The sequence below is a fragment of the Pseudorca crassidens genome, chromosome 5 (genome assembly GCF_039906515.1).
Source record: "Pseudorca crassidens isolate mPseCra1 chromosome 5, mPseCra1.hap1, whole genome shotgun sequence".
In the NCBI taxonomy this organism is placed as follows: domain Eukaryota; kingdom Metazoa; phylum Chordata; class Mammalia; order Artiodactyla; family Delphinidae; genus Pseudorca; species Pseudorca crassidens.
The window spans coordinates 81,130,340-81,272,239 of record NC_090300.1 but is presented as its reverse complement, the minus strand read 5'-3'; the positions used below and the strand labels follow the sequence as shown (position 1 = coordinate 81,272,239).

At 48.9% G+C, this 141,900-nt stretch overlaps 1 protein-coding gene across 1 annotated transcript; it reads left to right on the top strand.

Annotated features, from left to right (window-relative positions):
• Positions 1-44,950: 44,950 nt before the first annotated feature.
• PDIA5 (protein disulfide isomerase family A member 5) lies at positions 44,951-137,294 on the top strand. The gene is made up of 17 exons (XM_067738691.1): positions 44,951-45,112; positions 66,431-66,557; positions 69,434-69,521; positions 78,847-78,930; positions 79,192-79,237; positions 83,130-83,222; positions 86,189-86,249; positions 91,123-91,190; positions 97,743-97,834; positions 97,928-97,999; positions 104,315-104,451; positions 120,966-121,036; positions 121,569-121,729; positions 125,843-125,973; positions 130,273-130,343; positions 136,446-136,580; positions 137,066-137,294. The coding sequence occupies exons 1-17, from the start codon at positions 45,065-45,067 to the stop codon at positions 137,144-137,146; spliced, it is 1,566 nt and encodes a 521-aa protein (XP_067594792.1). The 5' UTR covers positions 44,951-45,064; the 3' UTR covers positions 137,147-137,294.
• The last annotated feature ends 4,606 nt before the right edge of the window (positions 137,295-141,900 follow it).

Here is a 141,900-nt window from a genome sequence, read left to right as displayed (position 1 = left end):
AAGGAAAACATTAAACGACTTTCTAGACTATGCCAGAAATTGAAGAATTAGAGTGAATCATTTTATGCAACAAAATTCTGGATAAAGGAAATCCTAGATAAAACAGAGGAATGGAGATGGTAAGAAACCTAGAGAAGCACCCTCCTACACACACACACACACACCCCTCTGAACCAAGGTGAGAAGTAGTTTGGCCGGAATGATGGGAAAGAAAAAAAAGAAAGAATCCAAGAAAGGAGTTTATGAGATGCTGTAAAAAGGGAAACAGTGCACAATCTCAGAAATAATGCTTTTCTAGGGCAACAGGAATGCTGAGATTCATAATGTGCAGAATGGAGAGGAACTTGCAAAGGGAAGACACTCTGAACAAGAGGAGAGAGTTGCAGACAAGAGAGAAAAAGGAAGGAAACGGGTATGTTGGGCATATAAGTCTGGTAGACCATCCATTTAATAAGGGCGTAGAAATCAAGTTGGAAGAGGTAGTGCAGGGCATCGAGTCCAAACCTATCATTTTACAGATGAGGACAATGAGATCCAGAGGGGAAGCATTTGTCCCAGAGTTGCAGGCTGGGGTGGGAGCAGGTCTCCCGATCCCCAGTCTGGTACCCTTCCGCTGCTGTGAGTGTTGCCTGGCCCCCCCTCCCCCCCGCCCTCCCCCATTCCCATTCCCTACAGAACCGTGGGGACTGTTTTGTTATTGCAAAAATAAAATGTGTATGAAATATAGACACCTTTTAATTAATACAAAAATCTGAAAATATTCTATATATATAGCAGGGAAAAGGTATGAGCGGGAGAGTTTCCCATTTGTTTGGTTGGGACAGTAGACAAAGTGCCTTCTGAGTGGTTGTCGGCAGCAGCTCTCTCTTGAAAGGCTATAAAAACCTTTTCCATCCTTCGCCATATTCTCTCACTCTCCCTCTCTTTTTCCACTATGTTTTGTCTTTTCCTTCTTCTCTTTCCACCATCACTTCATGCCCCTTCCTGGCTCTCCCCCTCCACATTATGAATGAGTGTGGGAGAGAATTCAGTGCAGGAAGAGAAGAGGGGGAGAGACCCCAGTCTGGGGACACAGCCCAGGAACGCTTCCTTTTCAGGCGAAGCAGGAGCCAAGAAGGCGAGACACCCAAAGAGACACAGACAGAGGAGCAGACATGCTTGGGATGCTAGGCTAATTAAACCTAATTGCATCCTACAGTATTCTATTGACTAACAGTGATTACTCAAGAGCTCTCAATACAAGAGAGCTTCAGAAGTCCAAACCTCAGGAAGGGACAGTTACTTTACTAGCCTGGCTTATCACCTGCTTCAGGCGTCCCCAGAGTTTGGCAAACCCTGAATCGTTTACTAGGAACAAAACCTGGAGCGTTGACCCCATCACCACAGTGTCACCACCACCTTCTGTCACTTTCACTAAACCTCTGCAATAACCTGTACAATAATTACTTCTATTAGGAGCAATTCTTCACCTACCAGAACAGTGTTAATTAAGCAGAATGTAAATACAGTAATTAATACAGAATTATCCAAAAAAAACATGCTAAAGAACAGCAAACATAGAGGGTGGGAAGAAGTTCTTGGAATTTACTCTTGATCTAGAAATTCCAAACTTACCTTCAGCTAAGGTACCAAGAGATTAAGAAGGCCAAATTCTCATGCTCAAAGGTGACAAACCTGGGAGCCCACCTGAGGGCATTTTCTGGGAGATCTAGCTGCCTCTGAAAAACAAGAGTGCAGCCTCTCCCAGGAGTTTATGTAGGTGTGTGTGTGTGTGGGTGGGTGGGTGGGTGTGTGTGTATACCCACCTGTGCATAGCCCAGGCACAAACACAAATCCGGCCTTGCAGCAAAAGGCAAACAGGCCACAGCCACTCATATATCAACAGGAGAGAGAGAATTGGAGAAAAGAAGGCAGCAATCACTTATAATGTCCAAATCGTTTTCTATTTGGTCCCAGAATCACCTGCTCATTGTGCCTGGGGATGGAAAAGAAAAAGGAAAACTCCCACCCCAGAAGTCATTGTCAATTTGTGAAACAAAAGCCCCTTAGTTTAGAGGAACTGAAGTGTCACTAAATGACAGCTTTGCCATTGTCCTGAGCTGATGTGAGAGAAGAGGCCTTCCTTCCTTCCTTCCTCCCCAAACACTTAAGTGCCACTCAGTGCGCTCGCTCGTTGGAGAGGTCATAAGAGGAGAGAGCCAGAGCCTCACAGTCAGCCAGCGAGGCAGCCCGAGTCACAGCAAATGCAGGACCAGAGCACTGCGGGCACGTGGAAAGCCAACAACCAGCTCCACCCAGCAGGGCAAGGAGGTCTTCACAGCCAAGGGCCCTTCTAGCTGAGAATGGAGATGGGGCAGGAACTTGCCAGACAGAGAAGCGGGAGGAAGCAGAGTATTCCAGGCAGAGGGAATAGCATGTATGAAAGCATAAGGCGATATAATTAGATTTCTGTTTTGGAAGAATTACTTGGCCCTGGTTAACAGATTCGGAGAGAGCTGAAGCCGTAAATGTGAGCAGGTGCGCTGCTGGAGGAAAGAGCACCGCACCCGCAGTTAGGGCTCCTCAGTTCTGAGGCCAGCTCGTCTGCTGGCCACTAACGAGATGGGTGTCCTTGCACAAGCCTCTTAACCTCTCCAACCTCAGTTCCTCGTGGCTAAAACGAGAGGGGTCGATTGGCTGCTTTCTAAGGTCCTCCTGGTACAACATTCTATGATTCTGACTCTCCCTGCAGACACTTCTTTAAATTACGTCCTTTACTATGTTGATGCACTGAGTCTTTTCCACGCGTTTAGCACTTCACAGTTTACAAAAGTCTTTTCCATACAATATCTTTTGGCCTTCACGCCATGTGAAGGAGGTAGTCACACTGCCGCCTGGGATGGTCTTGTCCAGCCCTGGGGGCTGTAAACACCATCTCTCTGCTGATGACATCTAAGTTTCCATTAGCAGCTCTGACCTTTCTCCTGAAACCCAGATGCAGAGAACCGACTGCCTGCTGCCCTCCATGTAAACATCTAATAGGCATCTCGAACTTAACTTCTGATTTTCTTTCCCCAAAGCAGCTCCTCCCTCAGACTCTTCCAACCTAGTAAATTAAAACTCCAGTCTTCGGGCTTCCCTGGTGGCGCAGTGGTTGAGAGTCTGCCTGCCGATGCAGGGGACGAGGGTTCGTGCCCCGGTCCAGGAAGATCCCACATGCCGCGGAGCAGCTAGGCCCGTGAGCCATGGCCGCTGAGCCTGCGCGTCCGGAGCCTGTGCTCCGCAACGGGAGAGGCCACAACAGTGAGAGGCCCACGTACCGCAAAAAAAAAAAAACAAAAAAAAACTCCAGTCTTTGAATTCCTCAAGGCCAAAATCTTGAGTTCATCCCACACTCCACCTGTAAACCGTCAATAAGCCCCATTGAAATATGTTCAGAATCTGGCTACGTCTCACCACCTCCTCCTCTAGCACCCCAATTCAAACCACTCTCTTCTCTCACCTGGATGTCTGCTCTGCCTGCTTCCACCTTTGTGCCTACAGTCTGTTCTCCACGCAGTAGCCATCCGCAGTCAGATCCTCGCCCTCGTCTGCCAAAAAAAACCCTTCCATGGCTCACCAGCTCCCTAGAGGAAAAGCCACATCCTCCCCAAGCCCACGAGGCCCTTTCTGACGTCATCTCCTACTGCTCTCCCCTCCTTCACCTCTCGCCAGCCTCCCCAGCCTCTCCACTGTTTCTGGAACACCTGAAGCTCCCACCTCCAGGCCTTCGCACTTGCTGTTCTCTCCACCTGGAAAGCTCTTCTGTCAATGTCCACATGGTCGTTCCCTCTCTTCCTTGAGTCTGCTCAAATATCAGTTCATTAGCAATGCATTACTATCCTTTCAAAAAAGACAAACCCCTGTCACCCTTTATCATCACCTGACATTGTACATATTTATTATCCATCTGCCCTAACCAGGATATAAATTCCACGACAGCGGAGGCATTGCCCACTTTGTTCATTGCTGTAATCCTAGCCCACAGAATGGTACTACGTGAAAACAAGTGCACAATAATGATTTAAGAGTGAATCATTATTATTATCCCCATTTTACAGATAAGGAAACTGAGGTGCAATGTTACAGTTTTTAGAGCCGAGATTTGAACTTACATTTCTCCATATCAGTGTTCTCTCCAACTGATTATCAGTTAACATCTGCATTTGCACTTAAAAACTTGCAATAGAAGATGCATATCAGAATAAAACATATACTAATTGTTTTCCACCCAGTTCACTACATGTGTCCATTGACCCACACAGCAGCTCTCCAAGTCAAAGCACAGTGGAGCGTGAGCTCTGAAAACCCAGACCTCTAAATGGTCACCAACCCGACATGAGCACATTCATTCTGGCGTCATTTTTGTTTCTTGTGTTATAGTGCTAATTTTTCTTCTCATCTCCTGAGAAAATAAATTCCCTTCCAGGCCTTCACATATTTACTCTCACACATTCTCTCAGGCAGCATGAAGATCAGTGTGTACATGCACACACACACACACACACACGCACACATACACCATTTTCATGTCTCCTAAGTCAGGGGTGTGGTGAGAGAAGGCAGGCTGACTTTGTAGTTTGTCCTTGGGATGACACCCAGGGATGATCACATCTGGCTCCCCAGGCGGTCAAGAGCACCTCTTCGCCTTCCTCTTTCCTGCTTTTCTGACAAACATGTCAGACTGGGGCTGAGGATGAGTCAGGAGGAAGTGAGGTATAGGAGATCAGAAGGAAGGACAGAGGCAGGGCTGGTCCCCCGGATGACACCAGGCTTCCTGGTAGATGCTCCAGATAAAGGGCCAAGTCAAGTTCTCAACCCCAGGCAAGGGGGCAGGGGTCACTCTCCGGACATTTGGACGCAAGGAAGAACACAAGGTGTGGCCACCCTTCCTGAAGACATTTGAAACAAGAGATCTGTGTCTGTGATTATCTCTGAGGACCATGGTGAAGTCACAAAAGTCCCAGATGGATCAGAAAGGATGGGTGTTGGCCAAGAAAACCTAACACCAATGCACTTGTTTTCACGTAGTACCATTTTGTGGGCTAGGATTACAGCAATGAACAAAGTGGGCAATGCCTCCGCTGTCGTGATCTGAATCTTGTTAAGAAGAGAATCCCAGGTTGTAACCAAGAAGAGGCCCAAGCCTGGCACTTAGAGGACCCCAGCAGGGCCAGACCTCTAGACAGGATGTAGGGAGGCATCTGAAGGAGAACTTGCTGCCTGAGTTGGGGTAGAACACCTCTAACATGGTTGAGAGGTCCAAAAAGACTCCTTTACTCTGGCCAAAATGTCTCTCCTCTGGTGTTCCACGGCCTGTGAAATCCATGGTGGGGAAAAACTAGGTTGGCAGAATGCCTTAAGCTGACCTATAAATTAACAACCCCTTAGCAGGAATGGGCGGTAAACAGTAATTCCCTCCAAATTACCTACCGAGCACACCACTGTGCCGGCACCATACGACGCATCCAGAATCCTGGCCCGTGGAGAGCAGTCATTCAATACTTTATTATTGATTGAAGGTATGGAGGGATAGTGGGAGATGATGCTGAACTGTAAGCAGAGCCAGATTAGGGAGGACTTGAATGCCATGGAAGGGGTTTGGATTTAATCCTACAGGCCAGGGACTTCCCTGGTGGTCCAGTGGGTAAGACTCTGCACTCCCAATGCAGGGGGCCCGGGTTCGATCCCTGGTCGGGGATCTAGATCCCGCATGCTGCAACAAAGTTCCTGCATGCCGCAGCTAAGACCTAATGCAGCCAAAAAAAAACCCAAACCTACAGGCCAGGCAAAGAGAATCATCTGAGGTTTGGAGCAGGAGCCTGACATGGTGAGATGGGAGACAGTGGGTGGGCTTGAGTGAGGGAGGCCAATAAGAGACCATTACAACAGTCCCTGCAACTCCCTGAGACCTTGATTAGGGCAGACATGACAAAAATAATGAAAACCCTTAGGTAGGAATCTAAGGGATTGGAATACAGAATAGGAGGCTGAGATGGAGAGAAGTAAAATAATAATAATAAGAGCAGGGATATGGATGCCCAGAAAAGTTTGGACTGTGAGCCAAGTGAATAATAAGGGAAGACATGATGAAGAGAACTTTGCCCCTGTCAATACGGCTTAGCGCTGGCTCTGCCCCAAGTCTGAGAAATGAAGGGGGTTGGGATGTATCCTTAACACATCCTGGTGATGCTGCAGGCAGCTCAGATCTCAGATGTTAGGTGAGAAGCACCACCGATTCTCAGGAAGAGGCAGTATGCTCCTTCATTTCAATTAAATACTAATTTTCCCACTTCTGTTATCTGCTCTGCTCTGCACTGAGGCTGGAGAGGACACAGAGGATGAGTGATGCTTAAGGGATGGTCATCATATTAGGAATGCGAGGTGCACATAAGAAGTAAATATCAAGTGAATGCCAGATTGGCCGCTTCAGGCAATAAACACCAGAAAAGTTCTGGGGAAAGAGAGAGCCCACTGGAGCTGGGTCCAGGAAGGTTTCTTGCAGGAGGTGGGAATTGCCCTGGACCACACTGAAAATGTAGGTGTGGAAAGGCACAGGGGAAGGAAGAGACACACAGTGGAGTTCTTTGTGAAAGTAAAAAAGGAGATAAGGGAGAAACAGCTATAATCTACCTAGGCTTTTAAAATCTTTTGACAAATTTCTTTAAGGAACGCTTTTTTTTTTTTTTTTTTGGCGGTACGTGGGCCTCTCACTGTTGTGGCCTCTCCCATTGCAGAGCACAGGCTCCGGACACGCAGGCTCAGCGGCCATAGCTCACAGGCCCAGCCGCTCCACGGCATGTGGGATCTTCCCGGACCAGGGCACGAACCCGTGTCCCCTGCATCGGCAGGCGGACTCTCAACCACTGCGCCACCAGGGAAGCCCAAGGAACGCTTTTTTAAAAGGTTAAGTCACCATGGGGCTAAAGGAGGGAATGATGTCTCTTTTATCAAGATTAACAAATGGTTTAGATACAGAATAAGAAAGGTAGGAGCAAATTTTGGCTTCTCTAGATGGTGCACATTTAAAACTTCCTCCTAAAGAATCTGTGCAAGGAGTGGGTAAACAAACTGTGGTGTAGACATACAGTGGAATATTATTCAACCTTAAAAAGGAAGGAAATTCCAACACATGCTACAATATGGATGAACCTGGAAGACATTATGCGAAGTGAAATAAATCAGACACAAAAGGACAAATACTGTATGATTCCACTTACATGAGGTGCCTGGAATAGTCAAATTCATAGAGATAGAGAGGAGAATGGTAGTTGTCAGGGACTAGGGTGATGAGGAAATGGGGAGTTAGTGTTTAATACGTATAGAGTTTCAGTTTGGAATGATGGAAGGTTCTGGAGTTGGGTGGTGGTGACGGCTGCACACAATGTGAATGTAATCAATGCCACTGTACACTTAAAAGATCGTGAAGATGGAAAATGTTATGTGTATGTATTTCACCATAAAGAAAAAAGAAAAAAAACAATATATGTAGAAAGATCCATTTTATATATGAAAAAGTAATATTAAAAATAGTTAACATGCGAAATGTTCTATTATGTATACTTTACCACCACCACAACAAAAGGATCTACTTCAAGAACTGATCAGATTTAACATCTTTCGAAATGTTCTGGACGGGAAAGTCCCCTGACAAGCCTCCATGTTGCAGATGACCAAACGTATTCCAGTTATGGTAGAAATAAACTGACAGGCTTTGACAGTAGGAGGCATCAGAGCTGTGGTCCTCAATCCTGGGTGGATAATAGACTTGCCTGGGGGAGCTTTGAAAGCTATCTGTATCTGGACCCCAGCCCCCAGAGCATCATATTTAGCTGCCCTGGGGTGGGGTCTGGGGAACTGGTGTTTTTCCCAAGCTCCCAGGTGATTCTAATCGACAGCCAGGGTTAACTGCAGAGAACAGTAAGGTTGAAAATCTCAGCCTCCCTGGGCTTGAGTCAAGGGTCTGCCATCTGCCAGCTGTGTGATGATCAAGTGACTTAATCTCCCTGTTTCTTAATATTCTTGTCTTCAAAACTGGGTAACAGTAGCCCCAACCTCAGAGGGTTGCAGAGAGGATTAAGAAAGACACTGCACACTTAGCACAGTGCCTGGGGCCTTTTAAGAGCTCACTAAATGTTAATTATCATTGTTATCAACTGAGTTTGTTTAAATTGGCAGAAAAGGAGCAGATGGGTTTAAGGTGGCATGTGCAGATATGCTTAAAAATAAACAAATCCAAACTCTGTGCCTAATGTCTCTGTCAAAAACCAGGAAAAGGCCTGTGTCTTTGGAGGCATTTTTGACTTCCAGTGCGTGAGTTTGAAGTACTGCTTTGCTCCAGAGGCCAGGAAAACACATACCGGGCATCAGCAAGGGGTGGGGAGAGACGGAAAATAACTGAGCCCACGCCCTTGCATTTCTCTCAACACCGTACATCCTCCCTTCCTCGATTTGTGGAGAGTTCTAGTCCCTGAACCTCTGAAGGACTGTACTGACTGACAGTGAAGAAGGAACAGAGACAGAACAATCAAGGGCTGCAGAGGGAAGACAGGCCATAGAGGCTGGGATTCTCCAGCCTGGAAAAGGACACAATGGAAAGCAGTAAACTCATGAATAACCAGGAGAATGTGAACAAGGACTCATTCAACCCAAACACTTGCTGGAGGGGGAGATGAGTGAGGAACACTTAGAACAAATAAAAGAAATGGGTGATAAACTCACGAAACACATTATGCCAAGATGTAGAACCTGAAGGAAATATAAATGGATCCACAGAAGGTCTGGACAAATTAATGTCAGAAATGTAAATGGATGCCCAGGGGAGCTGATATATACCCACCTTGAAGGTCGGCCTCAGACAAGGCAGTGGGCATGTCCTTTCCAACAACGGACTGGAGAGATCACGGTCTGACTAGCATGTGCTTTCATTCCAATTTCCTTAGTGCCGCTAGGGAGGGAGTTGGCAGAGGGTCAGGAATGAATATGAGTGTGCTGTGTTCAGGGACAGTAAAAAAAAAAAAAAAACTGGCTTGGCTGGAGTAAATGGGCCATGTTAGGAAGTGAGAGGGCTTTGTCTGGATATGCAAGACTGGGTTAGATTGTCAAGGGTACCCAGAACCAGTGCTGAGGGGCCAAAACTAGTCCAAAAATCACAGAATGGGGACTTCCCTGGTGGCACAGTGGTTAAGAATCTGCCTGCCAATGCAGGGGATGTGGCTTCGAGCCCTGGTCCGGGAAGATCCCACATGCCGTGGAGCAACTAAGCCCGTGCGCCACAACTACTGAGCCTGCGCTCTAGAGCCCGTGAGCCACAACTACTGAGCCCGTGTGCGTGCAGCCCATGCTCCGCAACAAGAGAAGCCACCGCAATGAGAAGCCCACGCACCGCGGTGAAGAGTAGCCCCTGCTCGCCGCAACTAGAGAAAGCCCGTGTGCAGCAACAAAGACCCAACGCAGCCAAAAAATAAATAAATAAATAAATTTATAAAAAAACCAAAATCACAGAATGTTGTAGCTTTTCTAGTCCAAGCCCTTCTTTTAAAATATGATAAACTTCCGCTCAGGGAAGTAAGTTAACTCTTCCAATATCCTATAATGAATGCATTAACAGCAGAGCAGAGATGAGAATCCTGAGGTTTTCCAACCATGTGGGGGACTAGGTCTGGGAAGGACTTTGCAGAAAGACCATTCCTAAATCAATAACCTTGAGCAAGTGTCTTAACTCGTTGGAGCTGCTGTGGAACAACTCCTCTCCAGGCTACATTAGCCCGGGTGTAGAAGTAGAGACTTGGCAGAAGTCATAAGCTGTATTTCTCGAGCTCCACGCCCATTAGTTCTGTGGAAATTTAGCTTTCCCCAAATTCCTCCCAGTTAATCCTTACAAGCCCCAGCATGGATCTCAGTCGAGTCCTAGACCCAGGTTCTATCAGCTGCCCTTGCTTCATCCCTCCTCCTTGTTTCAGTTGTTTGGGGTAATGTCCCCCGCCTCTCCTGATGTCCCATTTGAGTGCCCTTCTGGTGTCTAACAATGTCTCCAAGTCAAGCGTTCTGGTATTTGTGTAGAAGGCATGGGCTCCCATGGTGCAGAAACTATGGGCCTTGGTTTTCCTCTCACTGTTCTTTTCTATTATTTCTTGAACATGGAATTGAAGCAACGTTTGGTGTTTGCTTTGTACCACAGCCATCATGCCTTAGGACCGAGGTGAGGGACAGAGGACGGTCTGAGTGGCACACTTGCTGTTGCCCTGAAAGCTGGCCCTCACCCCTAAAACTAGTTCATTGCCCTTGGGTTTTTCACAGCTGTATCCCTGGTGCCTAGCACAGTGTTGGATACACTGCAGGTGCTTGATAAAGGTTTGTTGAATGAATAGTGAACAGATTTCTCTCTTCCAGTGGATTCTTTCTTCAGACTTAGAAGATTATTTTTTTCCCAGAAGGCTCAAACCAGTCCTTGCATCCTTGTCCGTCTCATTCTCCCGGAAGCTTCCAGATGGTTTTGTCTGAATGATAGGGTAAACATGGCTTAGGCTCCAGCTAGGATCCTTTAAATCTAGGATGCATGCAATGAGACAATGTAGATAAGCGTGTCCAGCATGGAGCCTGTGATATCATAGATTACTCAACACCATTTTGTCTTTTCTTTCTTTTGCCTGACTTGGATCACTGGCTCAGAAGGAGGGAAAACATCAAAGCCTTCACACAAAGAAACTGATTCCAAATGAAAGCAATTTGGAGTCAGGAAGATTATGGTGTAACCACATCTGGCATAATGTGGGTTGTTCTACTCACTGAACATTAAAAGGGCTATGAGGATTTTATTTATTACAGTTTTACTTTAAACCTCATCTATTTCCAAAGAGGATTCAAGGCAGATAAAAAAAAGTTAGAAAACAAACACATATAAGAAAAAGAAAGAATAGAAAAATCAATATATCAACCAGCTGCTGGGGTACCTGTGATAAAAGAATGGACAGTGAAAAGTGAAGATGGGTGGAGGCTGCAACTGTCCGTATGAGCACAGTGACAGGTCCCAGGGGCAGGAACCAGTGGCTGCGGAGGGCGGAGATGGTTGTCAGTGGATCAACGTGCACAGGTTTGTGTGTTTGGGGTGGAAACCAAAGAGGTACATCTGTGGGAGTTTCTGGGTGAGGAGGAAGTGATTGGTGTTTCTTTAATCATTCAAAGAAGTAGAAACCTGATTAAAATAGATATATTGGTAGATTTGAACCTGGAAATGAAAAATAGTAGTGTTTTGAAGGAGGCAGCTTGTACAGAGGCGACAGAATGATATTTGAGATGTTAACAACTGTTCTTTTCTTCTCCTCTTTTTCCTCCATCTCATTCTGGCCCAAGGCAAAGGAAGAGAAAGGCTCCTGTATCTTCTAGACCTTGGGAATGGCATGAGAGGGCACGTCTAGGTCCTATGAGTGGGACAAGTTAACTGAGAAAGAGCACCAGACCAAGCCTCAGCACTGGAAGTGGTGTCTCTGTAGGCTGAGGGGACATGCATCAAAGGAATGTGGTCTGCACTGTTCCCAAAGCAAATCTGATGGGGATGTGACCACAACTCAGGGGGCCCCAGCACTTGCACCGTGCAGTCTCCATTCAGAGGAGAACTAAACATTACCCCAGCCAACCCAACTCTGAGGCCTGTAGAAGACACAGACACTGACTTCCACCTCACCACCCCACTGTCGGGGGAGCATTTGCAGGATCCCATCTTCCTCCAGGAACTCAACACCATCCCCAAATGGAAAGGAAAAATCATGTTGAATTAACTAAGTATTCAATAAAAAGTGGCTAAGAAATACTGAGTCTCATTGAATTTACTTGAAAGTGACTAGAATACAATTCTTGCATCGAGCAGAATAGGGGCCTGAGGTCAGAAATGAACTTGAGTTATAAGAAAATGTAGTTACATGTTTGCACACCCTAGTCTGTGGATGTGAAATTTGTACCTGCTATTCTGGTTTTTATTGGCACTGTTGCTATAGTAATACATCAATTAACCAGAGAGCATCCTTCCAGATGTAAGCTCTACATGGAGATGAAAGCTATTTCTAATGACAAATAGTCCCTGGACATGGAATGACAATGACAACTGTAAAAGTAGAAAAGGTCTACAGAGCTCACACAGAGACTGGTTTTGTATGCCAGAAGCCCTTATATTTTCTTCTCTCTTCCATCACTTGTGAGTTGTATGAACTTGGGCAAGTCATTTAACCTCTTTGAGACCAAGAACTGTGGCGAGAGAGTGGTGAATGTGCTTGGAAACCGTGATGAGCTGCACATATACAACACGTGATTCCCTTATTAGATGACTACTTCTGGTCATGCTGGGTTGTATTTGCCTCTCAGTCCCTAAGACAGTGTTCGGCATGTGCTAAGTGTTCGTTCTATGTGTGTTGAACTGAACTGAACGGGTTGACAACAGCTGGAAAGGTCAAAATGCTCCCTAGAAAAGTGACTGGAAGAAGAGGGAAAAGGAGAGAAAGGAGAATAAAAAGGTCAGGATCCAGAGCAGAGCAAACAGAGCAGGGAAAAGGGGGAAAGCCAGGCAGAAGCACTTCAGAGCCAGACCCACTGGCTGTGTGACCTTGGGCACGTTAACCCATCGTTCTGGACCTCATCTGCCAAATGGGGATAATAATAGCACCTACTGCATAGGGTCCATGTGAGGATTAAATGAGTTAGCGTAAGTGATGTAGCTGGTGCATGGGAAGAGCTTCGTGTTAATTATTTCTATTATTCGATGTGTCATAGGGAATAAGAAAAATGGGTACTCTCACTAATAATTAAAGAAATGCAAATGAAGACAAGATACCATTATCACCTGTTGGCAAAGAATTTTTTAAAAAATTATTTGCAGTTCTTGAACTCTTCACATTCTATGAAGATATAAAAGAAATTGGGGGATGGCGACTGGGGAGGAAAGATTAAGAGGATTTCTTGGGAGAGAACTGTGCTGAGAATCACACACACGCACACACGCACACTCACACATATCATCAAGGGTAGGATGCCAGTGCCCATCCCGCAACTCAAGCCTGGTGAAGGGACATACCACAGGACTGATCTCAGGGGGCCTCGGCCTGCAGCAGCTTAAAGTAGGATTTTAGTTCCCGGCCAGAGATTGAAGTCAGGTCGTGGCAGTGAGAGCGCTGAATCCTAGCCACCAGACCAGTGGCCAGTGACAAGGCCCTGGCCCATCAGCTGTGTAGAAATGAATTTCCACACAGAGGTGGAAAGTAATGAAACAAGTAAAGTGTTTATTTGGAGGAAAAAGTGTACGTGTGGATAGACACATGGGTGAGCTCAGAGAGAGAGTCTTGCCCTCGTGGTAGTGTGAACCGCTATTATATGGGGCATTCCTTCTGGGTCTCATTTGGCCAATCATCTTGCTTCGCCTGGTTCTGAGTTCATATTCGGTTTATCTCAGGGTCCTCTCGTGTGTGCACGCGCATCTCTTAGCCAAGATGGATTCTGGCGAAGAGGCCTGTGGGTAGGTTCTCATCACCCCCTTTCTGACCTCCTAGGAGCCTTTCTGCACATGTGTAGTCAGGAAGGTCTCCTTGACTTGGAGAATGAGGACCATGTGGTCTCTTCTCTCTTATCTGGGCAGAGCTCAGCTCCTTCTCCTCTTCATCTTGGAGTATCTGTCCACAGGGGACAAACTCCAGCTGTTCAGCCAGAGGTCCATCTGTCTCCTGCCTCGGGACCACTCAGAAAACTAAACATGGGACCCCCTACAGTTGGAGGAGGGGAGCACGGGAGACTGGTACCTGCTCCCATGAACCTAGAGGGCAAGAGAGGGAGGTTGGCTGCCTGGGAGGCTGAGAGCAGGAGAGTTGCAAAGAGACCCAGCAGGGAAGCCTCAAAGCGTCCATGGAAGTGCCCACAAGAGAGTCAGTTTTACATACGTGCTGTGCTATGAGAGCACAAAGCCATCTTATGACAGTACCCGTTAAAGAAAAACTTTCTTTTCCTCCTTCCCACTCCTTCTTCCTCTGCTGCAACCACGAAGGGATGAGAAGCAGCAGCTAGTGAGAAGAGAAACTAGGCTGACCACTCTCATGGCCAAAGGCAGGCAGCTTGCCTGCAACTGATCCCAGCTGGGAGAATGGGGGGAAGTCTTATCTTTGAATGAAGACGAAAGTGCTAAGAGAATTAACACTCCATTACTGACTTTAAGAGTGTGTTTGCATCTTAGAGTGATCAGAGGCTGTTTCATTATTTAAAAGTGAGTAGAGTTTGTACATTCAGACACGGGGAATAGATTTCCTCTACTAAGCAGGTGTAATGAGACATACGGAGCAGGCAAATAATTGTTTTCTCATTACATCCAGTGAGTCCTCTTTACTGATTGTGCATTGTTTTCCGGCAGTGCTCAGGTGGTGCTGTGGATGGCTGCACTGGCCTGCCCACTATCCAGCTCCCTCTGGTAGCAGCACCCTGATTTCCCTGTAGGGAATGACTCTGCTCCCTTGCTGCAGTTTTGGTAGACATGTTAATCAAGGTGCCCACTCCCTCCGGCTAAGAGAAAGGCATGTATCCAAGCTAAGCCAATTAGACTTTCTCTCTAGACCCTTGGACCTTGAGGACAGAACTGGCATGCTGGGGTTAATTCATCCCAGCAGCTGTGATTAGTTTCTCTACCCAGATCTCTGGAACTTCCCTTGACTCTTTGAGCTTCCCCATGTCTGTCAAATAAATTCCTTTCCACATAAATTATCCATTGCCAGTTTCTGCTGCTTGCAATGGAAAAATCCTAAGTGTCAAACTGAAGGGAAACCACATGTGCCAGAACAGAGCTGGCGACGTGACAAGTGTCATCCTGTGAAGGATTCCCACGTTCCTCTAATGAAAATGTCACAAAATGTCTCAGCTTTTGTGGAATGTGGAGAGTTTAAAGGGTGGCAGGTAGGTAGGTAGGTCGATAGCCAGGCATACAGGTAGACATGGATAAACTTTTTATTTTATGTATCATGTAGTCATCCTGTCTCTGGCCCAGTGCTAACTGCAACAGCAAACGGATTTGAATGAGCAAGTGTGGTTGATGGAGTCATGTATTTATTGAGAGGCTGCTTTAGTGTTTCAAAATGAGATACAGAATTAGAAGGTTATACCACGTTAGTGAAAAGTAACCACTGTCCTGAAGCTATAGACCAATTTTGTGGCTTTTTGAAGGAACTCTTTTCTGAATACTGTCTCTCTTGAGCAGTTTTATAGTGTTTCTGAAACCAGTTTATTGTGTGAGGCTTAATGATCTCCCACCCAGTACATGTCAGTGAATCAAATGTCCTGGGGTTTAAGAGAATAAAATAGATTAAAATCAAGAAACATGTATTGAGCCCTGTAGCAGACACTGTTGGTGCCCTGCCCAATAGCATCCCCCCACCCCCACTTCAGTTTAGATATCAGGCAGTCATGTATTTTAGGGATAGGTCACCCCAACCCCAATCCAACAATCAGCCTTAGTCATTCAAAATGATTCTATTTATTTTGTTAGTGATTGTCCTTGTAAAGGACATGTGACTGAATTTCTGTCCAGTGAGATATTAGTATCCATTTGCTGAGGAGAATATTCCAAGAGAAGTTTCTTAGTCTTAAACAGAGGCACAGGAAAGAGATTTCCCCTTTTCTGCCTCTAAATGGTGATATGTGAGGATGTGATGCCTGGAGAGAGTGCGGCTATCTTGTGACCATGAGGAAAGCTAGCTAGCATACTTAGGTGGCAAAAAGGAAAGATAGAAGTTGGATCATTGATAATTTAAGCTAATTAACTGATCAACCCTAAAACTGCCTTACCTCTAGCCTTCTTGTTAAATCTCTTTATTGTTTCAATCATTTTGAGTTGTTTTCTGTTATTTGAAAGCCTATTACCTTGGGGAGTTTGCAATCTCTTTTAAAAATGTCACAGACTGGATCTTTCAAATATATGGCAACAGTTGCTCTCAAAGATATTTTTCGTAACTGGTACTGTTAAAAAACTAAATTCAACTAAGTAAACTTTTTCTATTTGGCTTTATTCAATGATTCATGAAGCAGGCAGCATCCCATCTAGCAAATAGAAATCTCTGAAGAGCTACAGAAAAGGAAAAGTTTTTAACATCAGAGAGGGGGTGGGACAAGGAAGTCATAAATGAAAAAAGGATTTTTTCGGGCAAGGTCACCTTCCTTGGGGGTACAAAAGGATCTGTTAAGCAGAGTACCTCACTCACTGGTGCTGACCGGGAAATTTCAGACTGATGGGTTAAGATTACACTCCCGGGGAAAGTAGGGACTGCAGTTAGGTTAGGTATTAAGCTTTGGTGTGGTGACATGAGCTTAGCACACGTGATTCCATTTTGGTACCTGTTGTTTCTTTCTTTCTTTCTTTTTCTTTCTTTCTTTTTTTTTTTTTTTTTAACAATTCCCTCTTTGCGATCAAACTCTCAGCTTAACTGAGAGATGTGAACAAAATTTAAGCTATTGGCATCACTCCCAGCTACTACTCACAGCTTTTGTTGATCCTTTGTGTGTTATCTATAGGTCATGACATCTTTGCTCAATCTCTGTGACATTCACAGCTCATGGCTCCGGTTTTACAATCCTTAAGTCGGTCATTCTCTTGGCTTCTTTTCTAATGTTCTAGTCTTAGGGAGATCATTTCCTGGGTGGTCAGTGGTTGCAAACATGCATTTAAAGCCTTTGAGAGAATACAAAGTGCCAGAGAGAGTCCTATGATTATTTATTATAAGCAGGATAATAACCAATGTTTAGAGTGTTCTTTGGAGACAAGATCCCCATCACCCAAACCAATCAAAATCGAATAAGTCAAAGAAAGCCCCCATTGAAGGAGTCACCTTTTAAAGCCAAGTGGCTTGGTCAGTGATCTTATGTAAATGAGCCTTAACTTCCCCAGAAGAGTTAACCCAGGTACAGCAGGCGGTGGTGGCCACAGCACAGATACCTCCTTGCTCAGCTCAAAGATAATCAAGGGCTATTCTATTATCAGGAGCAGCTTGGCCACAGAGTCTAAGGATTTGGGGTGGTGGGGAGGCAGCTATTGCTTTAACGGTGGATGCTGCAATATCTTTAAGAATTAAGGAGATGTTTCCCATCGTAGCCTCATGTGTAGTCATTCCTAAACAGGGAAGTAGGGACCTGTCAAAAGAAGTGAATTCTGAATTATAGAAGCCTCCTAGTAGGTCCTTTCTAATTTGATGATGTAAATTCAGGGGAGTTGACCAATGATGTGTCTCTGTGTAAACAGGGGCATAATTAGATAACCTAAGAGGCGTGGCCTGGTTATGCACCAGCCATCGAGGCATTCATAGACCCAAGGAGAATGATAACCACCACAGACAAGGATAAATCCTGTCAGGGTACAAACCACTTTCACTTAGATGGCACTGTTAATAGATTCATTTGCAGAGACTGTTGCATTTACCTATTCAAACCAAAGGTCAGTTAGGTTTTTCCTAACCTGAAATAAAAAGTTGTTCTAAATTCCATAGGTTACCCCCTTATTGTTATTATTATTATTATTGCTAAGGGGGGTAGTCTATGGAATTTAGAACAACTGTTTGTTTCAGGTTAGGAAAAACCTAACTGACCCATATCCCCTTAGATATGGATGATGGCATTATACTTCCAGGCCAATACCAGAGTAAAGGAAAGAAAGGGAAGAAAAAGTGATTTCATGTTTAGTTTAGATATGAAGTCTTGATCTGGCACCTTGGAAGGAAGCAGTCTACCTCGACTATTTCTCTTCCTAGTTGATTTGATATGGATGTCTCTTAACATTTGTGCAGGACCAGATGACAGGGGGAGCCTTCTTCAGCTGTGAGGTGTACATCCAAGGTTCAAGTCCCTGAAGTCTAGCTGCCATCTGAGCAGTGAGGATAATCTGGCTTAGTCCCTTCCAAGAAAATTCAAGGGCAGTCTTTGTTTTTACTGATTACAAATCAGAAGGGTGGGAGAAAATTGGAATCATTAGTTTGGAGAGTCATAGCCTGATATTTGAGGAAACTGGATTTCAGAATCCAGTCCAACTTATAGATATATAACAAAACCTCAAAGACAATTAACAGGACTAGAATCTAATATAGACAAAGATGCAAACACAATTTTTCTCTCTACAATTATCCCCATTTCTTTTTTCCAAGGACAATAATAGTAAAACAATTTGTATGCATTAAATTTGGCTTGATTATTTACATAAATACAGCAAGAATATTGATTGACCGTATAGGTTATTTTTAAGATGGCTTTGCTGGAACCTTGTAAGCAAGGTACCAGGTTGGTTTTCCAAGAGGCTTTATTGGCTCCAAAAAGTCAACTTTAATTCCTTAAAGCTGAATTGACCATATCTGAGTCTATGCATGTCTCTGTCAAATATCACAATCCAGTCAAAGCCTTGGTAATATAGCCAATGTTTCAAATTGTGTTCTGTTACAAGGAGAATAGATTTTTATTTGAACTTATGCAAATGACTGTGTTGCCATGAAAAAAATATGTAAGAGTTTGCAAATTTTGGCAAGATCAGGTAGGGGAAAGTAGTAAATGTTTCATCATTGTTCACAGAGGTATATCTTATCGAATTGTTGCTAAGCTTTAAGAGAAAAAGGTTTTGTTAAATCTGGAAAAATAAAATGTAAAAGAATCAGCAATGTTTCAAACAAAAAGTCATTAAAAATTATGTAATCCTCCTCAATTTATTCAGTCCATGTTATTAATTCTTGTTCTGCTTGAATTCATTTTTCCCGTTAGTTCTGGAAATTTTTACCCAGCTCTGTTTTATGATCTTAAATTTATCAGAAACTTGTACTTGTCAAAAGTCCTTTCCTTAAATTTCCATGAAGATGAAGTATTTTTGTAGGAATGCTTTTGTAAAGGCATCAGAGTAAGACAATAAATGTCTGTAATTGACAAAAGATTTTTTTTAAAATACCCATTGTTAAAGATCTGATGAGAGTTAATTATAATGGAATTGATGAGGAAATTTGTTGTTTCTGTGACACACAACACTTTAAAATGATAACTGGAATTATGTTGATAACATCATACCAGGTCATATCAGACTTTTGGAATTTTACACAATGTCTGGAACACTCATAGCATATAACTATACAAATACAACATAAAGAAGGCTTAGTATTACATCTTATTTGGCAATGCTTCCCATGTAATTTTACATATCAAATAAGCTGAATTCAAATTATCAAGTAAGTTTAACATCTCCTTTCCTATAAGGAGAGAACAAATCTTTTGAGATGTTCTGGGGCCCTCTGGAAAATCCCAAAGTTAGTTCAAGGTCAGTAAGATTTCACCTGGAATTTGATTTGGGGAAGTTTGTCAAAAATATCAAAAGTTTTAAAATACTTACCCAGGACTTCCCTGGTGGCGCAGTGGTTAAGAATCTGCCTGCTAATGCAAGGGACCTGGGTGTGAGCCCTGGTCTGGGAAGATCCCACACGCCACAGAGCAACTAAGCCTGTGCGCCACAACTACTGAGCCTGCCCTCTAGAGCCCGCGAGCCACAACTACTGAGACCATAAGCCACAACTACTGAAGCCCATGCACCTAGAGCCCATGCTCCACAACAACAGAAGCCACCGCAATGAGAAGCCCGCGCCCTGCAATGAAGAGTAGCCTGCGCGCTGCGACGAAGACCCAACGCAGCCAAAAATAAATTTATATTAAAAAAAGGATAAATAGGAGAGGGTTGGGGACTGGTAAAAATGAACTTTGAATTGCTTCTAGAGCTGCATTTCTATTTTTGTAAAGATTTGTAAGGTAAGGACAGTAGCTTTTAATTCCTCAAGGAATTAGGTTGTAACTTAAATGACATCATAGGGGATTCCATTCATAAATCCTTTTACAAGGGCTTTAAAATTTTTTTGTTTCCCTACAGGTACATAGTTTCATTTTACCTTAGTGGAGGAGGCCTTAAAAAAATAATCTTATCAGACTCAATATCAGCTTCCAATACCTGGCTAATTTCTGACTGCAGAGCTACTTAAAAATCCTTTTAAGTATAATCTTGTCAGTTTTCAACCAGGATAAACAGTAAATATATCTGGCAGTATTGAATAACCCCTTGGATTAAAGAGGGGTCCCCAAAGAGGGTGCAAAAGAAATTTTATTTTTCTCTTTATCGGGTACTACAGACAGTGTTTCAGGAGAGCTGACTCTGCTAAGAATTCTTATCCTTAGCCAGCTTCTGCCAGTTCTTGCAGGATCCCATCTACACATTCTGAGTGGGGTTTAAGTGGAGTGTGCAACTCTGATGCTTACCAAAATTTGGAAAGGTTTTTTATTAATTTTAATGTTAGTTTCCCCTTGGCTGTTTAAAGGGAATATCATAGTAAATTATCAGCAAAATCCCTCAGAGTCTTGTGAACTCTGGGAGAGGCCGATACAAGAGCCCTCCTTTAAAGGAAGATATGAGGACGTCTGTAAGACCATTAACTTGGCTGACTTTTGTTTATGGTCTTGCAGTCTCTTCAGAGAGGAAAGACAATCCGGACAGAGATTGCTAGAACGAATACTCAAGTAAAGGATGATAGAGGGGAGCAGTAGGAGTTGCAACAATCTTATAGTCTTTTACTTTAGGTACCTCTTGTATCTTTAATTTTTTATTAGCCTTTTGCAACAAATCTTTCAATGAAGCTATTTTGGAATTTTGAAGCCTTTTGGAGCCTTCTGTATACAAATTAAAACATGTATCCAATTCTGTTAGTTTGATTTGCAGGCTCTTGCTTTAAAATGTACTTCTTAAATGATCTTACCTACTTGGAACCTTCCTCAAATAGTCACTGTAGTTCTAGGTTGTAATTCCCCTGAGGGCTGGCAGCAATTTGGTAGGACGCTTAGCCACAAATGAAGGTCAACCCACATTTCTGTCAGCCATATCTAGCTGCAAATGGGGTGCAGCCCACATTTCTTTTTTTAAAAAAACATTTATTTATTTGGTCGTGCTGGGTCTTAGTTGCAGCAGGCGGGCTCCTTAGCTGTGGTATGTAAACTCTTAGTGGCGGCATGCATGTGGGATCTAGTTCCTTGACCAGGGATCGAACCCAGGCCCCCTGCATTGGGAGTGCGGAGTCTTATCCACTGCACTACTAGGAAAGTCCCCACAGCCCACATTTCTGCCAGCCATATTTTGGGGACCCCAACCTGACGATTACCAAGCCAAGTTCTCAGGACACAAAATTCTAGGTTGTCTTTAGTAAGATTTTAGTCATTTTCTGTAGTTATTTATAGCTTCCAGGACTGCAGTTCTTAGACATAAAATAAGCAGGTGTGCTGAAAGGTGGCTCACTTAGCTCTTTGGATTTAAAGATTCCATTTCTTAAAAATTATTTATTTATTTATTTATTTAAGCTAAGCCTTTGCATCTCTTGAGCCAAACTAATACCTAAGAGGGGTATGCTGAGGGGTTGGGGATTATGTTGTGTTTTACAGTGTACTTCTTGCATGGACATTTTCTTGAGATTGGCAGGTGACTTAGCGTCAATCTAACCTGTTCCATGACCACTTATCCTAACACAGGAGTCTTTGGGCAAGGTGGCAAGTGCTCTAACAGCTCTTAAATGCTTGACCTGTGCCCATGAATTTTTGCAGCTTCTTTGACTTCTGAGATTCCCATTAGCAATTAGCCTTTATCTACATAAAACCACAAACAAACATGTGCACCTTAATATATTGGCAGTAACCGAGAGATGTTACTACATCCTAGTCAAGAAAAGGACCTGTGGGTACCACTACCAATTCCCCCCCTTGGAACCTTGGACTGGGGAAAGGACTGAACCAGCAGATTTCAACAAATGGGAACTGCAGACTAGGAGCGCCGCATAAATGGGGAACTGTGCACTGTCATTAACAGTTCTTATGTGGATCTTGGGGCAGAATTAAGCTCTGGGGTTTCTACTCAAAAACCTGGGAACTGTGATCCGAAGTAAATGGTAGGGTCTGAGCTCCAGGTAGAACTGTCTACCAGCTCAAGCTGACCTGCTCTACAAAGGAAAACCAGTTAGTTAGATCAGGAGCTCAGTGCAAAGATAGTGGAGCTCAGAGCCGAGAGGAACTTACCCCTGGCTCTCAGAAATGTCAAGAAAGACAGGGACCTCAAAAAGAGGTTTGAGGGTATCACATCTGTGTTTCTCAGTATCTCTGAACACCATCAGATGTTCACTTTGCTGCCACCAAGTTTTTGCTGAAAAACAAAATTCAACGGAGTAAATTTTAAAAATCTAATTGTCTTTATTCAGTGATTCATGAATCAGGCAGCAGCCCATCTAGCAACAAAAAGGAGCTCCAAAGAGCTCCAGAAAAGGAAAAGCTTTTAAAGGCAGAGAGGGGGTGGGACAAGGAAGTCACAAAGAAAAAAAAAGAATTATTTCAGGCAATGTCACCCTTCTTTGGGGGACAAAAGGATCTATTAGGTGCATTGCCTCACTGGTGCTGACAGGGAAATTCCAGGCTGAGCAGTTAAGATTACATTCCTGGAAAAGGTTGAAACTGCGATTAGATTAGGTATTGTCCTGATCTGGTGACATGGGCTTAGCACAGGTGTCTCCATTTTGGACCTGTTTCTTTTTTTTTTTTAAACAGTACTAATAACCTTCTGAACCTTTTATGAAAGATTACTTGAGAACCACAGAGCTTTCTAGGTAAGCAAAGCTATCTTACTGCTAGATAATTATAAAGTGCTCTCTGAGGTTATCGTCTGATGATATTTTTCCCAGCTTCCTGCCCTCTCCGTCACCCCCTTCATGTTACTTCCCTGATCTAACCTATGGACCAGGGGAATATTCTGAATGTGAAGTATTATTACAAAGCAAATGTTATGAGCAAGCTGCTCTAACAAGTAGACACTATAGAGGATTTCTTCAGCCTTGTGACAAGATTAAAGATATGGCTTTCATATTGCTTGTGCCTAAGAGTCTGTTGAAAGTCAAACATTAAAAAGAACTAGAGGAGGGCTTCCCTGGTGGTGCAGTGGTTAAGAATCCGCCTGCCAATGCAGGGGACATGGGTTCGATCCCTGGTCAGGGAAGATCCCACATGCTGTGGAGCAACTAAGCCCATGCACCACAACTACTGAGCCTGCGCTCTAGACCCCGTGAGCCACAACTACTGAGGCTGCGTGCCACAACTACTGAAGCCCGTGTTGCCTAGAGCCTGTGCTCCGCAACAAGAGAAGCTGCCGCAATGAGAAGCCCACACACCACAAGGAAGAGTAGCCCCCGCTCACAACTAGAGAAAGCCCGTGTGCAGCAATGAAGACCCAACGCAAGCAAAAATAAATTAAAAAAAAATAATAAATAAAGGTACTTTAGCAAAAATAGTATATTAAAAAAAAGTACTTGAGCAGTATTAAAAAAAAAAAGAACTTGAGGAAATTGTGACCAATGGCATATTTGGAGAAAAGTGACATCCGATGAAGAGGAGGATGATAATAGTGATGTTTTGAATAAATTTGTGTCAAAACACTTCTGCACAATTTCTTGGCAACGGTGAAAGATAATCTTCCTTCACATCCAAACACAAACCTCCTACACGTGAAGGCACAGTGGGTCCCAATCCAGTTCACGATGGTAGAGATGCAGAAATATCTGATATGGTTTCCACAGCTGCTGAAGGGTTAAAAGACATGGATGGCCACAGTGAAGAGGAAAAAGCTGTTCTGGAGGCCAGAGCGATCACTGGGGAGAAGGCAGCTCTGACCTTTGATTCGCTAATTAATTTTGCAGAAAGCAACTTGCAGTACATTGCCCCCAAGAGCAGGCAGGATACAACCTTCACCTAGCTTTATGAGAGAGAAACAAATAGCCAAAAAGCAAGCTGACTTTGGGGCTTTTCCAAGAGAGCAATTTACAGGGAGCTTCCTGGGGTCAGTGAGCATTCACCTCTATGGGCCATCCCGTCTGCCACAGTTACCCCAGTGCAGGGTGATGACCACAGTTTGGGTGGCTGACCAGAGACTTCACGGCATGGAGAGACGCCCAGGCTTGGAAGGCACCTAGCTCCCACCACCCTGCCTCCAGTCTCCTCCACCTTTACCTAGTTGTGTGACCTTGGGCAAATTCTGTATCTTTTTTCAACCTTAGTTTTTTCACTTAAAAAGTGCAGATAGGGCTTCCCCTGGTGGTGCAGTGGTTAAGAATCCGCCTGCCAATGCAGGGGACACGGGTTCGAGCCCTAGTCCGGGAAGATCCCACATGCCACGGAGCAACGAAGCCCGTGCGCCTCAACTACTGAGCCTGCACTCTAGAGCCTGCGATCCACAACTACTGAGCCCACGTGCCACAACCACTGAAGCCTGCGTGCCTAGAGCCCATGCTCCGCAACAAGAGAAGCCACCACAATGAGAAGCCTGTGCACCGCAACAAAAGGTAGCTCCCGCTCGCCCCAACTAAAGAAAGCCCACGTACAGCAACGGAGACCCAACGCAGCCAAAAATAAATAAAAGTAAAAATAAATAAATTTATTTTTTTAAAAAAGTGCAGATAACAGGCTCACTCACCTTAAAGGTTATTGTAAAGATTAATGGAGATAATGTGAATGTTGTCAGTGCCTACTGTTTCGTGAATCCATACTCCTTTATCTGGGGATCCCTCCAACTCCACCTATAAAGTTTCCAGGGTGGTCATCCTATTGTTCTGAGATACACACCAACCAAACTGGGCCAAATGGAGTCCTGTCCCCGGAAGTTTAGGAACTGAAACAACCGAAAAGAAGGGCTAGTCTCTTTCTGAAGCTGAGGACCTATAAACTTGAAGATGAAAGTAGTGCTGTTCTGCAGAGCAGAAAAAGATGGTCAACAATGAGAGAGAATATGAAAGGAGGAGCCCAAAGATAAGCGGAGAGAAGAAGGAACTTTCCTTGGGTCCCCCCCAGCCCCCAGGACTCCAGCCTAGTCCCAGTGAATGCCTAGTGCTCAGACTCCAGATAGAGACCCCATAAATCCTCTATCTCCATTTTTGCCTAGCTTAGCATGAGTCCTTTTCTGATACTTATGACCAACAGAGTTCTTCTTAATACAGCGTATTATACAGCAAGGGTTCTCTCTCATTCAACAAACGTGTCTTGAGTGCCTGCTCTGGGCCAGGCATGTCCTAGACAGTCCAGTGGGGAATACAGGCATTCACAAATAATCACCCCCCAAATATATAACTGCTGGTTCCATTCCCTTGTGTTATTAGAAAAAGTCTAAATTATGTTCCACACAGACACTTAAGAAGATCGAGAAGCATTCTAATGGGGTTAAGGGTCAAGTCCTGGCACTCGGACAGTTAAACTTCAGTCATGTGGAAAACGTATGAATCCCAGCAGCATATTCCTTCCTACCAGATGAGTCAAGCCTCACTGTGTATCCCTGGGCCTCACATTTCCCATCATCCCCTTTATTGCTCTCTTTAAATCCTGGGATTTCAATTTCTCTTCCCCTCAGAGTGATTCTGCTTTTAACAGCTCCAGACCTTTCTCCCTGTTATTCTGTAGCCTCAGGCTGGTGCATCCGCATCTTATAAGAGAGACGCCTCTCCGGAGCAGAGGGCTGCGCAGCCCCAGTGAGCTGTGTTGTCACTGATTTATGGCTCCCCGTCCTCTGCCTGTTGAGGAAAATCACTTTATCAAGATGAAAAGTCTGTGTGTGTGTGTGTGTGTGTGTGTGGAACAGGGCTTCCTGTTTGGCTTCATGCAATCTCCTGCATATTCCAGAGGCACTTACACTTACAAGTCATCAGGACTGTATGTGAGTGATGTGGAGAGAAACTACCAAATATTGAAGAGAGGTGTGTGATTTGCCTTACATTTATTCAGTTACGCTTTTCAGGATTTAAATGTGGGGCAGGGGAGGGGAGAGATTCTGAATGTGGAAATAAGAAACAGAGGTAGCCTGCCTGCAGAGGTTTTAGGGGAGATACTTTTCTGCCTCTTAGTTTGCCATTTAATGCTGCTGAATGCACTTAGGGTTCATTAACATCGTCTTCATTGTCATCAATACCACGCTCACCACGTTTCAGAACCGGAAGGTTGAATCTTCTAGTTGAATCTGTTGTTTCACAGATGAAGGAACTGAGGTTCAGAAAGGAGGAATGATTTGCTCAAGATCAAATTGTGAAACTGGGGCAGGGGCTAAAAACCAGATCTTTTGTTTTGTTTCGTTTTTTCTTTTTTGCAGTATGCGGGCCTCTCACTGTTGTGGCCTCTCCCATTGCGGAGCACAGGCTCCGGACGCGCAGGCTCAGCGGCCACGGCTCACGGGCGCAGCTGCCTCGCGGCATTTGGGATTTTCGCGGACCGGGGCACGAACCCGTGTCCCCTGCATCGGCAGGCGGACTCTCAACCGCTGCGCCACCAGGGAAGCCCAAAAACCAGACCTTCTGACTTCTTATCCACTGTTATCAGGCTTTTGTGTTGGGTGGCTTTTGTGTTGGTTGAAGTGCTGGGGGAAGCCTGAAGCACTAGATTTTGGTCTCAGCATGGTAGGTGAAGACCTGAACATTAGGATGCCCCAAGTCTCAGATAGACATGAACAAATACACAAGGCGGAATTTTCTTACAATTTGTTTCCATCTAGGTAGCAATGTAAAAACTTCGAAAGTTGTCATCCTAACACAATCTATGTTAGCATTTTGTTCTTTTCCTTTATAATTTTTTCCTTTACATTCAGTTTCCTCTGCATGCAGTTGTGATCAAAGTGTATCCACACGCTTGTACCCCATGTTTTCATTTAACATTATGGCACAAGCAGTTTCCATATTATTGCTTTGTCTTCATAGCAATAATTTTAATGATTACTTAATATTCTAGCAAATAGCTGTACCACAGTTTACTTACCCATACCTGTATCACTGGACATTTAGGTTTCTCCAGTTTTCCATTAATATGAATAATGCTGCAATGAACATCTTATGCATATAGCCTTTCCCCCATATTTATGTTACTTCTCTAGGATGGATTCCGAAAGTGGAATAAGTAGGCCAATGATTTTGAACAGTTTTATGGCTCTTGATACATATCACCAAATTGCCTGCTGAAAGATTCTTACCAGTTTACATAAACGATTTTGAATGAGTCAGTGACCAAATAAATACTCAGCAAGGAATGAATAAGAACCACTTCCCGGGGAGGGTGGGAGGGAGGGAGACGCAAGAGGGAAGAGATATGGGAACATATGTATATGTATAACTGATTCACTTTGTTATAAAGCAGAAACTAACACACCATTGTAAAACAATTATACCCCAATAAAGACGTTAAAAAAAAAAAAAAGAACCACTTCCTGTATGCATCATGCATGCATGCTGGGTAAATGCATTCTAGGCTGTTTGCTGTGGGATAATCCTACCTCTCTCATAGGGTTGAAACAAGAGGAAGAAAGTAAAGGCCCTCAGGTTTGTCATGCCATTTTTATCTCCAGGCTTCTGGGCTGTAGTTTTTGTGACTGCACAGTAGAATCACTTGAAATAATTATCATACTGGATGTCTTGGGCGAGATCACAGAGATTTTGGTTTAATTGACCTGGGGTGTGGTCCAGCTCTGAGATTGTAAAGTTCTCTACGTGATTCTAATAAGAGAGTGAGCTTCCCCGCATAGACCCAGAGACAGGCAGGGAGGCTGAGAAGGTCAACAGAGGCAATGACCCTGAGAGATGTCCCCAGACCTACTTCCTTCTCTGCTTCCTGTGCCCTAGGGAGACCTCAATCCACGCCACTGCTCCTCCCATCCTGAGGGCGGATGTGCCTGGCTGCATTCAGCTCCCACAAGCCCTGACTTTGGAGGCCCAGGAATTCCTGTGAGGAGGGACCTCAGAGGAACACAATGTTAGGGACAATTGTGGAGTCTCCAATCTGCCAGCCTGAAGGGCCTTAAATGGATGGGAATCTTGAATGTCTAACTTTAAGGGATTGATAAACATGTCATAGTACGTTCAGACTGGAGTATCACACAGCCATTAAAGAGTAGATTTGTGCTAAATGCAAAGATCTGCAAAATACTAAAGGGAAAAAGCCAGGTACAGAAGAGATGTACAGTATGTTCTGATTTGGAGATAAAAAGAACCTATTGCATGCATATTCCCTTGCGTGAGCACAGAAGGTGTCTAAGATAGATAAGAAATGAACAGGAGTGGTGGTCTTAGGAGGCTGGGATTGGGGCACTGGGAGAGAGAGGATGAAGGGGAATTGCACTGTTCACCTTAGGCCCTTCTCTACTGCTTGGATTGTCTGCTTCAAGCATGTATCACTTTTAATTTTATTTTTTAAAAATATTACAAGGTTTTTGAATAGCAAGGTGGCAAGAAAGAGAGACAATAGTAAAGAATAATAATCTCATACATTCCTCATAGCAAAGTACACTTTAAAAAGTGCTACCACTAACCCTTTTGAGATGAGTTGGGTCAGTATTATTCCCATTTTATAGACAAGGAAAATAAGCTCAAAGAAGTAAAGAAATAGCAAAAGCATCAGGGCCTGTCAAGAAGTGGACTGATGTCCAGGGCTCTGGACTTCCAGCTTCTGACCCCCCAGCATCCTTTTTACATTTCCATACTTCAGAAATAAATCCCAGAGGAGCAGGATTCTGATGTCCCAGAAACCACTAATTTCCATTGGCCACGGTTTTTCCTGCTTCCACCCTATACATAGTGAAGCCCAGAGTAGGGATCTAAGTGTGCCTGAGGACCCATCTCCCAGAGGAGATGGGAGGTCAAGAAGAGCTGAGGAGCTCACCTTCCAGGAGACCAATGGCAGAGATGAGCCTAAGAGGCAAGCAGGGCTCTACCCTGGAGGTTTTACTGTTACAGCTCCTCTACTTCCAAGGGTGTGGGTTGAACAGAGGAGAGAGGCAGTCTGAAGGTGAACTGGCTGGAAGTGCATGTGGGGAAAGGAGGAAATACAATCATTGAGAACTGAAAATGCAACACGAACCATGAAGCTTACTGGTAGCACTTCAGGGAGCCACGACCCGGCTTCCAGCCCAGCCCCATCCAAGCACCACCTGAGTCTGGGCCTGGATTCCCCTAGGCCAGGGGTAGAGCCCTTCAGAGCAGGGGAGAGAGACAGAGATACAGAGAGAGAGAGAAAATAGGTCACAAATTCCTTCAAAGTCCCATAAAACACCACACCTAAGAGAGAATCTTCTAAGGATTATCTGTGTAGCTGGCTTCCACACTGTACCTTCTTCACCTCTCCCCACTATATCTGGAGTGCTTGGGGAGGTGGGAGAGATGCATCTTCCTAACCTCTGTGTCCTCTGCGACACCTTGCCAGCTGGTTGTATAAAACTCCTCTATAGGGAAATCCCTGGTGGCGCAGTGGTTAAGAATCCACCTGCCAATGCAGGGGACACTGGTTCGAGCCCTGGTTCAGGAAGATCCCACATGCCGTGGAGCAACTAAGCCCGTGCGCCACAACTACTGAGCCTGTGCTCTAGAGCCTGTGAGCCACAACTACTGAGCCCACATGCCACAACTACGGAAGCCCACATACCCTAGAGCCCGTGCTCTGCAACAAGAGAAGCCACCACAATGAGAAGCCCGTGCACCAAAATGAAGAGTAGCCCCTGCTCACCGCAACTAGAGAAAGCCCGCGTGCAGCAACAAAGACCCAACGCAGCCAAATAAATAAATAAATAAAATATAAATAAATATAAAAAATAATAAAACTCCTCTAAAAATGTATATCAGAGTAAAATGGAATGGACACCAACAAAGATGGTGATGGCCAATATTTACTGCATTTTATTAATCAATTTATTAATTTTATACATTGTATAAATTAGATGTATTATATATAATAATGTTATATTGTATCAATTTTATAAATTTCTATAAATTATAGAAATTCTAGAAATTATAAAAGAAGCTAACCATTATTGACTCCATTTTACAGATGAAGACTGAGCCCAACAGAGGTAAGGGAACTTGCCTAAAGCCACACCAAGAGCAAGGGGAGCCAGGCCCAGCTGGACAGGGTGACTCAGAGTCCTCCAGCTCTGCCACTGCCCATACCACTTTCCAAGAGCAGCTCAATTCTCAGAGAACATGTTCAATCATAGTTAAGCAGTAGGAGATTTCCGACTGCAGGATGGGGTAGTTAGAGTGATGGTTTCAGAGGTGGCTTTGATAGGGAAGGATGCAGGATCATTAAGTGAAGAATGAACCTAAGGGGTATGTTCATCTGATGAAAAATCAATCAAGCCACACTTCTGAGTTGTGCACTTTTTTGTATATAGGTTATGCTTCGATAAAAATTAAATTGAAACGAATGAGCCAGTAAACAGTCCCTGGTGCTCCTGGTGCTGTCTTATACAGAAGGATGACTGGTTAATTCTTCTCCCCCGTGGGGTGGGGAGATGGCAGGTGCTGGCTTTTCTGGAACCTCTCCCTGCTTCTCAGCATCCTCCACACTGCCACCGAGCTGTCATCCTGAAATAAAGGCCCAATCAGGTCCTCCTCTGCCTACTCCTCTGCCTAAAGTTCCTCATTAGCTTCTTGTGTCCTCCAGAATAAACCCCAGATTCCTTGGCAAAACTGGCCATGTTTTGTGCCTAATCAACTTTCCAATCTAATCTTTCAGAGGAGACGAGGCATAAGACCCTGGGTTCTACCATCTCCTGGCTATGTGACTTGGGCAAGTCACTGAGCCTTATCTGTAAAACAAGAGTGATGGTAGTGTACAGAGATCATAGTGAAGACAGCAGAGATTATGCACGTGGAATGCATAAAACAGTGTCGGGCTCCCAATTACTACTCGGTAAATGTTTGCTATCACTTCTCATTTTTCACTTGACTACCCAGACACAGTAGGTTATTTCCCCACTATTCTCTGATTCCTTATTGCTCTCTCACCACCCCTAAATTTTCTTTACTTATCCCAGTTCTCCTCTCTGAAGAATAGCTCAGCTGTCACTCCTCCAGTGGAGCTCCTTCTGGCCCCCTCCACCCTACTTCCAATGGGGGACTTCTCAATCCTCTCTCGCACTCTCATGATGCTTTTTTTTTTTTTGGCGGTACGCGGGGCTCTCACTGTTGTGGCCTCTCCTGCTGCGGAGCACAGGCTCCAGACGCGCAGGCTCAGTGGCCACGGCTCATGGGCCCAGCCACTCCGCGGCATGTGGGATCTTCCCGGACCGGGGCACGAACCCGTGTCCCCTGCGTCGGCAGGCGGACTCTCAGCCACTGCGCCACCAGGGAAGCCCTCTCATGATGCTTTGTCTGTGCTTCCACTAGAGCACTAATTCTGTGGTAGCTGCCATTAGTGCTTTCATAGGGGACCTTCTCCCTTGCTCTAGTGTAAACACCCTCTTGCTCATCTCCAGGAACCTCCCAGAGACTGGCACTCTGCATGTTGGAGTGGACAATGTCTGAGATGTTTGTCCAGCAGGTGAGCCAACATCCCAGCCCTTTCTCTGAGGCATGCCCACTGTCCCCAGCAGTTATTTTGGGCAGTGTGACTCCTTGTCCCCACTGTCCCCTCCAGCAGCTGTTGATAGGACCAGGGATGAGCAACTGACCCAAGCTGGGCTGATCAGAATGTTTGGTCCTAGGAGTTAGAAATGGAGGGGACATTTACTGTTGGTCTGCCCCAGTACTGCCCCAAATCTGTTATGAGTTGAATTGTGTGTTCCCACCCCATCCCTGCTAAAAAGTAATGTCCAATCAATGTCCAATGTCCAATGACCCAATCCCCAGTACCTGTGAATGTGACCTTATTTGAAAATAGAGTCTATGCAGATGATTAAGATGAGGTCATCGGTGTGGGCCCTAATCTAAAACACTGGTGTCCTGGGACTTTGCCGGTGGTCTAGTGGTTAAGACTGCACGCTTCCAGTGCAGGGGGTGCGGGTTCAATCCCTGGTCGGGGAACTAAGATCCCACATGCCGCGTGGCCAATAAAATAACTAAATAAATAAAGGGAAATTTTTTAAAAAAACACTGGTGTCCTTATAAGAAGAGGAAATCAAGACACAGAGACAGATACATACAAAGGAAAGATGTGAAGACACAGGAGAACCTGCATCTACAAGCCAAGGAAGGCCTAAGGCTACCAAAAGTGAGGAGGGAAGCGTGGAACAGATTCTCCCTTGCAGCTCACAGAAGAAGCCACTCTGCCTACATCTTGACTTCAGACTTCTACACTCCAGAGCCGAGACAATGAACTTCTGTTCTAAGTCACCCAGTCTGCAGGACTTCGTTAAGGCAGTCCTAGAAAACTAACATACACTCCTTTGGTTGAACTTCTTCTCCTGTCTCAAGCATATGGTTCAAGAAGAGTGAATCTCCTCTCGTCTTCCCTTGCTGTGGTTGTCGTCATCATCGTCATTACTGCTGACACAGAGCCTACTTTGTGGTAAGCACTATTCTAAGCACTCTAAATTTAATCTTAATAACAATCTCTGAGATGGGTCCTATTGTTATCCTTATTTTACAGACAAAGAAACTGAGGCACAGAGAGGTTAAGTGCCAAGAGTCACACAGCTAATATGTAACAGAGCCAGGATTTAAGCCCAGGCAGTCTTATTCCAGAGTCTATGCTTTCTGCTCTACCCTTATCTAGTGCCCCTCCCACCTAACCCACGGATGGAGACATGCCCCAAGCTGGATCAGTTAGAGCCCACTCTAAGAATTTCTCTTGAATTAGAATTTGTGGAGAAGAACCAACCTTCTCAGGTGGCAAGATTAATCAGGTGTCGTTAGTGTCCTTTAACATGTGGAAGGAGCGGGTCTACCTTAAGCAAAGAACACTCACAGGCAGACATGGGAAATGGAGAGATAAATGACATTCAGTCCCTGTAATCTTCTGTCCAGAAGGCCTTGCCCCAGCCTGCCCTTTCCAAGGCTTGTTTATCAGAGCCCATAAATTACACTTTTGCCCAAGCTAGTTGTGTCCATTATTTGCAAGCAGACGATTCCTGACTGGCACACCGGCAAACTGGAAACAGGGACTGAAAGACTCCATTTCCACTGGGGACTGGTCTCTTTAGTGCCTTGGCTCCTGGGAGGCAGGCATCTTCTGCAAGGGACTGAGTACCCGGGAGAGCTGGTGTCTGCAGGGGAGGTAGAGGAGCAGATGCTGAGAAAGGCAGAGTGCGGATGGAGAGAGAGCACATGGAGTCCTAAGAGTTTTTCAGGTCTGAGGCTTGGCTGCATTCCTGCCTGTGGGTTCTGTGAGATCTCCCCGTAGCCATGTCATCAGCTCCCATTTTCAGTTTAAACCGACACATGTTGGTTTCAGTAGGTTGTATGCAAAGAATCATAAATAATTCACATGCAGCTGGTACTTAATACTGTTGAATATAATAGAAGGTTTCTAAGTGAAATGATAGGATAAGGACTGTTCCTTAGGAATACTGCTCTGGAGGCTGTATGTAGGAACAATTCCTTTTGGGGAACATGGATGGGAAGCAGAGATAATAATAGAGAGGTGCCCGCAGAGGCCAGTCTGAGAGCTGAGTAGAGCCTGAGCGACTGGAGAGAGATGTGGGGAATACCAAGGGAAGGGATGTGGTGGACTCAGCCTCTGAGGGGATGGGGCAGTAAAGGAGAAGGACCTGTCAAAGGGGATGGGAGTTTAAGCCTGGTTTCCAGAAGGAAGGATGGTACCACTAATAGAAGGAGGGCAGTCAGGAGAGAAGATGAGTGGCTCTCAAACATTGACATTGAGCTGAGGTGCCAGTGACAGAAATAATAATTAGGTTCAGGAGAGGAGCCAGCTGTAGAAGCAGAGGCTGGGGGTGGGTCACTCTCAGCTGAGGGCCGGAGCTGCCAGCGATGCCAAGGCAGCTGGAGGAGAGCACGGAGGAAGAAAAGGCAGCAGGCTCCTTACTCAGGAAGTGAGAGCATGAAAACCAGAGAAGGAGCAGTCAGGAGGTAGGGCAGAAACACAGCATGGGCAAAGTTGAGGAAACTGAGGAAGGAGATGGTTTCCAGAAAAGAGGAAGAGATCACAGGAAACCTATAAGGGAGCAGGGAGTGGATGATGAGGGGAGAAGGTGGACGGCAAGGCTTGCAGGAGAGGTGGGCTGGAAGTAATTGAGTGCCACTGTGGTCTGCAGCTGCGTTTGCCTTCTCAGGGAGTGGTGAGGCTGATTTTGCAGCTAGGAAGATGTTTGGACAGCCTGCTTGAGTGAGGAAGGTGAACGCTCCAGGAAATAAACTGGGTAGGCTGGTGAGATCATGAGAAACCCAAATCTGAACTACCCTGCCTGATAAAGGGGGAGGGTGAGAGGCTGGGGCTGTGGATTGGGGTTGAGGGCGAAGATGTGAAGAAGTGGTTCCAGTCATGGCTCTTGGTTGTAAACAACAGAAACTGGCTAATTTATGTAGAAATAGAAATTACTGAAAGGCTTTTCGGTGGCTCACAGAATCTGGAAGTATAATAGCTATTTATGCTCCATAACAAATTATGCCCCCCAAAAGCAATGCACATGTATTATCTCCTAGTTTCTATGGATCAGGCATTTGGGAGAAGCTCAGGTGGGGCTTCCGTTAGCTGAAGTTTGACTGGGGCTGGGGAGCTGCTTTCAAGACGGCTCACTTGCTTGGATGTTGGCAGGAAAACTCAGTACTTCACTGGCTATTGGTAGGAAGCTTTTTTCCCTTATATATGGGCTTTTCCATGAGACTGCCTGAATGTCCTTATGGCATTGGAGCTGGCCTCCCCCAGAGTGAGGGATCCAAGCAAGAGTGTGAGGAGGAAGCTGCGATGCCTTTCATGACCCAGTCTTGCAAGTCACACATAGTCACTTCTACCATATTCTATTCATGAGAAGAGAGTCACTAAATCTAGCCCATCCTCAGGGGAAGGGGAATTAAGTCCCAGCTCTTGAAGAGCAGAGTATCCAAAAATTTGTGGACGTTGGAGGACATTATAGGACAGTTGGAGGATTAGACTTGAAAAACAAGCTGGAAGCTGGATATCCGGGACCCCAGCCAAGGTCACACCAAGGAACACCTGGTTAGGGATGGATACTGTGGGACCTGCTACCCAAGCACGGGTCCTCCTCTTATAAATATTCCCTGCTTTTTTGTAGCACTTGCTCCAAAGACAAAGTCACTGGCTTAAGCAGCTGATTGGCTGACTTGGATCACAGAGCCCACACCCTGCCTGCAGTACGGCCTTTGGGGCTTCCGTAATATGATGCAGGACCTGACTCTCACCAAGACCTACGTAGTTGCAGATCCCCCAAACACACACACCCCATAAGAGCAATGCCCATCACAGAAAGAATCCTGTCTGATTCTCTAATGGGGGTCCAATAAGTCAATTCAGAGTTAGCATAAACCCCATAGGTTAAGGGCTCAGTCCCATAAGACTGCCCCCATTTCAGATGCCAGGCAAAAATGGAGTCTCCAGGAGACCCACAATTCTGCCTGGCTGACTAAAAATTTGGGGGTTCCCACAATCACCCTCAGGTTTGCTAATTCACTAGAATGCAGGAAAACACTGTACTTACATTTACCAGCTTATTATAAAGGATACCACTCTGGCACAGCCTAATGGGCAAGGTATTTATGGGGAGAGCACAGAGCTTCCACATCCTCTCCAGGTACACCAACCTCCCAGCACAACAATGTGTTTGCCAATTCGGAAATCTTATTGTTCAAGAGTTTTTATATCTCAGTCTCCAGCTTGCTACCCCTCCCTGGAGCTAATCAGGTGTTTGGTCTTTCTATGGACAGGTCCTATTCAGAAGCTTTCTAAGGGTTCCACCTTGAGTCACTCATTAGCATAAACTCAGGTGTAGTCCAAAGAGGCTCTTTGGGAATAAAAAAATGCACTCCCATCACCACTCAGGAAATTCCAAGAGTTTCAGGAACTCTGTGCCAGAAACCCAAGACAGGTGATGCAACAGATTGGTGGGGGGGTGGGACAGGGTGGTGGTGGTGGGGGGTGGTGGGCAGGGACTCTGAGGAGAAGCCTTAACCAGAGGAGTTCCCTGGGATGGAGTGCTGCAGGCTTTTAGTATTTATTCCATTTAGGTCATTTGCCATCTGTGGTGTTGCCTAGTAGTTGTGTGGTGATGTAACTGTCCTCTGTAATCAATAAATCCTTCAATAAAACTCTGCTATATCCTTGTGTTTGTGCTTGCCTTGGAGAATCAAAGGCAAGGGGGCTGCATCATGTTCGTGTCAGCACAGGGTGGAGAGAAACCAAAGTGCCAGTGAGATTCAAATGCTTCAGTGGAAACCAGACACTGGAGCTCTTATCTTTGACACTTCCCAGAATCCCATCCTGGATTGTTCCAGGGACTCTTCAGAGGTATCTGGCGGAGGAAGGTGTTGGGTTTCCCATCACATGTGGGACGAGGTTTTGAGTCATTTACGTGTGACTATCAACAGAAGGGTGAGCCCACAAGGTAGAGGATGAGAGGACATCCTGGCTTTTGGCACTTGGCTTTAAATACAAACTTGAAGTCGTTAGTAATGTGAATACTATTGTTAAGGGAGAAAATGGTATCGTCTAAGGTCAACTCTGGATTTAGTTTTAGCAAGCCAAATTTTTTTTTTAATGAGCTCGAGCCTGGGGCCCTGTAGTTGAAGCCATTTAGAGAGCTAAATCCTGAGAAAAAAAAGAGAAGGTGAAAAACATACAGAGACATCAGGGATATGGCCCTCTAGGAGACCTGACCAGAACAAAGAAGTGAAAAGCACAACTTCAGGCTGCCATGGTCTCACTCTGGGGGTCCAGGCCAGGGGGACATGGCTAGGTAGAGTGCTGGAGGCTTAGGGGGAACACAGTCACATGGGGAAGATGACTGTTCTAAGTGAAGGCCAAGGGGTTGGCTTGGGGGGCCTCAGGTTTAAGCATCCTGCTAGCTGGAGCCAGGACAGACAGGTGGAAAGGGGTGTGTGAGACAGGTGGAAGAGCTAAGGATCAATGCCGGAGAGGACAAGCAGGAAGCGCTCTTACTGAGTTGAGGACTGGGCTTTTTAACGTGATATTTTCTTAATGAAATGTCAGAGGGAGGCCCTGCAATGAGTCTATGATGAATGTTCAATCAATGCCCAATAATGAGTTATTAATTATTACTCAATAACCAAGCACACTCTTTCCAGGCCTGCCGTAGAAACAAGGGGCTGACAGAGACACCCTTAAGCTGTCTATTCTATACCCCTGTTTTTATTTTCATTTATTTATTTATTTTTAATAAATTTATTTTATTTATTTATTTTTGGCTGTGTTGGGTCTTCGTTGCTGCACACGGGCTTTCACTAGTTGCTGCGAGCAGGAGCTACTCTTGGTTGCAGTGCGCAGGCTTCTCATTGCAGTGGCTTCTCTTGTTGCGGGGCACAGGCTCTAGGTGTGCAGGCTTCAGTAGCTGTGGCATGTGTATTCAGTAGTTGTGGTGCACGGGCTTAGTTGCTCTGCGGCATGTGGGATCTTCCCAGACCAGGGCTCGAACCCATGTCCCCTGCATTGGCAGGTGGATTCTTAACCACTGCGCTACCAGGGAAGCCCTATACCCCTGTTTTTAGAAGGATGTACTCTAACCCAGGTCTCTGAGGATTCTTTTTTTGGTCTTAAAATAACTTGGCCTGTTCTGCTGTTTGTCCATATTAATGTTGAGAAGGTTTCCCTTCTGCCTTGTCAAGCCCTCTTGTTAAAGTTTATTTTAAACATTTAAGGAGCCCCTACTATGTGCTGGGCACTGGCCTGACCACTGGGGGACACAAAGAAAAACAAGGTAAACCAGATGCAGTCTTTGTTCTTAAGAGTTCATATCTAGGAACCTAAAAAAATGGTACAAATGAACTTATTTACAGAACAGGAATAGAGTCACATGTAGAAAACAAACTCATGGTTACCAGAGGGGGAAGGGTGGGGATAAACTGGGAGATTTGGACTGACATATACACACTACTATATATAAAATAGATAACTAATAAGGACCTACTGTATAGCAGAGGGAACCCTACTCAGTACTGTATATGGGAAAAGAATCTAAAGAAAGAGTGGATATATGTATATGTATAACTGATTCACTTTTTTGTACAGCAGAAACTAACACAACATTGTAAATCAACTATACTCCAGTAAAAATTAATTAAAAAATAAAAAGAGTTCACATCTAGTGTGTGTGTGTTGAGATGCAGGGGTTAGGGTGGTTGAGGAACTAGACACTAGAGGAAATTATATTATGAACAGGGATATCAAAGAAGAGAGACATATTTATCCAGTACAAATGCAAGCTAGATATTTTGCATATATAATCTCATTTAATCCTCAGTATAGCCCAATGGGGAAAGTACTATTATTATCCCCATTTTACAGAATGGGGATCTGAAGTCATGTGACTTCTCTAAGGCCACACAGCTAGTAAGTGGCAGAGACAGGACTCAAACCCATGCCTTTCTAAGGTCACAGCTCATATTCTTTTGTGTATGTGTGTGTGTGTGTGTGTGTGTTTGTGTGTGGGGGGGGTAAAATATATACAACATAAAATTTACCATTTTAACCATCTTTTTTTAAAAACTGAAGTCTTTTTTTTACTTTATTTTGAAATTTTCACATTTTCTTTTTTATAATTTAAAATTTTTAAAAATTGTGGTAAAATATACATAACAAAATTTACCCTCTGAACTATTTTTAAATGTACATTCTAGAGTGTTAAGTACATTTTCAACCAATTGATTGATCGTTGTGCAACCAATCTCTACAACTCTTTTCATCTTTTAAAACTGAAACTCTGTATCCATTAAATAACAACTCCCCATCCCCACCCTGCAGCCCGACTCCTGGCAACTATCACTCTGCTTTCTGTTTCCATGAATTTGACTACTCTCGGTATCTCATATAAGAGGTCTCATACAGTATTTGTCATCTTGGAGACTGGTTTATTCACTTATAATGTTCTCAAGATTCATCTATATTGTAGCACGTGTCAGAATTTCCTTATTGTTTAAGGTTGAATGTATGTATATACTGCATTTTATTTATCCATTTACCTGTTGATGGACACTTGGGTGGCTTCCACCTTTGGCTACTGTGCTGCTCTGAACATGAGCGTACAAATATCTCTTTGAGACCCTGCTTTCAATTCTTTCGGGTATATTCCCAGAAGTGGTATTGCTGGTTCATATGGTAGTTTTATTTTTAATTTTTTGAGGAATCATCATACTGTTTTCCACTGCTGCGGAACCATTTTGCATTCCCACCAAGAGGGCATAAGTGTTCAAGTTTCTCCACATCCTCACCAACACTTGATTTTTTCTGGGTTGGTTGGTTTGTTTTTTTATAGTAGCCACCCTAATGGGTGTGAGGAGGTAGCTCACTGTGGTTTTGATTTGCATTTCCCTGATGATTAGTAATGTTGAACATCTTTTCATATGCTTGTTGGCCATTTGCATATCTTCTTTGGAGAAATGTGTATTGAAGTTCTTTGCCCATTTTTAAATCAGGCTGGTTTTTATTGTTGTTGAGTTGTAGGAGTTCTTTTTATATTCTGGATATTTACCCCTGTCAGAAAAATCCAGAAAGCTTTACTTGATATGAATATTTTATTGAGGGAGAAATAAACTGATCAGGAACAGGGAGACTTCAGAAGTTTGCTTTCAGCAGTTATGGCTCAGTTTATAAAGCGTGAATGAGGGGTACGTTGTTTTCTGTTGTTGACTGGTTCCTAGAAACTCATGTTCCTTTTCATTGCATTAGCTTGTTTGTTTGTAACTAATTGGCTAGGAAGCCATAAGATCACACTGACATGAAGAAAGCTTAAGTTTTGTTTTTGGGAAAATCAGGACAGTCTTAAGTTTTGGTTATGTGACTATGAGTGTTGTGTCTCTGAGTATATTCAAACTGTGGTCTCTGTTTTGGTTTTCTTCAGTGCCTCTTATTGGATATACGATTTGCAAATATTTTCTCCTATTGTGTGGGCTGCCTTTTCACTCTGTTAATTGTGTCCTTTGACGTGTAGAAGTTTTTAATTTTGATGTAGTCCAGTTAATCTATTTTTACTTTTGTTGCCTGTGCTTTTGGTTTCATATCCTAGAAATCATTGCCAAATCCAGTGTCATGAAGCTTTCCCTCTACGTTTTCTTCTAAGAGTTTTATACTTTGGGCTCTTACATTTAGGTCTGTGACCGATTTGAGTTAATTTTTGTATATGGTGTGAGGTAAGGGTCCAACTTCAATCTTTTGTGTGTGGATATCTGGTTTTCCCAGCATCATTTGTGGAGAAGACTATCCTCCATCTTAAAACATTTTAAAGTCCACAGTTCAGTGGTACTAAGTACATTCATATGGTAGGGCAACTAACCCCACTCTCCATCTCCAGAACTCTGTCATCGTCCTACTGAAATTCTATAACCATTAAACACAAACTCCTCATTTCCCTCTCCCCTCAAGCCCTGAAAACCACTATTTTACTTTCTGTCTCTATGAATTTGTCACAGTCCATGATCTTAAGGACCACATTCCATACAGGAAAGTGTGGGAGCACAGAGAAGGGACACTTAGCCCTGGACTGCTGGGGGTGTTGGTGGGAAAATGATGAGTATCAGAAGAAGCTTTTGGAGGAGGGGGTGCCCAAGCTGGGTGGGTATCAGCCGAGTGGGAGTACGGGTGTAGCGGCATGCCAGCAGACTTGATGAACAGAGGCAAAGGCTTGTGAGCAGCATGGGGTGTTCTGGTGGGACTAGGTGCTCACCCAGGTGTAGGGATTACTCATGATTTCCCAGCTGTCTCTTCTTTAGAATTCTCCTCTCCTTCCACCTTCCCTACTCAGAGCTGACTTCTCTTTCTCTCCATCTCATTCCTCCTCTTTTGTTTAAAAAAACTGTGAACTTCTTACTCAAATATAAGTTAAGGACAGCATAACCCATGAATGTGTGTGATGAATTTTTACAGAGTTAACATACCCAGGTACCCTGTACTCGGGTGGAGGAGAAGAACCTCAGCACCACGAGAGACCCCTTCCTGTGAGTACCCACACCCTTCCCTCAAAGGTAACCACGATCCTGACTTCTAACAAAACAGAGACCTTTTGCCCTTTTCGTAGCTTATGTAAGTGGAATTATACAGAACATATTCTTTTGTGTTTGGACGTAACATTCCTCCCATTTTGTTCTGGCCAATCCTCCTCCATGCTTGAATGTCAGAACACGGTCATTGTGCTAGTCCTCATCTCAGTTCAGATGATGGAGAGGAACCGGCCACACAAATATAAGGTGGCTTCACAATTCACGATAAACCGCAGGACGAGAAGTTTCTCTGGCCGGGCCCCGTGGGGCTGCTGCTGGAGAATGGATGGTTCCCATTGAGGGCTGTAATGGAGGAGGGACAGCACTTGCCCTGTGCTATTCTCCTAATATTTCAAAGAGAGTGAAGCTTAGAATTGTTAAACATTCCCAGAAGGGCCATAAATCTCATTTTAGCTAGTTTCAATTGCAGGATGAAATGGCTTGTTTTCTTGGCAATTTTTATTTTTCCCTCTCAGTCCTCTGCCCTCTGGTTCTCTGGCTCATAGACCCATGGCTTCCTTCCTTCCTTCCTCTCCTGGACTCTTTCCCTTTTGGCAGTTAACTTCTGCAGAGTTCAGCCCTCCTCTGGACCCAGGAGCTTTTAGCCAGTCTTGGACTCAGGAGATACATACAAGAGTTACAAGGGATCCTGAAGATTAGCTGATTCACTCCACCCTTCATTTATTGAACTTTAAAAAAATCAAGATACGATTTATAGACAGTAAAGTGTACAAATCTTAGCATACAGCTCAACTAATTCAGCTCAATTAATAAATTAATTTTTATACATGTAGACTCATGTAACCATCATTTAATCAAGATCTAGAACATTTCTCGCACCCAGAGGTTTGCTCCTATTTCTTCCCAGTTGATCTCTCCTCCTCCCCGCCCCCACCACGGGAACCCCCATTTTCCTTCTATCACCATAGATTACGCTTACCTGTTCTTGAACTTCAGTTAAATGGAATCATACAGTATGTGCTTTTTTGTGTCTGGCTACTTTTGTTCAACATCAGGGTTTTGAGATTCATCCATGTTCTTGTATATATCTGTAGTTTGTTCTTTTTTGTTGCAGAATAGGATATCATTTACTTATCTACTTTTACAAGGACATTTGCATTGTTTTCAGTTTAGCCACTGTATTAGTTTTCTAGGGCTGTCATCACAAAGTACCATAGAAGGAGTGGTTTAGACAACATAAATTTACTTTCTCACAATTCTGGAGGCTAGAAGTCCAAGATCAAGGTATCAGCAGGGTTGATTTCTTCTGAGGACCTCTCTCCTTGACTTGTAGCTGGCCATCTTCTCTTTGTGTCTTCACACAGTCTTTCCTTTTCTTTGTGTGTCCTAATGTCCTCTTTTTATAAGGACACCAGTCATATTGGACTAGGGCTCATCCCAATGGCTTCATTCAACTTAATTACTTCTTAAGGCCTTATCTTCAAATATAGTCATATTCTAAGTCATATTCTAAGTCATATTCTAATATAGTCATATTCTACTGGGGGTTAGGACATCAATATATGAACTTGTGGGGGAGTAGGCACAATTAAGCCCTATTATGAATAAAGCTGCTGTGAACATTTTGGTACATATTTTATACATATACTGTTGTCCAAAGTGGACGAACCAATTTACATTCCCATCATCAATGCATGGGAGTACAGGTGCTCTATATCTTTACCAGCCACTTCATTTTACAGATGAGAAACAGAAGGAATTCCCTGGCCGTCCAATGGTTGGGACTCTGCGCTTTCACTGCCGAGGGCTGGGGTTCCATTCCTGGCCTGGCGCAGAGTCACCAAGAAAAACAGAGAGGAGGAGCTGAAAGGCCCCCTTTCCCATATGCAGATCATGAGCTTGAGGATGCAGAGCATGCAGAGGAAGCCCTGTCTCCCGCCTGATTCAGGAATTTCTGAAACTCTCCAACACATCACTTCATTCAATCAGTTAGTTATCCAAAAGAACTCTGAGAACCACCTGAGGCTCAGGTCCTACGCTAGGCTCTGCAGTTAGGTGGCTAACAAGAGAGACATGAACCTACGTTCCACTTGTAGCAGGAGACCATGGACACACCAACTAAACGAGTAGTGGCGGATTGTGGCAAGGGCTGGCAAGGAATCAGCAGAACCTGAGCTAGAGGATAAGGGGCTTGGGGGTGGAGATCCTTTAGATGGGTTGCTCCAAGGGCCTTTCTGAGGATGTACATGTAGGAGAGCCCTGAAGGGATCAGAAGGTGGCAGTCAGACCAAGGACCAGGGAGAGTGTTAAGGCAGAGAGAATAGGAAAAGTACTAGCCCTGAAGTAGGAACAGCTCTGATGGTGGGGGATGGGCAGGAAATGATGGTTTGTGTAACTGGAGCCAAGTGGACAGCATAGGGGAGAGGCAGGAGATGAAGTCTAGAGGCCAGGCCCAGACCATGCGTGGCTCACAGGTCATGGGGAAGTGTTTGGATTTCATTTTATGGGCAATGGGAAACCATTGGAGGGTTTCCAGGAAATGGCTAACAAAATCCGACTGACATTAACAACTGCATTGTAGGGGGTACAAGGAGGAAGGAGCAGGCAAATGGAAGGCGCAGTCTTGCCCTTGAGTGGCTGAGACATGTCAGTGACTTAGACTTGGGAGGTGGCAGAAGAGTTATATTTTGGAGGTAGAACTGACAGGATGTGGTGATGGGTTGGATGGGCCTGTTGAGAAGTGAGGATGAATCAAGGATGACTTCTAGGTTTTAAGCTTGGAAACTCCAGACAGTGAGCAAAGATCTTCCAGCTATAACCTATCAATCCTAGACTGTGCACTTCCTTGTCCATCTCACTACTATATATCTTGAGCCTCAGGGTGTAGTAGGTATTTAATAAAAATTCTTGAATGAATAACTGATTCCACACATGAATGTTTTAGCACAAGGAATGGATTCAATGATGGTTTTTTTTCTTTAAAAATTTTTTTATTGAGATAAAATTCACATAACATAAAAGTAACCATTTTAAAGTGTACAATTCAGTGGCACTTAGTATCTTCACAATGTTGTGCAATTATCATTTCTGTCTTTTTCCAAAATCTTTTCATCCTTCCCAAGGAGATCTTGTACCCACTGAGCAGTCACTCCCCAATTCCTCCTCCCCCCAGCCCCGGGCAATCACTAATCTGCTTTCTGTCACTATGAATTTGCCCATTTCTGGATGGTTCATATAAATGCAATCATACAATATGCATACTTTTGTGTCTGGCTCCATTCTTAGCATAATATTTTCGAGTTTCATCCACATTGTTGCATACATCAGTAGTTCATTCCTTTTAATGACTGAATAATATCCCACTGTATGAATATATCACATTTTGTTTATCCATTTATCTCTCAATAGACACTTGGGTTGTTTCTACCTCTTGGCTATTGTGAATAATGCTGCTATGAACATTTGTGTACAAGTATCTGTTTGAATACCTGTTTTCAAGTCTTTTGGGTACATGCCCAGGAATGGAATTGTTGGGTTATAAGGTCATCTCTGTTCAACTTTTTGAGGAAATGTCAAACTGTTTTCCAACAGCTCAATACAGTTTTCTGAATGAAAAAAAGAAACAGTAGGAGGGACGCAGGGACGACGGCTTTTCCTATCCTCCACAAGCAGCACTGGACTCTGCCATTTCCAGGCTGTGTGATCTGGGTCGTATTCAGTTCTCTGGGCTGCCACCTCATCCTCAAAGTGTGGAAAATAAAACTTACCTGAGCTGAAGGAGATCTTGTTTCTAAAGTTCTAGGCACAGAGCAAGCCCCCCAAATTAACTGCTTTCCCTTACTCTTTGACCCTGACCATGTCGCACTCCACTCAGACTTCTACCTGGCCTGGGGGCCAAGTTCACACCCGCTGACCCCTGCTCAGCCATGCTGCAAACTACAACTCCCAGCACGCACTTCTCCCCGGCAGGCTCTGCCAGCGCGGTGCGCATGCTTTGGCAGACGTGGCACCGGGAACTCGGAGGCGGGGAGCGGCTGGGAAGTGGCGGCGGTGGCTGCCCCCGGCGGAGCTGCGGTCGCGGGAGCCCGAGTGGGGACCAGAACCGGCCGTGAGCAGCTGCGGCGGGGATGGCGCGGGTCGTGCCGGCGTGGTTGCTGCTGCTGCTGGCGGTCTGGGTGAGGCTGTGGCGCTGGGGTCCGGGCCGGGACGGCACGTGCGCCCGGCGAGGGTCCAAGTTCCCTGCTCCCGGCCCTCCCGGGACGTGCGGGGAGATAGATGCCTCCGGGCGCCTGGTTGGGGGTGTGCGTGCCGCGCAGGCGGGGACCCGGTGGCTGCGGGGGAGGCAGCTGGGCGGTCGCCGTGCACTCGCAGCGGGGTGCTCCGGGGCTCAAAGGTCGAAAGGAGCCCGGGGTGGGGGACCCCGGGGGCGCTGGGCGATCCCTCGCGGGGGTGGGGGGCTTACGCCGCGGACACAACTTTGCAGGGGCGCAGGTCAGGGGGCGGCCGCGGGCTAGGGCCGGACGCCGGCGGCTTGCGGGGGTGCTGCACCCCAGACTCCGGGCCCTGTACCTGTGTGAGTACGCGGTAAGAAGGGGGTGCTTCCCACCAGCACTGCCGGAAACCTTGTTCTGGAGCCAGCCACCTAGTTCTTGGTTTCGGCTCTGAGCAGCCGCGAACTTCCAGTCACCACGTGGATCTCCGCCAGCCGGCCAGGCTTGGCGGGGCCGGGTGGGGTCACCGCGGGGGAGTTAAGCTCCTTCACCCAACTGAGGCTGGCTGGAACCTCAGCCACTTTCTGGCTTGTGACGCGGCCTATCGTTTAATGTACCTGACTTAATCTTCTCATCCATGAAATGGGGACGCTTTAAATACCACTCTAACAAGGTTGCCAGGAGGGTCGGATGAGAAATCGGAGGACGTAGCTCTAAACTGCAAAACCGTACAGGAGTGGAGAAGGGGTGGGCCAGGGTGATGGGAGTGCAGGCTCTCCGGAGGAGTTTGCTACCCTTGTGGGGTGGGGGAGGAATGCCGCAGGGCATCCCTGAGAGAGGTTGGAATGGGTGTGTCCACAGCACCCGGGGCCCCAGGTTTGGCCTTGGTGTTGCTGTGGGTGTGTGATAGGATAATACGGCCTCCTTCCACACCTCTAGTATAACTTCTGGTCTGCCTTATTTTAGGACAATCTTGGCTCCTTTTTTACCTGAAGTTCCTGAAGGGAACCTCCTGCTGCTGGCACTCTCTCCAACCCAGATTTTACAGGTTTTTTCTTTTGGGTGTGGCGAGGATGCTGGACGAAACGTGAGGAGAAAAAAATGGAGTGTGGCTTGAGTTGCTTTAAATACTTCCATCTCTCAATACCCTGACCTTCTGGGTTCGCCAGTGAGGAGTGACCCTGTATTTTCTAGTTGTATGAAAATGGGTGGGAAAGGAAGGTCCTTGCTCCTCTAGATCTGACCATTCTCTTGGAGAGAAACGAGGCTGGAGTGGGGCAGTGTCACTTCCTGAAATCTAGGTGTGTTTGATCTGTTTGTATTCTGTTCCTGCTGCCGGTTGGTCTGGACTGGTTTCTAGGCCAGGCAGGACTGCTGGACTGTGCAGAGGGGGCCATCTCCAGTGCCACCCGCTATCAGGTCTTTGCACTTGGGCTGTTTTAGGAGGTCCTACTTTCCTCTCTTCTTCCCCTTTTCTCTCCCTCCTGTGAAAATAAAAGGCTTGAGACTCAGACCAGAAAGAAGTTTCATTCAGCAAACATTTATTTATCAACCCCGTTGTTTGGCTGGCACTGGGTTGGATTTTGGGCAGGGAGCAAAACACACATTGTTCCTGCCCTCTGGTGTTGCCCTGCGTTGGGCAGGGGAGTCAGTCCTGTGAGCAGATAAAGACAGAACGGTGAGTGCTGATACTTGAAGTTCTGGGAGCACGCCTGAAGGGGAGCCATACATTAATTTAGAGGGAGGTCAGCCATGACTTTCCTAAGGGGTAGGTTGAGCCCTCAGGAGGGGCTGTGGGAGTCCTCTAGGGAATTGAGGTCTGCTGATGCCCTCCACCTGGAGGTGTGGAGAGTGGGTAGGTTTGCTGAGAGCCCTAGAACCTGGGAGGCCTCAACAAGGAATTGACATCTTCTCCTTTCCCCAAGCCCAAGATTGACTTAGCAGGTGTGAGCCTGAGGTGTAGGGTCAGTGATGAGTGGCGGGTGGACACCAGGGTGGGCCTTTGTAAATACAAACTCTACGTCCATCTGATAAGGGTTCCGTCCATCTGATAAGGGTTCCGCAGCTCCTGGGAGTGGATTGGATTTCTTTGTCCACTCAGTATTTACTGGGGGCAGATACACGCAGAGCACTGGGCTGTGACCCAAGAGATACAGAGAAGTGTAAAGGGGTCTACAGAGATTCATGGACAGGGGTGTACACCCACCACGTTTTTTACAATAGCAAAAATATGGAAGTGGCTTAAATGCTTAACAACGGCAGCATGTTTAAATGATTTCTGGCCCTATCCATACCACGGAAAGTCATGTTTATAAAGAATATTGGTATTTACTACAATGCTGGGTTTATTATCAAAATATGTTATGATACTTATGAAGAATATCTAAGGACATGGAGAAGTATTTGAGTGTGATAATTAGGGGAAAAGCAGGATACAAAACTGAATCCCAGGGTGGCTGAAGATAGCTACAAAAGTGTTTGAGGGATTAGCAGTGCATCAGAATGTTTACAGTGATTGTTCTGGAAGGTGGAGTTGTGGGTGACTTTTGCCTACTTCTTTGCTTTTGCTTTTTTGGTACTTCCCAAGTTTTCTATATGAATGTGCATTAGTTTTTGATCAGAAAAAGTTAGTAAAGGAACTTTTAAAAAAGTTTCTTTGGGGACTCGCAGCCTTCCACACTCTGGGGTGGAAACAGCGCTAGTCAACACTTGGGACAGGTTAGTTCCAGCCCTTCCAGGCTGGGTGTCTCTGCCCTGGGCCTGCGGCTGGGGAGGCCAGGCTGTCCTGTCCCTACCCCTGCAGCCGACTGCCCCTTCCTGCTGTCCCACTCAGCTCCTTCCTGCAGCTGACCCTTGCCCGGGGCCATCCATGCTGATTGTTGTATAGTCTCCATCCAGAGCTCGCTCAGAGTGGAGTAATGTCAGAGCTGGAGAGGACTCAGCCTCACCCAGCTCAAGGGTTCCATCGTCAGGCTGAGGCCTGGAGCTGGGCTGTGATGAAGTTTGCACTGGTTCACGGACAAACTGGAAAAATAACAATGGTGAATGGCTTTTTTTTTTTCATGATTCCAGATATTTCCGGTTTTAAAACTTCATTTCTCTGACACGGTGTCCATATTGAGGGAGTGCATGTGGGGGGGTGGGGTGGAGGAGTGGTTTATAATGTCCTTTTGAAAAAAATGAAAGCAGTGATACTATATTGTGATTTTATTAAAAAGTCCTTTAATTGATAAAATTTATTTTAAAATATATATGTAATACACACTATATATTTTTAAACATATACTTTAAATACATGTTTAAAAATATATCCTGCCAATCTGTGAGCTTCAGAGGTCTGAGAACTACTGACCTAACTCAGCTCCCTGATTTTAAAAGAGAAAAGTAAGGCTTTGAGAGGGAAGGGACTCACCCACTTGAGGCCTAGTTTGTAAAGACAGAGTGGGGATGGGAGCCAGGCCCCTGAATTACACATCAGCGTTCTTCCCCCTCCATCTCTGTCGTGCCAGCTCCCACCTGCTTCCCTCCTCCCACTGCTCAGGCCTCTGCCCCAGAGGGTGGCGTGAAGCTCAGAACTTGATGGCACAGTGGGTAGGGGTGCAGGAAGCAGCAGACGTTTGCCCTGGTCTCTCCTGCAGAGCTTTTAAGGTACACGTATTTAGGTTCTACACCGCTATATATTTAGTAGGCTTTTGTGGGCTGGCATGAGAGCCTAACTGCCATTGATAATGCTGCTTGGAACCTGGAGTGCACTTTTCCCACAGAAGTAAACACATTACAGAGGAAGTTTTAAAACAGAACTGGCACACGAGTTGGAATGACTGAGTGCCGTAGGAGTGGCAAACACAGTGCTGTGGATTCGGACCAGGGTCATGCTCTGGGGCACCAAGGGGCCAGAGAAGGGCCGCAGCTCATGCCTCACAAGGAAGGCAGACTCTGAGCTCTGTGACAGCGGGGATCCTCCCTGTCCCAGCACCTCGCCCAGACCTGGCGTGCAGTCACCCCCAGTCTGTGTTTGGTTGAAGGAATTAGTGTTGCAGGCAGGGAAGCCAAGACAGAAACATGGGCAATGAGGAGTGATGGGCCGGGCTGGATGGAAGGGAGGATTTGAGGGTGGGGTTGGGGAAACAAGGCTGGAAAAGTGAATTGGAAAGAATCTTAAATGCCTGACAAAGCTTTAGGGACTTGATTCTTTAGGCAATGGAGAGATATGATGAAAATGGCCCTTTCACTAACAAGAGCAGTTATGCCACAGTGGAGGGTTGGGTTGGAGCGGAAGAGACTGGATTAGTTTTCCCAAAACAACACTTTCTTCCTCTTACTTTCTTCTCTGTTATCTACAAGATGTAGTCCAGTGCGATGGTATAGAAAGAACATGGGCTTTTAGCCAGCTAGACACTCAGGAGCTATGTGACCTTGGGCCCTGACTGTTTTCTTGTTGTCAGTGGTGGTAATGATACCCATCTTGCAAAGCTGAAAGGATCAGAAATAATACAGGAAGCACCCAGCACACTGTGTGGCACGTGGACGTGCCCACTAAGTAGGAGCCACAGCAGTCACCTCAGATCGTTGGAGAAAGGGCGCCCGGAAGCCAGTGAAGGGCCAGAGCGGGTGTGAGCGGAGGCTGCGAGACACGGCTGGGGGGCCCGTGCAGCCAGGACTCTCCCCGGCACAGTCCCCTGGAGCTGAGCTCCTGATGGCTCCTTGCCCCTCTGCACGGGGCCGCTGCAGAGCCTCAGGATGGGTGTGTGTGTGTGTGTGTGTGCGTGCGCGGGCACGCGTGCATGCGGACAGAGGAACTGAGGATTTAAGTGCTCTGTGTTTCCCCTTTCTTCTGAAAGTGGATCCTCTCTTGAGAATGGAGATACCAACCACACCGCCTCCCTGGAAGGTACGCCCTGCTTTGTGGTTTTGTTCTGTGGGGCTCTTGTGTCTCCCTTGGTGATTGTGGTAGGTTTTGGAGGCTAAATGACAGTGGACCAGAGAGTGCGCATGGGGTGTAGGAGAGCCTAAGTTCTCCTACGTTGCCGGACTTCCATGGTTTGCTTGCCCCCCGCTTCCTTTTCCCCCACACCTGGTGTCCTAGGTTTCAGTGGGAGAGGCAAGGAGCTCTGTTCCTCCTGCCTGGCCCATCCTGTGGCCCTGACCCAGGCCTCTGGCTACCCATTTGACCTGGCAACGAGAATTAGAAGACACCTGGTACATTTGTAGAGGGCTTTAGAGTTTGCAAAGCATTTCCACTTATTTCACACCTGTGTAGTTTCGAGTCCCACATGAGCTGGGTGAGGTAAGCTGGTTGAGTACTGTTACCCCGAAAGAGAGATGAGTAGGTTGACAGAGCAGGAAGAGAGAGACCACTGATGGTCATGGCCTGGAAGGGGAGGACATAGGCAGATGAGTGGGTCGCCTGAATGTTTGAGCAGCCTCCTTGGCACGCGCTATTTTCTGAAATCGCAGCACCAGCCATTTACCTGGGGAGTCCATGAACCTTGCTCTTTAGCTCCCTGATGGCCTGAGTAGGGGCCGTAGCCAGGCCCTCACTGACCATCCTTCCTGCCCTTCTCATCACCCTCCTGCATGGCTCTAGATAGCTGTCCCCTCTGACCACCTACGTCCAACAGGGCCTCCTTCCACACACCAGTTTATGACCACTTCTAAATGATTAGCTTTGCGGTCATGCAGTGCGGGGGAGTCGGGGTTAGACACTCAGAAGGAGTATGGGATTAGAATAGCCTTTTTGTGTCTTTTTATCCCCCAGGGTCATACTGAGCCCCCAGGTGGATGTGCGCTCTGTTCCCAGATGGCCTGATGGTGAGCCTGTGCCCCGCTTCAGAGTTCCCCACTCCTCACAGCTGGCTGGGGCAGGGGTAGAGAATCCATCGCCCCAAAGAATCCCACCATTTGTCTAACCCCTTGGCTTGAGCAGATGTCTTTAATTCGTGAGCAGATCCTTTAATCCTTCGCGTGGAAGGTATTAATGGAGATCTAGGTCGAGGGCCTTACATTGGGGCTTAAAACATTAGGGTGATCTAGCTTCTGAGCCAAGATGTGGGCTTGGCTGGAAAGCTCTGTTCTAGGGCCAAGTAGGGCAGGCTCCCGAGGAACAAGCAGGTTTGCTGTCATCAAGGGGTCTGACCCGCTGGGTCCTGGGCAGAATGTTGTACATGCTCCTCATTTCAAAGAAACATGGACCACTGTCTGCATGTTGCACATGTCACAGATGTCCATTTATTCCACAGATCTTTCTTTTTTGTTGGTGTTTTGTTTGTTTTTAATTAATTAATTAATTAATTAATTTTTGGCTGCATTGGGTCCTCGTTGCTGCGTGCGGGCTTTCTCTAGTTGCGGCGAGCGGGGGCTACTCTTCCTTGCGGTGCGCAGGCTTCTCATTGCATTGGCTTCTCTTATCGCGGAGCACGGGTTCTAGACGCGCTGGCTTCAGTAGTTGTGGCACGTGGGCTCAGTAGTTGTGGCTCACGGGCTCAAGAGCGCAGGCTCAGTAGCTGTGGTGCACGGGCTTAGTTGCTCCACTGCATGTGGGATCTTCCCGGACCAGGGCTCCAACCCGTGTCCCCTGCATTGGCAGGCGGATTCTTAACCACTGTGCCAACAGGGAAGCCCCCTTTTTTTTGTTTTTAACAGATACTTCTTGAGAGTATTTTATGAGCCAGACATACTATACCAAGGCATTTGGGACAAAATATAACTAAGATGGACACCATCCCTTCCTCCCATTTCCTAGTGAGAGAGCCACTAATTTATTATTTAATTCAGGTAGTAAGTGCTGGAAGGAGGAAGATAAGGTGGTAAGAGAATGTGTAACAGGGGTCCCTGTCCTACTGCAGGGAGTCAGGAAAGGGCTCTCTGAAGACTTATGGACCCTTTCTTAGAAAAATATTTTTAAATGTATAAAACAGAATGCATAGGATTACAAAAGAAACCAGTGATATTGAAATATAGTTATTAAAATATAATAAATTGTGACAAAATAGTATGTATTTTTTTAATGCGTCATATAAGAAGATCTAGTGGCAAGTTTGATAATTTCTGTAATTTTAAGTAGTGATAAGCATAGACAGTGTTTCAAGATACCTGCAGCAATCCTCTTGTGATGAGAACATGTGATTTCTGTTGATGGCAAAGTCACAGACACTGTAAGTGCTACTGTAATTAGTTACCTACATTCATAATAAAGGGAAGGCTAAATTTTAGTGAAATTAGTGAAAATAGAGATGTGATATTTCCCCATCCAAATTCATAGACCCCAGTGTAAGAAAAATTATCGCCAAACTTGGAAATAAAAGATGATCTAGTGACTTTCTAATGTCACGCTGGAGTATTGTCTAGGAAGCCCACCTCAGCGGCTTCCAGTACTTTAGGGAATGTCACTTTGTTTATTATTCCTTAGGACCCATACTCTGTAAAGTTAGAAAGGATGCAAATGATTTCTGTTTGGTAGAGAAGAGAGATCCTTCAGGACATTAACCGGCTTGGTATCTCATTTAGCAATCATATCATACCTGTTTTTCATCGGCCACTTGTAAGTTTCTTATAACTACTTCTTTTTTTGGGGGGGGGGGGGCCGTGCTGCACTGCTTGCGGGATCTTAGTTCCCCGACTAGGGTTTGAACCCAGGCCCCCGGCAGTGGAAGCATGGAGTCTTAACCACTGGACCGCCAGGGAATTCCCTATAACCTCTTTTTAAAATCTTTTTATTAACCTTTTTTTTCTTATATCCTCTTTTGACCAAGCTTTGTCATTTTAGTGGGTCCCTTATTAATGAGTTAATAACCCTTTGAAATATGCTCAGTCTTTGTTTGTATGAGAATTGGGTTTTTAACATTTGAGAATTATACTTGACCCCGGTTTAAGAGCCGCTGAGTGAGCAGGATGTGAGGGTGTGGCGCTCAGAAAAGAGGTCTGGGCTGAGGATGTTAATTTAGGGGTGCTGCTCAGGTGGGGGACCCCAGGGGAGGGTGTGGGGCAGGAAGAGAAGATGGACTGAGTGAGTGAGCCCTGAGGAACTCCCGCATTTGCAGGATGGTGGAGGTGGATTTACAAAGAAGATAGGAAGGGTGGCTGGAGAGGTAGAAGGGAGACCAAGCGAGTTCTGCCTAGGTTCAAGAGGCTGAGCAAAACGAGAAATGGAGGTGCCCGTTGGGTTATCCATGTGGAGGTCATTGCTGGACCCCCACCAAGAGCCTCTTTGATGGTGGGGGGCTGACAGCTCTGACAATGCTGAGGAGTGGGTAGAAGGCGGGGAGGGAGATGGAACATTCTGGCTGTGAGGGAGAGGGGAGTGGTATGGAGTCCAGGGAGGGGGTTTTTAAAAGATGGAATAAGGGCCCTCCAAACTGGCTGTGAATCCAACCGTCTTAGGGAGGTATGCGTAAAAATGGATTCCTGGGCTCTCCAGATCCACGAGGTGATTTTCTTCAAGGGGAAGGCCCAGGAATCTGTATTTCCAAACAGCTTATACTTATTGCTGTTGTGCAACTACAAACTGGAGACATTTACAAGTTAACATTAATTTTACGTGGTGGACAGTATTTTGCCAGCCAAGGTTGCAGCTTTGGGCCGAGTGGTGTGGCACAACTTCTGCCCATGTTACAAGTCACACACACTGGTGACACTGTGAGGCATCACTTGGCTGAAGCATGTGCCGTTTTTGCGTTTCTCTGCAGGCGTTTAGGGAAGTGTGCACAAGCGGGTAGCAGAGAAGATGGCTTAGGCAGTCGTCGAAGCTCTTTCTTGTTGGTTGTGCTCAGTAGCTAGATTGGAAGGGAAAGCAGACTTGCTGGCCTTTCAGGTCTTGTTCTGGGTGGAGCTCTGGGGAGTGGAGAGACCTCGAGGGATACCAGTGGGAAGTGTGCACATTGATGGGCAAAGAGAAGAGGTTCTAATCTGTGCCCAGAAGACCTCTGAGTCCCGGCTCTGCCCTTTTACTTCACCCAAGTTGAATTCCTTAAGTTCTTTTTTTTTTTTTTTTTTTTTTTTTGCGGTACGCGGGCCTCTCACCGTTGTGGCCTCTCCCGTTGCGGAGCACAGGCTCCGGACGCGCAGGCTCAGCGGCCGTGGCTCATGGGCCCAGCTGCTCCGTGGCATGTGGGATCTTCCCGGACCGGGGCACGAACCCACGTCCCCTGCATTGGCAGACGGACTCTCAACCACTGTGCCACCAGGGAAGCCCTCCTTAAGTTCTTTGAACCTCAGTTTTCACATCTGTAAAGTGGGAATGGTACCACCTCCCACACAGATTATTTATAGCAGTTTTTCAAACATTTTTACTGCAACTCCTGGAAGAACAATTTTGCATTTTACATTATAATCAAGTACATATATGTCTATATGAACATAACAGATGCAGATTTTTCACCAAAAACAGTCTTGCTGCTTATGGTACAGACTGATGTTTCCTTTTCTCTTTAATTTTTAAAAATTAGTTAATTAATTTTTGGCTGCGTTGGGTCTTCATTGCTGAATGCGGGCTTTCTCTAGTTGCGGCGAAGAGGGGCTACTGTTCGTTGCGGTGCGCAGGCTTCTCGTCGCGGTGGCTTCTCTTGTTGTGGAGCACGGACTCTAGGCACGTGGGCTTCGGTAGTTGTGGCTCGCGGGCTCTAGAGCGCAGACTCAGTATTTGTGGCACACGGGCTTAGTTGCTCTGTGGCATGTGGGATCTTCCCAGACCAGGGCTCAAACCCATGTCCCTTGCATTCTTAGCCACTGTGCCACCAGGGAAGCATGGATGTTTCCTTTTTAATGTTATTTTTAAAAATGCTGGTGGTAACCCACCGAAGTGATTTTATGACTTGGCTCTTGGGTTAAGGCCAGAGGGGTAGAAAATGCCGGTTTAGACCCTCAGCTTTAGGGGACTGAATGATATACTGTATGTCAAAGCACAGATTTACCTCATGAGTCATGAGCACTTGAATTGTTATTTTCAATTAATGGAGCTTTGAGGCAGGGTTGGGTTTCCGGAGTGGGAATTCACCTGCTCTTCCTTCGTCCCTGCTACCTAATTCTCTGCTCCCTCCAACCAGCTCTTCCTCGTTAGCAGGCCCGGCACACCAGGCTGGCAGCAACCCAGAGCCCTCTTGGCTCTAGAAGAGGTTTTCCACAACATTAAAAGCTTTAGGACTTAAGTCCTGGTTAAATGCACTGCAGTTGCAATTTCAGGATAAGAAAACCTGTTTTCATAAGCTCTCAGATCAGTTGTCCTGCCTCTGAACTCTCCCTTGTTGACAGCCACGTTTGTGCTGTGGAAACAGGTGGGAAAACTGTGTAGCCCATGTATACGGTGTGGCTTTTAAAGGAAGCAAAATATAAGACGTGCAGCTGGCTGTGCATTTATAGGAGCAAGCGGTGAGACGTGTGTGGCTCTAGGAATCGGTCTTTCCACTTCATCTTGGGTCTGAGTCACAGCTCTCTTACCTACTTGCCAGTGACGTTGAGCAAGTCTCTAAGTGTTCTTTGTCTCGGCTTCCTTATCTATAGAATAGGTATAATGAAAGTACCTACTTAATTCACTTGCCAAGAGAATGAACTAGATGAACTAGTCACATGAGCAGCTTAGCTGGCTCCTGGTCACGCAACAAACACTCTGTACTTGCAGCTCTTATCATTATCATGGCCGCATCCCTAGGCCCTCGATGTAGGGATTAAAGAATCCTCTCTTGGGTTCTGTGCCAGCCAAGCACTTTCCTACTTCTCTGTCTTTCTTAAGCACATTTAGCTCCTCGGCTGTAGCTAGTCAGGGGTCCACATCCCAGGGCCAGGCTTCTGTCTTTCTGTCACTCTCACACACACACAGACACACGCACACACACACACACAGACACACACGCGCACACACGCACACACACACGCCATCCAGGCGGTGCTTGTTTTTATTTCAAAGTCTGCTGGGTGGTGGACATTTATTTGAACATTGGGAAATATCAGTGGCGAAATCTTCAAACTAGGTTTGAGGTTAGGCCTTATTAGCTCCTTGTGAAGAGGGTATTTAGCCATAGTGCTCAGTGACAGATGCTTAAAATTTGCCCATTTAAGGGGCATAAATTACCTATATTTAAGAATTAGCATTTCTCCCCCCCCCCTCACTCATCAAAGCCATTCTAGGTACGTGTTGCATGCAAAGTTCTTTGCAGGTTCTGTATAATAGTTCTTATTAAAAAAACTACACAATGTCAGGTGAGCAGAGGAGTGAGCAGTCAGTCAGCTGGAAGTGAAGAAGGGCAGGTGAGCACTGCTCTTACATGGGAAAGTGCCCGTGACACTGGATAGATGGCCGAGGATTTCAGGAAGCCTGTGGAAGAGGTGGGGGCAGTATTTGGTTGTATTCTAGGCATCTCTTTTTTTTCTGTCTTATTTTAGGTGTTTTCCCCCTAACTCTAAGTTTGAAATAGCCTTAGAGAAGAGCTGCAAGAAGAATATAAAAGATTTCCATCTGCCCTTCGGCCAGATTCCACAAATATTAACATTTTATCACATTTGTTTTATCATATTCTCCCTCTGCATATATAAAGTTTACAGACATGACTCTCCTTTGCCCCCATAAACACTTCAGTGTTTCCATTCTCTTACATAACCAGAGTACAATGATCAAAGTCAGGAATGCAGCGCCTGGCTCGGGACTTAATCCAGAATCACATGTTGAATTTAATTGTCATATCTCTTTAGTCTCCTTTAATCTGGGCCAGTTTCTCAGTCTTTGTCTTTCGGGACCTTGACATTTTTGCTTGTTTGTTTTTTGCGTTACACGGGCCTCTCACTATTGTGGCCTCTCCTGTTGCGGAGCACAGGCTCCGGACGCGCTGGCTCAGCGGCCATGGCTCATGGGCCCAGCCGCTCCGCGGCATGTGGGATCTTCCCGGACCGGGGCACAAACCCGCGTCCCCTGCATCGGCAGGCGGACTCTCAACCGCTGCGCTACCAGGGAAGCCCGGGACCTTGACATTTTTGAAGAATGTCCCTCAATTTGGTTTTGGATGTTTCCCTTTAGAGCATTGTATCAGGAGACATAAGTTGATTTGACCCATTACTGGTGGTGTTATTGTTGGTCCCTTAGTTGAGGAGGTTTCTGTCAGGTGTCTCAACTGTAAAGTTATATTTTCTTGTGGTGGGGAAATACTTTGAGATTGTTAATTATTTCCATGACGGTAATCAAATGATGGTAAATTTTGTTTCTTTAAGTATTTCTATTGGACATGCCTATTATGATAAGTTAGAAAAATATGCACAAGGACGAAGCCTTACTTTGATGCATTTTTTCTTCCAGTTATTTTCTGAGCATAATTTTGTGTATAGTTGTAATCATACCATGTACAGTTTGAATTCTATTTTTAAAAACTTAACATTAAAAAAAATATCTTTTCATTGCACAGTCTTTGAAAACATCGTGTAAATGCACGTTTTATTCTGTTGAGTGGTTTACTCTAAGTAGTCACTCCCCCGCTGTTGAATATTTAGGTCGTTTACAATTTTTGACTCTTATGAGTAGGACCGAGCAAGTCATGTATGTGTCAGAATCTCTGCTGATTTCCTCGGGACACATTCCCCAAAGTGGAGTTACGGAGTCGAGGAGCGTAAATACTTTTAAGATACTTGATTAATTGTGCCAAATAGCTTTCCAAAAGAAATGTACTGGTTTAGGCTTTTGCCAGCACTGTATGGCGGTTGGCTGCCATATTTTAAGAGATTCACTAATGGTGTTTCTCAGTTTTTTTAAGAAAACCATGATCCAAAAATCAAGATTTGTGTTGAGATTAATTTCCTGTATTGTGAATTATGAAAGCATAGGTATTTATTTCCAAAAGTAAATTATAGTGTAATATGGCACGTTACCCTCTTCAGGCTCTGCCACCGTGCTCCCAGCCTTGGGGTCAGTCACATTGGGAACCAGGAACATGGCGATGTCTAGGGCAGATCATTCAGGACAGTGAGGGGCTTGGGGGCACATGAGGAGTCGGGGAATTTCCCCTACAGAATCCTAAGAGGGAATGTGTTTGCTGTCTTCAGAGTGTGATAGGCTGGCAGAATGGCTTGGGAGGGGGAGGAACTTGACTTTCTAATGACTGGAGCCATCCAAAATGAAATGGTGGGACACGGATTTCTATGTATTAACATGTTTAGTTTCCACAGCCTTCCGGGCTCCTCTGTACTGCGCAGCCTCAGGAGATTTTGAGGCCTTGGCTCTGGAGGGCTACCTGGAGGCTGGAGATGGCATGTGAGGAACGTTGAGAGGAGTCTTGTATCTGGGAAACCAACCAGCCCAGCTCAAGCCTGTGAACTACAAGGAATGTCCTGGCCTTCTGGTTGCCTGCAGTGGTCCCCTTACTAGTAAAGGGCTGAGGTTGTGGGGAAACTGGAGAGTTACTAGCTAATTTTCCTTTCACTTGTGGGTAGCTGTCACCAGGTGACCAAGATACTGTTAGGAACAGGCATAGTGCAACTCGGGTAATTAGGAGGAACACAGTAAATCAGATCCTTGATAGTCTCGCTGTCTCCTTCCTTGTAACAGTTTATCTAAAGTATAATGCATGATTCAATGATTTGAAATATCCCAACTGGAGCAGATGTTGGTATTTCTTTCTAGTTAAAGCTTTTGTTTCAGTAGGCATACAAGATCTATTTGCATGTGTGCCAGAAAACCCAGAATGATAGTGCCTTAAAGCGACTGTTTATTTCACTCACATAGAAGCTGGAAAGGGGTGTTCTAGGGCCAGTATATCCCTCTGTGGTATCAGGGTCCCAGGTACGTTCTATCTTGATAACTCCACATTTTTAGCAAGTCCTTCTACCTCATTGTCTCAAGGTGGCTGCTTGAGTTCCAGCCATCTTTCCAAATTCTAGCAAGCAGGAAGCAGGAAGAGGCTAAGAAGACTCATACCAGGTGTCTATGAGGGACAGTTCCTAAAAGTTGCCACATAACACTTCTGTTTACATGCCAGGGGCACTTGCTGCAAGGAAGACTGAGAGGTTTGACTTTTAATGTGGGTGGCCACATGCCCAGGGCAACTCAGCAGTTCCTTCATGAGGGGTAATTACCTCACCGTACTTCTCTGGTAGTGGTCATGAAACTAGGTTTGCAGAATATCACAATTGGAAGGGACTTTGGAAATCACTTTCAACCCCTTCATTTTACAGAGAAAGGAGAGAGGAGACATGGCTTGTCCAAGGTCACATAGTCAGTAAGTATCAAAGCCAGCACAAAACTTGGGTCTCTGACTCTTTCTAACAAACCTCTAGCTCTCAAATACTCAGCCAGCTGGAGTTCTCTGACCTTGGGTTCAAGTCATCTGTTTTTAACCTTATTCCTGGATCCCTTTACCACTAGCTTCCTAAGAGTCTAGACTTAGATTCTGACATTTCAAAACTATTTTGAGCAAAATGTGGGCTACACTAAATTAAACCAGTTTCTTCACAGCTCCCAACATAAGAAGGGTATCTTTTTTCAGGTGACAGAGCAAAAAAGGTCAAGTCCCACCTCCACCCTTTTTCCGTAATGTTAACCTTCTGTCTTCAACTCTTTTTCCTTTAGCAAGTTGCTTTTACATAATAGAATACCTCTGGCTTCATGATCTGCATTGAATAGTGAATCTATAACGACAGACAGCCTCCCGGGCTATAGAGAATGTGAGGGTGCTGGCATGCGCCCCAGAGATCTGGAGCTTTTTAAAGCTGAGGGTGTAATGTGGCAAGGACTGTTCTCCCTGTTATTTTCCAGAATTGTATGACTCTTTATGTCTAGGCTGGTGGTGATGGTGGGTGAGGTTAAGTGAAGAGAGGAGCTTGTGAGTGTGGTGTGTTAGAGGGACAGCGAGGCAGAAGGGAGCCCGGACCCCTGTACTCACCTCTGATTAATGGCAGATCTGGGCTGACTGCCCCAGGGTCCCGAGAAGGGTGGTCGACAACAGGGTGCTCTAGGCTTGCGGGGAGCAGAGGGTTAGTGTAAATCCCTGCTGGGACTCTCCTTGCCAGGGGATTCTGGAAGATTTGGGCTTTTCCTGGCTGCTTTGATGGGCCTGGCTGGGGAAGGAGGTGCTCCTGGGAAGGTGGTCCACGTGCGTCGCTGCGAGTCCAAGGAGCTTGTGGGGTGGAGGGAAGCAAACACCTCTGGCCAGGACCCGAGAGGCCCGAGCTCTAGTCCGAGCTCTGCAACTTGACCTACTGTGTGTGACCTTGGTAAGTAAGCTAACCTCCCTGAGCCTCAGTTTCCTCATCTGTAGGATGAGGCTAGTGCCCACTCATCAGGTTATTGTGAGGGGCAAATGGGCACAAAACCTGGAAGGACCGTCCTCCATGTGCTGTGTGGCCCGATGGTTGCTGTGCTGACGGGTGATCACTCGAGGTTTTGATGCTGCATGTGTGTACGTGCACATTTCTTCCTGCCTGGATGTGCTGTTTTGCCTGATTGCCGGCAGGGCCCTGGAGAGGAAAAGGTGCCGTTTCTTCTGTTGCCCTTGCTCTGTGATTTGTCTCACTAATGGTACTAATACAGATAATTACCATGATTGTGTACTGTGTGCCAAGCATTATGTTAGGTTCTCTATGTACTTTTCTCCCCCTCCTTTAATCCTCAGCCAACCCCGCAACCCCGCAGATATCAGTATTATCTTCTCCACTTTATAGGCAGGGAAATGACACTCGTAACATCTGAGATCAGTTAGCTATAAGTGATAGTGCCTGGCTTTGACCCCAGGTCTGTCTGACTCCAGAAGCAGTGCTCTTTCTGTGGTGTCTGAGGGGTGTGGGGAAACCACAAAGGGAGGACAGGAGCGTGAGGCTCCAGGCTGGAGGACCATTTGTCTGGTGGGCCCTGAACAGGGCAGACACCTGTTAGGAGAGCACTGCAGGGAGTCTGGAAGGTGAGGGGGAGAAGTCAGTGTCCTCGACCTCATTGCCTGCAGCCGTGGTGGAGGGTGGAGGTGAGGACTTCGTGCCAGGCACCCTGAGTGGGCTCTGCAGAGCGCCTTGCGCTCTGATGGGGGAAGGGGCTCAGGGTGGAGGGGGCTGCTTCTCTGTTGGAGGGGCCCAGTGTTCTGAGGCGGGTGTAGTACTATGACAGGGGTTGGAGGCTGGAGGGACCGGTACTTTGATGGCGGGGTGGGGGGGCGGGCACTGACTCTGATGCAAGCAGGACCTGGCTTTGGGGGCCTGTATTCCCTAGCAGTAGCGGAAGGGAGCCGTTCTTCCCTGCACCCAGGCAAAGGTTTTATGGATCTCAGCCCAGCCCATGGGGTAGCTCAGCCCTGATGTAAGTACTGTTAAGGCTGGGGCAGAAAGAAAACAATTATTGGGGGAAAGAAGGAGTTTGCATAGGGCACAAAGGGGATTTTTTTCTCTCCTCTACCTCCAAAGGGAAAGACTTAGAATGTAAAGAGCCTGCGGAACCCAGGAGCAGTTCCATGGCTGGCTCCGAAGGTGGCTGGCTTCCTTCTCAAACATTGCCCCATCCCCGCTGAGGGCTTGACAAAGCAGAGAGTTTGTGTATCATTAACGTTGTTATAGTTGCCTTAGTTATTGTTGTTAGCAAGGTTTGTGGCTTGTGCCTTATGAAGTCTGCAGGAAGGCTCTTGGCAAGGAGACCCAAGGCTTACTGGAGCTGTATCTTAAAGAAAGGAAGGAGCGTGCACACTGGAAAGGTTAAAATCGACTGAAGTGGAGGAGAAAGGAGAATGTTAAGTGGCCGGAGGAGAGTCCCCTTGGGGTTAGGGGAGGGAGGAAAGGGCCTCGCTCCCTTTGCCCCTGTGGTTGCTTGCTAAGGTGAGGGTCTGTCTAAGGCCAGACACAAGGGCCTTTCCCCCTCCTCTCTCAGGGATCTTATACTGAGCATCTTAGCTCTTTGCACACCAAAGTCCCCTGGTTCCCCCTAGTTCCCCCTGGATCTACCTATCCTATTTTCCTCTTGTTCCCAAATTTTCAAATCCTCTCCCTGCAAATCCTGCCTCTCCAGTGCCCACAAACGTCCATGCAGCTCCCTGTCTTAGGTGGAGACAGCCCATCCTTCTCCCGACCCTGCGGCCGCCTGTGCTCCCCGCTGCGTGGGGTGTGCTTCTCTCTGCAGCCTGGCTTCCGGCCGCCCTCCCATCACCAGAATGCTCTCGGAACATCCCTGGGGACTTGGCCCTGACCTTCGCCTGCACATCACACCTGATTTCCTGTGTGTCTCCTCCCTGGTCTGTGTTGACCAGGTACCAGGTCTGTGGTACCTCCTACCTTCTTCCCACCTTTCTCCTGGTCCTTCCTCCTCCTCCTCAGCTGAGGGTTTTCCTGACTTCTCCCCCTGGACCCCGACCCCTGAGACTTCACTGACCTCACTCTCCAGCCTGGAGGACACCTGCATTGGGGCGTCTTGTCCACATGTCTGCACCCAAGCTTATTATCACCTTCCTCAACATACGACAGAAGCCTCTTCTGCTGCTGCTGCTTCCCAGTTCTTCCAGTTTTGGTTCTTGTTCCATTTCTGAGCACAGAATCCTTGGGTCATTTTAGCCTCTACTCTCTTTCTTCCTTGCTTACATATGAATAATCATTGAGTTCTGTTGTTTTTCCCTTGAGGCTCTTGGATTGACCCATTTCGCTCCACTTGGGCAGCCACCCAGCAGGTCCCTTCACTCCAGCCTTCTGACGACTGTCCAGTCTGAGATCGAGCCAGAGGGGCTCTTGAGCCAGGCTTTGAAGACCCCACCCTCCACCCCAGCCTGGCCCCATCTGCCTTCTCCCACCCCTCTCCAGCCCAGACCCTCTCTGACTGCCCTAGGTCTGTCTGGTTTCCGTGGTCCCTCTGGGTCTCCTGAGAGCTGTCATGGACTTACCTTGTAACATGCTCCCAGCAGGGTACCTCTGCAAAGCTCAAGAGTGTGGCAGCCAGTGTGTCTGTCATGTTTATTATGCTGGACAAACAGGGCTTTCAAGGGGCCAGGTGCTCCTAGTCTAGGGGCTGGAATAGGGATGGGACGAGATGAAGAGGAGATGGACCCTCCATAAAGGGTTCTTAACCAGGCCGGCCGCAGACCGTGAGTTTAAGCCCCAGCATCATTGTACTTCTGGCGGAGATGAAGCTCTCTGCTGTGTGAGGGTGAACGCTGGCTCAGCGGCTTTGGTGGCTGGCTGCAAAGTGGTTTGTTTACTCTGAGAGTGGCTGTTGGTTAGAGGACCTGAGGGACTCGCCGGGCTTTCTAGGAAGGAAGCTGTGGATAAGCCTTGAAACTTGGTGCTCTTGTGGTTTTTGCTGTAGACACTTTGCTGTCGCTTGGCCCAGCTGCACCCTGCTGTGCTACCCAGGCAGGTGGGCACTGGGCCTGCCCTCCCTTCCCCTTTCCTGCTCCCCTGTCCAGAAGTGCAGGTGCCGGCCAGCCTCAGGAGAGCTGGTCTTCGGGTCAGAGTCCTGAGGCACTGGGCAAGGGTAATTGTTTTTCTGACTGGCCAGGTTATTTGAGGATTTAAAACAGCAGTGTCCAACAGATTCTCTTATTTTTTTCCTTTAACCATGCGCACTGTGCTATGGACCTTTTAGTCTGAAGTGCGTTAGCTCCCTGGGAGCAGTGGAATAACGTGATAATAAGGTGGAATGAACTTTTTGGTGAGCTCTCAAGGTTGCTGCATGAGGGCAGGGGGTCCTCAGGCATCATGCACTGCCCTGCTGGGGCAGAATGAGGGAGAAATCATTCTTGGACAGCTCCTCCTGATGGTTTTACCCTGGGGAGAAGGGTAAAGTTGCATCCAATGGCAGATTATATTTAGAAACACTAAAATATGGCCACATTTCCATCTCCTACTCTGCTGAGATGGAAATTTGTATTACATATTACGGTAACTGATCCTATTAGAGTGCTTTATGATTTATAAAGCATTTTCGATAAGTTACCCCATTTCATCCTCACAGCTGTCCCACAAGGGAGGTATCATTTTCTCCGCATCAGATGCGAAGCACTAAGCGTCTAAAAGATTGAGTGATGTTGCCCGGGCATCTTAGCTATTGAGTGGTAGAGCTCAGACTCAATGTGAGACTTCTGGCTACAAAGAGGCAGTGGCATGAGAGGGCCTGGGGTCAAATAGAGAGACTGGGGTTCAGATGCTGGACCTGCTTCTTATTAGCTGTGTGACTTTCGTCAGATTATTTAACTGATCTATAAGATCAAGCATATAGGATAATCTGTAGTTGCCACTTCTTATTGACCACGTTCCTCTGTCCTCTGTCCTTGTTCCATTCTGGGCTGGTTGCTCCGTGGGGTCAGGACATTTGTTCTGGGACTTCTCTTCACCATCAACATGGTACTTCTTGCCTCTCTCCTCTGTTTGATCCCTTGTTTCCTAGGTTCCATGTCTTTCTCATTTTTTATTTATTTCTTGTTTTGGTAGAGCATGAGTTCCAGTTGCTTCCTGAGAATGGGAAATTTGGTGGTAAATTTTTCACATCTGAGACCTTAAGTCTGTCTGAGTCAATCTCTACTCACAATTGACAGGTAGTTTGGCTGGTTATAGAATTCCAGTTGGAAATCATGTTACTTGGGGAATTGTGGAGGCAATGCTTCATTGTCTTTTGGTATGCTGATGAAATGTCCTATGCCAGTTCTGACCCCTGATGTTTTGTGTGTGGTGGTTTTCTTGTTTTGTTTTGTTTTGTTTCCCTTTGGAACTTTCAGCATCTCCTCTTTGTCAGCAGTGTTCTGAAATTTTTCAATGATGTACTTGGTGAGAGTCTTTTTTTTTATTGGTGATGTTGGGCCCTCTCACCTGGAAACTCAACATCCTTCAGTTCTGGGATATTTTCTTGAATTATTTCCTGGATAATTTCTTTTCCTCTGTTTTCTTCTTTTTCTTTAGTTCCTTTAATTTGGCTCTTGCACTTAGTGAATACCTATTATTTGTCTTATCTTGTTCTTCTGCTTTTTATTTCTTGATCTTTTTGTTTTATTTCATAGGAGTTTTTTCAGTTCTACCTTCAGCCCTATGGAAATTTTACTTTCTGAGAGGTTTTCATCATTCTCTTTGACTACTCCTTTTTCATAGCATTCTATTCTTGTCTTATAGATGCACCATTTTATTTCTCTGAGGATAAGAATTTTAGTTGTTTTCTTCTGTTCTTTTTAAGTTTCATCTTTCCATTGTTTTGTTCTCATCTCTGTCTTTGTGTTGAGGGCTTCCCTCAGACGTCTGGTGAATCTTGGTTATCTGTGTGTAATGAAGATCAAGACATAGGCTGTGGGTTGCAGACTCTTGAGTGTGGGGAGGGGGTGGAGGGTACTTGTTTACTTGGAGGGCCTCACAGTGGGTATTTGAATGGGAAGTCAGCTGTTTCATTGGAAGAGTCTCCAAATCACTATCTTTTGGTTGTTTTTCTTATGCTCCTCAGGTAACCTAGAGAAAAATTCTCTAACCTACTTGGGGGGATCAGATTGGCAACATTCTGGAGAAGGGAAGGGAGATGCTGGGGGGTAGGGGCTTAGGGGAGATGGGTGATCTCTAGGTTCAATTTGTCCATACTTCCTCCCACCTTTGCCTGGTGTCTCCTGGCAGAGCTTTTCTTATTCAGTCTTTGTAGATGGTAACCCCTGTGTTTTCTGCCGGCTAGGCAGGGGGCTGTGTGGGTTGGGTGAGGGGATCTGCTGTGAGACAGCTCTTTGTTCAAACATTTAACAACCTCCCCTTCCCTGCCCCTGCTTTTCAGCCCACCTCTCTTCATGCCTGCGGAGGTGCCTGGTACTTCTAGGGCCCAAGGTTTTTCAGGGTTCTCTCTGGGAGAATTGGCTTGTTTCTTGTTGGCTGATCTCCTGAGATCATTGGCTAAGTGGGGAGAGTGGAAAACCCCTCACGCATCCATTCCCACCCTAAACGGGATCACATTAAGAGGTGATCATACTTCCCTGTGGACTTGGGGCTTTGGTGCTGCTAGGTGGGATGGAGTCTTCACATTGCTCCAGTGTGTGGTGTTTGGGTGCAGTGTAGGGTACAGACATTGACCTCCCAGGGAGGTCGTGATTGAAAGGATGGCAAGAATGTCCATGCAGCGTGCTTATGTACCTGTGCAGTCCATACGGCTTCATAAAAAAGATGAAGGGTGAGCTGGTGACTGGAAGTGGTCTGGAAGAGTCCCTGTGGGAGGGGGGGCGATTTGGAGAGGGGATGAGGCGAAAGGCAAGTGTAGAGTTGAGAGAAGGAGGGGTGAGCCTTATCCCTCCCAAGGCAACTGTGCCTAGAGGCAGCACCTCTGGGGCACCCCTTCTTGCTCAGCCCCAGCCGGGACCTGAGACTCATGGTCCTTGGCTCCTTGATCCCCAGGTGGTCCTGCCGACGTGGCTGTCCTCTACAAAGTTCTCCTCACTCGTCGAGAGAATCTCTGACCCCAAGGACTTGAAAAAACTTCTCAGGACCCGGAATAACGTGCTGGTGCTTTACTCCAAATCTGGTGAGTGCCCCTCCTGGCCTTGGGGCCATCGTCAGGGATGCGGCAGGATGGAAAGGAAGGAACGGGGACAGAAATGGGAGGCAGAGACCCCGGGACTAAAAACCTCTCAGGGAAGGTCCGTCAGAAGATGCAGGGGTGTCAGTTCTGCTGCTTTTGGATCCCTAAGAGGGCGTTTCAGTTCCCTTTTACCAGTGTTTCTTAGGAGAAGCCTTCTGGAGTCCCTTAGTACCTCAGGAGGGAGAGGACGTGTGTGTGAAGGAGGACAGAGGACAGTGACCACCCGGCATGGACGCTCTGGCTCTCTGGACAGCACAGCCAGGCCTGCCAGGGCGTGCTTCGCCAGAGCTGTTGATTAATCGACTGGGCCAACCTGTCGCCAGCTGAATTGGTCCCAGGCTTGGGGGAACGCACCCAGGCTGGCAGCCCTGGCCCTGCCTGGCCCCAGTCTGTCCCGCTCTGGGGTCAGAACAAGAGACTGAGTTTGGAGTGGGCTCCACGCTCAGGACAGGGTGGCTTCAGCGGGGGTAGGACTAGTGGTTTGCCTCTTCTGACCTTGAAGCTGGCGAGGGCATCACGGATGGAGAGAGGTTTGCTCAGCTCTTGGCCGCGACTTTGAACGTCTGACTGCTGATGCTGTTCCAGCAGAGTTAAGTGTTTTCGCTGCTCCCAAGGATGCCAAGTATTCTGTGCCCTGAAGGAGCAGCGGCCAGTGGCGGGGCTGGTTCCGGGCACAGCTCTCCCTGGCAGCTCATCCTCGACTCCCATTGGCGTGGGGCACCGATGGATGTTTTGGATATGTGTCCCTCGTGAACCTGCATCCTCCAATCACCCGGGCACGTGCTTGCCCTTCCCAGGGCCTGGCACACACTCCCTGGGGTTGTTGTTGGGAGCCCGGCATGTGACTAGCATTCCTTTCCTGTCGAGAATAGGGGGAAACCAAGGCAGGGGGAAAGCAGAGTTGCTCCTGAGGCCTGGGGTCTAGGGCCCTGGACCAGCGTGGCTCAGCCCCCTTGGCTGCTTCCGGAGCTGGGGGGTCGTCAGTGCCCTCCAGGGACTCGCTCAGGTCCTTCCCTGGGTGGGTCCCCTCACATAAGCTCATCTTCTTAGAAGGAATCTGACAGGAACTTGTGTGACACACTCTCATTTGCTGCTTTGCTGTGAGGTTGCGGGTAATGTCCAGTTGAGGGAGGAATTAGAGTTCAGGGAGAACAGCTGCCTGATCTGAGGTCTACCAGCCAGTGGGCGGTAGAGCTGGTCCCGCTGCTGCCTCCGCCTCGCTTCCTCTGCTGGAGCGCGCGGAGAGATGTTCTGAGTCTGCAGCGACAAGAGGCTCGCCACCAGGCAAGGATTCGGAAAGGAGAGAGTGGGAAGGCGAGGTGTCCAGACCAGGGCTTGCAGGGGCCGGAGGCAGGGCTGGGAGCGCTCTTGTTTTCTCTCGGGCCGTCGCCCAGCCTCTGTCTCTGCCTCTTGGTAGTGGAACTCTCAGTGCTGCCCGTGTGCCCGGCTCCTCCCTGCTTTGGACCGCTGGTCGCGGGCCGGGTGATTTTGCCTCCTTGCCTCTTGCCCAGCCCTGCTCCTGAGACTTGGGGACCTCCCGGGGCTTTGGGAGCAGCGCCGGGAACTGGCTTCTCTCCCCCCCACGCCACCCCTTCCAGCCAGTGCCTCCCCTTCCACGGCTGGAAGGCAGGGTTGGGAGGGCCTTCACATGGCTCTACATTCCCTCCCCTGACTCCCAGAGCCCAGCTGGAAGGGTGGGGGGTGGCCTTTCCCACCTCGGCTGCGCCCCCTCCTCCTGTGGGCCTGGGGGGTTCCTGGGAGGGCCTCCTGCAGGAGGCTCCGTGCACGGCTCTTGCGGGATGCTTTCCGTTCGCTGCGTGAAAGGCTCAGCGTGCTTTGTGTTCACAAACAGCTTCCGTTAGCCACACTAGAAGAGGAGATCTGAGGAGGTAGCTAGTTCGCATATCATTTCTGCTTGGCTGTGGAGTGTGTCCTGTGGTTTCTGCTGGGGGAAGGCAGCAGGCAGCCTGCGCTCTCCTTAGCGTCTGCGTGGAGGCCCTTGCCAGGGAGCTCACAGGGGTGACGGGGCAAGGTGACAGCCTGGCCACAGCCACCCAGCAGTGGACCGCTGCAGGCTGGCAGCGTGGAAATCCTGGCCACAGAGGCTCCGCTTCTAAGCACCCGCCCTCCTAGTTTCCACGGGCTTTGCCCAAAGCCTCTTCCTTTCTCATGTTCATCCGCCTGGCCCCGAGGCGTAGTCCACGGCCCTGCGGTTGTCCCCGAGGTACTGCCAGTGCTGGGAAAGAGGGCCGTGGAGGTGACTTGTGTACTTTTAGTATCAGTCCATCAGAGACTAGTGTCACACGTAAACCTCGTTAAATCACCACGTTGTGCCGAGTCCCTAGGTGAGTGTGTGACGCACAAGTGAAGGAAGGGTCTGGTCCCTCCCTTGTCAGCTCCCAGGTTGGGCACCAGGGCAGACCAGTGTGGAATCAGCAGACTCGGTCCCCGCTTAGTTATAGAATTGTAATTGTTCGGTTATAGAATTTTCAAAATGTTTCCCAGAATAGTAATGAGTCAGAGAGTCTACTGGAAGTTGAGGATCCGGCCGAGAGATTCTGGGAAGAGTGAGGCGTGAGGTGTGGCTTGAAGGCGGGTTAGGGTTAGGGTTCTGGGTCTGTGAGGCTGGCGGGAGCAGAGCTTTCTGAGAAGAGCTGGGCTGTTCTTAGAGAACCGTTGCCACAGGGACGACGTTCTAACTGGTGCTCAGGACCTCACCTCTAGGACTGGTCTCCGTCCTTCCCTGCCCCTGAGGGAAGATGGCAGGGGAGGCCGTGGTGTACTTGGGTACAGATGTTTACTTTTTTGTTTTTTCACAGAGGCTGCAGCTGAAAGTCATCTCAGGTTATTGTCTACTGTGGCCCAGGCAGTGAAAGGACAAGGCACCATCTGCTGGGTGGACTGTGGGTATGTCCTGGGGATGTGGGGTATGGTGGCTGGAGGGCCGGGCGTGGGCTCTGGTGGGTGGGGTGGGAATTGTTCCTGATTGATACTCTGGGAGAGGGGATGTGATGGAGAGATGGCTGCAGAAGGCCCCCCCCCCTCCCCGGCCCAGCAATGCTGCAGGACGCTGTGGGCTGGAGGAGGGGCAGGTGTGGCTCCGCTCCTGTCTTTCCAGCCCCGCCCCTCTTCTTCCCTCCTCCGTAGTGCTTTTGCTTTTTACTCTGTTGTCCTGTGTCACTTGATTTTGCCTTCTCAGTGGGTGGCAGAGGGGGCCTTGGTGCCCAAAGAGGCAAGATGATTTCCAGGGCCACTCGGGGGGCTTGCTTATTGGGTGGGGGGGTCTGTAGCCCGGGCCCTTAATAGAGGACTCCAGTGCCCACGGTGCAAAAGCGGTGGAGCCAGCTGACGACCTGTCTGTTGCCTTGGCTCCAAGGTGGCTCCATTAGATGTGTCAGTCCTGGACAGGTGGCTCAGTCCTTCCGGCTCTCTCCTCTGGCCTGCGTCCCTGCCCCCACGCGTCCTGATGATGATGCTGTGAGCTACTTCTCCTCCTGCCTCGCCTGCCCCTCCCGGAGACTTCCTTGTCGGTGTTGCGGTGGCAGAAGCAAGCGCCGGCCCGTGGGAGGGAGAGCTGCTTCTGAGTGTGGCGAAGGGGGCTCTTGCTCGAATTCCTCTGATGCTTTTGAGTTTGGGAGTTTTGAGTCCACGGTGTGCTCAGCTTCCCTTTCCTTTCAGTCATTAGGAGTAATTGCCACATCTCCCTGTGTTCAGTGCTTTTGCTGCTGGGAGTTCTATACACACACCTTTTGTCACATAATTAGCTCCCAGTTGGGCATAGATCGGCAAAAACAGAGCAAAGACACATAGACAGTGAAACATACGGAAAAGGTCGGGAAGAATAGGTTTATTCTTTGCACGTTTGTTGAGCACTGGCTGCACGCAAGGCACTGCGCTGCACTTGGTGGATGCCAGCATTTACATGTCCTTTTGACAAGGACAGGAGGTGTTTCCAGAGCCGCTGAGTGCAGCCACTCCTCACCTGGACTTGGAGTTTATCGGGAGTGTGGGCTTGGGAAGAGGAGAGGAGAGGAGCATAGGCGGTATTTCAGTCTTGTTAGTACGGGGACGAGGTGGGCTCTTCTGGGAAGAGAGGCAGTTCTTTTCCTGCATGGCCCATAAAGATCTCTGTAACCTTTACTGTCTCTGTCTTTGCCCAAGTCACAAGCCCTGCCGCTACCCTGTGGGGTTCAGTGAGCTTTTATGGGCTGCACTCCAGTGCAATCTTCTTCCGCTTTATTCTGAGTTCTAAGTGGCTATTTTGCAAATGAACTTCTGGGACACAACAGTTTTATAAGTTGATAGCCTCAAGCTGGTCCTGCCCATCGTTGGAGAGAATTGAAGGAGATTCATATTTTGACAAAGCACTGAATGAGACCAGGAGAAGTCTTAGCCAGTCGGTGTTTGCTGTAGGGTGTGTGAGTGTGTGTGTGTGTGAGTGTGTGTGTTTGTGTATGTGCGCGCATGTACACACACACGTGCCTGTCTGGCCTCACGCCTCCCAGTTGATTCAAACACCAGCGAAATGGAACAGACGGCTCACTAGACAGTTGGCGAGATTGTAGCTGTTGGTTACTTCTAGTTCATAGTTGGGCTGGAAGTGTTCTTATCTTGCAGGTGTGTCTCTGTCTCCCGTATTTTACCAGGCGTGATCTGTGTGACTGGCAAAGTACTAAAGCCTATTAGAGGAGACAGGGTGCTTTGGAATCTCCACACCCAAAGATGACATCAGTCCTGCCAAGCTGACAGAGCCTCATCACAGGGAGTTCTCATCAGGCTTGTAGGTGGCAGAAGTGGGCAGAAGAGCTTCGTTTAGCTGCGCCATCCATCTGGGTCCATTCATCAGACATTCCCGAGCACTTACTCTGTGCTTTGAGGGACACACATGGCTAACAGTGTCCTCGAGGAGCGCAGTGTGCAAGGAGGAGAGGAAGCAGACACCTAGCCAGGTGATTAGTCACTTCGTTCTGCCTGGAAAGGTTGAGGAAGACTTCACAGAGGAGGGCGAATTCAAATTTGGGGCAAAGACCTCAGAATAGCAGGTCTTTAAAGTGCCCTGGCTTTCCCTGCAGGCAGCTCCCTGTGGTGTGGGCCCCTCGGGTCATCTGGCCCTGGACAGGCAGGACTTTATGGGGCCAGGGTTAGTGTGTGAACACAGACCAAGAATAGAATTCAGGACTCATTTGGAGACATGCTGTCTGGAATCAATAAAAGTGCAAATGGGAGAAATAATCCTGTGACTTTTGATGTTCTAAAATGAAAATCTGGGGGGGCACCTTAGAGCTTAAAAGAGGTAACCTTAAGACAAAAGGATTGACTGTTCGCATAATTGCTACTCACTTTATGCCTCTAAGAGGAAGTACAAACTGCGATATTAAATATGGGTAGGTGGAATATGGAGCTATAACGGATGATGTTGCAAGCAGGAGTACCTGGGTTCGAGTTTGAAGTCAGAGGCAGGATACAGCTAAATCTTCCCAGAACAGCCAAAGGGATAGAACTCGGAGCTCTGGTCCGTGCAGGCCACCCTGGGTGGCAGTTCACAGATCACCGTTACACAAAGAGATCCCCAAGGACATGAGCCGGTTCTGCCCGTCTGCTCAGCCACTCCTGCTCTGAGACTTCTGAATGTGCCCCGTTAATTAAGGGAACCCACCATGTGCACTCCGGACCCTGTGATGACAGCCCTCAGCTGTTGTCCTAAACGCACTCAGTCTGTGTTTATGAGTCTGAATGAGACGCCCTGGGATGGGCAGAAGCGCTCCGGTGGGTGCTCTCTGCGGGAGAGTGAGCAGGGGAACAGCAGGTGGGCAGCCAGAGCACAGCTGCCCTCGAGTAGGCCCTGCTGTGTGTGGTTCCCCACCTCTGCTTCCTGCCCTGCCAGTGAAGGGTCGGAGGTGGGAATGGGGATGCCAGGGCTTGGGGTGGGTGATGGCCCCTCTGCTTTCCCCCCTTAAAAGGCAGGTGAGGGGGACAGAGGGCATCCTAGGGGGAGAGAAGACAGTGCTCCGGGGTGAGGCGTCTGTAGAGGTGTGTGCAGTAAACACAGGCCCCGGTTGAGGGGTCAGCTCCACTACTTACTAGCCCCATGACCCTGGACAGGTCGGTTACCCTGAGTCTGTTTCCTCATCTGTGAAATGGAACAATAATACATATTCTGCCTTCTTACCGGGTCTGTGTTGAAGATCTTTGTAGAATAGAATTTAATGTGAGATCCCATTCTACTCTTGTTGTCTTTCATCTGGGCCAGACTGTCAGGACATTCCAAGAAGCTGGAGGGAGGGAAATGCTGTGTTTGTCTTCAAGAGCTTTTCCTTGGGTGAGGACCCCTTGGTCATTGTGAGGATGGTCCTGAAGAAGCTTTTGGGTGTGAGAGTCAGCCCAGTGGACAGGGTGTTTTGCTTTGGCCCTTAAGAGCTATGCAGTGCTGTGGAACTTGCAGGACTGCAGGTCAGGAGGCCTGGCTCTGAGTCCAGGCTCTGACAGCAAATAGATGTGGGACCTTTGGCAAGTCACTGCCCCTCTCTGGGCTTCAGTTTGCTCTTGTGTGAAATATGGAGTTGAATCTTCCAAGTTGCTCCCATCCCTGCATAGCCTGGTTCAGAGCATTCCAGAAGCTGCCAGGCTCATACGTGTGTACACATACGTGCTCGTGTGTATGCATGTGTATACAGACCCATGTATTCATGGAAATGTGTGGGAGGCTGTGTCTTCCAGTCTTCGTGTCTCTCCCCACCCTGGGTGTCTGCCTCGTACGTCTCTCCGGTCCCTCCCTCCCAGCATCTCTCCTCTCTCCCGCTTTGTTCCCTCTCCCTTGATAGTTTCTGTCGCTCCTTCCCTGCTCGGGTCCCTGCCTCCCCCATTCTTTTGGTCTTTTTCCTCCTCTCTTCTGTGTGTGGATATTTCTTCTCTTTTTCTTGCTTTTCTGGTGCTTTCCTCCCCGCTCCTGCCTGCGTGCTGGCTGGCACACGTACCCCTCTCCGCTGGGCCCCGGGCCCCCGTAACCTGTGGCTCTGAAGTGTCCGTAGGGTTTCTGGCTTCTGTCCAGGGATTTGTCAGCTCTCCCTTCCCCTCACTCCACCTCCTGGCTCACATCTCAGCAGCCACGCTCGGGTTGGCTGGTGGTAGTTGTCCAGCTCTTAAGTGGGTTGAGTGTGAGGGAGTTGGTATTCCCCACGTGCCCTGCAGCCTGGCATCGGGGCTCGGCCTTGGCACGGAGGGCTGCTTTCTGGACGGCGGAGCCGGAGCCAGCAGGCGGGAGCCATGCCCCGGGGTGCTAATTCCTGGGGCTGGTTCTCACGGGGCTGAGGCTGCCCGATGGGGCGCCTGCTGCCTTCTTTTCCTGAGGGTTTAAGGTCATTACCTTACCACCTGCTCTCATTCTCCCATCTGCTTTCTTTCCCCTGGAGCAGTGCTGGCTTCCCAGATCCAAGACGTGGGGCCTGCCAGGGCAGGCATAACATATTTTGAAGCCCATGTTTTCTTCCAAAAATGATTCGAACTTAGCATTTGCTCCTTTACATGTGAGCGTGTTGAAATTACCATGGGATAAAGCAGGCTTCCAGAAGAGACGCCGTGTTTTGTGTCGTGGCTTCAGACACCTTGTGGCACACTGCTGTGCCCTCGTGGGGGTGACGTGTCCCCCCTAGGACTGCTGGGCCGCGGAGGCAGGTGGAGGATGAGAAGGCACGCTCTTTCTCGTATTCCCATCACTCTCATGAACTCTGCTACATGATTCGTGTGCCTTCGTGAGGTTGGCACCAAGGAGGACAGCCAGACTCCTGTTGTGGGAGTCCCTTCGTCATCAGAGCTAGTGACCAGCCACCCAGGTCCGGGCAAGTTGAAGGCCCAGCTGTTCTAGGCTGTTCTGTCTCCTGCCTTTGCCCTCCGGCTACCTCCTTCCACATTGTCCTCTGCATGGGGCACCTTGCAGGCATGCTGACGGTGTTGTTTTGCTCACTCGCTCCTTATCTTGCATTTTTTTCACGTCTCTGAAGTGGGGGCACGTCCCACCTCTCCTCTGCTACCCACCCTCTGGGGTCACAGGTCCATCCACTCAGAATCCCGTGTTAGACCCGAGCAGATGGAAGAAAGGGATTTACCCCTTCTTTGCTGGGGAAAGGAAGGCTGAGTTGGCCAAGGCACACAGTGTCCAAGACAGGCTGGGGGCCTTGCCTCTGGTCCTCAGTGTAGTCCACTTTCTACCCGCTGCCGGAGGCGGCCCAGTCTCCACCCTCTGTCCTGGCTTCTGGCTCCCGGTCCATCCGTCAGGATACAGGCAGCCTGCCTTGATGCTTCAGTAATACTTGACCCTGTAGGGGAATAGAGAGCTCCATCCAGCTCATGGACAACTCCCGCATTCTGCAGCTCGGGAAGCCAAGGGCCCTGCCAGAGGCCACAGGCTGGCTAGCGGCAGAGCCAGATCTAGAAGCCATCAGTCACTCCAACTGACAGTGACTCCGGGGAGGGTTTGATACTTAGGCTGCGACTTCTCAAAGTCGAGTACCTCCCCTTCCCGAGCCTCCAGCACCTTATTTCTTCTCTTTCTTCCTACTCTTACCCCCCACCTTTCATCCCTGGGTCTGACTCCCAGGAGTGTGAGTTGCCAGTCTCTTGAATGATCGCCACTGCACGTGTACATCTAGTAAACACAGCACCACGTACCTGCAGCCACTCTGCCCTGCTGGCCAGCAACCCACATCAAAGTCAGACGAAAACGCCCATGTGTATGTGTCTATCTGGGTCAGGGGTGGGGAGGGAAGTGTGAAAAGGCCTCGGTGACCTTTCACATTCTCTGTAGAGGAGAGCCCAGGGAGGTGGGGGAGGAGGGGATGTAGCAGGTCATGGGTGAGTAAATGGGCAGAGGGTGTTGAGGCTCCAGCCTCCCCAGCAGAAAAGGCTGGTTCCTGCAGGACAGTTGGGGGTGGCAGATGAGGACCTCTGCATGGCCAGTCCACTCTCTGTGGTTGTCCCCTCCCTCTCCATCCCCGGCAGAACAGCTCATTTTCCTGCTCACTGCCTTTGTCTTTCCCCCCCAGAGCCTCAGTCACTGGCTAGAGAAGGGCGGCAGCACAATTAATTGTGCATAATCTATCAACCCAGATCCTTTTAAGTCCCTGAGCTTGGGTAATTTCTCCCCTTCCTGAACTCTTATGACTTTTATTGTCCTGTGCAATTAGTGCGCACACACACGCGTGCGCACACACACACACACACTCTGAGAGACAGAATCGTAGGAGGGAGGGGAGCCAATCTGAGAGCGCACTGTCAGGAATTTTCACCTGGCAGGATTCCTGGAGCTCAGTAGGCAGAGCCCAGAGAGCCAGCAGTGAGTGCCTCATCCCAGCGCAACAGCCGGCATCATTCACTCGCTCACTCAGGCTATTTATAGAGCGCCTGCTATGTGCCAGCAGCTGTTGGAACCCTGGGGAACCAGCTATGAACAAAATAAAGCCCTCGGCTTGGTGGCGCAAACCTTTCTGATGGGGGCTGACAGTGGACATGCTGGTCAGGTGTGGAGACAGCGGGGAAGGGCATGTGACAGTGCTGGATGAGGGGGGCTGAGGCTCTGGGGTCTGTGCCAGAGATGCTCGGAGAGGACGGGAGGCTGGCTCCCCACCTACCCGTCTGAGAATGTGTGCGTGTGCATGTGCGTGTGCGTGTGTGTGTGTAGGGGGCAGGGAAGAGGAGAGAATCATCGGGGAGTGTCCTATAACTTAAGGAGGGGAGAGGGTTGCACAGAGTCTGCCACAAGGAATCGTGTGGCAGTGACAGAGCTGTGGTCACTGGACAGCTGTGGGGGCCATAGGCTGCGGGCTGGGCTGGATGTGCTCTCGGGGAACCTCCGTGCCCCTCCAGCTTTACCCAGTGTCTTTGGAATGTTGCTCCTAAGCCTGGCCTGGGCTCACCGGGAGAGTGACACTTTTCCATGGAGTGGGTTCCCACACAGCCGGCAGGGATTGGGGTTGCAATGATGGGCCCCATCGCTTCTCTCTCTGCTTTGTAAAGTCATAGGCAGAGGCTGCCAGCCAGGCTCAACGGAGGAGAGAGCTGACATGGGGCTGCCTTGCAGTCTGGGTGCCCCCGCTGGATGCCAGCATGGGGCGAGGGGGGCCGTGGGCACCTGGACCTCGTTCCTGCTGCAGCCACTATTTGATGTCACATTTGGGTGGACGGTGGGTGGTCACAGAAACAGGTGCACGCAACAGAACAAAGCCGGACAGGGAAAGTGCCAAGGGAACAGTTACAAACATCTAAGTCGAGCCCTCCTGTCTCCCCTGGGGCAGGGAAACGGTGCCTCAGACGCAGTTGTCACACACAGACCCTCTGCCTGTCAGTGTGGCTTCTCCACAGAGCGCCCTCAGGACAAGGCAGACAGAACTGTAATCGCCACCGTCAGTGGAGGTGAGCCCAGCAACCCCACAGGGCTCTAGGGTAAGAGTTCAGCCACTGGCTGCGTGGGCTGCCCTTGTAGGGCCTCCTGATGCACGCTCTCAGCCCTTCTGGGTCCCCTCCGCAGCCCAGCTTATCCCTTCTCTCTGGACTCCCTATCTCAGAAGGCCCTTGCCAGCCTGAGGGAGAGGCCACAGCCTTTCCTTTCTAAGTGCTTCGTGTGTTTCTTTAGTCCCCTGTTTGCTGGGGGTGCCGATGGGGGGTGCTGGAAGCTGCAGCGGCTGCAGTGATGGCCACCACAGGTAGGGCTACGCAGGGAGGGAAGGCTCTGGGCCTGGGCTGGGCTGGCGGGCCCCTGGGAGTGCCTGACACTCTCCCTCTCCGACCCACACACCTGTCCCGCAAAACATGCTTCTTGAACTGCAAATGGCACATTTACACTTAAAATGAGGTCCCATAATTTTGCTTGTCCATCGATGAGTGTGGCTTTTAGAATTGAGCTGAATGGTGTAATGAGTCCATCTGCTCTGGGGCTGGTGCTCAGCTGTGTGACGCTGGTGGCCGTCGAAGGTGCTGAGGTAGGTAAAACAGGTGGGAGCCGACAGGACTTCCCTCAGGTGGCTGTCATCCCTGGCAGAACAAGGTTTCTCATGCGGTGTAGACGCCGGGGACCAGTGGGTGTGGGTGTGGGCGGAGGTGCCCTCGCTGAGTCCATTGAGATGCGGGGAAGGGTCCTGCAGTGAGGAGCACGGCCCTGTGGGCACGGTAGCTGGCTGCCCCTGGCTGGCTGTCGGGCAGACCTGGCTGAATGTGGTGAGGTGGTGGGGAGGCCGTGAGAACAGGTGAGGTTTCTGGGGGCGCCGGCGTAGGGCACACGGGAAGCCGAACCTCGTGGTGGGGGCAGAGATGTCGGGGAGAGGAGGAAGAGCAGAGCAGGGCAGGGGCAGGTGTCAGAATCACCTGGGAGGCTCCTTAAAACACAGTCGCTCAAGGACCCGCCGGGAGTTTGGACTGAGCAGGTGTGGGATGGGGCTGAGAATTTGCACTTCTGACAGGTTCCTGGGTGGTGGTGATGCTGCTGGTCTAGGGGCCACATCTTGAGATCCCTGGTCTAACGGAAAGGGAGCCAAGATCAGAGGAGGTCGTGCATGAGCACTCGGTAAACGGTGAACGGCGCCCGGCAGACTCTTCGTATGAGAAAAGTTGCAGGAGTGTGATATTGCAGACGCTAGCACTTCACCAAACCTTTCCCCTTTGTCATTTCGGCTTTTGTCAATACCTGGTCAGATTTCATAACTCCTTCAACATCGCAGAACATTTCCCTCCTACTCTGGTTTGATGGTATATAGCAGGTGGCATGTGGCACACATCAGAGGTGTAAAAACAAAAACTTGCTGGGGCTGCAGGTAGAGCTTCTGAAGTCGTGATCTGCGGGAGGGTCAGGGAATCAGTATGCTTAAAAACTTCCCCAGGTGATTCTAATGAGCAGCCAGGACTGGGAACCACTGTCCTGAGCTTATTTTCCTTCTTAGAATGGACCATCTGCCTTCTAAGCTTCTGGGGCACTTCCTTTGTCTGGATCCATCACGTTGCCCCTTACAGGTAGTGATGTGTCCTCCCCACCTGCTTGCCCCTGTCTTTCCAAATCAGTCCAGATCCTGTTGGTTTCTCTACTTCCTCCTGTTCCCTGAGAGCCCATGCGTAGTGAGGGCCTCACTTGCTACTGAGAGTTCCAAGCTACCTGCCTTACTCTTGGGCCACCAGCAAATTTTACTCCGTTAGCACCTTCGTGAGGGCTTCAGATAACAAGTGTCTTTTTCCTGACATTTGTGTCTTTCAGTGACGCAGAGAGTAGAAAATTGTGCAAGAAGATGAAAGTTGACCTAAGTGCAAAGGACAAAAAGGTCGAATTATTCCATTACCAGTAAGTACGTGTGGGCATTTCCAATTTCCAAGTAAATGCTGAAAGCTTTCATTGGTATTCTCAGCAAACCGCGATTTTTAGTGAGATTAATTTTATTTCAGAATGGTTCTTTTTCTGTGTTTACAATTATTTCTTAAAAAAAAAAAAACTTGACCTGTGTTCAGTAACTGAATCTTATTAAGATGCTGCGGGAAACCAAAGGTAAGTAAGTGTCTTCACAACCATTCCTAAAGTTAACACGTTTTTCTCCTCATTTGACAGGGATGGTGCGTTTCATACTGAATATAACCGAGCTGTGACATTTAAGGTAAATTTCCCTCCCTCATTCTCAGCAGAGGAGGAAGGGCAGAGTGTACAAATGCCCTTCCAAATGACCTGAGGGATTCTCATCTCTAGAACATAGATCAGCAGAATACCTGGAAAACTTTGTAACTGTTAAACGAGGGGGGATAACCGACCTTGTAGACAGTTTGTGACTCTATCAGCAGTTGTCCAGTGATACGTATGACGTCATGCCCTCCCCTGCAAAGGCCTGAGTCTCCCTTCGCTGTGGCTTCAGAGCCCTCCCTCACCTCTGCAGTGGTGTCCACAGGGGCCACCCACAGGCTGGAGGGGGCCAGCTGTGCCCAGGTGAGCACAGTGTTGTAGAACCCGGGCAAAGCAGCACCTCTGGGGCTGATGCAGCTCATTGCAGATGAGATGCCCATGTCAGTGAGATCGTTTCCTGCTACAAATGCAATTCAGAAGGAGATGGAAACGCATCAGTGAAAATAAATATGGAGATCCTCTGACCTGCAGGTGCTGTCCTGTTAATCACAAAGCAGCTCCCCCAGCCCTGAGTCCTTGCACTGCCCTTGGATTCTCCTCCTTCAACATGTGCATTCCCTTCCTCAAGTCAGTCTTCTTTTGCCTCTGGTCCAGGCAGCATCCCCCTGCCCTGGCTGGGGCCATGTGTTTCTTCTGTTCCAGCATATGCTGAACCCACCCTCTCTGACTCTCCTGCTTCTTAGACTGTGTTAGACCCTGGGCTCCTCTCTCATTGTCTCTCTCTTTCCATCTGTTTCCTTCCATTCTTTTCTGTCTGTCCATCTGTCTGTGCAGCTGTGCCCCTCTACCTCTGCCTCTCTCCCCCCACCCCCTGGTCATTTCTTGTTTATCCACTAACACTTGTTCTTTTTTAAGTTGCTGCAGCTTTTACCGTACACAGGCTCAGCCTGATTACTCATCATCTTAACACCCACTTAGCCACTTAGAGAAAACTCTCCCAACTAGAGTTACTTAACCCCTCTTATTCTGTGTTAAGACGTCAGCTGAAGTCCTTGGAGGGAACACGTGCTCCGCAGGAATCAGACTTCGCTGGGTGGGGTGGGGGAGGTGCTGATGGAGAGAGGGGCGGGGGCTTTCCGTTTTGTGTTTGGAGGTTGTGTTCAGTTTATATTTAGCTGGCCCTCTGAGGAGTCTGTCCTGGGCTTGTGGAGCAGAGAGCAGCAGCTGCTCAGAACTGCAGTAGCAGGAGAGGAGCCCGGGTGGTCTGGACTTGCCTGGGTGAGGGAGGCCAAGTCCTGGCCTCTGTCTGCCTCCTTACAAAGACCAGGTGTGTGGGACCCGCTTGCTCCCGTCCTTCCTGTGATTTCAGCATCAAGAAGCTGGAGAAGTGGGCTGAGCATTGTACGGGGTCAGGGCCTTGGGCAGAGAGAGGGCATCCTTGGTCCCAGGGTCCCCGAAGTGCGTGGGGCCATCGAGGACTGGAGTAGAGCCCCTGGGGTTCTGCAGGGTGGGGGGCGATGGCGGAGCTCCCCGTGACTGCCCGATGGCTCCCGCTTCTTACAGGGAGCAGCCACGAGCAGAGCCCTCCTTGGTCACGGATCCGTTTTCCTTTCAGGGTTTCTCCAGCCTCTAACTCCGGAAAGATGCAGGAGGCCCCCAGCAGGGTGGGTGCACAGGCTCAGGCTCATGGTCTGGCTGTTGTTGCTGTCACCCTGTACGGTCCTGCGGGGGCCGGGTCACAGGGACTAGGCCAGGGTCCCTAGAGTCCAGAGGCCAGATAAGTGAGAGTGTAAAGAGCGGGGAACTCAAAGAGGGGGCCTTCCTGTATAAGCGGCCTTTTGCTTGTCAGCCGACTGTCCAGCAAAATCCTTACTGTATATGAGTGGTGAGGACCAGAGGTGCCTGGAAGGCGAAATTCGGGGGGCCCTCGGGTGACCTTCTCCCAAGGCCTGTGGCCGTGGGTGTGGTTTCCCAGCCATGCAGACCAAGGTGCAGGGTGTTGGGCAATCTTCCTGGGATTCAGAGCACCCAGAATAGGACAGCTGACGGCAGTGTCCCAGGTGCCCCTCCCTGCAGACCTTTCTACCCAAGGTCTTGTTGGTTAGACTGATTTGGAGACTAAGAACCTGTGGATGGAATTATTCAACTTCAATTAAAGAAGAATCACCTGAAAAGCAAAAGATTGGTAGTATGAATGTTTCAATTATTACATTAAAAGAAGTGATTTTTTTTTCCTTTTTCCATCCACATTCGTTTTTTCCTTGATGCTGAGGCAGCGGTGGGGGTGGTAGCCCTTTAACTTAGCTCATGCTGGGATGGGACAGGAGCCTCCCAGAGCAGTAGGTCCTACCTATTTTGGGTTCCTAATCCCACTGAGAATCTCCTGAAAGCCATGGACCTTCTCCCTAGAAACAGTGCGCATGCATACGTTGAAGGAGGTGTTTTCCTGTGAGTCTGGGGCTTCACAGACTCCTAAAGTCCACTGTGTACCCCAAATTGAGAGCACCGGCACTGGATCTTCTGGAACAGCAGGCGGGTGGGCACTTACAAGCGTCTTTCTCACATGGCTCGTGGCTGTGAGTATGGCTTTCAGGACAGCCCTGCTGCTTCCCCTTTGGCTTGTATTGTCACGGTGAAGCTCTCACTAGGGACTGAGAGAAGGCGATCTGCCTTCGCCTGGTGGAAACGGCCCACTTTTCTTGCCAGCAGGCATTTCACAGCTCTGTTTGGACAGACAGAGCGCTACCTGAATGAAATTCTGCGAAGTCCTGGCTGTCTCCCACTCTCCCATAGTGCTCTTTCCAAATAGGAGTTTCCAGAAATAACAAGCCTCCCAGGTCCTCTATGTGTGACCGGTGGGTGGGCTGCATGCACAGGCTCATTACGGGGGTGTTTCCTTTCTCACTGCAGACCTCCCTCCCTTCTCCACCCCAGCACACCCAGTTCCTCATCTGCTCCCTGGAGCTTGGTCAGAGTGGGCAGAAATAACAGAATCTTGCATCAACCTGGGGGACACTGAGGGGTCATCTGCTGACATGGATGGCCAGCAACTCCCTTCCAGGGTTGGAGGGATGGAGCCTCGGCTGGTTTCTGTTACCCGTTTCTGGCTCTCACAGGCTTTGAGCAGCATTTCCCACATGACTGAGAGGGAAGGGAATGCAGCTTCTGTCCTGGATCAGTGAACTGTGGCAAGTGGGGAGGGGAGCAGAGGGATGTGCCCCCTGTTCCCGGCTGCATGTGTGTCCTGCCCGAGGGGAGCAGAGATTTGCATTTGCTCACTTGTCCACAAGACAAAGGCTAAGTAAGCCCTTTATCCTGAAGGTCTTGGTCCGTCTAGAAGGGGGTCCTTAAGGAGAGAAATCCAGCACCCAGGGGGCCACAGCGATGAGCACCCTGTCCTGGGGGCTTCCCACCTGAGCCTCACAGGATGATCAGGATTTAACACACTCCCAAACCAGTTTAGATCATGAAATACCAAGCCGGTTACAAGCAGCTGTGATCACTTGCTTATGCGATTGACAGTTTTAGTGGCTGCCTGATGTGTAAGTATCTTACTTTGCACAGGATTGAAGACCTCTATTCAAATTGATCAGGGAGACTTTCTGGAGGAGGTGAGATTTATTAGAAGCACGTGCCTCTGTTTTGAATCAGCCAACTAATTGTCTCAAATTTCCTCTCTTGTCCATGAAGAAGCATCGTAGGTGTCAGTGGACCAGAGTTAGGTGTCATGTGGCTGAAAAATCCTGATGGGGTGCATTTTTAGGGCCCTTAGTAAGCTGTCAGTGGGTGATAGTGTGGCACTCCCCCATAGGGCACAATGCATCCCGTTCCAGGCACTTGGGTCTCCAGGTAGGGAACAGGGCAGGTTCCCGATTCCCCCACCTCCCTCTTTTCCTGGCTAAAACGAGTTTTCCCTTCTCTCTTTTCGTCAGTCCGTAGTGGCATTTCTGAAGGATCCAAAAGGGCCCCCACTGTGGGAAGAAGATCCTGGAGCCAAAGATGTTGTCCACGTTGATAATGAAAAGGTAATTTTTCCGTATCAGTTCTGATGGGCTCTGGAAGCTTCCCCCCTAACCAGGGTCTCCCAGGAGAGATGCCCAAGGAACTGAGAAGTGGGAGTATTTGGGGGCCTCCAAGGGAGCTGGGCCAGGGCCCTAACATTTGGTTCCCCTTCCCCGCTCTGACGGAACGAACAGGAGGTTACAGGCTGACTGCCTGAGCCCTTCCCCTGTCCTTTGCTGCCTTATATAATGTATTTTAGCGTGTTTAGATTTTCCTTATAGGGATATTGTTTAAATGTTTTCTCCTCATTAGGTTATTCAGTTGTTGGAACTGCCTTTGTGTTTTTCGGGTTTTATTTTAAAGTGGGTTTTGGTTTTTTGTTTTAAGAATAATCTGTGAGGTTTGGGTTGGATTGCCAGAGCCTTGGGTCAGGTCTTCACAATTCTGGGTCACTGTGTTAACTTTGAACAAGTTATTTACTTCAGTTTCTGGATTTGGCTGGTGTGGGGGGCTGGGGTCAGAAGGGTGGTTCTGATGTACGGTCTCCATACAGCCCTGATCCTCCTCCTCTCAAAGCCTGCCCCGCCTGACCCGCACGTGCCTCTTTATCCATGTGTACCTGTGTTTGTGTCACGCACACACGTGTGCCTTAGTCGCTTGTCTGTGCCTTTACATTAGGATGGGCAGGAACTTCTTTGTCACATTTCAGATGGCCTGTGAGACAAGCAGTGCTTTTTCGTAGATGGAAGGAGAATGTTCGTTTTTCTCTTGATAACATAAAATGTGCTTTTTATCTGCCTCTGCCTCCCCTTTTCATTTGAAATTATTGACTCTTGATGCTTGTTAGCTCAGAAGAAAATGATGCCATTTATACTTTCTGCAGGAGAGATCATGTGTGATCATCGTGGGCTAACCAAGTGGGCCTTTCAGCTGAGGGGTGATTCGATTTAGGGGGTGGGCATCAACGTTTCTGGGGTAGAAAGTGCCAGTGTCCTCAGCTTGAAGATGAAGCCTTTACAATAGGCATGTTGGGGGAAAGGAGGAGGGGCAGGTGTCAGGAGGTGGCGGCACCTGTGCCTGTCGCCAAGAAAAGACAAACAGCCTGAACTGATGGTTTCTCCCGGGTAGATTTTGTGGTAATACGTGCTTTCAGCCTCTCTGGAAAGTGGTTGCCTGCCGCCTCGCTCCCCCAAAATGTTCATGTCCTGAAACTCCTGAAATTGCTCTTCTGTAACTAGAAATATTAAGCAGAAATATTTTTTCTACACCTGTAGGCAATCCTCTTGTTATACTGTGTGCTGCTGCTTTTCTGCTAATAGAAACCCCGTAAAATAACAAGTTCCAAATTCACGTTTGAATTGCCAATTTCTGTTTGTAAGCTTAGAGTTCCACACTTAATCTGAAGGTAATTAAGCATCTATGAATGTAATGTGATATTGTTACTGTTCAGGGTGTGAAACCAAATTGCTACAGGCTCAGAAAAACCTTTTCTTCTCAGATCTTGTACTGGTTTTAGCTCCAGGGATTCCAGAAGATCATTTTCAAAGCATCCTCCACCCCTAGTCAGGGTCAAAGATCTTCGTTACTAATTCTGTCTTAAAATGAGTGCCTTAACCCGCTAGTTATGAAAATAAGAGTAAACATTTTCAGAATTTGTCATGCAGTGTTATAAATTCCCACAAAATATTTGTAATCTTTTTTATCTAACTGAAAAATTATAAGTACTATATGTTTATTGTTGAAAATTTAGAAAATTCAGCTTAAGCATAGAAGAAAAGAAAAGAAATCATCCCATCCCTCCCCACTGAGAGATACCCACTGCCAGTATTTTCTGTAGCCTTCCAGGCTTTCTGCTTAATGCACACATAAATACTGTTACTCACAAAAGTGTCATCACATTGTACATGCTGTTTTGTAACTTGCTTTTCACCCTTACTTAATGTAACATGCATATCTTATTGTGATATTAAATATTCCTCTTCATCATTTTTAATAATGCAGTCGTATTCCATTGTGCGGGATGTACCATCATCTATTTACCTAATGCCTTGTTGCTGCCAGAAAGCTGCATTTTGAAATTTCCTCTTATTTCCCTTATTATTCAAGAGAGAAAAACCTCTAATTTTCTTCCATGGAAACTGGTTAGAGGAGCTTATTTGAATCAAAATATGCTCTGTCATGGTGCTACTCCGCAGTCCTTGACAGATTTGCTTTTTCCCAAACATCATTGACTCTGGTTGGGAGAAAAGTCTCCTGCCCTGCTTTACACTGAAGTATCTCCTTTAGCACTGTTGTGACCACTTGTCTTTTTACATTTATTATATTCATTTAACAAATGATTATATTATTGTCTGATAACGAGCCAGGCGCTGTTCTAAGGGTACAAACACAAATGATCCATTTAGCTTGTAGCCTCCTGGGAATGGGGGTGCATCTCATCCTTACGCTCCTGTGAGCACCATGGTCTCCTCGGGCCCTGGATGGTGGCTGTAGGGCTGGGCTGGGGAAGATTCATAGCGGTGGGTTAACCCCGTGTTATGTGATGAGCAGATCTGCACCTGGCCAAGTTGGGCCTCCGTGAATACAACAAGCACCACCACAACAGAGCCACTTCATAGATCGCATAAGAAGAGACAGCCTCATGGGACCCAGTTAGCTCCTTGCCGTATTCATTGTTCAGTGGGAGCTGAAAGTAACGCTGGTAACCTGGTACCGACTACTTCATCCCACCAGGTGGCCTTTGGAAAGCCATCTGTCCCCTCGGGCGCTCAGTTTCCCCATCTGTAACATGTGAGGTGGCTAGAATAGATGGTCTCTGAGGGTCTTTCAGCCCCTGACATGCCAGGACTCTGCACTGCACCCCCAGCCCCCAAGTCAGACCATGGGATTTCCAAACCCCCGCCGCACTCCTCCCGCCACTGTGGTTCCCCCGGGAATGTCGTCTCCATTCCTGCGTTGTCTGTAACCTGCAGTGTTCTCTGTGCCTCAGGACTTCCGACGGCTCCTGAAGAAGGAAGAGAAGCCGATCTTGATGATGTTTTATGCTTCCTGTGAGTGACTTTCTCCTTTGGGTTCAAGTCAGACATTCAGACTCTGGGTGGGGCCGCTGGGGGCGCAAGGGGGACTGGGAACTAGCCCCGGGCCTCCACTTAGAACGCCCAGTCACGGCGCTCACACCGTCTCCGCCTGCACCTCTTTTCCTTTGTCTTTTCGTCTGGCTCCGCCTCTCCTGCAGTCCACATCCGTTTTTCTCTTGCTGGCTTCCGCATCCTTCTAGCCTCTTCCCCCAGCAGCAGCATGGGCCTCTGCTCCAGGTCCCTCCGCCTTCCCCGCCCTCTGCCTCCTGCGGGCCTGTGGCCCTTTGCTGGCAGCCGTGTGCCCGGTGGAGCCGCACCTCGGCCCTGGCTCGCTCTCCTTGGCGGCGGCGGCTGCTGACCGCCCGGAGCCTGGCCGGCCTCGGGGCGGCTGCATGTCCAGCTCTGGTTCCCGCAGAGCCACCTGGGAGGGCCGAGGGATCAGGACCAGGGAGAAGGGGGCCCACTCTTGGGGCTCAGTCTCTATATGAGGCAAGAGGTCGTGGGAACAGCAGTAGGATCATTGAGATGACGACCAGGAGACGTGGGTTCTGATTCCAGCTGTGCCACCCAGCAGGCTGGGTGACCTTGGTCAAGTCCTTCACTACTCTGTGCCTCAGTTCCCATTTCTGTAAGGGAAGGAAGGGGTTGGATCAGTGCAGGGGCTTTCAAACTTTTTGACTGTATTTGTAGTATTAAACATATTTTACATGGCAGCCCAGTATATAAGTAAGCTGAAAAGTTTCACTAAACTAAACCATACTTACCCTTACTACTTGCCATCCACTCCACCAGATATAGAGCACGTTGATATTTTCTTTTTCATTGTTTTATTTAAACATTAATTGGTTTTTCCTACTACTTCGTAACCCTCTAATAAACGGTCAGTGAATCATGGCCTGTGGGCCGGCTGGTCAGTGAATCATGGCCTGTGGGCCGGCTGCCTTTTTTGTAAATTAATTTTTGTCGGAACACAGCCACCTCTGTTCATTTGCATGTTGTCTGTGGCCGCTTTCAAGCTACAACTGTGGAGTAGAGTAGTTGACAGTATGTCCTCAAAGCCACAGATATTCCCCCATCTGGGCCACCTCTGAAGTCTAACTGGTCCCCCCCACAGACTGAAAAACCTCGGATTAGAGCCTGTGTGTGGCCTTGGAGCTCGATCTCTGTGAGCTACGTGCGCCTTCAGGAAGCCAAAGGACTAAAGGCCGGAGCGAGGTGGGGGTTGTATGTGATGGGAGGTGGGTGTGCCCAGGCATGTCTGTGGCTCGAGTGGGTATCACAGGCTGTGGCACAGGGTTCTGTTTCCTCTTAAAAGCCTGCCTCCAATCCCCCTTCCTGAGAAGTTCTCCCAGCACAGGTTCCTCCCATCTCCACCCTGCTGACCATGCCTCCCCAGGCTGGATGCCCTTCTGTGGGTTCTGCCTGACTTGGGCCTGTGGCTTGTTCACTATGACAACAGCCTCTCCCCAGCCCATGTTGATTGCTGGGTGCCCCCCACCCAGCCTCCCCCCACCCCTCCCTGCCCCAGGGGTGTGCCTGCCTATGGAAAGAGGCCCTGGAGTCCCACTTCCTATTAGAGCCGGCGCTGCCCAGGCGGTCTGCTCTTTAACCCCGGGTCAGTCTCTCTATTAATATTCACTTGTTGATTTCACCCCTTTTTGTTTCTCCTTGGAGGGATCTTACTACCTGCCCAGCTGTGAATTGCTTCAGGAATGATCCTGCCTGCGTAGTCCCTTGAGGACGGGCCTCCCTTCGTTTATCTTAGAACTCTTCAGGTCTCAACACATTGGTTAAATGAGACTAAAACAGTGATGTCAGTATACAGTACGTGTCACAAGGCAGGGTCATGGTATAACCGTGCAGGTTTCAGCGTAACGACAGTAGGTAATCTCGGGGAGAGGTTCACTAGCAATGTGCACCGAAGTGTGTCTGCCAGTCCCCCTGCCTCACCCCGACTCTCCAGGCTGTCAGGAAGGGCGACCGTCCTCCTCATCACAGCAGGCAGAGCTGCGAGCAGGCTTATTATCTTTGTAGAATAGGAAGCTGAGGCAGAAGAAGCTAGGATCCTGGTAGGTGTCATAGAACAATGAATAGTGGAGAGGGAGGGAGAAAACTCGGGGCTGTTAAGTTTACACTTGTGTGGGATCAGATTGGTTGGCCTCCTGGGTCCCAGGTATCCCCAGATTGTGTTGTTGCTGTTGTTTTTAATGAAACGAGCTTGTGCTTTTATTATACTAGTCCAACCAAGCAGTCATGGCCTCATAATTCAGCTTATTCCTGGGAAACACCAGTTCCCTAACTGGGAAGTCTTTTAGGATTCTTTGATCCTAACGGATCAAAGATTGGGATGAAGGAGCCTAAAGGCAGTGGAAGCCTTCAGTTGTGACAAATCTGGGTCCCAAGGACCTACTGATTATTCAGTGAATGTTCGTTGACTGAATTAATGAGAAAATAAAAGGGCTGGTGCTCTAAGTTTTGGGGTTTGAGAGTGATAATTAGTCTTCTCTCTTCCCCTTCCTCCCGAATGAATCAGTTGAAAGATAAACTGAAATAGGGATCACAGTACGAGCTCTATTTTTGGTAAAGCTCAAGTGGCAACTGGCTTGGCCCAGAGCTTCCTGTTACTCTTCCATCTCTTCTTCCCCTCAATAACTTCTTCACCCGGTACTCCACCCATGGGGACAGCTGGCTGACTGACACTTGTTTAGGAGTCACGGGGGATACTGTCGTTGCAGGCTGTAGACCGGCAGAGCTGGGGGAGAGAGGCCACACCTGTGAGGATAGGCAGTAAACTCCTGAGTGTGACCCAGTGGGTGTCCAACTTCCCCCATCTCATCAAGTCACTGACTAAAGGGGGGGGGGTGAAGGGCTTGATGTGTGCCCCCTTCATCCTCTCTCCTGGGGAGTGGAGTGACATCCCCATTCCCGGTGGAAGTGTCACCCCACCGTGGATGGGGAGGCAGGTTCTCAGGCCTTGTGCTGGTAGAGGCCCCCCTGCTGGTGCCTAGTTCTGCCCGCCCTCCCAGGTGTTGGCTCTGCCCTCAGCCTGCAGGGCAGGTGTTGTCTCCACCTTACAGATGGGGAGGCTGAGGCTCAGACCGCTTACGTTGCTAGGCCGGGGTCACACAGGCAGCAGTGGTCAAGGGGTGATGCACACCTGGGTCTCATTCTCCCCAGAGCTGAGCTCCCTCCTCTGCTGCTGCCGTGCGGCATCCCATCCCTACCACGTGGCATCCACCTGGTGGAGCTTGGGCACCCCAGGGAGTTGGCATTGCTGTCTCTGTTTCCATTCTTCTCTCCGAATCCCCACAGAGGGAACAAGGCCCCCTGACAAGTGTCATATTCCTCCCTTCCAGTGCCTGTGGGGACCATGCTGTGGTGGCAGCTGCTGGGGAGAGGTGCTTCTTGTCTTCTGAGGGCAGATGCTATGGGATTGCGCTGCAGGCTGACCTCACAGCAGCTCCTGTGTCTCCTTGAGTCTGAGCCTGAACTAACAGCATGTACTTAAGCCCAGGCGTAATGCGCTGATGTGTGTGTCTGTGTCCATCTGTTTGCCAGGCAGGAACGTCAAGGAGGGGGCTGTGGGCATTTTGAGAGTTCTATGTCAAAATATCCTGCAATGCATCTTGTCTAGTAGACTTGGTGCTGGGGAGGTTCAGGTGGTCTCCGGGGAGTTTTGACCTGCTCACTGTTCTCCAGTGTCTGTATCTGGCCCAGTGGCTGAGAGCAGCTCTCTACCTGCGTTACTCTGCCCACAGCCTGCCAAGGCATTAGCTAAATGTGGGTTAGAGCTTGTTAGTCTGCTGCTGCGTGGCCCTGTCCCCACTGTGCCGTGTCGAGATGACATCCAGACTGACGTGGGTTCCAGGCAGCTTTGGTGTCTGTGGCCTTCAGAAGCATGTCAGAGCCTGTTTTGCAGCAGAGCGGCTGTCAGAAAGAGTAACAGCCTTGTGTGTCAGAATTCCTCCTGTCTGAGGAAACTGGGGCTCGTGTCCTGCGGTGTCAGTGCCCATGTGTGGCTTGTTCTGGTTGAAGGGAAGGGGTGGGTTTAAATCAGAGTCTCTCTGAAGTAGGAGTGGGTGTTTGAGGCCTGGCTGTCTTGGCCCTGAGCCCCCCAAATTTGGAGGTTTCACCACCCAGGAGAGGAGTGTGACCGTGGTGGACCAGAGAGGGTTGAGTCAAAGACATCACAGAGTTCCCCAGTGTCAGTGCTGGAAGGGGCCTGAGGCCATCTGGTCCAACACCCCTCATTTGCCGGAAGGGGCAGCAGCCCAAAGAGGTGACCTGTCGGGGCCCTCCAGCAGGTCGAAGGAAGATGAGAACTTGAGTGTCTGATTCTGGCCAGCGCTCGGCTGCCTCTAGCCATGGTGTGATTCATTGTTAATGAAGGAAAAGAGGCAGAAAATCCTCAAAGCCATTGTATGTATGGTTGCACATTTTTCCTCCTAATAGCATTTGATTCAGGTTCATCTGCAGCCCCTGGCTGGGCAGCGAGGGGAGGCTTTTAGTTGCGCACAAAGTGGATGCTTTCCTGGCACCTGCTCCGGCTCCCTGAATTCCTGTTGAACTCATCCTCAGCTCTAAATTATTCAGTGCTTTGCCCTCCCCCAGCTGCGTCACGTTTGCTTGTCAGTCCCGCGTTTATTGAGTGACTGCTGGGCTGGGGTTTGTCAGCTCTTGGGGGTCTGGCGCCTCTGCCTCTGTCCCCATGTGCTCCCAGAGCCTGGGGCAGTCCTGGCTTCTGGAGGTGGGATAAATGCTTGTTGGTGGAGGTTGGCCTGAGGGGAGAGAGGGCGGAGCATGGGGCCAGTTGTAACCGTTTGGTTTTTCTCCTGCCGGTGACTAGGGTGCAGCGTGTGCAAGAGGATAATGCCGCATTTCCAGAAGGCTGCGACCCAGCTGCGGGGCCTGTTCGTAAGTGAGGCGCCATGGGCCAGGCGGGGCTGCCTGCCAGCTCCCTACTTCTCCCTCTCTCCCTGGGAGATGGCGGAGGACGGGTGCAGGAAGAGGGGAGAGGGCAGGTTTTGAATCACGGGAAGGACTTATTCTATTACTGCTGCCCCTGCTGCCCCAGGCATGTGGTTCAGAGACCTGTCCTCAGTGGATGCTGAGAACTGGCCAGAATTGCTGGGACCAGGAGAATTTGGCGCCTGTCAAAGACCAGTAATGAAATAACCAGGAAACCAGCAAGGCACGTTCGATGTCGCCGAGAGGCCAGGGGCCAACAGCAGACTGTCAGGGGCCTAGAATGAGGGGTGCTGGGCTCCAAAGCAGGCCGAGGCTCCCTCGGTGCCCGGGGAGCCCAGTGGCAAAGAAAGGGGGGCACGGTGACACCAAGGTGGGCCCAAAGCACAAGAGGGTCCATGAGGCAGCCTCCTGCCCGGGCTTGCAGGGCTCTGTGGTTCCTGTGAGGCAGGAAGAACGTTGGAACCACAGCGGGGAGAGGCGGTGGGGAGCTGGAAACCTGGGCCCACGGGTTCTCGGAAGGAGAGTGTGCCGGGGAGCAGGCGGGAGACAGGGTTGTCTCAGGGATGCCCACCTTTAGCAGACAGGAGGGGAAGGGGAGCCACTGAGGAAACGGGCCTTCAGAGAAGTAGGAGCAACCAGGATGGTCAGTGAGGGAGGAGGGGAGGCCGGGGCAGTCAGACCTCACCCAGGGCTGAGCCTCAGTCGCTGACGGGCCTGGTCGTGTCTGTGTGTCCTTCGCCTTGCCAGGCTTGTCTCTTCTGTGCCATAGGTCTGTCCATTTTTGCACTTACCCCGAGCCACAGAGGTTTGGGGGTTTTTGTTTCGTTAGTTTTGGGTGTTTGTTCTTTTTTTTTCTTCTTGGTGGCAACAGAAAAATAACTGCTAGCTCCTCTGAGAGCATGGCGAAATCCATATTCCGTTCGTGAAAAGTCATCAGGTGCCATCTCAGTGGGGTGGGCCAGAGCCCCACCAAGGGAGTCCTGAGATCTTAAAACTGCACCGTGATCTTTATGGACCAAACTAAGTTGCTGATTAGTTCAGAGTCAATTAAAAAAGGTTTAAAGGGCAGCCCCTGAGCACGGTGACAGCCCTGCTAGCTGGCCCCAGGACTGGGTTGCAAAGAACCAGGTGCTTTCTCTTTTGACCTCATTTCTGGAAAGACACCAGTGTCCTGCTTGTTTCTCACTAATAAACTTTTAGCAACTTGCCTGGAGACATCTGGCCCTGGGGCACACATATATCACTCTGGGGAAGTTTCACTTCACATTTTGGGGCCTCAATAGATACCATATTTTAAGATTATTTCGCCTGGAGAAGAGACTTAATTACCCACAGAGTTCTTTCTGCTGCACCTGTATACACTTAGACAACCGTTCAGCTCAGCCTCCGAACTCTGTAGTGCAGTGGAGGGTAAAGAACTCCAGCCCCATTCAGATGACAGATAAGCTGGCCAGCTCCGTCAAAGCAGGTGAGGTCTTGGTGCCAGTCTCGTGCACTTTCTGGAAGATTCTCAGCCAATGCTGCCTCTCCCTGCTGAACTCAGCATTCCTCCAGGCCCCTCCTGTGCTCCCCCAGAGCCTGTCCCTGCCTTGCATGGTCGTGTCTGCTCATCTTTGCTTCTGTTCCGGATCGCTTTACCCACCAGTTGATACTAATTATAATAAGGTTTTCTCACTGAGATGTGAGTTCTCGAGCGTTTCTTCAGCACAGAGCACAGGCCAAGCTCAGAGTAGGTGCTCAACACATGCTGATGAGTGAATGAATGAGCATGTGGCTTACTGGGTACATTTTATTTTAAGCTCTATATTTACATTAAAAGCGATATTCTCCTTTTAGAAAGGAATTCAGAGCATCAGTTCCTAAGGACAGAGGCAAAGTGGGAAGGATGTTTGTGGGACAAGGGCCCTGGGTTCTTTTCTGGCCCTGGGTTCACAATAGGTTCACTTGCAAGGTTAGCCCTGAAGATTACTTGTTAAGGGTACCTGCTTCCAAAAATGGAAAAAAAAAAACCACCCAGTACCTGCTTCTCCTGCTTGGGCCCAGGTCAAGAAATAGAAAAAGGTGACCCTCCAAGTTCCCTAGACAACGTTATGGGAAAGTCAGTGGGATTGTTCAGGTACCCAATGAGGCTAGCCGATTCAAGCCCAGCTTTGGCCAGGTGTCAGTTACCTCTGTGTTACGTGAACTCATCCATTACTTTGCTTCTGTATTTTCTTGCTTGGGGTTTGTTTTGTTCTGCTTTCCCCTTAGTTTCTTAGGAAAGCACCTTTTGAAAAGTTCTCACCCTTTCCCAGCTCCATAAAGGAGGAAGGGTCTGAGCCACCGGGGCCATCACCTACTTCAGGAGGCCTCTAGAGGCCAGGGCTCATGGGGCGGCCACAGCTCCCCAGGAACGGGGCAGCCAGAGGTGTGGATTCCTTTTTGTCCTTGCGCACGGGGCAGAGATGGGCTGCTGGTCCCCTGAAATCAAAAGCTTGCTCCTCACCGCACTGCTGAAATCCAGCTGGGTCAGCACCTCCTGTTTCCTCTTCACCTCTGTCATCTTTGGGCCCTTTTTGGCTGGCCGTGTCTGTGGCAGGGGTTAGAAACCTTCCTCCTCTACAGATTTCTTGGGAGGTGTCCAACCTAATGATGTCATTAAGTTGGGAGCGAGGCTGGGTCAGGGATGCACAGCCTTTGCCATTTTCCAGACTCAGATCTGCCTCTTGTTTTTTGCTGTCGCTGACGTCTGGTGAGTCATCGGCACCTGTCCCACCTACTCCTACTAATGGACATCGTCATCAGCAGCCGCTCCTCGTCTCAGAGCAGAGCCCATCCTCGTCTGTCTCCTCTTCCCAGCCTTGCCAGTTATTGATGTTCACACTGAGTCTTTTGTTAACCTTGGCCATGATGGGCCATCTGGGTGTAAACAGTGAAATGTGTCGGTCTTGGTGACAGATGTGTGCAGATCAGACTGTGGTGCTGGCTGTTGCTAACCACTGGGAGATCTTGGGCAAGTTGCTTTGGAGCCTTCACTTCCCCCATCCTTAAAATGGGGATGATAACACCAACCCTGCCCATCTCCCTGGGCTGTTGGGTGCGCGAATGGGCTGGTGCGTGGAGACAGCTCTATAGCCTGCAGACGCTTCACAGGTACAGGTGACTGACACCTCCACGCGGCTCCCACTGCCCTGTGCTTACTGTTCCTTCCACTCACTGAACGGGGTGCTGCCAAGGGTCTGCTTTGCACCCTCCTTCCTTTATTATTAACACATTGGAACAAGGGCCTGGCCCTGTACTCTCCTTGTCTCCTATGGACTGTCCCTCAGTGATTTTTATCTACATCTATAGCTCAACACAATGTAGCTCTGTGGAGCCTGAGTCTCTAAGCTCCAGTACCACATGGCAGACTGCTTGCTTCCCGTCTTGGGCTGCATTCTTCTCCCTGCATCCCAGATGCAGGATGTCTAAAATGAAATTCAGTGTCGTTCCATCGGGCAGTGGCCAGCTTTCCTTCCCGACTCCTCCTGAGCACCGCAGGCTCCTCTGCAGTGTGCCTTTTTGCCGGGCCATTGTCATCCATCTGTCCCCCTCACGTCCTCCATCCTCTCCCTGCCCACCAGCCTGGGTCAGACCCTGGTTAGACCATACAGGGTGGTTACCAGAGACTGCTGACTTGTCTCCCCGACCTGTGACTTTCCCCTTACAACCCCTGATAGCTCTCCGGCACCTCCTGAATAAAGTCCTGGTTTCTTAGACCTTAAAGCCTGGTCCACAGCGACCTCGGTGAACTCGCCCAGCCTTCTCCCCCTACTCCCTTCTGTGTGTCCTACAGTTAAACCAGCATGGTCTCGGTTCGTGAGCCACGTCTTGTTTTGTCTTGTCTCCGTTTTCTCTTCCTGGAATGTCTGTGGAAATCTTACCCTCCTTGACCACTAGCTCACACGCTCCTGCTTTGTGGAGTTTCCTTGATGGTTCCTGTCACAGCATGGGCTGGACACGAGGAAGATCATGTTATGTCAGCCGACTGGCCCCAGGCGCACATGGCTCGGTGTCAGGCACGGTGACCCTAACTTCTCCTTAGGTTGAGACCAGTTTTGCCTCATTTGGATTCACAGACTCCAAAAAGTGTTTGTAAGTAGTCGTTCAAAAACCAGTTATCTCATTCACTAATAAATGACCGCAAAGTAGTCAGAAGTGCTACAGAAACTCAGAGAATTAAGAGTTCATCACAAGCAAAGGTGGTTTAGAAAGGCCACCTAGGGGAGTGGGATGTGATTTGCCTTCAAAGATGGATGAGTCTTCGGTGGTAGCCGAGAGAGGGGGAGCGGGCCACATGGGCAAAGGGGGTAGAATACTCGAAGTCAGGGCCAGGAGAATACGGCATGGGTTCTGGGAGTGTGAGCGCATCTGCAGAGCTTCTTAGGGGTATCAGTGAAGACGGCTAACAGGTTTTGAGTGTTGTAGATACTTGTACCATCTCATTTAGGCTTCACTGCAACCAGAGGAGGGGGCTGCAGATGAGGAGGCTGAGGCACACAGGTAACCGTGACTTGCTCAAGGAAAACATCTACTGAGAGAGGAGTTAGGATTTAGACCCAGCATCCTAAGCCCTGAGCCCAGGCTCCTAGCCACTGTGGTATATTCCCATCTGCAAGGGGCCCCAGACGGCAAACAGTCCAACTTCCTCTCTGTGCAGAAATCTCAGACTGTCTCATTCCTGGGAGAATTAAAAACCTAGACCCTAGCAGGTGCACAATTAAGGCTTTTGTAGGAAAGAAGAATTAAAAAACGAGACAGGGACCATGTGGTCTTTGAGTGTGGAGTTAGACTTTAGCCTGCATTCAGTGGAATTGAAAGGTTTTGCACCGGGAAGTGATGTAATGAAAAAGGAGGATGTGGAAGATTAACCTCGTGGTGAATGTGCACTGACGCTGGGGAGACCAATTAGACATTAAAAAAGAACTCTAAAGTAGACAATTATTACTGGAACAGGCTGCTGAATCAGTCTGGGGAAGTGAGCAGACGGGCTCTTAGAGTGTTCCAGGGCTTCTAGTAAGTTCTGTCTCAGGCTTATTTTCCCTGTATTCCTTGTAGCATTCCACAAGGGGGTGGGAGGAAAAAAAAAACAGATTTAGCAAGCATTTATTGTGTGTCTGCTGTATGCCAGGCACTGTGCTAGGTACTTAAAATGGTTCATAAGATACGTTTAGATGCCTGTAGGGATGGAGCTGCCAGAGGCACAGGCAGCTACCATTACCCAGGATTTGGTAGGAAATAAAGAACTTGAGCACCCGTTTTGTGCTAAAACCTCTGACTTGGGTCATCCCATTCAGTTCTCTCAAGAGCCCTGTGATAGGGCTCACCCACATCTTCCAAACAGGGAACCTCGGGGAGGGTGAGTGACTTGTCCAAGGTCACGTGACTGCCAAGTGGAAAGAGTCCTCTGAATCAAGTTCATTGTCCACTGAGACTGCTCTTTCCCGTTTTCTCTCCCTATGCCTCCTTACATATTATTCAGCAAAATTCCGCTTCCTGGTTTCTTCTTTCTGCTTCTGTAACTGCTGCTGACTTTTTTGAACTTCCTCTGCCTGCCCCTCTATGCCACCCGGCGTTGTGGAACAGCCCTCTTACATCTGGCCACACTGTGTTCTCTCATGAGAACAGATTCAAAGTCCTTTTTCCGGGCACCTGATCCTGCCATATAGAAAAAAGTTCCTGCTTCAGGAAAGGAGTTCTAGGGGACTCATTCTGGGTTGTTCTCAGTACATAGGCTTGTCATCAGTAATACAAGCTACTACAGTTTTCCTTTCCCATTCAGGGGTGTTGGATATGTGGACCCCTGCCACCAGAACATGTTCAGACTTCAGAGATGATGCTCAAATGATGCTGTAGGTGATGGTCACCCACAGGAGGCCTAACAGGGTTTGGAGGGAGGAGAGTTAGGCAGGTGGATGGTCATGAGAACCATGCAACCTCCTTGGCCACATTAACTGTGAGATCTGAGAATGTTGCACATGAAGCCAGGGCGGACAGACTGAGGTATCCAGGAAGGTGTCCAAGGGTGCCTTAGAGTGGCAGAGTGGCTCAGTGGTGGTTCCATAACTTGGGAGAAGAGTACAACCTTAGTTGACATGGGCAGAGAAAAGGCATAATAGGTACTTGGGTGGCAGTGAACCCACTCTAGGACCTGGTTGACCTTGGTAACAAGGCCAGGTTTCTTCTTCAACCCTCAGAACTTTGTTTTGCTCTGGGATGGTTTTTCCCACAGGGCAGGCAGGAGGGAATGCCTGTATGGGGGGCAGTCCTTGGGCCCAGATGACTGCTTCTTCCAGAGCACTCGGGCATCGTTCCGAGCTGGCTTGGCTATCCTTGATCCCCCGCTGCCCTGGGCTGTGCGTCAGACTGTGAGGCTTCGTCCCCATCGTCTGTTTCTGGTGGGACAGCTGGGCAGGCATGGACAAGGTGAGGGCGTCTGTGGGCGGAGAGTGGACAGGTCTGTTCTCCCTTTGCTCCCAGGTGCTGGCCGGGATGAATGTCTACTCCTCGGAATTTGAAAACATCAAGGAGGAGTACAGTGTGCGCGGCTACCCCACCATCTGCTATTTCGAGTAAGTCCCCTGCTTCTCTGCTGACGCCCGCTCCCCTCCATGATGGCGTTTGCCTCCCTGGCTGAGCCCACAGTGTCTCCTCATGTTTCACAGGAAAGGACGGTTTCTGTTCCAGTACGACAGCTATGGGTCCACAGCTGAGGACATTGTGGAGTGGCTGAAGAAGTAAGTTGGCGTATGCCTTGGTGGGGCGGGGGAGGGTACCCAGAGGGGGAGGGGCATCTGCCAGGCCCCAGGGTGTCCCTGGGCACAGGGCTCCGTCTGGTGGTTGGGAAGAGAATGAGGAAAGAAAGGACCATTTTGTGCTGCCCACGCAACTGTCTGTGGGCTGCATCTAGGTGAGGGTGGGGATCTGTGCGTGCAGAATGTGCGAGTCGGGAGGATTTCATGTGACTGGCCGTGACGACTGCATTTCAGATAGGTTTTTTCCCCTTAGTCTACCTGATGGCTAGAAGTATTTCTCACCCAGGACGGCAGGTTTGAGAGAGGTTCCGCTGCACGTCTCTCTGAAAATAGAGTTGTCAGTCAGACGCTCATTTCAAACACAACACTTTGTATTATGTGCCGTGAAGCTAAGAAGTGTCCTCGTGCCTTAGATTTGCAGACTGCTTTGCCGTTCACCGTGCAGCCCCGCGGAGCTGCTTCGTAGCAACCTGTGGTCCTGTTTATAATGTGGTTAGATCCTTATAACCCAAACCGCCCGTGCACCTGGAGTCCCCCGCCCCCCATGCTAGGTGTGTGACTTTTGCGTGACGCTTGGACCCTGACTGGTGTGTTGGATGGGGAGTCTGTCTCCCCAACACCTTCTCCGTGGCCGGAGCTCTCCTGAAGCCCACGCCGGAGCACTCACCTGCTCTGGGCTCTGCCTGTCACCGGCCTGGCACTTGTCACCGCCAGTGTGTGTTTATTTGTGCACAGTGCTTAGAATAAGAACAGCATTCGGGAGCATTTTGGGAGCTCCACTTTGTGGCTGACCCTGTTCTAAGCACCTTATGTCTCATGGAATCCTCAGGACAGCCCCATAAGGAAGATATTATTATGACCCTTATTTCCTGAATGAGGTAACTAAGCAGAGTGATGGAGTAGCTCGTCCAGGCTCCTGCAGCTGCCAAGCAGAAGGGCTGGGGTCGGCCCCCGGCAGCAGCTCCCCCGCGTTCTGGCCGGAGCCTCTGCCCTTTGCCCAGCTGCCAGCACAGTGGCTGTTTATTGACATCGTTACCACAGGGGCACGGGGTTAAAGGATTAGTTATCCAAAGCAGTGAGGTTGAAAATGTGTATTTTCAGAATGGGAAAGGAAGATAAATTTTGTACTAAAAAAAAAAAAAAAAAATACCCCAAAACCCACAACAAACTGTTTGATTCTGAAGGTTGAAACTCTCAATCTTCTGTTCCGGGGGCCCAGGAGATAAAACACCATGGCAGAACCATGTTTGCATGGTTCCCTTTATTTCTTGGAAGCATTTTCACATCTCTGTCTCCATCTATTACCTCATTTCCAGCCCTTGCCCAGGAAGGCAGCTCCCCATTATCCTGTGTCTTAACCTGGGCCTTCGCACCCCCGTTTTCATTTTACACTTGATAATAAGCATGTCCTCTCCTCCTGCCAGACATATCTCGCTCTGCTTTGGGAGAAGGTTTCAACAAATGGCAGTCTCATTTGTCACCAGAGCATAAAATCTGCTTTCCTCCCCCTTCTCTAACCTTTTCTGGCTTCAAAATACACTCGTATCTTCTTGGAAGGATAAGGTTTATTATTTTTTTTAGAAAGTGTTCAGAATTGCTTGCCAGCCCTGGACCAGGGGAGCACGTCAGTGGCTTTTCTGAGACGGGGCATTATCTCCCCGGTGGACTCCGCCACTCGGTCCCCCACCCCACCCAGGCCCACCGCAGCTCCTCCACCAGACCCTGTCCCGGGCCCCACTCCTACCCCCAGGGCTGCCTCCTGATCCCTGTCCTGGGCTGGCCCTCCCCACTTCCCACCTCCGCCTTCCCCTCCTCACCCCCATGGACAGGAGGCCTTGTTAGCAGCTTTTGGTTCACCCTGGGTCTCCAGTCTCCAGGCGGCTGAGGTTGGTGGGGTAACTCCAGGGAAGGGAAGACAGCATCCGGGTCCCCCTGGGTAGCACCTCCGGAGCTGCCCAACCACCTGTGGTCCCTGTGCTGGAGGTGCACACATGGGGGCAGCTCCTCCAAAGGCATGACCATAGCCCACTCCCCCAGCACAGTCGGGGTCAGGGAGGACCCCCAGTGAGCTGCCTCATCTCATGCCTCAGCAAGATCTAGCAATGCCACTGTGCTGCCAGCTAGCTTCATTTTTTAAAAAGTCTTTTCTGATTTTAAGGCTATCAGTGAGCTATATCATTATTGAAAAACATAAATATTTAAACAAGGGGAAAAGTGGCCCCCTTACTCCACTACCCAAGGATAATGTGTGGTGATATTTGGTAAATTTCCTTCTAGATTCCCCCCAACATATAGCCAGCTGTGTGCGTGCGTACGTGCGTGCGTGCGTGTGTGTGTGTGTGTGTGTGTTTTCCTGGTGCCAGGTGTTTTAAGTCTTCACCAGGTTTCCACCAAATCCTGGTGGCTGGGTAGCAATGATCCTGCCTTTCCTGCTGCCCTGCACTTCTTCCTTGGGCCTCTCCATTGGCTGCTCATGGCTTATGGTCACCAAATGTAGAAGGATGAGGGTGGATCCAGCCTTGCTAATTCTCTAGATCAGGGGTCCCCAACCCCCGGGCCGTGGATCGGTAGTGGTCCACGGCCTGTTAGGAACCGGGCCGCACAGCAGGAGGTGAGCGGCGGGCCAGCGAGCGAAGCTTCATCTGTGGCTCCCCATCGCTTGTGTTACTGCCTGAACCATCCCCCACCCCCACCCCACCCCCATCGTGGAAAAATTGTCTTCCACAAAACCGCTCCCTGGTGCCAAAAAGGTTGGGGCCGCTGCTCTAGATGACTTTCAGAAGCCCAGGAGAGAAGAGCCAAGTCCTGCCGTCTGACATGTGACTGGCGAGTGGGCCAGGCAGGGCATCCCTGGTGTCGGAGTGCCCCAGGGCTCTGGGGTAGATGCGACGATCCTGGCAGTGTGCCCCTTTGTGCTTCTGGCAGCTGCGTTTCTTATTCCACTCTCTGCAGATTTCTTGCTACTCAGCTGGGCTTGGCAGGTAGAGGGTGCAGAAGTGGCGATCCATTTTGACCTAGCTACCCATATCTGCCTGTGTATTTTTATACTAACCAGAAGTGGACTGAAAACAAACACAAAGCATTCTTGACTTGTCATGTTTTGAGTTGCATCTTCTTATCAATGGCATGTGCACCTGCCTCAGGCAAGGACGTGCTTTGTGTGAACTTCCCAGTCCTGGAGAACCTGCGGAAGTCAGAGTTGCAGGATTGGAAGGGAATGTGAAAGTCAGCGAATCTGCCCCCGGCAATTCCCTTTCCGTGTCGTGTTACCTCTAGGACAGATGTAGTTACTCCATCCCGCTTAAACACCTCAGAGGACAGGGCCTCGACTCATTTTGAGGGTGTCCACTCATGTTTGAATGATTCTTATTGAGGTTATGAATGATATCTAGGAACATTTGGGTAGTACTTTGTACATTCACGTCCATTATCTGTCTAGATGTACCTGCAAGGCAGATGAAGAAGGGCCTACAAATATACTGCCCTGTAGATGTTTTAAGTCAGGCTGGTTGCCTAAGCCCCTAGAGCTGGAAGGTGGAGGAAACAGGACTCAAAGCCAGGTCTTCTGACTCCCAGACCGGCTCTTTCTCTCTTATCTGTTGTAGATAGAACATTCTTAGTTCTGCTGAGCTAAAGTTTCTTTCTCTGGAGCTTCCACTTGGTGTTGGTTCTCCTTTATGGAGCCATAGAAAATAAATCTTCGTTTCTCTTCCCAGTGCAGTCTGAAATGTTTGAAGACAACTGTTGTGTTCCCCATGTCTCCTCTTCTCCTGGTTAGACACCTCCAGTTCCTTCAACTTTTCTTCTCTCATTCCATTGTTGATTCAAAAAGAGTTTATTTGGTATCTGCTTTGTGTTAGGCGTAGGAGGTAGACAGATAATCTAGAGGGAGCCCCATTCTTTAAGGAGAGAGACAGTGAAAAGCATAGTTCATAGTGCCTCTTACTGCTGTGCCCAGCTCTGCAGTCCTCTCCAGAAAGCAAACTTCCTGCTGTCCACCGAGTGGGAGAGGGGCACCCCCCTGGCTGCTGGGGAGATGGACAGGATCTGAGGGCCTCCCATTCAGCCCCAGGCCACAGCCCTGCTTTAAGGGGGTCCTCCTGGTCCTTCGGAGCCTTTGCATATTAGGGTGGTTCTTGGGCCCCTGCCCCCTCTGAGCACCCAGCACCTCAAGTTTCCACCCTCTAAGAAAGGCAGAAGTTTTTTGCTAAGTCGGTTTTCTAGCTTCTAAATTTGCACTGACCTCTTTTTCTCTCTTTGCTGCTGTCTTCCTGTTCTTTTTGCTCTTGTGGGTTCATACTTTTTTTTTTTAAACTCTTGTACTGTTACTTTAGTGGTTTTGGAGTATGTCCTCCATGTTTAACTAGAAATTTCTCGGGCACTTTCATATGCTTGTACTGCTGAGGCATGGCTTCTCCATTCTGTGTGTATAATCTTGCTGGATTTTTAAAAATTATTTTAATTTTAGAATAGATTCCTTTCACATAATTAAAATAATTTTTTAAAAGATACTTAAAAATTATACATTGAAGTTTTCCTTTTATCTGGTTCCTCCATCCTGTTCTCCCTCCTACCCCTTAGAGGTAACAACTTTAATTAGTCCTTATGCAGATAACACGCAAACATGAATAAGTATTTTTTATCTCTCTCTATTTTATGCAGAAGTTAGCACATTATGGCCTGTTGTGTATATCCCAGCAGTCTACCCACATCAGAGTGTAGGGGAGCTTCTTTGTCCTCCTTTACCACGCTCAGCCCTCCATCGTGCAGAAGGACTGCAGTTTACCTACCAAGGGACACTGGGTTCTTCTAGTCTTTGCTATGACAAATCATCTACAATGAATACCTTGGAATGTACGTAATTTTGCATGTGTCCAGGTGTATTGGAAAGATAGATTCCCTGAAGTGGAGTTGGTGATGTTTTCAGGGATTGGTGTTTTGAGCCCAGGTTTTGGAACCTAGGTTTCTTGGTGTTGGTCTGGGACTGTTGTCTGGCTGGTGACTCATTCTGAAGCTTCATTTTGCCATCAGCGCTGCCTGACATTGGATGTGCACGGGCTCAGAGTGGTTTGCCCTCTCCCTGCCACTTCCCATTGCTTCACACCAGGGTGGCTGAAGCCACCGGTGGGGCCTCGTCCAAAGCACCAGAGAGGGCTTCTGAAGGTGCCGTCAGACCCAGGCTCTGCCGTAGGGTGGGGCTGGCAGGTTCCACTGTGTCAGCTGCGTGGGAGGGCTGCAGATTCCATTGCGTGGGCAACATTGGTCTCATGAATTCTCAGCCCTGGCTGCTGGAACTTTACACTTTTTTTTTTTTTTTTTTGTAAGCTCTCAGAGGCAGGAAGCAATGGTTGTCTTTTCACATCTGTCATCCTAAAGCGTTTTCTCAAAGTAGCGATTAAGGTGCTCTGGCAAAGGTGTTCATAAAGCATCAGGGAGTTTGTGTCATGAGCAGCCTCATCCTCAACTCTGGAGCAAGATAGGGCGGCTGTGAGCCTCCCCCGTCACAACAGCTGGTGACAGAGATGTCAGCACATGGCTGTCCCAGGTGGAGGCAGGCTCCAGGGAGGCTACGCACCAGCCCGAGGTTTTGCAGCTCGTGGTGGCAGAGCGCGGATTTGGACTGACTTCTGAGCCTGGCCCTTTCTGCTCCAGCATTCTGCCTCTGGAGAACCAGATAACTTTGCTCCAGTCTCTAGGAAGGGTTCGTGATGTAGCCTGGATGCTGTCATAGTTAGGGTGCCTTGTTCCCCTGGGCCCCACCCTTCCTCATTACGACCCTCCTCCCACCCTGGTCGGTGAACGCCCTGCACCCGCCTCCCCGGCCCCCAGCCCTTCCCGGGTATTTGGTCTTTCTCAGACACCTGGCCTCTGCCTTTCCTCCTCACCACCACCCCTCCCCTCTAACGCCCTCTCCCCGCTCCCCGCCCTGTGGGCACCACGCAGCACAACGGTTAACTTTGCCAAAGGTCACTCTTTGCTGTTGCTGTTTATTCTTGCCAGTTGGCTGAGAGTTTGAAAGAGCTTGAGATGCTAACGAACGCCCCCATTCTAGGGAGGAAGTGAGGTTTCTTGATCTGCCCAGAGGGCTGCAGCTGAAGCAACTGTTTGCCACAGGCTATCAGCTGAGCACCTCTGGGCTCTGAGGGGACGGTGGAGGTGGGCAGGGCCGAGGAGTCCTGCTCCGCTCCTCCGGGGGGTCGCGGTGCGCCCCTGAAGCCGGCCGTGCGAGCCGCTGGGGGTAAGGGCTGCGCGGGCCCCGGCGCGTGCTCTGAGCTCTGCCTGTTTTTGGTCTTCCAGTCCACAGCCGCCACAGCCCCAGGTCCCCGAGACTCCCTGGGCAGATGAGGGCGGCTCCGTTTATCACCTGACCGATGAAGACTTTGACCAGTTTGTGAAGGAACACTCCTCTGTGCTCGTCCTGTTCCACGCCCCATGTGAGTGGAACCTTGCTCCTCTCTGCCACCGCCTCCCTCCCTCGGCCGCTGCAGGGCGGGCGCCGCTCTGAGCCTTTAGATATTACCTAGGACGGCAATCATCCCTCAGCTTACAGGTGGGGAAACTGAGGCCCCAAGAGGGCCCGAATCTTGCCCAGTACTTGCAAGGGCACAGTGAGGCCAGGGCTGGAGCCTCAGACCCCGCAGCACCTAGAACAGCTTCTTTCTGCTTCAGCTGGCGTCCGTCACAGCCTGAAGCAGCCTTTGTGCATCAAGGAAGGAAAACATGTGAATGCTGTAAAATGTGTTGGCCACATTGGCTGGAAAGCCCTGTAGCTCAGGAGTTTTCTAGGCCAGTGTCCTCCCCGTTCCCGTGGAGAACGGAAAATTGATTGTAATTCGTTTCTCAAAGGGAGAAGGCTGCTTCTGGAAAGGTGAGCAAGGGGATGACAGCCCCTGGGCACAGAGTTCCAGGGAGCAGCTCCTGGGAAAGGTGGGCCCATCCTGATGGGTGAAGAAGGTGGGTCCCCAGCACCCTGGGGTGCATGTGTGTGGGGTGCTCCTCTCTCATAGCTTCTTGCCAGCTCTTGGACCCAGTGATGGTGGGTAAGAGGAAAAAAAAAGCAAAAAGAACTACTTCATGGATCAGTGTCATAACTGCCCAGTCCACAGAGGCATCTTTAGTGAGAGGATGCTTTATTAATCATCTTTGTCATAGAGACCCTTACGCTATTCATTGTGTATTGCCTTATGGTGGCCAAGTGGCTGCCCGCAGGGTCATCTCCTTTTCTTACCCACAGTGCTGCAAAGCGAGTATGATTAGCCCCACTTTACAGACAAGGAGACTGTTGCACGGAGAAATGGCACTGCTCTGTGAGTCCTGCACTGCTGAGCCCTGGCCTTCCCATCCTCCGCTTCCCCTGTAGTATCACATGGGTTTGGTTAATCAGGAATTGTTCATATACAGACCACTACTGGGGATTTCCCCAAGTCCTCCTTTCTTATAAGTGCCAAATTCTTAAGAGAATCCAAAGGAAAATTATTTTGGGCCTTTCTTCTTCTGACTATCTAGAAAAATGACCGCAAAAAACCTAAAAAAACCCCCAAAACATGAAGTTTCAAAGGGCCTCCTAATTAGTGGCAATGACAGAGAGGGCCTTAGGAGCACATCACGCCCAGCCCTGCAAGGGCTCAGTGAGGGCATCCGTGTGGTTGAAGGTACCTGATGAATGCCCGCCAGGCAGCACTGCAGTGCTCTCCCCACTGAGGTGTGCTCTCCCGGCCAGTCTCAGCGTTGCTGATGGAAGCGCATCTGGAGCTGAACTCACCCTGCCTGCGTCCCTGTCCCAGCAGGAGAAGCAGATACCAGCTCACCGTTTTCAGTCCCCCCTGGGAACTTCCCCCCTGTGTGTCAGTGCTTCCAGTCTGTGTTGAGAGAGCCGTCTGGCTCCTGGAAGAGCGCAGAGTGGTTTGAGCAGTGCTTTATGCATCACAGCGTGAAGAGTACGTATCCCCTTTGATGAATCCTAACAACATGTACCTGATAGATTGGAATTGTTTAATAATTGTTTATTAAGCCCTTTCTTTATAGAACCCTGGTTGCAGACCCACAAAAATTTTGGTCTGTGTTCTTTCTTGTACTCTTAGGTTGTAAGCAATCCATCGTAGTACCTGATGCTTGCAGGGTCTGGACCCCAGAGCCTGGCTACAGAGTTCTTCCCTGCCCCCTCCCCTTAGAATGCACCCTCCTCGCTCTCTGAACCAGAATGATCATCACTCCCCCAATCCAAGTCACCTATGGGTATAGAGTAAGGGCTTAATGAATGAGAAAACGAACAAATGAGGTTGTTGAGAGCTAAATTAGAGAACGAGAACTAGAAACCAGATAGCAGCTTTTGTTTTCCCCATTAGTCTTTGTTACTGAGTACACTACCCTTGTTGAGAGGGTTCCGACTCAAATTTAGGAAATGGAAATATCTGAGGCTTCTGTTGGTGGGTGTCTGCCTGTTAGGGACCCTGCATTCTCTGATGAGGTGTCTGTCAGCCCCCCGGCTTTGCCTGTGTGTGTGTGTGTGTGTGTGTGTGTGTGTGTGTATTTCTGTTGGACTGGCAGAGTGAGAGGGATCAGGGCAAAAGCCCGAGGTGAAGCTCCCTGAAGAACTGCCTGTTTAAATTCCCATCCGATGGGAGTGGCTTTTCGTTAAATAATCTCTCTACACAGTCCTCCTCCTTTATCTGGGAGTGTGGGCTTTAGAAGGGATGGACTGTACATGGTTTAGAGAGGAATCTGAGCCCAGGAGGGGTGAACTGACAGCAGGGCCCTCTTAGCTGCCTAGCTGGGCATCTCGTGCCAGAGTGTTCCCGAGAGCAAACACTGATCAGAAAACCACTTTTGTGGTGTTTGAGGGACCTAGAGAAAAGGACAGATGTCAGGAGGCCAGAGACTGGCAGTGCTGACTCATGTTTCCCAAGCTAATAAAATGTGAATTCCGGAAATTACAGTGTTACAGGTGCTGATCCCAGACCAAATAGGGAGTGGTTAAGAAACAGACCATTTTGGAGACCTAGGAAAACAAGTTGGGATCTATCAACATAGAAGACCATAGATTCTACTAAGGATTGCCACATGTGCTTGGTTTGTTTCTTGGGATAGGATTGCTAAGTTGATGAATTAGTGTGTCTTTCTTTTATCAAAAATGAATTGTTGTTTTCCTAAGTGCAGTAGGGAGAACCGGGCAGGATGCGGCCACCATGAGGGGACCATCCCCTTGGTGCTCTGTGACTGTGAGTCTGGCCTGGTTCTGTCTGGAGGGTGGTACTTGTTTTTTTATAAGCAGTTTTGTTGAAACTATAAAAAGCAAGGCAAGCTTTCAAATCTGCAAGGGTTAGAGTTGGAAGAAGGAAGCTAGTTAAAATATCGAACAATGGTATTAAGATTTTAAAAGATCCCCACAGACTGAAATAGTAGAGCTCAAACTAAAAAGCTGAATTTATCTTGATGCCTTTTTGATAATTAAAAAGGAGTGTGTGTATGTTTTTGTTTTTTTTGCGGTACGCGGGCCTCTCACTGTTGTGGCCTCTCCCGTTGCGGAGCACAGGCTCCGGACGCGCAGGCTCAGCGGCCATGGCTCACGGGCCCAGCCGCTCCGCGGCATGTGGGATCTTCCCGGACCGGGGCATGAACCCGTGCCCCCTGCATCGGCAGGCAGACTCTCAACCACTGCGCCACCAGGGAAGCCGCATGTATGTTTTATAAAGGGATAATATAGGAAAATATAGAGAAGAGGATTAACGTTATTCCTGATACAGACTCCCAGAAAGAGCCATGGTCTCTCTTTGCAGTGTTATTTCTGTACAGAAGACGTGCTCAGTGTTCGTTTCTTTCCGGGTCCCACTTGCCTGGAACCTTGTTTGGCTGCCTTCGGAGGAGCCGTACTCCTCGGTTCTTGGCAGGAAAGGCACCTGGGCCGCTGGTTGTTGCATATTAGTAAACATCTCCATGGGCCCCCTGCTTCTTTGCCATCTTTTCCATCTTTCCTGCCACTTTAATTCCCATCTCAGCCTTTCCTCCCTTCCCCTCCCAGCTGGAGTCCCTTAGAAACCCCACACAGATTCTTCTGCAGCCTGTACTCCTGGTGCCTGAGTTGTCATTGAACAGATAAGCTCAGCCCCCCAGCACAGTGCGGGGCCCTCCACGTACGTGAGCTCCAGTCCCGGCCCCGCTCACACCGAGGGAGCAGGGAGAGCCAAGATTCGCAGGCAGGTGTGCCCTCCAGAGCCCACTGTCCAGGATCCTGGGCCTCCTGGGAAGGACAGTGTAATGCAAGCAGTGACCTCCTAGAAGGCCGTGGGCACCATGCGGTGCGAGGACAGAGCCCGGGCCCCTCTGCCGTCCATCTGGCCCTCGGCGCGGGGCCCTGAGTGGGTGAGGGAGGCCACGGCACCAGGCCTGGCCCCCTGATCCCACAGAGCACTAAGTGGTGTCCGAAGAGGGCGAGGCAGCAGGCCACCGCCCTGTGGTGACTTTTGTTTCTTTCCGCAGCGTTCTGAACGAGAAGAGTCACTGTACATTGTTACTCGTCTTCTCTTGTCACTGTCCGTTTTGCTGCAGTAATGTCTACCTGCTTCTCCCTCTCCCTGTACCTGCAGCCCTGCGTTAGGCCCGGAAGGACATGGTGCTGTAATGACCCCCCCCTCCCCCGAGTGAGTGTCACTCACGTGGGGAGGTAGAAGGGACAAAGTGGGGCTTCCAGGAAGGGGGAACCTGAGGAGCAGCCTGTCTCTCCCATGTGGGTGCTGACGGGGCAGACAGGGGCCTAAGAAGGAGCTGCTGGGGCACCAGGGCACCCCTGCTGCCCCTTCCTTCCCCAGGGCTACGGCAGCCCGTCCACAGCTCTGCCCCTTTCCTTGGCAACGGGCCGCCTGGGATGAGATGTTTCCCTTGCCATAACTCCCAGCAGCAGGAGTGTGCTGGAGGCCACAGGGCCTGACCTGCCTTCCAGGGCTGGGCTGCCTCTCTGGGTTCGGCAGCAGGTCCCTGTCAGACTCCAGAATTTCTGCTTCTTACTTCATTTATGTCTTATTCCCAAGTAATATGTGATCTCTGTAGACAATGTAGATGGTACAGAGAAATATAAATGATTAAGGAAAAAAACTACCTATAATCCCATAGGTAGGAACCACTTTCCATTTTTTGTCATCATTCTTCCTAGTTGCATTTCCTTTTATCATTCCCTCGTTTTTAACTTTTATTTTTTTAAATTACCGTAAAGTTAAATTGATTTGTTTTCCTAACACGTGGAGACTTGTGTAACCATCTTGCTGTAAAACTCCTTTGTGCTACCACTTTTATTTTTTAATGACGCAGATAATTTAAGAACAATATTAACAACATTCCTGTTATTGGCAGTGCAAGGTTCAAGGGATGCATAAGAATATGGTGTGAAGAGTGAGAGTCCCCTCCGCGCCCGGCCTCCCTTCCCAGGTTTGACCAGTGCTGCCAGTTGGTTATCCTCCTCCTCCTGTGCTTCTTCCTAAACAACAGGAATCATTTCTTATCCATTTTTCTGTGATTTGCATTTTTTTCACTTACCAGTAAGTAGGTCTTAAAGATAATTTTGTGTAAATGTAGATGTTAGCATATAAATCTACCTCAATCTTTTAAACTAACAAATAGTATTTTATAATTTACATATGCCATAGATTTTAAACCATCCCCGTCATAGACATCTATTTCCAGTCTTTGTTCAAACAATGCAGTGAACATTTGTAAACATATGGATTTGGGAGTTTAGGCACGTTAGCCTCCCAGAAGGGAAGGTGCTGCGCCTTGGGGTAAGTGTGCTTGAGCCTTGATAGATACCTGCCGACTTCCCTCCAGAAAGGGCTCACCACACCTGGCAGTGCATGGCGGAGCCTGCATCCCCGCCAGTCGCGGATGCTATCAGCTGTCTACATTCCTGCTAAAAAGGGCAAAGGGGCAACTTGTCCACAGCTCCCTGGCTTCCAGGGGTGGTGAGCATCTCTTCATGTGGTAATCAGCCTTCCATGTTTCTTCTGTGAACCACCTGTTCATTCCCTTTGCCCATTTTTCTACTGGGTTGTCTTTTTCTTCTTGACCTAGAGCTCCATACTTATGGATATTAATCTTTATCTATTTTCTGGGTTCCAGATGTTCTCTGTTAGTCTGTTGCTTACTTTAACTTTCTTTATGCTGCCTTTCAGTGTACAAAAGCATTACATTTTCGGGACTTCCCTGGCGGTCCAGTGGTTGAGACTTCACCTTCCAACGCAGGGGTGTGCGGGTTTGAGCCCTGGTCGGGGAGCTAAGATCCCATGTGCCTCATGGCCAAAAAACCAAAAACATAAAACAGAAACAATATTGTAACAAATTCAATAAAGACTTTAAAAATGGTCCACATCAAACAAAAAAAACTTTTTAAAAAAAAGAGCACTACATTTTTGTAGTCAGATAAAAGCTAGAATGTTTATTGAGCACTTGCTGTGGATCAGACATTGTTTGAAGCACTTTCCATATATTAACTCGTTTAATCTTCACAGCAAATCCTGTGAAGTGGATATCGTGATTATCCCCATTTTACAGGTTAGGAAAGGGAGGCACCGAGAAGTTGAGAAGGTTGCGAAAGATCACATAGCCAAAAAGGTAGAGCCAGGATTAAAACCCAAGTTCTAGAGGCCACAGCCTCATCACCAAGCCCTCTGTGAGCCTGCCTTTTCCCATCCTGACATCCGGGATATAAAAATAGTGCCCTGCATTTTGTGATAATATTTTTGTTTTTCTCATTTTGCTTAATTCATCTGGATTTTTTTTTTTTTTTTTTTTTTTTTTTTTTTGCGGTACGCGGGCCTCTCACTGCTGTGGCCTCTCCCGTTGTGGAGCACAGGCTCCGGACGCGCAGGCCCAGCGGCCATGGCTCACGGGCCCAGCCGCTCCGCGGCATGTGGTATCTTCCCGGACCAGGGCACGAACCCGCGTCCCCTGCATCGGCAGGCGGACTCTCAACCACTGTGCCACCAGGGAAGCCCCAATTCATCTGGATTTTTCATTTGTTGTGCCACGTGGGAGGAAGGGATTTCATTTCATTCGTTAAGTTCTTTTTTCCTTGCTTTTTCCTTTACATTTTTCTTAACATTATCTTGTAAGTATTTTCTTATGTTATTAAAAATGCTTATTTGTACATACTTTGTGTGGTCACATAATATTCCATTATATAATGGCACCATAAATTACCTAACCAGCACCATAATGTTGAAGGTTTGAGTTGTTTACTGTATTTCCCCACTATAAATCAGGCTGCAGAGAGCATTTTCACGCATAATTATTTGTCCACATGTCAGATTATTTCCTTAGGGTAGAATCCTGGAAGAAAAAATTTTAAAGCTTGTTATCTACATTTTACACTAACGTAAAGGAAGAAAAAAAAATCCCAACCTTCTCTTCGTGCAAGAAGAGGGCTGCGTGGTAGATGAGGCATTCATCAGTGTGTGTCTGCCCCAGAGTGTCTGAGTGTCTACAAGTCAGCTTTGGTGCATATACAGCGGGAAGCCTCGAAAGAGCCCAGAGGTTTCTGGGGGGCCCCTCACAATGTTACAGCATCATTGTTTCTGCTAGCATCTGTAGGAGCCCCACCTCCCTGGCACACCCAAGCCAAGGTCCAGGCAAGGCAGCAGGAATGTGGGAAGGAAAATCCAGGCTCCTCTTGAGAGCCAGGTACTAGGGAGCTTTCCAAAGTCATCTGGTCTCCTGGAAAATTCTGGTTACAGGAGCCAGGAGAGTCTCCATAGCTGGCCTGCAATAAAATCATAGGTGTAACTGAAGTTAACGGAATCCAGAGGGATCTGAAGGTTTGGGATTGACGGGAAGCCAACATTCCCACAGCCAGAAAAGAGTGTGGTCAAGGAACTGACGGGCAGCCTCTTTGCCAGGTCATGAAAGTCAGTGTAAGTGCACTTACAAGCTGATAAAAACCCAACAAGGAAGTTTGGCAGTAAAACTTAATGGCCCATCAAATCACAATCAGGACAGTAAAACGCAGTGGGCTGGAGTCCTGCTCCGGCTTCTGACCGTCCTCCTCTGGCTCTCCTGCAGCCCACACGGCCAGGACAGCCTGAAGGCCAGGCCCGGAGGCTGGGGTCAAGGCAGTCACTGCTCATGACCCACAGTTCCCCAGGCCAGGCGGGTGCCAGCGAGGGAGACGTTTGCTCCGCCAGGGCCTCTCTCCTTCTTGGGGCCTGGCTGGTCTCATCGTCACAAACTCTGTTCACAGAGGTTTATTGCTTAGCCTTAGTATCTTGTTTAGGGAGCAGAGGGAATTGATGTTAGTAGTGAAAACCATAATGCTATCAAGAGAACTCTTGGGAATGTATGGTAACTTCAGAACAACATCCAGAGATGTTGGAGATTTCCAAAGATGTTTTCCAGACCTAGTAAGGATCGGGGGAGGTGTATATAAATGGTGGTGTGGAGAGGAGCGTCTGCACATAGTAACTGGTTTGGCTCCTAGTTTTATTAAGTAGAGGTGTTTAGTTAAACTAGCAACTCTTTGGTGTGACTTTTGCCCCAAAAGGATTTAGTTCAGTTAAACCTTGTGTGCACAGGTATAACCTGAACAACACAGCCATGAGGTTCATTCATTCACAAAGTGTGTGGGATGCCATCCTCAGTGGTGAGTGAGACGGACGTCCAAGCCTGTAGAGAGCTTATATCCACTTGGGGGATTGGAAGTTTCAAGTAAGCACATTACTCCAGCTGTTTTGAGTACAGTCAAGGAAATAAGCAGGCTATTGGAAGTGAGTGTGATGGGTTGAGGCTTCTTGGGGTTAGGTGGTCAGGTGGTCAGGGAATTTCTCTGAAGAAGTGAAATTTGAACTAAAGCCTGCGTGATGTGAAGTGATCAGCCACTCAGAGTCCTGAGGGAAGATCATGTTCCAGGCAAACAGCCCAATAAGAGCCATGGGGGTAGAAATGAGCTTGGTGAGATAGGAAAGCAGAAAGAGGCCACAGGCTGCAGAGTAGAGGACAGGAGGGAGATGGCCTGAGTTGAGGTTGGAGAGTACAAAAGTCGGACAGTGTGGGACTTGTGGCTGTGAGAAGGAGTTTGGATTTCGATCCACTTGTGATGGGAACCATTGGAAAGTTTTTTGTTTTTTTTTAAATTTTATTTATTTATTTATTTTTGGCTGCATTGGGTCTTCGTCGCTGTGTGCAGGCTTTCTCTAGTTGCAGCGAGCGGGAGCTACTTTTCGTTGCGGTGCGCGGGCTTCTCATTGCAGTGGCTTCTCTCATTGTGGAGCATGGGCTCTAGGCGCACGGGCTTCAGCAGTTGCAGCTCGCGGGCTCAGTAGTTGTGGCTCACGGGCTCTAGAGTTCAGGCTCAGTAGTTAGTTGTGGTGCACAAGCTTAGTTGCTCCGCGGCATGTGGGATCTTCCCGGGCCAGGGATCGAACCCTTGTCCCCTGCATTGGCAGGCAGATTCTCAACCACTGTGCCACCAGGGAAGCCCCATTAGAAAGTTTTGACCAAGGGAATTTGATATGATTTATGATTTGAAAAGGTGCCCTGGCCGCCCCTAAATACCAAGAGACAGCAATATAATAGTCACAGGGCACTACAAAATGAAATGCCATAGGAGGATATGAATAAGATGTCTTTTGTGAGTAGAAGAGAAATAGGTAGTTTGGTGGGGCTGGAGTGAACTGGAGACTCAAAGTAGGGGCCAGAGCCCAGGTGGACACTCCGCATGGAGAGGTCTCATCCATCAGGGCAGGGGCTGTGATGAAGTGAGCTGGGTGCTGGGGGACAGAACTTCAGGGAAAAGATCAGCTCATGTGGTCACAGCTCCAGCCAGAAGATCCACCTTCTAATCCCATCTTGTTTAACGGTGGCCCTGGGATCCCCAGTTTATCACTATCTCCCAGAGCCGTCATTTCTGATGATCCCTGCCCTGTGTCTCATGGGGCTGCTGAGATAGTGTGTGGAAGGCCAGTGCAGAGAGCGAGCGCTTTTATTACTTGGCAGAGTCCTGGGAGACGGGGCCAGAGGTTCAGGAGAGAGCTGTGAGTACAAGCCAAAGAATCTGGTGCCTCCTGGCATGTCCTCCAGCCACCCCTCCTGTGTCCAGTGCAGACATCGTGAGTCGATCACAGCTCTTCTTCCCAGTGAGCCAGTTCTCTGTCTTAAGAGGCCATCTCCCGCCCGCCACCAATAGAAGTTGGCAGGCAATGTGGAGTCTATTTGCTTCCCCAGCGGGCAGTGGCCTCAAAGGGCTGAGCCTGGCAAAGGTATGAAGGTGAACTCCCTCATCTTCAGGGGTCCTGCCTCATTGACTGGGACATTTTGGAAAGAAACTGGTTTTCTATGGGTGGGTTTGTCTTCTTTCCCCCCATTCCCACCCAGTCCCACCACCCACCTTGACCGTGGGGCCTGCTAGCACTGGCCTGACAGCACCAATCATAACGTGGTAGAGGAGAGGGTGCTCAGGGGAGCATCCCCTTCCTGCCCCTCCCGCCTGCCATGGAGACCACTTGCAGCCTGAAGCCCGGGTCTCCTGAGGCCTGCCCGGGCATCCTCCCTTGTGCTCTGATGGGCTGAGCGGCTCTCACTCAGGCCGCTCACTTCCTACTCTCCAGGGGAGACCGAACTCTTGGGTGACAGACCCTCCATCAGCAGGAGAGCCTCTGAGCTTCCTTTTCTCCGTGTCTCTTCGTGCAGGGTGAGCTCCCTCTGCCCCTGTCAGGGGAGGTCACCTCGGGGCAGGGTTCAGGGAGCGGTCAGCCTGGAGGCAGGCCTGGGGGTTCCTTTGAGAGTTGTAGAGCCTCCTGACTGTAAGCCCCAAAGAGTGATTTATTCTTTTTATTTTAGTGAGAATCAAAAAAAAAAAAAAGTTTAAGTCTTAATATATTTCATGTTAAGTCAGTAGAATCCTCCTTAGGATATCCAGTTTACTCCAGACATGCGGATCTTCGTGGAAGGACACCTGAGCCTGGACACCTGTGGGGACAGCGCGTTGTTCTTCTACGGCCCCCCGCCGGGAAAGTGACTGCCTCGCAGTCAGCCCTTCATTGCCTTGGCCACTTAACCAGGGGTCTATGAGTGGGTCTGGGCATTCGGAGCCCTCTGAAGTTATTCATCAGTATGGAACATATATGCATCAGTACGGGAGAAGTGGGGGAGAAGCTTAGATTCTCAACAATGTCAGTGACCCAGAAAAGCCCGGAGTCTGCCCCGAGCTGAGGAGGATGCTCTCCCTTTTGCTGTTGTGGGCGGCTGCTGCCTGCAGGGAGAGAGGCCCGCTGGGAGTCCCGAGCTAGACCACGGTCTGTGTGCTTTCCATCTGGGGCACGGCTCAGTGAAACAGAAATAGCACTGCGTGCTCTACATGCTTCAGGTACATCCTGTTAAATGGACTTTTGTGGTCACTCTCGAGACTCTGCATAGCATCTGTGTATAAGATTGGTTCTGTGGGGGAATCACATTTTCAGTTCCAAACAAACAATTTACCAAAACAAAACAAAAAATGCTTTTGTAACTCAGTTGTTTAGAAAGTGCAAATGGGTTGTGATAACACTAAGTGTTCATTTCTGGAAAATAATGTTCTTACATTTTAATATCATGATGACTTTGATACCTGTATGGTTCATGGGGGTCCCAAGTGGGCTCTAGTCAGACCATGAGCCCACGGGTGTCCCTCCCCCTTGCTTGGGCCCATTTGAGAAGGACCAACATGTTGGTACGGCTGAGAATTGTAGCCACTCCCTGGGCTGGATTCCATCAGTGAGTTTCCTCCACCGGGTCATCTCATGGCTCCCCCAGAGCACTCTGTCCAGAGGAGGGCTTGACAACACTGGCCAGGGTTTTCTGTTATCAGCGTGTGTGTGTGTGTGTTGAGGGGGGCAGTTAGGGTAGCCACTGTGAGGCCCCCTGTCTCTGGGGGGAACAAGTTGAGAATGGACTAAGGAAGTTGGAACAGGCAGGAATGGAACGGACCTGTTTTTGTCTCAGTGCCATGTGGAGCTGAGCTCTGCAGGAATGACCTTGGAGGAGAGAGGAATTTTTGTCCCAGCCAAGTGCTCAGATGGAGGCAGGAAAGCTGTTTACATGGCCCAGTGGCTCCTGGAGGGTGTGGGAGGTCTTCTCTGATAACACTGGTATGTGTCTGTCTGCCTTCCTTTGTTTCTTTTTCTTTTTGGTCCAGATTCTTTTTTTTTAAATTAAAGTATAGTTGATTTACAGTATTATATTAGTTTCAGGTGTACAACATAGTGATTCAGTATTTTTATAGATTGTACTCCATTTAAAGCTATTACAAAACAATGGCTGTATTTCCCTGTGCTGTATCCTTTTTGCTTGTTTATTATATACATAGTAGTTTGTATCTCTTCATCCCATACCCCTGTCTGGCTCCTTCCCCCTTCACTCTCCCCACTGGTAACCACCAGTTTGTGCTCTATATCTGTGAGTCTGTTACTGTATCATTATATACATTTGCTTGTTTTATTCTTTTAGATTCCACATGTAAGTGATAACGTAGAGTATTTGTCTGTCTCTGTCTGACTTATTTCACTAAGCTTAATACCCTCTAGGTCCATCCACATTGTTACAAATGGCAGAATTATTTTTATGGCGGGGTAATATACCATTGTATATATGTATCTATCTTCTTTATCCATTCATCTGTTCATGGACACTTAGGCTGCTTCTGTATCTTGGCAATTGTAAATAATGCTTCTATGAACATTGGGGTGCATGTATCCTTTCAAATTAGTGTTTTTGTTTCTTTCAAATACATACCCAGGAGTGGAATTTCTGGGTCATATGGTAATTCTATTTTTAGTTTTTTGAGGCACCTCCATACTGTTTTCCATAGTGGCTGCACCAATTTACATTCCCACCAACAGTGTACCAGGTTTCCCTTTTCTCCACATCCTTGTCAACATTTGTTATTTGTAGACTTTGATGAGGGCCATTCTGAAAGATGTGAGGAGATAACTCATTGTGGTTTTGATTTGCATTTCTCTGATGATTAGCGATGTCTTTGGGAAAATGTCTGTTCAGGTCTTTTGCCCATTTTTTAATCAGGTTGTTTTTTTGTTAGGGTTTTTTTGGGGGGTTTTTTGTTTTTGTTTTTTGGGTTTTTTTTTTGATATTCAGTTGTATGAACTGTTTATGTATTTTGGATATTAACCCCTTACCAGTCATATCATTTGCAAATATTTTCTCCCATTCCGTAGGATGTCTTTTCATTTTGTTAGTGGTTTCCTTTACTGTACAAAAGCTTTTAAGTTTACTTAGGTCCCATTTGATTATTTTTGCTTTTGTTTCTTTTGCCTTAGGAGACAGATCCAAACAAATTTTGCTACAATTTGTCAGTGTTCTGCTTGTGTTCACTTCTAGGAGTTTTACAGTTTCAGGTTTTACGTTTAGGTCTTGAATCTGTTTTGAGTTTATTTTCATATATGGTGTGAGAAAATGTAATTTTAATTTCATTCTTTTACATTTAGCTGTTCAGCTTTCCTTGCACCACTGCTTGAAGAGACTGTCTTTTCTTCTTTGTATATTTTGCCTCCTTTGTCATAGATTAATTGACCATAAGTGTGTGGGTTTATTTCTGGGATCTCTATTCTGTTCCATTGATCCATTGTGTCTGTTTTTGTGCCAATACCATATTGTTTTGATTACTGTAGCTTTGTAGTATACTCTGAAGTCAGAGAGAGTGATACCTCCAGCTGCTTTGTTCTTTTTTCTCAAGATTACTTTGGCAATTCAGGGTCTTTCGTGATTCCATATAAATTTTATGATTATTTATTCTAGCTCTGTGAAAAATGTCATGGGTATTTTGATAGGGATTGTATTAAATCTGTGTAGATTGCTTTGGGTAGTATGGACTTTTTTTAAATTTTTATTTATTTATTTATCTTTGGCTGCATTGGGTCTTCATTGTTGCGTGCAGGCTTTCTCTAGTTGAGGCCCGTGGGGGCTACTCTTCATTGTGGTGAGGAGGGCTTCTCACTGTGGTGGCTTCTCTTATTCTGAAGCATGGGCTCTAGGCGCACAGACTTCAGTAGTTGTGGCACGCAGGCTCAGTAGTTGTGGCTCGCGGGCTCTAGAGTGTAGGCTCAGTAGTTGTGGCGCATGGGCTTAGTTGCTCCACAGCATGTGGGATCTTCCCGGACCAGGGCTCGAACCTGTGTCCCCTGCATTGGCAGGCAGATTCTTAATTTCTGCGCCACCAGGGAAGTCCCAGTGTGGACATTTTAACAATATTAATTCTTCCAATCCATGAGCACAGGTTATCTTTCCATTTCTCTGTATCATCTTCAGTTTCCTTTATCATTGTTTTATAGTTTTCAGAATATAGGTCTTTCACCTCCTTTGTTAAGTTTATTCCTAGGTATTCTTTCCTTTTTGATGCAGTTTTTAAACAGGATTGTTTTCTTGCTCTCTTTTTCTAAGAGTTCATTATTAGTGTAAAGAAAACAACAGATTTCTGTATATTAAGCTTCTATCTTGCAACTTTACTGAATTCATTTATTAGCTCTAATAGTTTTTTGGTGGAGGTGTTAGTGTTTTCTATATATAGTATGTCATCTGAAAATAGTGACAATTTTGTTTCCTTTCCAGTTTGGATGCGATGCCTTTTATTTCTTTTTCTTGTCTGATTGCTGTGGCTAGGACTTGCAATACTATGTTGAATGAAAAGGGCAAGAGGTGGGCATCCTTGTCTTGTTCCTGATTTTAGAAGAAAGGCTTTCAGGGCTTCTCTGGTGGTGCAGTGGTGAAGAATCCACCTGCCAAGGCAGGGGACATGGGTTCAAGCCCTGGCCCAGGAAGATCCCACATACCACGGAGCAGCTAAGCCCATGCGCCACAACTACTGAGCCTGAGCTCTAGAGCCCTCAATCTACAACTACTAAGCCCGTGTGCCACAACTACTGAAGACTGCGCGCCTAGAGCCCGTGCTCCGCAACGAAGAGTAGCCCCCGCTCACCACAACTAGAGAAAGCCCGTGCACAGCAACGAAGACCCAACACAGCCAAAAATAAATAAATAAATAAATAAATTTACAGAAGAAAGGCTTTCAGCATTGAGTACGATGTTAGCTGTGGGTTTGTCATGAATGGCCTTTGTTATGTTGAGCTGTGTTCCCTCTATACCAACTTTGATGAGAGTCTTTGTCATGCATGTATGTTGAATTTTGTCAAATGCTTTTTCTACATCTATTGAGATGATCATGTGATTTTTATCCTTCCTTCTGTTAATGTGTTATATCATGTTGATTGATTTGTGGATACTGAACCATCCTTGCATCCCTGGAATAAATTCCACTTGATCATGGTGTATGATTCTATTACAAATTCAACTTCACTACTAGTGATCAGTCTGTTCAGATAGGCTGTGTCTTCCTGATTCAGTCTTGGAAGGTTGTATGTTTCTAGAGATTTGTCCATTTCTTGTAGGTTGTCCAGTTTGTTGGTATATGATTGTAGTATTCTCTTATGATTATTTGTATCTCTGATATCAGTTGTTATTTCTCTTCTTTCATTTATTTGGGTCCTCTTTTTTCCTTGATGAGCCTGGCTAAACGTTTATCAATTCTGTTTATCTTTGCAAAAAACCAGCTCTTGGTTTCACTGATCTTTTGTATTGTTTTCTTGGTCTCTGTTTTATTTATTTCCTCTCTGATCTGTATTTCCTTCATTCTGCTGATTGTGGGGTTTGCTTGTTCTTCTTTTTCTCACTCCTTTAGATGGTAGATTAGGTTGTTTATTTGAGATTTTTCTTATTTCTTGAAGAAGACCTGTATCACTATAAACCTACCTCTTAGCTGCATCCCATAGATTTTGGAAAGTTGTGTTTCCATTGTCATTTATCTCGAGGTATTTTCTGATATCCTCTTTGATTTCTTCATTGACCTGTTGGGTTTTTAGTAGCATGTTGCTTGGTCTCCACGTGTCTTCCTTTCTTGTCTTTCTTTTTCCCAATAATCAGTAGTAGAATTGTGATGCTCTAAGCTCCCAAGCAGTAGCACACCCCATGAGAAGGCCAAGTCACATGTCCACCATCCATTTAGCCTTGTCTGTGCCGCCCTACCCCCCACTCCCAGCCAGGTTTCCCTTTAGAGTCATCTCCAGCCTCAGCCAGTCTGGTCCTACTCGCCTCACAGCCCCTTCAGCGTGGATGCCAGAGAGTACTCTTTCTACTAAAATGAAAGCAATTTACAAATGTCCTGTCATCACTGACACAAAGTGCTTGCTTCCTTTTTAATGTATCAAATGTCATTATTCATAACATATTACTGCGTTCAAGTGTTGTAAGGAGAGGAGGGCAAAGCAGTCTTTGTCCCAAGAAAATACCATTTATTTGGGAATGACAAGTCAGATCACTGTGCCTGTCATATCATACCTCTTCCCTTATTGGGATAATTGGAACTTGACGTTTTCCCATACTCTTGCTTATGTGAATTCTTATTCCCAGTTCAAGGCCCCGAATCCCTTCTGCCCTGGAGAAGATGATAGTGGTGACAGTAGCATAGTGCTGGGAAGCACACGCTGCCAGTGGCTGTGGCCTCCAACCAGATTGCTTGGGTTTTCAGCCCAGCTCTGTGACCTGTGGCTGTGTATGTAGCCTTGGGCAGTCATCCACCCTCTCAGTGCCTCAGTTTTCTCATCTGTAAAATGGAGATAATGTAGTTCATACCTTGTAGGGCTGTTGTGAGGGTATAAAGCACTTAGAGCCACGCCTGGCACACAGGACCTATATGCATATGACCAGTATTGTTGATGTAATTATTTCATTTCTGCCTCTTGTACCCCTCCCACACCCCCACCCCCAGTGGATCAGGCAAAAGATTTCTTTTCTCTGAGCTGGTGCTGTTCTTCTTTTCTCCTGGGTACCCCTGGTAGCTGGGACTAGGACCCAGCTCTCTTACGGAAGCAGAGGACATCCCTGGAGCCTCTGTGCCATGGACATGGTTTCTCTTGATTTCTTCCTGCAGGGTGTGGACACTGTAAGAAAATGAAACCAGAGTTTGAGAATGCAGCAGAAGTCCTCCACGGAGAAGCAGATGTAAGCTTCCTTTCCTTAACTCCTCCACTGCTCTCTCCTAAAGAGTCAGTGATAGGAATCATTACAGTGACTTTCCCCTGCAAGCTCTGTAGCAGCTCTCCTGGCCCCTGGAGGCCTGCGGAACTTCTGTGTCCCCGAGTAGATGTGTCTTAGACAGGTGGGGCCCCTACCAGGGATGGAGGGGTGCAGAGAGATTAGGGTCACATTCTCATACCCTTCCAGGTGACCTCTGCCAGGTCATGGCTCTGGGGTGAAGCCCCAAGTTTCTCCCTCTTTTCTGTGGGAGCCTGCCGATTGGGAACAGCTACAGTCTACACAGCCTGGTTGGTGGGGGAGATTAAAAGGCTTCATCTCAGCTCACAAATGAGAATGATGGACATGCCCATGTCCAGTTGTTCCCGGGATGTATGAAGTTACCGCCCTGTGAGGTTTCGGCAGGCCCTCGGTGGGTTGGCGGCTGGTGTCCGGGCTCCTCTTCTGCCAGCACCGCATCTGAGGCTGTCATGCATGGTTGGCCTCTCCCCCGTCCCAGAGCTCTGGTGTCCTTGCAGCTGTTGATGCGACCGTCAACAAGGCCCTGGCAGAAAGATTCCACATCTCCGAGTTTCCTACACTCAAGTATTTTAAGAATGGAGAGAAGTATGCAGTGCCTGCGCTCAGAACAAAGAAGAGCTTTATTGAGTGGATGCAAAAGTAAGTCTGCTGGTCTTGATAGCACATCTTGGTCCCTGGCTGTCGGCCACTGGAGAGGGCCTTGAGGAGATGAAGTAAACCTTAGGGGCCGCTGACCTTGGCTCAGGGCCTGAACGCCAAGACAGCTATGACTTCCCAGTCCTGACGCCTCCTCTGGTGTGCTGATCACGTGTACTCATCCAGCAGGGCACGGGTAGCCTTTCTGGGTGCGGTTTCATCAGCTCCAGTAAACCGTGTATTTCTGTTTTTAGGACTCCTTCCCCAGTGTCCTGGCCCCAGGTTTCATCGTCTACATTTTATTCCATTCCCTTTGAGTGAATGAAGGAAACACACAGCTCTTCACATCCAGAGCTGGACTCACAGGGACCCGGGTCTGGGCCTTCAGTAGCGTCCACAGTGCAGCCTGTGGTGGTTTGGGGTTGAAAATAAAGGTTTGAAGAGCTCCCTCAGCCTGGGTATTAGTTTGCTAGGGCTGCCACAACAGGGAACACAGAACCGGTGGCTTAACAGCAGAAGTTAATTTTTTTCACAATTCTGGAGACCAGAAGTCCAAGATAAGATGTCAGGAGGGTTGCTTTCTCTGAGGCCTCTCCATGTCCATCTTCTCCCTGTGTTTTCACACGGTCTTCCCTCAGTGTCTGTGTCCTAATCTCCTCTTCTTAAAAGGACACCAGTGTGAAGTTGGGTTAGGGTCTACCCTAATGACCTAATTTTAACTTAATTACCTCTCTAAAGACCCTATCTCCAAATACAGTCACCTTCTAGGGTAGTTGGCATTAGGACTTCAACATATGAATTTGGGGCGGGGGACACAGTTCAGCCCACGACAGCCTGCAAGTCCAGAGAACACGAGGAGCCTTGCAATTGCTCATCCAAGGACCGTGGAACCTGCAGTTCTTAGCATTTCCCCCTCCTGTGAGGGAACTAACTGGGCCACCACACAGGTGCTTTCTCCTGTCCACACCCCTCCCCCGAGACACACACACACACACACACAAACACACGCGCGCGCACGCACATCCACACATAACTTGAATATTTGAGAATACTGCCTTATTTCAGCACTGGGGGGAACATGAAGTAAAAGAAGACAGACTCCAGCCTTTGCAGAGGCCCCTGGTACGTGGCATAATGATGTCCACGTGAGAACCAAGACTTTAGAGTCACAAAGTGACGTGAGAACTGTGCAGAACAGCAGCATCCCGAAGGAGTTACTTTGTTAGGACATCGGTCCTCGAACCTGGGTGGACGTAAGCGTTACAGGTGTAGAGGTGCTGCTTAAAGTGCAGATGCTAGGGCTGATGTCCCTGCAGCTTTGATTCAGGAGGTGTGAATGAAACCCTCAGCCATGGGGTTTTGAGAAACGTCCGCTTATGGAATGGGATGAGCCACTAGGTTCAGGAGACGCCCTGGCAAGAGGTGAGTGGGCTGGCCAGGTCCAGGTCTCAGCTTCCTGCTGATCACTGCGGGTAGATTCTAAGAGTAGCCAGCCCTTGTCTTAGGGACCAGAACGGAGCAGTGGTTCATCTCCAAGAGGGGCGAGGTGCTCTCTTCTCCGGGCCTTTGGTGCAGGAGGCAGGTTGCTCTTCACACCCGCCTCTCTGGCCTCGCTCTGGTGCCAGTGCTGGTTTACTGGGAAGGACTGAGCAGGGTGGGGCCTCAGGTGAGGTCCCTGGTGCTTGCACTGCAGTTAGAGAGCTGGGGAACCAGAGCATTTATCGTTGCTAATCCCCGCTCCAGAAGCCTGGACACAAATAGCGAGCATGGAGGGTCTCTGTCCTTCCTGTCCATAGTCACCACTGCTGAACACCTGAAAAGCACTAGGGTAAGAACATGGACTTTTTTTTTTTTTTTTTTTTTTTTTTTGCGGTATGCGGGCCTCTCACTGTTGTGGCCTCTCCCGTTGCAGAGCACAGGCTCCAGACGCGCAGGCTCAGCGGCCATGGCTCACGGGCCCAGCTGCTCCGCGGCATGTGGGTTCTTCCCGGACTGGGGCACGAACCCGTGTCCCCTGCATCGGCAGGCGGACTCTCAATCACTGCGCCACCAGGGAAGCCCAAGAGCATGGACTTCGGAGTCTAAGAGCCCTGCACTCAGATCGTGACCCCAGGCCATTTACGTGACCCTGCTAAGCCCCAGTTTCCCATCTGTGAAGTGGAGACTATACTTTTCCCATAGACTTGTCCAGAGAATTAAATTGGATTATTGTGCTTTAGCACAGTGCATGGTGTGTGGAAATACTCAAAGAGAGGAAGCTGTGGGGACGTGGGTTCGTGCCCCGGTCCGGGAAGATCCCACGTGCCGCGGAGTGGCTGGGCCCGTGGGCCATGGCCGCTGAGCCAGCTCTCATGCGGCACTGTAACTGACAGCACCACCCCCTAAGTGCTAGAACCTTCCCAGCCTTTGCAGCGTGCTTTGATAGCTGTTGCCCCACTTCATACTCAGATCCTACTGAGGCCAGAGTTTTTATTCCTATTTCCTTGGTGAAGAAACTTAGGTTCAGAGAGGTGAAGGGCCTTGCCTAGGGACAAATAGTGGTTCTTTGGGGAGCTTGGAAGGAATCCTCCAGGCAGAGCATAAACAGCAGATGCTCTGAGATGAAGGGCTGAGGCCACCAGCAGGAGGGCAAGCAGACAGTGTCGGGGGAGGCTGATGGTACTTCCAGGCTTGTGCACACGTGGCCGCGCTTGGGTGACTGAGATGTGCCCACCAGCAGGCCAGCCCGGGGAGGCAGGATGCAGAGACAGGGCAGAGCAGAAGGTTGGTGTCAGCCGAAGAGTCCAGGGTGTTTGACAGGGCACCTGGAGGGCAAAGAAGTGGGGGAGACAGGAAGGGTGGGAGGGGCCCGTCTTGGTCACGAGAGCAGGGGTGCCGTTAACCAAAACGAAGAAGTTGGGGAAGAAAGCTGTTTTGGGAAGTGTGGACGAGAGGGAAGAGTTCTAAGTCTTGTTGGGATTGGGGTGACAGTGGGACCTCCAGGTGGAAATACCTGAAAAACACCTGGAAATAGGGGGCTTGGGTGAGAGGCCAGGGCTCGAGTCATCCTCAGCCTAGGGGATTATGGAAGCCACGCAGAGGGATGAGATCTTACGAGAATTGCAGGGGCACGGAGATAGAACCAGAAGAAGAGAGAAGGCTGTCGGGAAGGTAGGGAAGGGGTCTCTGGTAGGAGGGCTTCTGAAAGGTGAGAGAGGCCGTGGGGTGCCCGGTGCTGCGCTCATGCTGCCCTCGCTGGGTACAAGGCCTGAGGCCTGGTGGTCAGAAGCCAGGTGGTGCTGACGTGAAGGAGGGAGTGCAGGGGGTGCGTGTGGCAGCACGGGGTCCGGACCGCTCCCCAGAGACACTTCTCAGAAGGGAGAGAGAAGTGTGGTTGTAGGGAGGGGGACAAGGGCAGCAAAGGCTTTAAAAGACCCTGGAGATCTATACTTTTGTGAGGCAGAGTGGAGGGAACCAGTGAACAGAAGGAGACTGAAAAATGATAAACCCTTATCGAATGCCTGTCATTTATGAGAGCACATAGGCTCTTAGCAACTGTCAGTTGCTTGACCGACTAGGTGCTTCATATACACTGTCTCTGCTCTTCATACGGAGCCCAGGAAGTAGGTCTCAACTCTACTCATTTAGCAGAAAAGAAAATGGAAGCTCAGAGGGGTTCGGTAACTTACCTAAGGTCACACAGGTGATCAGTAATCTGGATTTGAACCCAGACCCACCTCACTCCATGGCGCATGCTCTGTCCACCAGAACAGAGGCTCAGGAGCAGAAGATAATGGAGAGTGCTTCAGGGTCCCAGAAGAGGCAGGAGGGAGGGGAAGGGAGCCCAGGTGCAGGGGCTTCTCCCCATGGCAAGGAGACGACTGGAGAGGTCCTAAAAGCGACTCAGGTCTTCCACACCTTCACAAAATGGCTTCTTAATAGGCTCCTTAGAGGGGATCTTTGCAGATGGTTCACACTTCTTCATGTTTAAACTGAGGTTTTAAATTCAGTTTTAGAAAGGATGCAAAGTGATTTTTTTTCTCACGTGCTCTCCAAGTGTTTGGGGGCGGCGGAAGTGCTTGCCTGTGCACGAGCTTCTCCTAATGACTGTCTCCCCTCCACCCCCGGTTCTTGCAGTCCTGAGTCCCCTCCACCCCCAGAGCCCGCCTGGGAAGAGCAGCAGACCAATGTGGTGCATCTGGCTGGGGACAACTTCCGGGACACCCTGAAGAAGAAGAAGCACGCCTTGGTCATGTTCTACGCCCCTTGTAAGTAGCTGGGGCGCTTGCTGAGGGGCGAGGGAGAGGGGTGGGCCTGACTGAACTGAGAAGATCCCCCCAGGGACCAGGGCAGCCGCAGGCCGACTCTGGGCTGTCTGCTGTGAGCAGGTTTCATTCCAAGCTGAGGTCCTTCAGAATCCAGGTCCAGCTCTGTCAGGTTCTGTCCTCACATCAGTCCTGAAGCCCTCTGCTTCCGTCTGTGCCAGGGGCCTGCCTTGTAATTATTCAGTCCCCTCAACTGCCTGGAAACTCCCACCCGGCCGCCTCCTCCCTCCTGTCTGCTCCCTCCATCCCTGCAGGCACTGACTTCACCTTTGAGCCCTGCAACTTAGCAGCTGGGAATTCAGCCAGCCCGGTTAGGCCTCTGCTTCCCTCATCTTGCTGAGCACTCCCAGCCCAGCCTCCTTTCCCTGACCTTCCCAAGTGGCTCTGAAGCCAAGGATTTGAAACTGGGGAAAAGTACCGTCATAGTCACTCAGAGGTCCTCACCGTGATCCCCACTTTAATCCAAGCCTAAGTGGAAGGAATGACACGTCTGCTAATGTTGGTGTTTGTGGTCTCAAATTTTGTGTATTCCCATTTTCAAGTTGTTCATTGATACCTAAAGGAAAGGCTCTTGGATTTCTCACTCTTCTGTTGCCCTCTCTCTCCCCCAGGTTACAGCTCCGTGTAATGGAATGGGGATAATAAAGCTGGGCTCCACAGAGAAGCAGGCAGCTCAGTCGAGTCCTAACCTCCTGCCCCTACCTCTCCAGTGTCAATAATCTGTAAAGTCTCTCCTCAGTTCTCACTGTCTGGGCAGGTCGCCTCCTGGCCCAGCCTCAGACCCCGCCCTCAGGCAGCTGACACTTCCCTCTGTTTTTGCCTTTTCTTCCGCAAGTGGGCCTTGTGCCCTGTCGGTTCCTTACAGAGCTTCTTGCTGTCCTCCTCTGTCCTTAGAGTAAGCCTGGAAGACTGAGTGGATTTTAAGAAGTTGTCTTCCTTCTGGGCAGAGTTGGGGGTGCAGGACTGAGACGCAGGGGATGCCTGACTTGCCCAAGCCACGGCAGCAAGTCAGTGACAGAGCCCTTCCTGCAGCCTGGGCTGCTGCTCTCCTTTAGTCACAGTCCCGATTCAGAGGGCGATTACTTTCCCGGCAGCCGGCGGGAACCTGGCCAGAGAAGTAGGAGTCCTTGACCAGCCACTGGGTGGATTTGAGAAAGTCCAGACTAAATACTTTCCCTAGAAATGCTCCCCGGGCTTCCCTGGTGGCGCAGTGGTTGGGAGTCTGCCTGCCAATGCAGGGGGCGTGGGTTCGTGCCCCGGTCCGGGAGGATCCCACATGCCACGGAGCGGCTGGGCCCGTGAGCCATGGCCGCTGAGCTTGTGCGTCCGGAGCCTGTGCTCCGCAACAGGAGAGGCCACAGCAGTGAGAGGCCCGCGTACCGCAAAAAAAAAAGAAATGCTCCCCGCTTCCCCCCAGACCTCAGGGGACGCCTACCCTGCTGGGGTGCTAACGACCTGCCTCAAGTAACCGCTGTGTGCTGGATGTTTTCGGGGACCCAGGATACGGGGAAGGAGGCCTGGTCCCTGCCGGCTTTAAGGGCCTCACAGACTGCCCTGAGAAAAATAACTAAACACGGTCCACACGGGGCCCCGTCACTGAGCGACTCACCTGTTGGCAGAGGACTTGGTGCCTGGAGTCTCCCATCTCCCCTGCTGCACTTTCCTGTCCTGAGCTCTGCTCCAGGCTCCTGAGACGTGTGTGTTCATCAGTGGACAGAGGCAGGGAAAGAGGGAACTAGCTAAAGACAAAAAAAATCTTTAAAATGTTTTCAATGATAAAAATAATATATCCTTATCTATAATTTATGTAGTATATAACATATACTTTTATATAAAGAATCTAAATACTACAGATAAAGGTAGGTATAAAGTAAAAAAGCAAACACCAACCCCCATTTCTCCTCTCCCCCCACTTCCTACCTGCCCAGTTTCTACACAGCTCTTCCTCCTGCTGTTTCATTGTTCTCTTCTGTTCCAAGCCCCCCACATTGCTCTGAATCATGGTCTGGTCGTGGTGACTGCCCTTTTTAGGCCAGCTTGGCTGAGTCTCTAGAATTGGAATTTTCTGTCCTGTCCTTGGTCTTTGTTCCTCTTTCCCCACTCTGGGAGGCTGCTTTCATTTCCAGTTACACAGAGGTGGTACCTTTTTAAAGAGCCCAAATTAAAAAATCATGCCTGTTCTGGCCTAACTGACACATCTGGGAAACATCTTCATGCCCTTTCTAAAACAGCCTCCCCTCTAGTTATTCATCTGCCATGCTCTTTCTTTTGGATAATGAGAAAATGAGATGTACCAGAAGGCCATTAATCTGAGACCTAGATGCTTTAAATTGATGGCAGCAGGAATTTGCACTAGGCTGACAGTGACCTTTATACTTTCAGTAAGCAGAGAGGTTAGAAAGGAGAAATGAGTAGTGACACCAGATTTGGGGGAAGGGAGTAACTTATTTCCGGCCAGCCTGATGTCTTAATGGGTGTCCATGTGCCGCTCACAGGGGACCTCTAGGTGCCACAGGGCACACTTTGACGTGCTCTCAACCAGCACGTTGTGCTCTTTACACGTTTTGAAAGCTATATACCATCATTCCTTTGTAGTATGATGTTTTCATGAATTTGAGCCGTTCTTCCCTCTGTTGGGTCAAATTAGTACAGTGTTCTTATAATTGCCATTAGCACCTGCCATGAGTTCGGCTCTGCGAGGTACTTTATCTCAGTTCTGGTGTAACACGTAACCAGCCTAGCTGTCTTCTCTACTCCTGTGATGGATGCTGGGAAAATCCCCTGAAGCTGCCTCCCCATCACCATCCACGCTGCTCTGGGGCCAGCTGGCCACTCTGCCAGTCGGGCCACATGGGTGGTCCCGCCCATCTCAGGAAAAGGCTCAGGTGCTAAATTCACATGTAGCTCAGCCTTAATTTGGATTCACAAAGCCCTCTGAAACGCCAGTCATTATTATCTTATTTTGAAAAGGGAAAGAGCAGATGAGCCAGGCTGTCTCGGTTCCCTCCCTGCCTGGGTTTCCCCAAGGCCATGGGAGGGCTGTTTGTCAGGAAGCTGGCTGGAGCCAGGTCTGCCCATGGGGCATCTGGCCTCTCCCACCCGTGTTTTGATCCGAATTACTCACCACAGTCAGGGAATTCCTTCCCTCAAAGCAGTGCTGTTCTCTTGGCAGTTGGGTTCAGTGTCTGGAGGGTGGTTGGGAGGGCTGGGCTTGGGGTTTAATTGGCGAGCACTGAGGGAAGGGCCAGGGAAGCGGGTCTGGGACAGAGTGGCCTGCAGCTTCCTGGGCTTTCTGCTCAGTGGACGCTGCCCCGGGCTTGCTGAAACAGGAAGAGAAAGTGGTCCCACACAGGTCCCAGCCCCGGGCCTGAGACCTGTCACTGGAGCTGGAGGGGCTCAGGGCACCACATACACCTCTGTCCCATCCAGGGCCTCCAAAACAACGGATTCTCATCCCTGGGTTGGGAACCCAGGCCCTGAGAAGCGTCAGGGACTCCTGGCAGCTTATCCTCCTCTCAACCTGACCTTGAGTCTCCCTTTCCTGGATCTGGGGTTCGGGTGGCTTGTGGAGCAGGGAGGAAGGACAGCATGAGGACCAGGGGCCTGGTTTGGCTGCTCAGTCTGGGGTGAGGGCTGCTGGGAATGTGGGAAGCAGCGGCAAAGCATGAGTTGCCGGGGTCAGGCAGAGGGCCTGCTCCCAGCCCCCTACTTCCCCAGCCCCACTTTCTCAGTCATGAAGTGGAGAGATTTGCTACTGTCACTGGGGCGAGAGAAGGGACCTTGTGACAGGCTCAGAGAATCCCGAGCATGCGTCCTCCTTTCTAAGCCCAAAGCCCCCGCTGCACCCTGGATCAGGCTCTTATGGACCCTGAGCGCAGCCCTGTGTGGAAGGAGCTTGCAGGGAAAGACCACAGTGTCTGTCTCCCTGACCCCCAGCCTCGTGGGTGTGTGTGTGATGGGAGAGTGTGGGGTGGGAGGTCCTGGGCAGGAATGGACCTGACGCTGGCACAGGCCTCCTGCAGAGCCCTCTTGCCAACAGCAGATGCACAGTGGAGGGTCTGAGTGGTGGGGTTGATACGTGAACCCTGACAGTGGGGTACGCGGGGGGTGGGAATCAGATGAACCCCAAAGTCTGTTGGGTGGAGAGAAACTCCTGGAAAGGCTTCTCTGGAGGTTCCAGGCAGGGCCCCTGGCTCTGCAGCCTCCCTCACGTCTGTAACTCTCTCCTCCCCTCTCACGCAGGGTGCCCGCATTGTAAGAAGGTCATTCCACACTTTACTGCCACTGCTGATGCCTTCAAAGATGACCGAAAGGTAAGAATCCCCTTCCTCTTCACCTCTCGTCCCACCTCCAGCTTCCCCCTGCCACCAGTGCCCACACCTTCCTCCCTTCTGTTCAGGTGCCCTCCCTCCCCAGACAGGTTCTGCTGAGACCCGGGGATTCCTGGCAACCAGGACATCCTTTTCACAAGGCAGGATAGAGCAGGCTGCATTTATGCTGCAAAATCAACTAAAAAGGATACACTGAACTGTTACAGCCCTTCCTTGGAGGAGGGGGTGGTAAAGGGGTCATTTTGTTTATTCTTTAGTGTTCAAATCTTTTTACGGTAGGATTTGTAGTCATGCATTACTTGTATAATTAAAAGTACAAATAAAAAAAAATCCAACAAAAGTCAACTGGAGGCGGCCAAGGTGGAGGAGAGCACGGCCGTGTGTGCGAGCCTCATCCCACCTAAGTGAAAGGCTCCTGCAGCTGCTGACTGATGAAGCATAAAATTAACAAGCTAGAGCTGCAGATTGGATTAGAGAGCGGGGAGGGGGCCCCGGGCACATTCCCCCAGGCCGCTCCAGCAGCCAGGGCAGACTCCAAGGCTGAGAGGGTGTATGGCAGAGAGAAGACCCCGGAACTCAGACTGGTGCATCGGGGCTGCTGTTAAACTACGTGAGCTGGAAGACTCTCCAGGCCTCGAGTTCCCTTCCTCTAAAGTCAGGGTGCTGGTCTAGATGGTTTCAAAGGCTCTTCCCAGCCTGGGGCTCCATCATAGGAACCTGTCCCCTGAAAGACCCCCAAAATGCGCTCACGCACACCCAAGGCCAAAGTCCGGTGCATCTCTGCCTGCTGCCTTATTTTCCCAGGAGGAATTGTCAGGTGCGGCCAGGGCAGGTGGGATACAGATGATGAGATCACCTTGCATCAGCCCTACGGTGGTGGAGATGGGATGGTGAGAGCTGTACAGGGACAGCGAGTCAGAGGAAGCCAGGGCAGGCCACGGGCACGTATGTGAAGACTTAGACTCCGAGCCCCTTCCCTGAACCTGGGGAGTCCCGTTGTCACCCAGAAGTCCTGCCTGTGCCCTTGAGGCACCCTTCACCATCAGGAGGGAATACAAGGACCAGAAACATTTTTCTCCTCTCCCTGCCACTTGGCCTGCATCGAGAGGGGCACGGCAAGAAGGGACTTCCTGTCTTCCGTCTCCCTCACCACTCCAGCCGATTCTGCCAGCCGGGGCCTGAGCACAGCGGCTGCCTCCAGTCTGAGAGCTCCAGCACAGCCCAGGCTGCTCGTCCCTGCGGGGCTGGGTGTTGGTTGGTGTGGGGAGGCCTTTACTCCCCGGGGCCGGGACTAGACTGGCAGTCTGTCCATATCAACTCCCATCATTCTTCACCCAGAACACTCGGTGCTCTGGACACACAGGAGAGTGACAGGTGTGGGGGCTTCCTGCCCCACGAGATGCTCAGGTCTCCGCGCTCCAGGGTCTGTGAAGGGAACACATCAGTCCCAACGAGGCCAGGCTGGCCGTGCCCACGGTAGGCAGCTGAGGGCCATTCCTCCTCTTCCCTGTCCCCTCTGCTGATGCAGAGGGGTCCCATTTCCATGGTGACCCCCTCCTTCTCTGAGATACTGATATGCCTTTGCTTAATTGTCTTAACTTGGGCCAGTAATGTCGCTGACCTTTTCCTGGAGTCATTCCCCCTGTTACTCCCTCTGTCCCTCCTTCCAACTTCCTTTATTCCAAGCCAGGCATCACTCTCACTCATTTTCAGGAACACACTTAACTTCTCTGTCCCAGGCAGCCGGCAGGCCTGGGGTTCCTAGAGGCGGCTCTCAGTAATAGCAGGGAAGCCTTCTGTCTCTGATCTGGGGTACTGGTGCCATGATGGCTGGGTGCCATCCTAGAACTGTCAGCTCAGAGCCTCTGGGGGATGGTTCCAGGAATGTGTCATTTTTAAGAGCTGGCTCTTCTGCTGGCCACAGGCTGGTGTTTGGGGACCACTGGCCTGTCCAGCCCTCTCCTTCTCCTCAAGCAGATCAAGGCCCAGAGAGGAGCTGCGTCTCTTGCCCAGGGACGCGCAGTGGGTCACTGACAGCCGGAACTGGGTCTCCTGACTCCTTCCTGACACCCCGTGCTGCCACCTCTGAGCCAGAACTGCATTTTTTTTTTCCACCCAAAAGTTGGTCCCTGTTCCTTCCCCAATCAATATGCAGTTGGTTGTTCACTTCCATTTTCATAGCCAAAGTCAATATTAGCTCCTGCAGAGATTTATTTTACTGAATCAATAAAGCTGTGTGAGGCAGCCCATATTTTAACTGGGGAGCCTCCCCCTCCCAGGAGGTTACTGGGGACTTTAGCAGTTGACATGCTGCAGGGGAGAAAGGGCTGCACACTGTTAGTGTTGGAACAGAAGCATTCTGGACGTGGCCATGGAGGACAAGGGTCTCAGGTGGGAAGGCTGGTGGGTGCAAGCGGGGGCCAGGGGATCACCGGGCTGGCAAAGTGGGGCCTCTCTCTCCCTTTACCTCAAGGTGTCCCAGCCTGGGGGTAGGGGCTGAGGGAACAGCAATGCAGCACAGCTCCCGGCCAGGTGCAAGGTCGTCCCAGGAATGGGCTCTGGGGCAGCAGGAGCCCCTCTGTGATTGGCTGACGAGGCTCTGGCCGTGTTGCGTGTGCTGTGTATGGTCCCCCGAGTTCCATCAGAAGGGAAAGCTCCCTGAAGACAGGGACCTCGTTTGTCCTTGAATCCCCCACAGTCTTGACGCCTGAAACCTCTGTAAACGTTGGCTAGATGAAGGAACCAGATGATGTGTTTGATGTTTCCTGTGAGCGCCTCTTCTGCTAGTACTTTTAAAGCCTTACGTTGTGTTGTCCTCACGGTCGTTTAGTCAGCTAGGTATTATTACTCATTTTACAGATGAGGAGGTTGACTCTCAGAGATGTTAAATGATTAGCCCAAAGTTACCCAGCTGGAAAGGGGCAGCATCAGAACTGAAAGAATAGGCATCGTCAGAGGTCTCCCAGATGTGGACTCAGGGCCTGGGACTCTTATGCAGGGGATTTTGGGGGAGGTGATCTTAGGAAGCAGTTGAGGGGATGGAAGAAGGGAAGCCAGAGCAGGTGTGTTAATGAGCAAATTACTGCATGGGTAACTAGGCTCAGTCCCTGGAGACCTCAGCAGGGACAGAGCCATCCCCCTCAGAGGCGAGAAAGCCAGGGGACATGTCTGCAAGCCCCGTCCATTGTGGGCCTTACTTCTAGCTCCCTTCAGCCAAGAGTTGCAGGTGCCAGTGGCAAGTCAAGTGCTGGGCGAAGGGGACATTGCAGGGCACGACAGCCATCTACCATGGAACGAATCTAGAAGTCAGTGTACGTTTGGTGCCGTAGGTGAGTCATTGCAGATCTTGAGTGGGTATAAGGGGGGCAGGCGCTTAGACAGGTGAAATTGGGATAGATGTGAAGAGGTTTATTTGCTGCCTTCTTTCCAAAGAGTCTCAGTCACTTCCTGGAGAGGGGCCTGTGCTTGTCTCCCCTCTTCCTACAGAGACTGAGAGCAAAGGAGCCTTTGCAGCCAGAAGTAGCATTTCGTGTATGTGGCTGGCAGCTGTTCAAGGGGATTCAGAATGAGGACCCATTTTTATTTTAGTCGATTTGTAAAACTGTACACGACATTTCCCACTGCTTCCCACATTTCCCCATTTTAATGTATACAAATTAAATTCATAATTTAAACTGGATGCAGGGAGAGCAGCGGCCCGGAGCAGCGCTCATCAAACGCTTTCACAGCCTAGCAGGGGAGTGACAGCCCCTAGCCGAGGGCTGGACACAGAGGCTGCCCCACGTGCATGGTCCCCCCCTGGGCCGGCCGCTCAGCACCTGCCCCGAGAAACGGAACCCTGAGGACGGCCAGAGGAGGCTCTGCCTCACGTTTCTGAATAATTCAGGAAGGTCTTTGGAGGGCAAGCTGGGGTTCTCAGAAGCCTGCAGGGGCGCAGGCAAACGGCAAGTTGACCCTGCCTGAAGGAGACAGCCGCCCTTCTTTTCCAGCCACACGTTGCCTATAGGAAGGCAGGGCAAGGGCCCTCAGATTTGGCTTTTAAAGAGAAGCTGGAGAGCCAAGCTTTACATAAAATCTTCTGGCTGTTTTTCTAGGTTGGCAGCTAATTCAGATTTATGTTTTTAAAATATTCTGCGTGGGCCAAATAGAACAGGACTGAGAGCCAGATAGGGACTGCGTGCAGAGTTTGCAGACTCTGCTCTAAGAAGTCTCATCATGTAGAACGTAAAGTAGCCGAAGAGGTAGAAGGGGGGCGTGAGGGCGGGTGAGGGAGGATGAGCGACTGGTAACCAGAGTGCAGGCCACAGCTCACTCTTCACTGCCTGTCAGCGCTGCTGCCTGCGGAACGGTAGCCCCGCTCACCTGGGCACAGGTAAGAGGCCGGTAAGCGTTGACTGCTGGCGGCCTGCAGGGCTCTCCTACCTGGAAAGGGGGCCTCCACCCAAATGGAAATAACCAGCAGCCAGAGAACTCTGTGAGACACGGCTGTTCAGTAGTTTTAAACCTCCGGCGTGGTAGTAGTTCTGCCAGGGCTCCTGCGTGGGTTCCAGCCCTCGGAGGCACGGCGCCCATTCCTCTCCCAGGCCGGTCCCAGCATGGGCTGGTCCTAGCTGGGTGCTCTCTCCTCGGGCCTTCACGCAGCTGGCTGCCTCCTCATCACTGAGGTCTCAGGTCAAATGTTATCTCCTTGGAAAGGCCTCCTTGGCCTTCGTGGCAAAAGCAACCCCTCTGGCCGTGGTCCTATCCAAGCACCCTCTTTTGATTTCTTCAGAGCGTCCCTTGGACTTTGCAGTGATCTCACTTGTGATGTGTCTGTTAACTGCCTGCCTGCAGTAAGAATGTCAGTCGCTTGATGATGGACTTTGTCAAGGTCACCACTGTCCTCTTAGCATCTAGAACAGGCTTGGCCCATAGCAGGACTTCCATCAATGCCTCCTCTCCTCAGAAGCTGCTGGCCCCTCTTCTGTAATGCTTGTGGATTGCCGTTGCCTTTAATTGACCCTCTCCCCTCCTTCCCTGCTCTGTGACCCTCAACAGGAGAAAAGTTTCCCATGTCTGCTTTTTACCCTCTTATTGGGAAAGAACAATAAATAAGGAAAAACTACCCTGCATGTGGAATTTGTTCAGTGGGCAAGAATAGGCCAACGGCCAGTTAACCTCCTTCTGACCAAAAACTGTTTGCTTTACTCATGCTGAACTCTGTCCCAATTTCTGGAATGTGCTCCCCTGGCTGGAACGGGCTTCTCCTCCGCCATCAGGCCTTGGCCCACGTGGCAAACTTTGCAGAGCGCCTCTGTGCCACTCCGTGGGCCGTCTTGGCACCCTGGACCACCTCCACACACCTCCTGTCATGCCTTGGATTCACCTCTTTATCCAACTCCCTGACCAGATGCTGAGCTCCTACTGGGGACAGAGCTTGTGTCCGGGGCCAGGAGGAGTCATTCTAACAGCAGCTAACGTGTACTGACCATTCACCGTGTGCCAGGTCGTGTGCCCTTTCACCTCACCTGACTTCTCTCACTCAGTCTTCATAATGTCCTGACAGTCTAGGTAATGTTATCTCCATTTTACAGACGAGACGTTGAGGCCCCAAGAGGCTGGTAATTCTCCTCAAGTCTTCATATGCAGCCCAGCCAAGAGTTGCACGTGGGAAACTTGACTCCAAAGCTCTTATCCTTAACCTTGGTCCTACCCTGCCTCCCCCAGAAGGTGTTCAGGAAATATGAGTTGATGAGCGAATGAGTCCCACAGCGCCTCACAGAAAGCATCACAAAACTCGTGGTGTTTACAGATGCTTTCAAGTCATAATTTCCTTTACAGTCATTACACTCTTGATTTTAAAGGGTAGTCTGAGGGCATTCCAAGCTAAGTCCCCTAACCTCACCTGTCTGCCTGGGGGGTTGAAAACAGGCAGTCTCAGTCTCGGTGGAGCTATGGAATGGGGATGCTTTGCTTCAGCGTATCCCTGCTTTTGGGGAGGAGATCCAAAAGCAGATGATGTGGGTCTCAAGTACAGCCTGGTCCAGGCCTCAGCTCTCAGACTGGAGACCCCCGTGCTGACCCTCCCTTTCTTCGGCCCCACAGATTGCCTGTGCCGCAGTTGACTGCATCAAAGAGAAGAACCAGGACCTGTGTCAGCAGGAGGCCATCAAGGCCTACCCCACTTTCCACTACTACCACTACGGGAAGTTTGCAGAAAAGTACGACACCAATCCGACGGTGAGTTGCAGGGAGGCACCTGCCCCAAGCTCTGTCTGCTGACGGGCAGGGAAACAGCCACTGAGGAGGCTTCCCGGACAGCACAGAGGTCAGCTGCAATGCTCAGAGCTGAGAAGGCAAGACTCTGGCCGGGCTGAAAGAAAATCTCAAGGGGTTTTCACACAAGTCTTGGCCCCAGAACCGGGGGGTGCAGGGGTGTGGTGCGGATTCCAGGGTGCAGGACAGTTTCCTCACCCACTTTTCAGGGCTTCTCTGTAGCCAAGCAGACCCTCCCCACATGGCCAGCCATCGCCACCCCCCATCGGCTCCCCCTGCCCCCACCTCCGCCCGCTCCCCCACGGCCCTGCTCCCCCACCCCCCGGCCTCCTCTCTGTGTCCCGAGGAGTGAGCACACGGTGGCAGTCAGGGAAGGGGAGTAAGGAGGCGGGGGGCACACATCCGCATCAGGTTAAAGTTCCTTTTTTTTCTCTTTCCCTCCGCTACAGGAGTTGGGATTTACTAGTTTTATTCGAACACTCCGGGAGGGAGACCATGAGAGACTAGGAAAGAAGAAGGAGGAGTTGTAATTTCTGCCTCAGAGAAAGCTTTTCCATTACACTGTGAAGGATACCTGTTTTGTTGTTGTTTCTGAATTTCCACGTGTTCTGAAGATGAAGTTTTTTATAGCCGCTTACGGCCGTTTTGTACAATTTTGAAATAAAATTAAACCAGTTGTTTGGTGGTGTGGGTTATTTCCAGGGAGCCTGTTCTAACAGATAGATACTCGTGTTCTCCCTCCTTCCACGTCCTCTCCTGGGAGGTGGAGAGCCCCACGCCAGCCCAGAAGGGACTGGGGGGCAGGGGGCTGAGGAGGGAGGCATGGGATACGGGCCCCTGTCAGCCACTGGAGAGCAGGACAGCGGAATCAGACCACAAAATATCCTGTTGGAAAATGACTGATTTTGAGGGGAAACACGTTAAGATGATCAGGGAAAATGGGCTTGTGACGCTGACGGGAACCAAGCATTAGCTTTTTCTGGGTCATTGCGGTTTCAGTTTTGGCGTTTTCCTGGAATGCATTTACATATTTCTCTTTCTCTGGCTATTTCTGTCTTCTCTTGCTCTCTCCATTCCCTCCCAGCTCTCCCTTTAAAGAAAAGTAAGTCTCCACTTAGGGATGAGTGCAGCTGTCCAGCCCAGGCTGGAAGGGGCATCTCAGGTGGACTGGGGGAGGGGCCTTTGTGCAGCTGCTTGCTCGGCACACTGGCTGGAAGGGACGGTATGTGGGACGTGGTGGCCTCTCCTCCGTGTGCAGATGCCGGTCTGTAAACCAGCTCCCCTCGCCCTGCCGCAGGAACCTCCACATCTTCGCACTGCGTTCTCATGGATGGGCGCCACCCAGGCCCCACTCTGTCTCTGTCACGTCTCTCTCCTGACTCTTTCCCACTAGGTCTGCTTTCTGCATCCCTGCATGACTAACACCGGGCCTGTGCCCAGTGATGCTGCCGGAGCCGTGGTCCTCCTCCATGGGGAGAGGAAGGGAGTAGAACAGCTTCACTCCCCTGTCTTGACTTCGTGGTAAGCGGCAGTCCTAGCCTTGGGCTCCTCGGGGAAGTTCAGAGGTGGCATTGCCGGAGCTGCAACACTGGGCAGCGCACTTTGGTGGCCTTACAGGGGAGTTGGCCTGTGGGCACAGCCCTGTTTCCTGGGCCGGCCCATCCCTTGCAGCCCCTGCCTTCTTTCTGATGTGTCCCCCAGGGCGGGGGTGAGAGCCGCAGAGCTCCCCATGGCGCCCTTGACGAAGTGCCACTGCACACAGCTCCGTTAAGTGAGGTCAAAGGTCTTGAAAGCCCATGTCCCAGCTTCCCTAAGGTCAGCCTTCTCTTTTCCCTAAGCACCCACTTTTTTAAGTGGCCCCCTGGTCTCCCCCCAGGTGCATGGGTATGAAAGGAGCACACGTTTAGATGTCACGTTTACTGAGCTCAGCTGGTGCAGTCCTGACGCTGATTATAATGTACCCGCTCCTGCAAGGGGCTCATGAGGGAGTGTGTGAGCACATGGGCACACTTAATGGACACTTGGAGTATTTGTGGAGGAACATATTTATTTGTGCCTCCAAAAACGTTGCTGTTTTTTAACTGCATCTTTAATACCTGACAAAATCCACTTCCTGGCAGAGGACCATGGGCGCTCACATTCAAGGCACAGGGCTTTCTTTCCATCTGTTCCATAGCCTGGGTTGGCTTCTGTGTGAGGACTTGAAAGCATCAGGAAATGGCATCCTTTTCACTGTTTATATGCAGGATTTGTTAATTATGGGGCCTTTGTCAGAAGGTCTAGTGTTTACCATGACTTTGGGCATGACCTGAGCAAGTTCTTCCCAGCTCTGGGCAGCTGCCTTTGCAGACAGAGCTCCCCTCCTCCACTCCCCCCGACCCCCACCCCTCAACCCTGTGCCCCAATTCTGGAGCTCTGCAGATTGGTTAGATCATGGCCCTTGGTTAGTTCCATTCCCAGTGGCCTCGCTTGGTTCATTTGGGGTTCACTGATCTTCAGTGCAGACCCCGCCCTAGCCCTCACTCAAGGACCTGCCATTATCCCCTCGGTTCCCCTAGATCTTACCTCTGCAGGCTGATTTCTCTGCAAGAAGCAAGTGTAGAGTTAGGAGAGAACTGATTCCCAGTCTTCCTTCTGGTGGCTTTGGCATAACCTCAGTTTCCCCGCTTTGGGTCGTTGCTTCTGTTTCCATTCCCCATGGGTCTGCCTTACTCTGCGTCCCGCATACCTCTCGCCCACCAGTGATTCCCCATCACCACTAACCAGAGCTCCCAGAGCTGGCCCCCACAACCCTTCTCCTCTTCCCCACATGGTGCCCTCCCTTTCTAGAGATGTTTGGTTCCAGAAACTGTTCTGTGCCAGGCACAGAAAGGTGATGCTCTGGGTTCAGGAACTGATTTGCTCCACCAGTGTAAAAAGATGTGGAATCTCATCTGGAAAGCACTGGGCCCTCTTATGTATCAGAGGCGAAGCTTGTGGCTCAACGTGACTTGCCCAAATCACATAGAATGGAGGAGGGGCCAGTCCTGTTCCCAGTTAGAGTGACTGGGCATTGCTGGTCACAACTGAGCTCCCTGCCGGTATGCTCTTACTGTTTACCATTATTTTATTATGTTAAGCCTGGAAAGATGAAACTGATATCCTTGAGCTACACGTGAAAATCAAATTATTGTTACGAGCCCACCAAATATACGCCTCCCCCCAAATCCTTTATTTTAGGCCTAGAATATCCAACACAGTGGCCATTAGCCACATGTGGCTATTAAGTATTTGAAATGTAGCTGCTGCAACTGAGGAGTGTGTGTGTGTGTGTGTGTGTGCCTTTTTGTGTTGTAAAATACACATAACATAAAATTTACCATTTTCAAGTGTATACAGTTCAGTGGCACTAAGTACATTCATATTATTATACAACCGTCATTAATATCCACCTCCAGGACTTTTTCAGCATCCCAAATTGAAACTCTGTATGCATTAAACAACAACTCCCCATACCCGCCTCCTCCCTGCCTCTGGTAACCACCATTCTACTTTCTGTCTCTATAAATTTGCCTGTTCTAGGTACCTCATGTAAGTGAAAGCATGTATTTACCCTTTTGTGTCTGGTTTATTTCACTTAGCATGATGAACAAGGTTCACCATGTTATAGCATGTGTCAGAATTTCCTTCCTTTTAAGACTGAATAATATTCCATTGTTCGGATACACCCACATTTTGTTTATCCTTTCATCCGTCAATGGACATTTGGGCTGTTTGTGCCTTTTGGCTATTGTGAATAATGCAGCTGTGAACAAAATTGTGCCAATCATCTGTTCGAGTCCCTGCTTTCAATTTCAAAGTGGAATTGCTGGATCATATGATAATTCTATGTCTAGTTTTTTTAGGAATCATAATACTATTTTCAATAGCGGCTGCACCATTTTACATTCCTACCAGTAATGCACGTGGGTTCTGATTTCTCTACATCCTTGCCAAAAGTTGTTTTCTCTGTGTGTGTGTGTGTGTGTGTGTGTGTGTGTGTGTGTGTGTTTTAATAATAGCCATCCTAATGGATGTGAAGTGGTATCTCATTGTGGTTTTGATTTGCATTTCCTTAATGATTAATGATGTTGAGCATATTTTCATGTGCTTTTTAGCCATATGTATATCTCCTTTGGAGAAATGTGTTTAAGTTCCTTGTCCATTTTTGAAATGGATTGTCTCTGGTTCTTTTGTTGTTGTTATTGGTCCCATGTAGGAGTTCTTTATGCGTTCTGGATATCAATCCCTTATCAGATATATGATCTGCAAATATTTCCTTCCATTCTGTGGGTTGTCTTTTCACTTCCTTGATAGTGTCTTTTGATGCACAAAAGTTTTTAATTTTGATGAACTCTGATATTTCTATTTTTTTCTTTTGTCTCCTGTGCTTTGGGTGTGATTTCTAACAAATCATTGCTAAATCCAATGTTGGAAGTTTTTCTCCTATGTTTTCTTCTAAGAGTTTTATAGTTTTAGGTCTTACATTTAGGGCTGTGATCCAGTTTGAGTTAAGTATAAGGTAAGGGTTCAGCTTCATTGTTTTGCATGTGGATATCCAGTTTCCCCAACACCAATTGTAGAAAAGACTGTCTTTTCTTCATTGAACAATCTTGGCACGCTAGTCAAAAGTCATCAAGCTCTAGTTTCCAAAGATTTTCTTCTGTTTTTTTCCTAAAGTTTTACATTTAAATATATGATCTATTTTGAATTAATTTTTATATAAGATGTGAGACTCAAGTCAGGGTTCATATTTTGACCTGTCGATGTCCAATAGCTCCAGACCATTTGTTGAAGACTGTCTTTCCTCCACTGCATTGCTTTTACATTTTTGTCAAAAATCAGTTGGCTGTACTTACAGAGGTCTATTTTGGGGTTCTCTGTTCTATTCCATTGATCTATATCTATCCCTCCACCAACACCATACAATCTTAATTACTTGTATCTATATAGTAAGCCTTGAAATCAAGTAGACTGATTTCTCCCACTACCTTTCTTTTTCAGAATTGTTTTAGCTATTGGAGTTCCTTTGCCTTTCCATATAAATTTTAGAATAATCTTATCTATATATGAATTTTTCCTGGGATTTTAATATCCTTTCAAATGATTCGGAAAAAAATATATATGTGCAAACACACACATAGATAAGGCTAAAGAGACAAAATGTAAATAACTGGTGAATCTAGGTAAAGGGCATATGTGACTTTTTACATGTGAAATTACATCAAAATAAAAAGTGCTTCTCCCCAAACCCCCACACCCCCCA

Excerpts from the sequence above, each read along its gene's own strand:
- PDIA5 (XM_067738691.1), top strand. The coding sequence starts at position 45,065 with ATGGCGCGGGTCGTGCCGGCGTGGTTGCTGCTGCTGCTGGCGGTCTGG. Across the intron at positions 45,113-66,430 it reads TGCTGCTGCTGGCGGTCTGG|GTGGTCCTGCCGACGTGGCT; the intron begins GTGAGGCTGTGG and ends CTTGATCCCCAG. Across the intron at positions 69,522-78,846 it reads ATCTGCTGGGTGGACTGTGG|TGACGCAGAGAGTAGAAAAT; the intron begins GTATGTCCTGGG and ends TGTGTCTTTCAG.